This window comes from Sprattus sprattus (genome assembly GCF_963457725.1).
Source record: "Sprattus sprattus genome assembly, chromosome: 19".
Taxonomy (NCBI): Eukaryota; Metazoa; Chordata; class Actinopteri; order Clupeiformes; family Clupeidae; genus Sprattus; species Sprattus sprattus.
In genome coordinates, this window is record NC_137917.1 from 11,310,199 (window position 1) to 11,433,493 (window position 123,295).

General features: G+C 43.0%; 7 protein-coding genes across 7 annotated transcripts in view; 3 read left to right on the top strand and 4 right to left on the bottom strand.

Annotated features, from left to right (window-relative positions):
* Positions 1–578: 578 nt before the first annotated feature.
* pnp4b (purine nucleoside phosphorylase 4b) lies at positions 579–13,017 on the top strand (the record flags this gene model as incomplete). Its single annotated transcript, XM_080857745.1, has 6 exons — positions 579–727; positions 1,334–1,506; positions 5,775–5,878; positions 10,771–10,946; positions 11,545–11,735; positions 12,779–13,017. 6 exons carry the CDS (start codon positions 579–581, stop codon positions 13,015–13,017), a joined length of 1,032 nt encoding a protein of 343 aa, XP_080713871.1.
* A 9,276-nt stretch (positions 13,018–22,293) lies between these two features.
* Positions 22,294–37,378, top strand: calb1 (calbindin 1; the record flags this gene model as incomplete). Its single annotated transcript, XM_080857627.1, has 11 exons — positions 22,294–22,372; positions 22,744–22,820; positions 30,609–30,683; positions 32,535–32,615; positions 32,844–32,900; positions 33,895–33,972; positions 34,690–34,745; positions 34,863–34,902; positions 35,012–35,065; positions 36,641–36,712; positions 37,265–37,378. The coding sequence occupies 11 exons, from the start codon at positions 22,294–22,296 to the stop codon at positions 37,376–37,378; spliced, it is 783 nt and encodes a 260-aa protein (XP_080713753.1).
* Positions 37,379–39,457: 2,079 nt separating this feature from the next.
* On the bottom strand, positions 39,458–47,400 carry decr1 (2,4-dienoyl CoA reductase 1, mitochondrial). Its single transcript, XM_080858475.1, has 10 exons — positions 47,093–47,400; positions 46,576–46,778; positions 46,125–46,182; positions 45,496–45,582; positions 44,923–45,070; positions 43,253–43,352; positions 41,569–41,641; positions 40,767–40,913; positions 39,919–39,981; positions 39,458–39,816 (listed from the first exon to the last, which is right to left on the bottom strand). Exons 1-10 carry the CDS (start codon positions 47,171–47,173, stop codon positions 39,757–39,759), a joined length of 1,020 nt encoding a protein of 339 aa, XP_080714601.1. The 5' UTR covers positions 47,174–47,400; the 3' UTR covers positions 39,458–39,756.
* A 538-nt stretch (positions 47,401–47,938) lies between these two features.
* pmvk (phosphomevalonate kinase) lies at positions 47,939–49,845 on the top strand (the record flags this gene model as incomplete). Its single annotated transcript, XM_080858476.1, has 5 exons — positions 47,939–48,051; positions 48,490–48,553; positions 48,934–49,086; positions 49,435–49,564; positions 49,667–49,845. The coding sequence occupies exons 1-5, from the start codon at positions 47,963–47,965 to the stop codon at positions 49,843–49,845; spliced, it is 615 nt and encodes a 204-aa protein (XP_080714602.1). The 5' UTR covers positions 47,939–47,962.
* Positions 49,846–57,187: 7,342 nt separating this feature from the next.
* On the bottom strand, positions 57,188–73,057 carry LOC308380992 (tropomyosin alpha-1 chain-like). Its single transcript, XM_080858474.1, has 10 exons — positions 72,798–73,057; positions 71,776–71,901; positions 65,812–65,945; positions 64,204–64,321; positions 63,799–63,869; positions 61,947–62,022; positions 59,817–59,879; positions 59,607–59,676; positions 59,372–59,450; positions 57,188–57,791 (listed from the first exon to the last, which is right to left on the bottom strand). Exons 1-10 carry the CDS (start codon positions 72,909–72,911, stop codon positions 57,788–57,790), a joined length of 855 nt encoding a protein of 284 aa, XP_080714600.1. The 5' UTR covers positions 72,912–73,057; the 3' UTR covers positions 57,188–57,787.
* Positions 73,058–82,586: 9,529 nt separating this feature from the next.
* Positions 82,587–85,805, bottom strand: LOC308380220 (annexin A2-like; the record flags this gene model as incomplete). Its single annotated transcript, XM_080857498.1, has 12 exons — positions 82,587–82,714; positions 82,945–83,055; positions 83,159–83,217; positions 83,307–83,402; positions 83,532–83,622; positions 83,736–83,795; positions 83,904–83,983; positions 84,268–84,358; positions 85,138–85,251; positions 85,356–85,444; positions 85,558–85,654; positions 85,779–85,805. 12 exons carry the CDS (start codon positions 85,803–85,805, stop codon positions 82,652–82,654), a joined length of 978 nt encoding a protein of 325 aa, XP_080713624.1. The 3' UTR covers positions 82,587–82,651.
* Positions 85,806–87,409: 1,604 nt separating this feature from the next.
* arhgef2b (rho/rac guanine nucleotide exchange factor (GEF) 2b) overlaps positions 87,410–123,295 on the bottom strand; it is a 41,779-nt gene continuing 5,893 nt past the window's right edge. Inside the window, exons 2-22 of the mRNA XM_080857285.1 lie at positions 107,586–107,748; positions 98,684–98,751; positions 98,308–98,371; positions 97,616–97,748; positions 97,271–97,380; positions 96,909–97,052; positions 96,367–96,614; positions 95,954–96,079; positions 95,217–95,334; positions 94,584–94,832; positions 93,077–93,153; positions 92,810–92,982; positions 92,278–92,345; positions 91,610–91,798; positions 90,968–91,066; positions 90,806–90,855; positions 90,664–90,708; positions 90,312–90,362; positions 89,690–90,073; positions 88,973–89,144; positions 87,410–88,387 (exon numbers count right to left, since the gene is read on the bottom strand). Coding sequence (XP_080713411.1) covers positions 88,305–88,387; positions 88,973–89,144; positions 89,690–90,073; positions 90,312–90,362; positions 90,664–90,708; positions 90,806–90,855; positions 90,968–91,066; positions 91,610–91,798; positions 92,278–92,345; positions 92,810–92,982; positions 93,077–93,153; positions 94,584–94,832; positions 95,217–95,334; positions 95,954–96,079; positions 96,367–96,614; positions 96,909–97,052; positions 97,271–97,380; positions 97,616–97,748; positions 98,308–98,371; positions 98,684–98,751; positions 107,586–107,748 — 2,814 coding nt within the window. The 3' untranslated portion in view covers positions 87,410–88,304. The remainder of the gene's footprint in view (positions 88,388–88,972; positions 89,145–89,689; positions 90,074–90,311; positions 90,363–90,663; positions 90,709–90,805; positions 90,856–90,967; positions 91,067–91,609; positions 91,799–92,277; positions 92,346–92,809; positions 92,983–93,076; positions 93,154–94,583; positions 94,833–95,216; positions 95,335–95,953; positions 96,080–96,366; positions 96,615–96,908; positions 97,053–97,270; positions 97,381–97,615; positions 97,749–98,307; positions 98,372–98,683; positions 98,752–107,585; positions 107,749–123,295) is intronic.

The window sequence follows — 123,295 nt, forward strand, 5'->3', positions numbered from 1 at the left end:
CACACGCACACACACACACACACACACACACACACACACACACACACACACACACACACACACACACACACACACACACACACACACACACACACACACACACACACACACACACACACACACACACACACACACACACACACACACACACACCCAACAGTACTTTCTACAGTAAATGTTATGTGAACTGTGATACATTTCAGCAAAGGTCTTTGGCAATTCTGGTGATGGTGTGGCAATTATGATGACTGGTTCAAAGGGGCAAAGGAGATAAACATACTAAAGTTTATCTTTACATCAAGGTTTTCACAGATAGTAATGTAAAAAGAGGGGGGGGGGGGGGGGGGGGGTGTGTGTGTGTGTGAAAAAGCTTTTGCGCATGGTCACACTGTCCAGAACACCAAGGACCAACTCATTCATGTTTGAAAACATAGAAATTAACTCATGGTTGCAAGCACATCTGTTTCTGTCTTTATGGTGTGCAGACACTTTGTCCCTTTGATTCAACTGATACCAGAGTTGTTTGATCAAGTTCAGGTGCGTTTTTCCAAGAACCCCTTCCACACTAAACTCCACCAATGACATCACACCAGGCGTACGGTACAGTCTGCCCAGCCTGTCACCCTCCCTTATCTATTCAGTCAGGACACCCCTTTCTACTCTTTCTCAAAGGCACCTGGCTGACTCAACACAGACGCGTTTGGCACCATGCACACCAAAGAGAATTGTTGGTAATGTACAAATATCTGTATTTTCTTTTCAAAGCACAGAGACAGACAGAACAGAACTCGACTAAATCTCCAAACTGATGGTGTCCTCATGTGAATCCTGTAGTATAAAATAAGCAGTACATAGCAGAATAGCGTGCGTTCAATGGCAAGTAGAATTTTTGCTGCCAGCAGTATGTGCGTCTACCATTACAGAGCTGCAGATTGCATTTCCTCAGATAGTAAAATACATTAAATGAACAGAAAAAAAGACGATATTGCTATATTTGGCAAATAACGTAATTTCTGTGGTCACAAAATCAAACCTGAGGTAAACTATGAGCTTGATTCAGCTTGATTTTCATCTTCATGCAATTTATAATATCAACTCCTATAAAACAAATAACGAATAAATTAAGTTAATCCATCACCATTGGCCTGAAGAATATGATTATACTTCTCTGGAACCAGACCAGGCCAGGCAACTGTTACGCATTTTCCCCCACACCTTAGCAAGCCACATCCAGTAACTACACCTAGAGTCTATTCAGCATTTCAAACACACTTAAACCAGCACTGCAAAATCCCATCAATGTCTGCTGATTGTGTGCTTCCCTGGCTCCCAGCTGCTGCTCATTTGAGAACGTCAAGGAGACGACCGACTGGCTGCTGAGCCGGACGCGGCACCGGCCCAAGATCGCCGTGGTGTGTGGCTCGGGACTGGGCATCCTGGCAGACGGCGTCACCAACAAACAGACCTTCAGTTATGAGGACATCCCCAACTTCCCTGTTAGCACAGGTGAGACAGCGAGACATGTGCAAACTCCCAAGTCTTTTACTGGAGGCTCACAGTGTGTAATCTAATGTACTGCACTAGTGTCAACTGTACTTTGCACAGAGTAGAATGACAGTTGTTGTTTTCCTTGATCTGTTTGCGTTCTTGCTTCAAGTTTCAAAGTATGGAGCTGGTTTTATCACTTTAGACTTGATTTGTACAGAAACCTATGGAATTAACAACGGCCTTCAATCATACTTTGTGCTACTTTACCTGCTAAAACAAAGCAGGCCGCAGGCATATTTTCTAATCTACAGGGTGTCTCCTTCTTGGAACTGATTTGGTGTCCTTGCTCCCTGTATCTACTAATTTTCCTGAAATACGCCCTCAGGGCTTTCAAAATGAATCAGTTATATTATTTTTGTCCTATTGAAGTCATAAATAGCCTTCAGCTATATCTGTTGTCATTAGACTCTCCAGACTGTTTTTTTCAGTATATATGATAGGGAAGAGACAAATAAAAATATATTTACAGCCTTCAGTCATATTTAAGGCAGAACAGCAGATGTGGCGCACTAATATGTTGAAAGACTAATGATAAAAAGGCATTCAGGTGTGTGGGGATATTGGAGAGATTCTGTTCAGTTCTCCAGATTTCTTAGAATTCTAACAAAGGGCAGTTATTGTGTTTTGCCAGGTTCCGCCGGTGGCTGAGATACAGTCTTAAAGTCTTAAAGCTTGTTGCTAAATGCGCTGTATGTCCAACAAATTAAACTCCACCCAGGTTAAAATGAACTACGAATGAATAACTACTGGCTATGAATAAAATATCATGACCTGAGTAAAAATAGACCTGAATACCTGCCACAGGGCCTTCATATGATGAAATTGCACAGATTTTTAAATATTTACGATTCAGATGAGAATGTATAATCACCAGAGGATCAAATGCAACTAATGATATTTGCCCTCCACATGACACAGGGGACTGTGCTATTTGTGCGTGTGTAGTAGGTTTGTATATGTGTAGTACCAGTAAGTGACCAGTAAACATAACTGACTGTTACAGTGATGTATATGATGTCCTTGTGTGTTCCTGTGTGCTTGTTTGATTGCATTGTTTGTCGATTTGTTTGCATGTCTGTGTGTCTGTGTAAGTGTGTGTGTGTGTGTGTGTGTGTGTGTGTGTGTGTGTGTGTGTGTGTGTGTCAAAAAGGTCATTTGGTCAAAGTGTAATGTGTATCAAACTGATGATTTATTGCACCTATTTAGTGAGTCAAATAAAATAGGTGTTGGAGAGGTGAAGTGTAATCATCCTTTTAATTTCAGTTTGTGTTGCAATCTCCCATCCAATCCCATGGTTAATTCCACTTGTCAGTATTGGTTAACGGGACCTCCAAGCCCCTAGATGTAATGCCTTTTAATTAGGAAGACTAATTGATACCTAGTTAAGTACTGACTTCCTTAAGCACTCTTCCTTTTGAAATGGGATGGGAACAGGAGGCTGCACACTCACAGAAATTCTTCTGGCATTTGACAGTTTTTCCCCCCTCACAAAGCTTTTCTTTAAAATGTGCAGTCTGACTGAGCTTGGTGTATTGAAAGTGTTACGAACGAAACATAAATAAAGTACTTGTCGAGATTCACTGTCTGGGACTGTACACCTCTACCTTCCCTCACACTAATGCATTTGTTTTGCATTAGTGCTAAGTTGAACCAAAAATGACAAAGTGGGACATGCTCATTAAAATGTTAATGTGCTCATTAATTTTAGATTTTTTTTTTTTGCATATATAAAATAAATTTCACGGACAGAGTAATAACTGTCCTGTGATAATCCCAGTGCCATTTGTCAATGCTCACAGAAGAAAAGAGCAAGTGACTTAGGAAACACAGCCACAATTATTCAGAGCCCAGTCTCATTACTCTGCACATTTTAGAGCCCAAACAAATCTCTCTAGGCAGAACTCAAGGTTATATTAACATAATCTCCCTCTACCCATCCTGGGAGAACCTAAGGTCCAACTTTGCAATAAGTCCCTTTCAAAGATCCTAAATAATACTAAAGATCAGAGGGGGGCAAACTGCTGCAAAGATGGTTCTTACGTGGGTACGTGTGGGTTTTCTGTAAGAAAAGCACATAAGAAGGGCTCTCCAAAGGCTTAAAAGGATACTTTACAATTAAGACTTAAAGGAGAGCAAAAAAGACATTAAACAGAATATTCTTAATGAGAGATAGAGTCTGAAAAGATTCTGTTTTGGAGGCAGGCCAAACCAGCCCTGAAAGGTTCTACATCACACACTTTTGAAAATGTGAGTTGTGTTGCTCAAATTCTCTGCATGGTATTTTTAGTATTGGTATTTATTATATGGCAACAATAGTACGAGCGTTCAAATTGGCTAATGCGTAGTCATGCCAGCCGTGTATTGCCTTCCTAACCAGTCAATACGGATCCCTATTGCTCTTTGACGACATTTTCAAAATGAGCGAAAGCGATCAGTCTGAGTTTTACTATCCAGACGAAAATGAAAACATCAACAACCCTGAGTAAATTCAGAAGAAGCAAAGATTTGTTATTGAAAGTGACGATTAAGACCGGAAACTATAGTTTTCTATTGATCATTGTAACTCGAAGTTAGCACATAATTGGTTGCTAGGCAACACCTGAAACACATTGTGTCATGAGAAGACTTGAGAGCTGAACAAAATTGCATGTTTTCTATTTACAATTACCATAGGAGCGAAAAATGCAATATAATAAACAACTTACTAACCTCGACCGTTCGGTCATACCGGGAAATATCAAACTTCACCCTTGGCGTATATACCTCGCTATCACTCAGTCGAAACGTTAAAGCCTCAGTTTGATATTTTCAGGCATGAACTCTCGGTTAGTAAGTAGTTAATATCGTCAAAATGCCTTCAATATATCGTTGCTTTCCACAAAGCATCATGAAGTAAATAAAAATGAATTGTTCATAAAACAATAATCTTAGGCCATATGGCATCATCTACATTCTTCAGACATCAGAATGACTTATAAATGACTGAGGAGACCATTTGGTCAAGTTTTAAAGTTCTGAATACAAAATCCTGAGCTACACTGGACAAATAAAACTCAAATTATCAAGGCAACATAATGCAACTGATTTTTTAGTTTTCACGACTTTGAACTATGTTGTCAACCTTAATAAGATTTACAAGGTCACCTGTTATTCCCATACCCATCAAAGTATGAACCAGGCCGAACAAGGCTTAGGTTCGAGATCGAATGAGATCGGGGTAGTAAGTGTGGTACGGTCATAAGTGAGGATTGGCTGGGACTTAAAGATACAGTCCATGATTCGGTTTTTACAAAGGTTTGTTGATATTTCAGCTCAACAGCCAACGAAATTATACCAATGCTGAAGCACTGTGCTAATTGGCTGGGAATGTTTATGGTTTGGTCCAAGCCATTTTTTTGATTCCCATTTACAGAGCCAGGACTGTATACAACACAGAGGGGTTGACAAAATGTGCATGGGATTGCAATCATAGGCCTCACCTTTAAATACAAATAGCAAAAATCGAATTCCTGCCGTGATTGAAATCCTTGTTATACTATTTCCAAAATACTAGCAAGAGCAACAATAGAAAGTTCGCTGGACAGACAAGTTTTGTTAGCTGGAAATGGCACAGCTTTATTTCTGAGTCAGATTAAATTGAAAATGTTTATGAGATCAACAATAACTAATTATCATTTTTACACTGTATAAACATCTCTCTCTCTATCTCTTTCTCTCGCAGTCACTCATCTGTCTTTAGTATACAGTCCCTGTGCTGACGAATACATTATTAGGCAGATTAGCCATGGCCTGGAACGGCTGCTGTGGTTCTCACCCTTGAGAGTGAGAGAGTGGAGAGTAAATACACACTGCAAGAGAGAGTAGATCTGATAAAGCCCTCTGTGGAGACCGGGATCTCTCTCCATTCAGTGTGATCCTTTGTCTCAAGGCATTGAAGAAATCAGGGACTAGACAGGGAGAGGACCATCTCTCATGTTATTATCATTGTTCGAGGAGAATTGAGTGGAGCAACAGTGATACACTGCAGAACACTTTGTTAGTTATCAGAGGTAAAGATCATTTGGGAGCTCCTCTGATGTGTTAACTTAATGTGTTAATCTGTGTATGTGTTTGTGTTTTTGTGTGTGTGTGTGTGTGTGTGTGTGTGTGTGTGTGTGTGTGTGTGTGTGTGTGTGTGTGTGTGTGTGTGTGTGTGTGTGTGTTTGCACATGTGTGTCCCTTTGTAGTTCCCGGTCATGAGGGGCGTCTGGTCTTTGGCTACGTGAAAGATAAGGCCTGTGTTTTCATGCAAGGCCGAGTTCATCTTTACGAGGGGTACACATTGTGTAAGGTAAGTCCAAATTATTATCAGGAAGGACTTTTATCTGCGTCAGCTAGAGTTCACATCCTACACGTCATGCTGTTACCACCATGTCTGTGATATAGAATTTTAAACAATAATATTGTGGAACAAAGATACTGCCCATGTGCTTTTGACACCACGGTCACCATGGAGACACACACAGTTTCCTTTTAGTTTCTTTGCCTTTTTCTTTCCTTAAAAATGTATCTAATACATCAAGCCATTCATCTAGTGTGCTTTAAGTAAAGGGAAAGATTACAGTTTTATTGGCCAGCTATATTTAATCCACAGGAGCATCTCCGCTAATAACATTTCCATCCCACCGTGAAGCTAGCACTACATCAATATGGTGCAGACGTCGAGCTGTAAAGTGCGCCTCTCATTTGTAATCCTTAGACATGCAGTGGTTGCTGAGTCGGATATTTGAGAAATTTACCTGGAGAGCAGGCTTTACTTATAGTAGCAATCAGCAGTCTCAGATACAAAAGATGCCAGTAACAGTGAATGGGGCTTGTTCTCCTCTCCTGTCTCTCACCCGTCCACTCGTCCCCCTTTCTCTCTCTACAAGGACAAAGGAACTGGTGTGAAACGGCTCCTATTTGTAAAGCAGGGAGTACCTGGAAGCTGTAGCATACACCATTAGCCTGATCCATCACAGTTCAGGAGGGGGGGGGGGGGGGACAAAAAAAGAAAGAAACACACACACATGCAGAGAAGGAAAGGGAACAGTGCTTCAGCGTCTTAGTCCATGGGGAAATCTACGTCCTTAACCACACTCTGTCCAGTTTGTGTTTTCCCATTTGGAGGTGTGAGCAGTTGTATGCCAAATGAAAGTTCATTGCCCTTTTTTTGGCAACATGAAGGCCACAATATAGCCTATTTACAAGTCTGTCATATCAAGGGAATAGTACAGCACAATACAGAGTGTATACAACGGTGTTTAGTGCCAGTGTAAAACTGAGTGAAATCATTCATTTAAATAATGTTTAAGCTTTCAAAGCCTTACAGGACTTGTCAGTCAGTGTCAATAAATCCTGCTGTCGGCTGGGAGCTCTTGGTGGCATTGGGATGCCGCTCTCGTCTGCCCTCTCAGCACCCCCTGCCAGCGCTGTTGTGAAGACAGCATAAATTCCGGCTGCTCTTGGCCCGTGTCAACCCTGCGGTCTGAGGTGGCGAGAACTCAAATTTACACACGTCTTCCCCAGGGGAATTATTTATCTGTCGCACCGAGTGCCAAGGATCCACTTTCTCCCAAATGGCTGAGGAATCTATATCTCCCCTTCGTGGCTCTATCTCTCTCTTTCTCTCTCTCTCTTGCTGGGGGTAGGGGCTGCTGTCAGGGTAATTGTAACGCTGAGAACATGACACAGCACATTATGGTCAAACGTCACGGACGCCGCATGCCACCAGTGGTGATGCAAAGCCTTCTTCGCTCTCAGTGCCGGACCCTGCAATTCAATCTAGCCGTACTTCATCTTAATCAGCACTAATGATTTCTTGGAGGGGATAGGGGGGGTGTTGAGGATGGTGGTGGAGGAGCAGATTTGCTAAAGATACTCTGACTCTTTGTCTTATGCTTTCTTTGCTCAGATCCTCATTCATCCAAACCCCACCTGATTTTATCATTCTCCGAGTGCTGAGAAAGCCACTGAATGAAACGTCCAGCTCAGGCCTACAGAAACACATTGGGTTCGCCTGGGAAGGCCTTAAATGAGCAGGGAAGGCTGGGCACGTTTTATGCACTAGTGTTTTCTTGTGTTCTAGTAATATTAGACACTGGGGTTGTTATGATGCAGCACCACTTGGCAAGGTCATGAAGCCATATTGGATCTTATATGGTGGATGGGTACAGATATAGAGAAAGTGTGCTGATGAAAAGGTCAGATGCTTTTGCAATGATCGTCAACCTCGTGGGGCCAAAAGCATTGCCGCTTTCTTCCCGGTGCAAACATCACAGACACTAAATTCAATACCCAATAAATATGTCCTTGTGTGTATGTAAGTCAATATAAATGTAGGTCTTCTCTCTTTCTTCCCTCTCCTCCCTTCTGTCTCTCTCCTTCTACTGCCTGCTGACACACACACACACACACACACACACACACACACTTATTCATGTAAAATTGCTGACATTTCAGTGCTGGGCAGTATTGTTACGTTTTAAGCTCTAGATAATTTCATTCAGCCTTCAAAAGTTCACCCTTCATAGTCCTCCAAAGGCGCACCCATCGCAGTTGAGCTGTGTCGTGCGCTATGCAGCTCTCCTCTCATTTCTAAGGGCTACGCAGATGTGCATGAGCGAGCCCATTCAGGCCGCAATGTCATCTTTCCTCTCCGCAGTCAACCAGTAACGCAAGGCATATCTAGCCCCACGACTGCTTTTGTGCTCGCTAGCTCATTTGTTGTGAATGTCTTGTTGGCATGGGAAGTAATATAGAGGTTAATTATACAGTTTGCTTAGTTAGCCCCTCTATGACCCACGTTTTTTTTATCCCTCCTCCATCTCTCTCTCTCTCTCTCTCTCTCTCTCTCTCTCTCAATCTCTCTTATCCTGTTGGAATGCAAAGAAAGGCTTCCTGACCCAGGTGGGTCTTTATCAGACAGCTGGGTTCAATCTGATAGTCAGTGCGGCGCTAAAGAATTGCATCACAGCTCGGCTGCATTCTCCCCCTCCCTCCCACTCTCTTTCCCTCTCTCTCTCTCTCTCTCTCTCTCTCTCTCTCTCTCTTCGTGGGTGGAAGTTATGGTAGGTAGGGAGGGGTGAGATGAGTGCCTGATGGAGGAGAGTTATAGGTCATGCTTTCCTGATTGCATTTTTAGGCTGTGCAGGTTTTCAGCCAAACTCCTCTCAGCATCTCAGCTGCAGCTCCACGCTTGTGTTCCTTGTGCCTTCACAGGGACCAATCCTTATGGCTGGTGCAGGGCGAGCAATAAAACTGAGCTGCTTGACGCAGGCCAGGTGAGAGCGAGAGAAGAGAGGGAGAGCGAGATGAGAGTGATCACTGAAGTGTGGATTTCAGGTCTTGTATTTCCAGAATCATAACCCTGCTATAAAGCCGTCAGGGCCCTGCATAAATTCCGGTTCCCTCGGGTCACCTCACAAGCTTATGGCAAAATTGATCGCGGGAAGATCCAGTAAAACAGAGAAGAGTTCATGAATTCGGTCATTTGATTTTCGTCCATGTCATGTGCAGTGGTGCGTCACTTCTTCTGCTCTTAGACGTGCAGCCATCTTTAACGAGCGCAAAGCTAACGACGGGGCTGGATGCGAGTGGGAGGGGTCACGAGGCATGACTTCTTTGAGGCTTCTCTCCTCCGAGGATTCAATTCCCTCCAACTTCCCCTCTGTCAGCTAGGGTTTGAGTCAATTCTGACCCCAATCCATTATTTTTTTTTCTTTCTTTTTTTTCAAAAAGGCTTTTTTTTCCACCACCTGTGTTCCCATCATGTTTGCCTGTGTGGAGCTCTAACTGTGGGTTCCACCGGTGGCACGGGCCATGGCGGCAGCTTCGCTGTGTTCTTCTCCGGTCCATCAGAGAGAACGAGAGAGCGAGGAAGAGCGAGCGGGGCTGACAGACTGTGACATCCCTATTGAGCTGTGCTATACTGAGCCCGCTAGTTCATTGCTCATCTCCCCCTTCAGGGTGACACGTCCCGTAATGGGGCTTCTGTACAATCCTATATTTATCTCATTTACAGAGCCCCAGACCACTCCATCACCTGCTCACGGCCACAGCTGCTCACCAACACCCTGACCCACCAGTACTGTACGTGTGTGTATGTGTGTGTGTGTGTGTGTGTGTGTGTGTGTGTGCGTGTGTGTGTGTGTGTGTGTGTGTGTGTGTGTGTGTGTGTCAATTGGACAGAAGGGGAAAGAAATTTGACATGTGGGAGGGGTGTAGGTGCAGGCATGGTGGGTCTGTGTGTGTATCTGAAGATAGCTGGGGAGAACGTGTTTGTGATGAATATGGTCTCTGTATGAGCATTTTTTCTGTGTGTCTCTGTGCAGCCGTGTGTCTTGTGTGTGAATGTGTGTGTATTGTGCGATTGAGGTAATGCCTGTGTGCTTATGGGCATCTATGGAGAGGGCATGTATGTGCATCGTTACACAGTCCCTCACAAGCCCTTTGTGTGCCACCTTCGCTTCAAAACATTGCCATCTCAATTCTGCGCTCCCCTTCTCCACACGCCTTCATTTCCCATCATGCTCTGCGCCCAGTGCCGGTGCCAGATATTTTTTTCTGCTATGGGGGAGCTCGGCGTTTCAAGGGTGCTATGGAATTAGGGTGATAGCCTATGTGTCACATGGTTCTCTACTACAACACCTCCCCACCATATCGTCTATCATCTGTTTACATGTTTGCTCTCTGAAGCGTCTTTGGAGTCCATGAAAAGCACTAAACAAACCGATTGTATTATTATTACCTAGCCTACTTCTGACTGACGCTTCATCTGCGACGGTCAATGACAAAAAGGCAAAAAGTGAAAAATCTTCTGCAAAAAAGGGCATCTTTGTTGCTAATCAACCGAAACGAGTCTTCAGCGACAAAAAACTATCTGTTAATTTCAATCTGTTAAAATGTTCTTTTGTGAGTTAATTTTTGTTGTCACACATTAAATAACGCAGAATGAAATTAAATAACAATAATAAATAAACTATTATTTTCTTGGGGGTACTATGGGGGTGCTATGGCTAATCCTGGGGGAGCTAGAGCACCCCCTAGCTGCCCCCTGGCACAGCCCCTGTCTGCGCATGCTCATTAGGACCGTCCCCTGCCTGCCTGCCTGACTGACCGCTAGCCTTGTCCCACTCTCATGTTCCGTCTCCCTCTTTCTTTCTCTTTGTCTTTTTATCTTCCTCTTTCTCTCTCTTTCTGCAGGTCACGTACCCGGTGCGGATCTTCAAGCTGATGGGAGTGGAGACCATTATAGTAACAAATGCCTCAGGAGGCCTGTGTGAGGACTACAAAGTGGGAGATATTATGATCATTAAGGACCACATTAACTTGCCGGGCTTTGCTGGACAGCACCCACTGTGCGGCCCCAATGATGAACGGTAGGAAAAAACAGAAGGGAAGAGTGAGAGAAAGAGAAGGAGAATCAAATATAGAGAATGTGTGTGGGTGCGCACCTCCTTTTAGTTTAAGAGAGGGAGTAAGGGACAGTGAGACAGAAAGAGTGATCGACAGAGAGAGTGATAGACAGAGAAAGTGATAGACAGAAAGAGTGATAAGCACTGAGAGTGATAGACAGAGAGAGTGATAGACAGAGAGAGTGATAGACAGAGAGAGATTGATAGACAGAGAGAGTGATAGGCAAAAAGAGTGATAGACAGAGAGTGTGCATTGGCAATAGCAACAAAGAGGTGAGGCTTTTCCTCCAGAGAGTGAACATGTTACTGAATCATTATAGTATGATTTCTTCAGTTGGAAAGATGAAATAGAAAAAAACGTATAATAGAATTTTACATACTTCCCATGACGTCACAATTCGATTATACAGAAATAAAGTCAGTGTTGCTATTTACAATGACACAGTACAGACAGTCACAAACACAACCATGAATTACTTTTAGAGTCTCTAATAAAACAGAGAGGCATTTACTCAGCTTTGAGAGTGTCAGCTTTCCTCATCCACTCCTTACTCTTTTTTAGGTTTGGGATCCGGTTCCCCTGCATGTCGGACGCCTACAGTAAAGACCTGAGGAAGCTGGCCCTGTCAGTGGGCAGTGACCTGGGCTACTCCAACTTCATCCGGGAGGGCGTCTACTGCATGGTGAGCGGGCCCAACTTTGAGACCATCGCAGAGGCCCGCATGTTGCACATCCTGGGGAGTGACTCAGTCGGTAAGAGCACACGAGGCACATCGCATGCAGCTGCAGCAATTAGTTGCGTTTGCTCACGCCTTGCAAGGCAATGGGTGGCCCCAGTGTCTATTGACTGTCTGCTTTGAATTAAATACCATCTCTGACAGTAACTGATTCAGAGCCAAAATGACCTCACTGCTTCCCTGGTGTGCAGTGATCATCATCAGATACAACCAGCAAGTTCTGTTCATTCTTACATTTCCATTGACCTCTTGAGTTAAACAGACATAGCTTCATCAAAAGCAGCAATAGAGAGAGTCATCCATTTTAGGAACGCTCTTTGGGAATTGAACTAATGGCCTTTGGTTCTGTGGACATGAGCTGAGTAATAACAGAAGTGCGAACAGTGCTCTCTAATGAAGGGGCACTAAGTGGATGACTTGGGGGCCTGTCTGTTGTTTGTTCTGTAGGAAATGGCACCTTGACTACTGTTAACTGTGCTTAATGGTACCTCATTAATAAATTACAGCCTTTTAACATCCGGCCATTTTAATGGAGGTTACCCATGCTAATTACAGCAGCATTTGACTCGCTCGGAGTTTGAGAATCTGGTTTGCAACCACTAATGTTTGTGCTTTAGATTACATTACACAAGAACTGGTTAAATATGAATCAGAGTTGCCGTCTTAATTGTTTTTACAACCAGTGGTAATCCAATTCAGAAACAAAAACACCTTTGACACTGTGGTATTAAAACCTGACAGTTTTACCGCCTCGCCCGCCATCCACAGCCAACAGGTGTGGTGCGTAGGGAACAAATGCCACCGAGGGATGTTGGCATTTTTCAGTTACATGCCTCCATCATGGATGTGATGTTGGCCAGCTCCCTGTGGGGCGGCAAGCGAGTCCTCCTCATTAAGTATTAACAGTGAGAACGGCAGCAACAGCGTTCGCTTATTAATGATGCAGTGCGGGCTCCTGCCGGCTCTTTTTCCACCACAGGCCTAATTGCCATTTAATTAAGAGCCCCTGCTTTTTTCTCCCACTCTCTTGCTTTTTCTCTTCTCCACCCCATCCCCCAGGCATGAGCACGGTTCCTGAGGTGACGGTGGCCAAGCACGCCGGCTTGCGGGTCCTTGGCATCTCGCTGATCACCAACAAGGTGTCGCTGGACTACAGCCGTGAGGAGAAGGCCAACCACGCGGAAGTCCTGGAGACTGGGCAAATGCGTGCAGAGATGCTGCAGAAGCTACTGCAGACGCTCATCAGCCGCTACGACCAGCTCGACAGCAACCAGATGGAGAGCCTCAACAGCCATTAGAACAGCAGAGCATCTCCCTCCCCCAACCCTCAGGCTGCTCACTTCAGCTTTAGACCTCTGCTGCCAATAAAAGTGTGTTGCAGAGTTCTTTTGACAACTACGCTATACACCATCGGGTGAAATGAGACTCCAACCAGCTATGGTTGCGAGAGGGCATGTCCTTAATATTAGAAGTGAGAAATGTATTCCACATAATTAAGCAATATAGCACGAGTGGGAGTGGGGTAGGTCAGGGATAATCCCACGGGTGGTGCTCGGCCGTAGCCACCGAGGCCGCAAAATTGTTTATAAAACAATTCTACCGTCAACAAATTAACATTTCAACACGAAGTTATTGATTAAAAATGGTTTATTTCGCCATTGTTTCTCCGCAACAAAAAAAGTTCCATTGTCAACTTCTTGGTTTGGAATTTTAAGAGTTTTGAATTAACGGTTATCATCAACGCGAATATTTCATTGCGGAGTGATTTATTATTAGCTGTGAAAAGTCCCGTAACTGTTGGTATGTTGATGAATAACCTATAGCATGGAACGTCTCTTGTCCAATCAGAAACAGCTAAATTACGCGATAGAACCCAATTGTTTTATAATGAGAGATATACAAAGTCTTCATTCCTCCTCTGCATCATGTAAGCTGAACTGACATCAGTTTTTTCTTTATGTTTGCCAACAGTATCTATAAAGTATATTGTGGGTCAAATGCTTGAGAGAAAGTGTCCAAGCCATCAAACATGTTTTTGAGCTGTGCTCACATGCAGAGTCTCCATGTTTGTATATGACATGAACAAATGTATGTAAATAAAACCTTTTAAATCCATTCACTTCAAAAAAATAAATTTATTTGAGAATAGATATTCACCACAACTACAGTAAGGTCAGGATATGAAGATTACAGATTTCAGATTTCACACAGCCAGATAGAGTTGGTGCAATTGTGTCTGTACGGTGTGTGTGTGTGTGTGTGTGTGTGTGTGTGTGTGTGTGTGTGTGTGTGTGTGTGTGTGCAGAGAGCATGTTGAGAGGGGATAAGGAGGATGTGATACAAAGTCAAAAAGGACCCCAAAGGACCCCTGTTTTACTTTTCACTTCCTGATTACCATGACCTCTCCTTGACCCATTGAGGCGACTGCCATCCTTTTGAAACGAAACTGCATCTTGTCTGAAGGCTCCTTCGTTGTCCTCCCAGGATCTTTTTATGCTGACTGAATGGCTAATTAAGAGCTGCCTCAGAAGAGAAAGCTCCATCATTGTGCCACCCACATCACCTTTGGCCTTCCACAGAAGCCCCCGACCATTAAGGCAGAGCTTTGATCAGGCTCATAGAAGCCCACCAAAGCGCCTCTGCATGAGCTCCCAGGGTTAAGGTGTGTTCAAGGACCAAGGACTAACTTCCTCATCCCTCTGTGAACATATCTTAAAGCAATCTGTTTTCTCCAGTTTAACATCATGGTGGTGGTGGTTGTGTAAATGTGTGTGTTTGTGTGTGTGTGTGTGTGTGTGTGTGTGTGTGTGTGTGTGTGTGTGTGAGTGTGCAGGTTTTTGTGTGTGTGTAAAAGCAGCCACCCATCCCGCCATCAACCCACACACCTGCACCTGTATTCTGCCACCCCATCAATCACCTGCCACCTGCTGCCTGCCAATTAGATCCTCTTATGACTAGACTGGACAGTGGACACACACAGAGACACATACACACACACTCAGGCAAAGGTAGAGCTTTCCCCACAAATGTATTTAAAACATATTTTGCAACCCATGTTTATTTCCTGAAGGGACGAAAGAGAGGAAAAAACATGCATTAAGGGCATGAATGGTGCTCATTCTATAGAAGGAAAACCTTGACCTCAGGAGGTACAGTATATTTCTGACCTGATTAAAGATATTACAAGCTATGTCCTTAAAATGTGTTACGTCAGGACACCACCACTCTTTAATAAGAGAAAAGAGTGGTTGTGAACTTACATAACAAAGATATCAACATACACAACCCTTCAGCGAGGGAACGGCCATCCACTTTCCCAACGCACATACCAAGGAGGGAGTTAAACTCGCAATTTAGTCAAGATCTGCGTAGTGGCATCAGTGATCATTGTAATGACATGATTACCTAATTAGTGGCTAATTGAGTCCTGATTGTGGTTGATGATTAGACAGTGTGTGGAGTGTCCTTATAGAATACAATGTCATGTGAACCTCATCTGTTTCCCTAAAGACATGGAAGAAGAAAGGTGGGCTGCTATTTTACATGGGCATATCATTACTACGATCCCTGCATCTTCAATTTATTTCTGGGATACAGCAGGTGCAGCTGTGCAGATAATTTTAATCTCCTGATCTAACTGTAGATAATCAGAAAACATGACTTAAAGTAGTGATGAACTAGTGGTATGTAAACATGATGGAACGCACATGGGAATATGTCAATCAAAACACACCAGGAAACAAAAAAAGATTCACGTTCTTCTGGTTTGGAACTATCTCTGAAATGTGACTACATGCAAAGCACTTTGCTATGAATTTGATTGATTACTTTCTAATTGTATTAATTCATGGTTATCCAAGCATTACACGTCTCTTTGTATCTCCAGACATTTATTTCCCAGTGCATTCTCAACACATTCAAACAGCATTGGAACACAGTCTGATGAGTCAATCACAATTGATCAAAATCATTTTATGGTTGGTAAACAGCTTTTTATTGTTGATATTGTTCTTCAGTAAATTAAAGCAAGTTGACAATAATTTCAAATTGTGTTGTTTCATGGCAACATTAACAAGGATAATTAAAGAAAAAGATTACTGTTGCATCCTTAAAAACAACGTGAACATAGCTGAGAGGGTCCTGCCTGAGATGAGAGATGGTTGTTGCCTCTCTTTACCATGGGGACATATGGAAATCTAAAACATATAATGTTTGCCAAGGATAAATTAAGGAAAACTAATCTATGTATTTTAAGTCTTTATCAAGTAGGCATCAATAGTGATGCTGTACAAAACAGACAATTGCCCTCATGCCATCCTTTTTTAATTGACTATCAATTCAAACATTCATTTAAAGCTAATCACAGATTCCATTAGCTGGGCAGTGAACTCTCAGGGTCTTACTTAGCCCTCTTTTATTTTCTTCTAATGTCAATATCCAGAAGGTAAAGACACAGAATGACTGTGTAAAAAAAAAGCAATGAATGGCATCTCGCAACCTCAGCATGAAAGAAACGGTGCACCTTCTCTCAGCTTCAAAGTAAGACCTAACGTGGGCTGGAATAAATCCTTCATCGAAATGCCATCTGAACTTTGACCCCTTAAGCTGTGACAGCTCCACCAGGAAATTAAAGAAACTGCAAAGGCTCCTGTATCTTTCGCAGTGGTGCAAGCTTCTGAATCACTGGGGAAAGTGAAAAGACCAGTCCTCAGCAACTTACAGGTCTGTCATTAGTCAGTGTGCCCAATCGGTGGAACTTCAATATGTCCAGCTGAAACTGTTAAATGCTGTTTTGCAAATGACAAACCTCTACATTTTCTCAAGGCTCTGTACTTCCACATTCATCTACTGCTGCTCCCACGAAAAATTGAAAATATCAAAAGCACAGTCTGGAAGCGATGTCAAGGATACTCAAAATGGTACAAGATAATAAGATAGGGATCCAAGGTTGGGGATTGAAAACTCCTGTTAACTGCTAAACCACTAAATGGTGAAGAGAACTTAATGTTATGGGAAGGAACAGTACCTTCACAGATTCGAGAAATAGCCATTCTGAACAGCTTTCACCACGGAGCAAATCCAAACATTGAAACCCAACTAAAACAACTTCAACGTTTTGGTTGAAATCTACAGATGTGGACAAATACATGAAAGCGTGACTCATACCACATGCAATTCACATTACATTGAACCCCTGGAACACAGTATATGATAGGTGGATAATACCTGTGCCTTTAATGCCCAGAGCAGTGGTTTATTTGCAATACACTCAGGACTCAAGAGTATTATTGCCACTATATACCTGCCAACCTCTAAAAAAGATATCTCCATAATTTCAGTCAAATACAGATTCAGTTTACTTCCCATTCATGTCCGCAGTTGCTGGAGCAGAACTTCAGGTTGTTATTCAGTTACAGTCCATGATAGTCAGTAAATAGTTCAGAGGACATTTCATCATTAATACTTGACTTTTGCTGAACACAAGTGACCGAGGAAAAAGGCAATAATAGGATTTGGAAATAGCTAAAATAACATTGAAAGACGAATCAATGGTTTATGACTGTTTTATGCCGCTACTGGAACAACACATGATTATTGAGAGTTCTAATCAGCATGTTATAAAGTTCCTGTGTAATGACAGGAAAAACAGATTGAGTAGAGTTGGCTTGCATTCTGGAGAACACACACACTGCTCTTGCAAAAACTAGGACTGCAGAACAAGGACAGGGATATTCACAGGCACCAGGAGGGGGATCTCATTCACCACTACGCCAGCGATTAAACATCATAATCACAAACACAAATGATTTGCAGCAGTGCAGAAATGTGTACTGAATCAGGCCAAAGAATCTTATCCAAATTCTACTTTGTTTTTCATCTGCCTTTGGATGAGCAAACCAGATACAAATCTATCAGCTTATGTTGTTCATTCACATTCAACCCATGTATTTGCCGATGCCAGGGTGTAGAATTAATGGAGTGTCACCGCCTGATGTTTCTGGAAAATAGACCCAGATCAGCACGATTCAAAACATATTTGCCCAAATTTTTTGTAAACTAAGCAGAAAGCCCAGAAAGTCCTATGAAACAAAGTTGTTTAACTCGTTGTGATCCAGTCACTTTACTAATGTATTTTATTATTTATGTTTGTTGTTTATTGCCTCACATCACATCCCACCTAGTCAAGGGAAGGATGTCACTATCCCCTTATGGGCCAGTAGTTGTGCTTAAGGTAATGCAGATACATAGCTAAGATCCATGCACATTAATGAAAGAGTTTCTTGCCACCGTGCAGCAATTTCTTTGAAAGCATTAATGTTTGCAAAGTGACTGGAGAGAATCTTGATAAAAAAAAAATGAGAAATATTTACTGTACACTCAATCCCTCTGATATAGTCCAGAGATTTTGTGTGAGATTACACAGATCACAGGAAAACCAAGTCTCTGAAGATGCTTATAGCTCCTCTTAATCCATTTGTTTATGGACATGATCTTTCAGTTATTTTGCTAACGACTGTTCCAACTATAATGGATGGGGTGTGAGCTGATGACTTCACGCTGGCGGTGTGTTTCATATTCTCCAACGGCTGACTCCTTCCCCCCACCTGTGCCCTCCACCACTCGTCTGCTAGCAGACCAGGCTGTCAGGTTGGTTCACACCCTTACTGTCAGCCCTGTTTGTTTATCATCACTCCAGAGGAGCAAGCCACCAAGGATCAGAGCCCCACACACAGTAAACAATACTGGAGACTGGTATGAATGGGTGAGGGTTGTAAACGCCTAATGATAATGTTATATAATGTAAACAATTGTTTTAAAAGATGAATGTTCATGTGTGTTTCCTTTTTCCAGTTGTATAGATGCAAATAAGAATAGACTTGACATAGAGTTGTTTTGACCTAGATTTGTCAACTGTGCATACACATATTTTGACTGCAACATGATGGTCACGAATAGCATACACAGAGAAATCATGGCTGTCCAGAGAAAAATATTAGGAGTAAAATGAAAACCTGGGTCAAAAAAACTAAAAATGATGTATAGAAGCATCTAGATGAAAATTCTGCAGAGAAAATTTGATTGTTTTAGTTGGTCGATTTATCAAGTTGTCTAAGGGCTACCTGATAAAATTCACAGGCAGACAATAGATGGTCTCATTTATTTTGCACAGGTTTCCTGTAAGTGAAAATTGTATGAATAACAAAAATACTTTTATAGATCTACCTGGTATCTACCTCTAAGTATACTAAAATCTGGTTCTAAAATTACAGAAATTTACATTTAGTTATTTAGCAGACGCTTTTAGCCAAAGCGACATACAAGGGAGATATCAACCGTCGGTAAAGAAAAAGATTTCTGTTGCATCCTTAAAAAAAAATTATCTGAGAGGGGCCTGCCTGAGATGAGAGATGGTTGTTGCCTTTAAATCCCATCCTGTAAATTACCACCAGGATCTGCAATGTGTCACTCACATACTGTCTAGAACTCCGGAGGAAAAAAACACACAAACACAAAAGACATACTTTGAATCTTGGCAAAGGTACAGGTGTAAAGAGGCTGGATCGGTCGCTGTGATTCATGGCAGACAGGCTGTAATAACATCACAGTTGCCGGGCGAACTGGGGACTGTCTGCCTGCCAGCCTACCTGTGGGGTGAGGGTGAGAGGCTGTGACACAGCCAAGCTCCATTTGTCTGAGACAGATCATCATTAAAAAACATATGGTCTGTTATCACCATCCAGACAAAACAACAACTTAGCGGTAGACAGTTACAGACCTGCGAGTCAAAATAAGTGGATGAGAAGACAACAAACTGACATAAACAACATAACTTAACAATACATACAACATAACAATACATAGCCTAACACGAACACCTCACATAACAAAATGCATCTAAACCCACACTGTGAACCTATCATATAGTCTTGTACGACAGGACAATTTTCTACTTGTGGGACTTGGATTGATTGGATTTAAGACTGATTGTAATGGTCTTCTTGCAGTTATACCTCCAGTGCTCCTGTTTCATGTGCCTTGTTGCATAAGCCAGAAGCAGGGTTCTTGTCACTCTATTACTCACAAGCCCCATCTATAATGGGTTACCTGCATGGTGTAAAGCCCCATTGAGTAATCTGTGGAGCCTCTTGTATGAAACCTGCCCTTGAAGAAACATGTGATTGCTTGATGGCTCTACTGCCAGTAGGCTCCTTTCCCTGACAGCCATGCAGAAGAGGTGATTAGGTCCAGACACATCTCCAGAGACAAGATAGAGTCAAATCTTCATTTCTCAGACAGACAGACAGGGAGAGAAAAAGGCTATTCTCATATTTCTGTAGATGAGGCGAATATAGCCTAGCTAGGCACTGCAAGTGTTTTCACTCCAGAATATATAAGGTCTGATTCCCAGTTGAAATTTTTGTCAGAAAGCTTTGGGCTTTGGGCAGTAATTCAGATGATGACTAAAAGAAAGCAATGAGTGTGGTGTGTGAGAACCGGCTAGAACAACACTGAAGACACAGAAGATTAGAATAACTGTTCAAACGGAATTGTTTTTAATAGTCATTAGGTGGATACATTTGCTGAAACTTGAGCAAGAAGGGGTATTGAAAGCTTGTCTTGGAGGAAATGATTTTGTGTCTTGCTGGAACTGGTTAGAGTGTGATATGTCAACTGCCTTTACTCAGCCTGACACAGCCACTTACAGGCACAGTTTTCCCTACATGATATATAATAGAACAAGCTGGCCAAATCGTTTCAGTGAAATTTGGGAGAAAGACCATTGTTGATGCTCCTGACCAAACCTAACCAACTGCCTCTTGCGCCAGAGAACACGACAAAGATGTGTGGGATTGCAACGCAAGGACAGTCAGTCCAGCCCTACTACCCTCACCCACTGAAGGTGATCCATCCTTGTTGCTAAATGGTTATGTCTACTAGCTTTATTACTAAACATAATTTCAATGTTCAGAAAAGCTGCAAGTCGCATTTTCATTGTCTTCCAACTATAATGAGAAACTATCCAACTACAGATTGCCAAGGTTTTTTACTTATTGTAGCATCGCAGATAGCATTTCTATCATTCATCTATTTTGACTCCAGCCTCCTGACAAGTCTTTGGTGTGTTTTTTTCTCTTTCTGAACTCCAGTCCAGTAGAAAGGTTTTTCTGTAGAATAAATGTGGAAGAGATAGACTATCTTCTTAATAAATTTACCTCGAAAGGAGTGGTGACCGCATTGATTTATCTGTGTCTGTGCCGGAACCAAGATGAAGTGTATTGAGTGGACGCCCATTTCATTTGAAAGTGAAACGTGTCTGCATACTTATTTTTATCCTCAACAGACATCGAGGTCGACAGAATGGAACAATTATCAAACCACACAGTAAATTTGAGGGGAAGGGAATCCAATGGGGTACATAATTGTAAATGTACCAAAGTGTGTGTATCAGAAGCCCTACATATGACTGACTGTTGGTCTGTCAAACTTCCATCTCAGGGACCTGAGAAACAACCACTGGAGAGTTTGAGTGATTAGCTTTTAACCTTCTCATTTTGTCCACCCTTGAAAGTTTGACAAAGTTTTCATTTTACATTCCAAGATTTTTTTAATCTGCTTATGAGTTTTAGCTCTTAGAAGCTCCCGAGGGCCACACATCTTCAGTGGTGAGGCTGCGAGTGGAGAGAGAGAGAGAGAGAGAGAGAGAGAGACCTTAAGGGGAAAACAGGATCCCATGCAGGCTATATGAGAGCTGTTACTGAGATGTAAGACAGTATGACTGAAGATGTTTCTAAAAAAGCTTGAGAAAAATCATATGACCTAATGCTCTTGGTGTTGTTCTAAGGTTATAAGAACTTAATTTCTTATCCATTTCCTTGTGCTGAAGAGGGTAAATGTGTGTGTGTGTGTGTGTGTGTGTGTGTGTGTGTGTGTGTGGAAGGGAGAGAGAGAGAGAGAGATAAGAGAGAGAGAGAGAGAGAGAGAGAGAGAGAGAGAGAGAGAGAGAGAGAGAGAGAGAGTGAGAGAAAGAGAAGCCTTGCTTACGTTTGACACACTGAATCCCAGAATCATACCCATGTCTGAAATAAGGTTTAAGCGTAATTCGTTTATTCAGACCGAAAGTTGCATGTCTGTGTATGACTTTGCAGTTTTAGTGCAATGTTATATTGAATACCAGCTGTATTTGAGCTACTGTGAATGTCAACTCGTGGTCTTGATGTAGGTTTTAGAAATACGCATAAGAAAAGGTCTCAGTGGAAAATGGGTTTGCTTTTTTTGCCTGTTGACCAAATTTGGTCCCTTGAGGCCGTGAGCTCATCCAAATGCATGTCACGTCCCTGTGCACCCCAGCGCGTATTTACGTGAGCCTGCGCTACCTGCGGCACACAGCGACGGAGGTGAGCTGTGCTCTTGGCTCCGCTTCCTTACGCTAGGGAAGGGCGGTGCTGGGAGATCTGACCGATAGTGCGCGGTTAAATACAGAGACCAACAGATCAAAGCGGCTTAGTCACAACAGAGCATCATCAAGTGCAGCTTCCAGCGACGACCTGCCCGTCAATACGCACGCTGCTAACATGGCAAACGCATACCTGCAGGGAGTTGAGATCTCCGCTTCACAGTTCCTGGATATCTTTCATCATTATGATAACGACGGTAATTTTTTTCCAGGTTTTTTTGGAGTGTTTCAAAAAGTGGAGATGATTTTGTGAAAAAGCTGTGAGTTAAACACCTGATGAGGGAACATGTATCCATCCTATTAAGACTGTTCCTAAAGTTTGTAGAGCAGATGGTAAATGATTATCATGTGTTAACATGCACTCGGCTATACAGTGACTCCTGAAGAAATCACTGAGTGAGCAGCGAAAGACCGGGGGAACGATGTAGTGCCCATCTGGACCAATAATGGATTGATTGATGTTCCCGAAAATGTGAATGAAGTTGCCAGAGCCCACCTGTTTTAATATAATTTAAAAATAAATGAGTATTGCCTCGTTTGACTAATTTGGCGATTTACGTCTTTGCAGGTAATGGATATATCGAAGGAAAGGAGTTGCAGAACTTTATTAAAGAACTTCAGCAAGCCCGGAAACAAGCGGGACTCGTAAGTAACATCATCCTTTTGGTTTTTACGTTCTCTTGGATTTAGGTATAGACCAAAAACGCAGGCTTTTTGTCGATTCTAGTCGTGTGTAATATTATCAATACCTGATTGTCCGTCGCTCAAGGATATTTATGACAGGGTTTTAATGAAGTGCTTAACGATATGTGTGGCATATTGACAAATGCTTGCGTAATGCTTGCGTTATCGTTTTTGTCAATTAGAAAACTGTATTTTATTCTTGAGCTACGAAACTATAGACTTTCGTGGGTAGTTTTAGCTACGCTACAGAAGTAGAGAAGGAATCTGATCACCGTCATTTTCTCTTTGTGTTCGTATCTCATTCTCAACTATGTAGTGGTTGAAGGTCAGACCCACTCGGAGTCGGGTAAAAGCATCCCGTATAGCCTGTGCAATATGTTTTACAAGTGCATTATACTACTGTGAACATATGGTCACCGCTGGGAGAGAGAACTGCGCATTTTCTGGTCAGTGACTTCATATGCGCACTTATTTGATGGCATTTTGATGGCGTTTTTTTTTGGTTAATGACTGATGGCGAACCCAAGACCTGTTCTACATGAGTACAGCGGTCTTCTAACGTACTGTTGTTTGGTATGTCAACTTGCAACGAATGCCAATCATTTCTATTTTCATTATAATCCTTATATAACATATGTGAAAATTGACAGCAAATGGAAAATGCAGCTTAAAAATCTATCAAATGAAGCCCAGGCCAGGATTAATTTGCATAGCATGGTCATGATGATTGATTAATGATATCATTAACAAAACAGTGTGCATGCAAAAAAAATGTCCTCTAAACGATCCTTCATCTCCTATTGTGTACACTCCTTGCTGCATATCGACAGAGAAATGAGAGAAAGGTCAGGGAGGACGATACTTTTATCCTTTGCCATTTTTATAATTTGGAAGCTGCACATTCCTATTTATCTCTCTGCCATTCTAGAGACTTCTGCCCAGTTCACATCATAGCTGTCTTACTGAACAGATGCTACAGGGAGCTTTGCCATTTTATATTTGCCAAAGGTTAAACACTTATTTGGTGCTTTGTGTAAAAGCAATTAACAAGGTTCTCTGTGGTTTGACTGTAACACTGCAATCTATAAACAACACAAATGGAAAGTAATAGCACATCTGCCAAAACAAAGATGAAAAAGGGCCCTTTAATTAACCTGATGAGGAGACAACATATTGAGATTTAATTGCAGAAAACTGTATTTACCAGATATTAGGTGCTTTAGTCACTGCATTATTATTCAACGCTTTAGTGTCGGAGCTGAGTTCCTCGAAGAAGACAAAGTCGTTTGCTTTGGTTAGCCTCGAGCCTTTTATCTGAAAGCATATTCAGCAGGAAACACTGCTATAGAAGGTCAGGAATGACAGACAGGTCTATTCTCTACATCATTAAGACACTGACTGTGCACAGATAACTCTTACTAACACAGGAACTAACACACACACAGACACACAGCATTACCACAGAGCACACAGATTAAGTAATTCACGTTACACTGGACACAAAAGGAGGGCAATACACACACAATTCTAATTTAGAGCACAGAACACAAATATCCACATCATTCTAGCACATAGCATGATGGGAATCAACTCAGAGTCTCTTCAATTACGTGCATGGAAGCTCCACTACCCATAGCACATTACTCCCTCACCAACCAGGTTAGCTGTCCCCAGCAACCCAATCGCTCGGCACAAAGTCCCACAAGTGTTATGGAAGCAGCCACTGTTATTGAGAACGCCCCTGCAGAGCCTCAGTGGCTTGGGATGATGGAGCGAGGGTATGAGTACCACCGCACTCATCCATTTGACCACCCACAACCTTATGCACAGCATCTGACAGTCTTCTGATAACAGTACATGGACAGACCCATTGGCTTGTACATTTAAGGGAAACCCCCTTTTTACCCTTAGGACAGAAAACCTGTGCAGTCAGAGCAAAGTCCTCTCCCCAGCGTCGAGACCCGGCATCAGCCCAAGCTTGCCTGGCTAGTTCGCACATGTTATAGAAATAGTCCAAGCCAGACCCACCCCCCTCTGGTTCTAAATCCACAGGGGTCCAGCGCTTGGGCTATACATTAGGGCTACTGGGTTGCCCTTTGTAGACTCCTGAAACACAGAGGCCTAGATAAGTGCTGACCGTAGTTGGGTGAAGGCAGCAGCGCAGACCTCACTCACACTGAAATGCTTGCCCCTTCTGCGTAAGTCAGTGAAGCAGGCTGGCAATGGTGGTGATGTCTCTGATAGTAGGACCCCAATCCCAGGAAGCTCTGTTTTTGCGAGTGACAAAACAAAAATGGCAGGTGCCATCTTTCTTCTTACCCAGGGACTGCTGCTGGATTGAATGATGCCTGCCTCTGCCATCTCCTAGATCTTCTGTTTAGCAGCTTCTTGCTTTGCTATGGGTCTTTGGTTACCCTCCAGGCCCTCACAGCTCCATTGGAACAGGTCATCGACAGCTTGTCTGGTCTCAGCTGCCGAAAACAGCGCTGGTGTAGAAGACCCTTGGGCTGACAGCCACGGTTTCAGTGCTCAGACATAACTTGGCTCCAGACATATCCACCATGGTCCCCCCACTTGGCCAACAGATCCAGCCCAATGATGCATGTGTTTTGCCCAGCCAGAATGGGTGATGGACCACCAGCAACCATCACCTACAGCGTCTTCTTCTCCTACATCTGTGCCCACTGTCCCGTGACTGTGGCTATGTGGAGCGTGGTTGCCTTCCAGCTTCAGCTCACTTGTTGTAGGCAGCGCTCCAGATGGTGCTCACCATCCTGTCTTACAGGAGGTCACTTACGGGTCACAGTTTACATAAAGTCCATGCGCTTTACCTAGCCAGCCAAGCCACAGCTGTCTGTGTTTGAGGGAGGAAGAGGCGTTTGTGGGGGGCATTCCCCCCGCTGTGCCAGCCCTCTTCAGTGTAATGGTGGTTGGGGTGACACACTCAGTGCTTTATGCCAGGAGACTGCAGAGCATGTTCTGCTCACTCTGCCTCAGGCAGGGCTGCTGCAAGAGACCAGGGTACACTGAGATGAATGTGCTCCAGATGTTGCTTTGGCTGCAAACCCTGGACGAATGCCGGAAGTTCTTCCTGCTTGCTTTCATCGAAATGAGGGTAGCCTTGCCAGGCATACAGGCGAAGTTCAGCCGCAAATGTGCCCAGATTCTCCTTCTCGCTCCGGTGATGGCCGACCAGCTTATCTTGGGCAATACTTCTGATTCCAAAGCAAGAGAGACCTTGGTTCCCATCTCCTCTGCCGACCAGGTGTTTAACCTGGCAGCTGGACCTGGATAAGGTATGTCTTGAGCGGCTCTCTCCGTTGTAGCGGAGAAGCTTTATTGCTGCCCATCAAGGTGATCCTACTGCCGTGGAAACGACTCCCAGTTGAGTTGCATTGCCAATGGTCCTGAAGCCCCTAGGGCGTCTGCCTCCTCAGTCCTCCACAGGCACGCTGGTGTACCTGGTCCCCGGTCCCGGTTCATAGTCTTTATGATGGGTTGAACCTGATGAGCATTTGTCTTTGTATGCATGCCAATTTTACTCTTAGTGGTCAGGATAAGGTAGGCGTCCACACGGGGACATCAGATTTGGAGAGGAAGCTTTCCTGGGTTGCATCACCAACACATTATAAGCACCAGAGAGAGTCTAATACTGCTTCACTGTCAACATCAGAGACCAAGGAGCGTTCACCTGTAGTTAACCTTAGATTCCATTAAAAGTGCCAGTGAAGAACCTTTACAATTTCAAAGATATTTGGCAGTTGGGATGCTGATGCCTAGTGCCCCCGAAGTGAGATATGATCTATTTCATTTTGTGCAGATAACTATACCTAAAAAAGAACGACTAGGTGAAGGCATAACATGCCCTTTAATCTCCAGTCCCAGATCTTTTTAAATGACCAACGATTGACTGTTGACCAGAAATGAAACCGTGCCGTTTAGATACAAACTAATCAAAGGCCAAAGCAAATAACATACATTGATTACATTTCAGCCGATCATTTTGGGACCAGCTGATGTCGTTGTTTATCACTAAACAGCTGTTGTCTGGCATCCATATTGCTTTTATTGATCCATTCAAGGAAAGAGAGACATGATGTCAGGGAAATGTATTAGCTGGGGTGGACCAGTGCTCAGATGAGAATTGGTTATTTGACAAAGCCTTCAGAAATCCATTCAGTCACATTTAATGGACTTAGCAAAAGGGATGTTTTCATTAAAAATATTAAAAATATTTAGTGCTCTGGACCTAACTGATTACTCTCTAGATGGTGATTGAAGCAAATACCTTCCATAGATACATGTATATGACAAAATGCTTTATGATGATATTTTTTAAGATGGCACAATAACTGAAACAGCATGTATTTTATAGGAAGGTTTAGCTCATCAATGAAGAACCATTTCAGTTCATCATTCCACTCTGGACCATTCAGTGCCTCCCCAAGGTATTAGTTACATGCCTTTCATTTAGGCTTGAAGATTTTCTCCTGGAATTCATTTTAAAAGGCGTAAAATTGATCAGAGACATTTGAGAAGCCAACTCTAATGAGATTCAACAGCTCTATGTACATTGAGAGTGAGAGTGTATTTTGGGAACAGAACATCCACCTTTCACAACATTTCAGAGCATGGGGATCTTGAGCAGGGGCAGATCTAGAGAATGTTTTTTTAGGGTGGCATGAGAATCATAAGGAGAAGCAAAATCAAAGCTTTGTTTTCTATGCATGTTTACACACACTTAGAAGCAGGCTAAATGCCCACCCATATGCAATAGGATATATAACATTAAAAAACATACCGTAATAATAAACATTATCACAGTAAGGGTAAGCATACTTACAGATGTGTTTTTGAATGAGGTAGGCTTCTTAACAACACACAACACAATTTAGCTTGAAACTAATTTATACTAAATAGATCCAATAAAAAACTGTCAACCTATAACCATAGCTGTACCCATCCCCTAGACGTGAAAAGAAGTTTACCTTTTAATCTAACAGGGAAAAAAACTTGCAAATGGTGAAGTAGTGGACCGTGGCCTTTATGTCAATCGATTTTTTTTTTTTTTTTACATGCTGGAAAAAAACTGCTTAAGGGTTCCATGGGGATTTTACAGTTTAAAACGCACACTTGTCAAGCATTTTTAGATGAAAAGGGCCTCAGAAATCCATGGTTTACTGTACATAGATTTCCTATTATTGACACTACTTTAGAATGTGGTAAAGGCTTTGGAGGACGGAGCTCAGATGGTAGCACAGAACGAACAGAACACAGAACGAAACGTGACTGGATAAAATCACCTTGCTCCCCTCACAGTTTATTGGGACTTCAAAGCAAGTGTGTTTTGTGACTTGCATGATGTTTACCATTGTGAGACTCACATCAAACATCACTAAAATACACACCTTAAAAAAAGGATCACAGCTCAAAACTGGAGGAGCATTAGGGGTGGCAAGACATTGCCATTATGCAGGCAGATGCCATCCTGTACCTACACAGTAGATCAGCCCCTGACCTTGTGACCTTTGGTGGCAGGGCTATCCATCAGCTCATAGGCTGGTGCTGGGTGCTGGCAGGATTAACACACAGTGTCAGAAAAGAGGCCTGTTTTCCAGTTCACGAGTTACCTTATTTTAAGGCTTAAAAAAATAAATAAAAATAAATACACATTAAACACATGCTTTTTCTACTGCCTGTCCTGAAATGTTCTGTTTAATAACCGCTTAAATGTCTACAGTTCATTCCAAAGCATTAGGACCTAATGGCCATTTAAATAGTATCACCCTCTCCTTCCTCTTTCAGTCTACTTCAAATGCATATAACTTAGAGAAAATATTTACATTGTTTCTTTTGGAAACTATGTGACTTATGGGAAACTAAACTGGTCTGTTTGTGTCCATTCTAATAGTGTGTGATCTTGCTTCTATCAATCAAAATGTACAATTCAGACTTGAGCTCATTTTAGATCTGGAATGAACCAAAGCCTTTGTAAGCATAGTAAGGAACTAAAAAATAGCGATGAATTAAGATATATTAAGAATAATTTTCAACTGTTATGCAAAGCACCTTCATCCACAGGGCCTCTCTAATACTTGCAGGTAAAGCTGTTTGGTATTGGGTTTCAAGGAACACATTTTTCCAGCAACTGATTCTCTGAACTCTGAAAATATGCAGCATGGAAAGGAGAGAACTATTTAGGAAGAACAGATTTGCAGACAACTTTATGGTGCTCTAAAATTCCATAATGTGCCATTACAATTTGGCCCACCTTTGTGTAGATGGGTGAAAATTTCAGTCTGGTATAATTCTGAGAGTATCTTTATGAGCCGTCACGAAGACATGCTTCAGAAAGGTGGGCCAGAAGTTTTAGCGCATTTGTGAAGCCTGTTTCTCATGAGATCATTAATCAGCCTCAGAGTGACTCAGCACAAACAGAATAGAGTGATCTGGACGTAGAGCTGTCAGACATAGCTAATTATACTACCAGACAGAAGATTTTTTATTTTGGGGATGTGTGTCTGAGCAGGTGCTTAGCAGCACAACAGCACCGCAGGGGACTGGACTCTCACCTTTCCTCATCACCCTTTATACCTCAGACTTCCAATACAACTTGGAGTCCTGTCAGCTGCAGACAGACAACAACCATTTTTTTCTTTACTGTGACAAAGTCAAACGAGATGGTGGTGGATTTTAGGAGGACTAGCACTAAGCTGAACACCATTTCAATCCTGCGAGAAGAGATATAGGTGATGGAAGGCTACAGGTGTTCACCTTGACAACAGACTGGACTGGACTGAGGCTGTATATAGGAAGGGGCAGAGCAGACTCTAATTCTTGAGGAAACTCAGGTCCTTCAATTAATCAATTAATCTATCTATCTATCTATCTATCTATCTATCTATCTATCTATCTATCTATCTATCTGTCTATCTATCTGTCTATCTATGTATGTATGTATGTATCTATCTATCTATCTATCTATCTATCTATCTATCTATCTATCTATCTATCTATCTGTCGATCATTCTAAGTTCAGCTCTCTGGATCATATATAGCACGATGGTTATGTATTGAGGTGCTCTGACTTGACACTTGCTGAATAGCAGCATTTGTCCAGCATGTATTTCCACATGTGACAGGGCATGACCTGTCAGGCCTGACTCTCCTAAAGAGTGTCACAATGCTTCACCTCAGAGCCACAGAGTTGCATTACATCACCTGTGTCACCTGACAGGCCTGCCATGCATGCAAATCAGCTGTTGTCATCTGTAGGCTAATTGTGTAGTTGTGATGCAGACCGACTGAGCATCACTCAGACCTCGATCAGGGAGCGTTTCCTGATGCCGTATTGTGCTACAAACACGATAACAAGTGTTCAAATTCTAGTCTCTATCTCTACAAAAGTAGATGCACAACAACTCTTTGGCGAATGTACAATGCGCAATGAGCAATTTTATGCGGTATACTACAAGCACTGGTTTTTAGTTTGCATTGAATTATAGTTTCGTAATCAGGTGCGTGCCATTCCAATTTGGGTTTATTTCATGGTGCATTGTCCACGGCTGTAATCTCTTAGTTTCCCTGAGGCTGTAATTGAGAGGAGCGTCTGATAAATGGTGGGACACTCTCAGGTGGCCAACGAGCCAAAGAATGCTTTTCAGACAACTTTCAAAACAGACAGCCGCGACTGCCTGATAAGCGTGAATGGCTCTGTTTTGATGTTTAGTCTGTCTTTTCTTCACACAGGAGTTAACAGACCAGATGAAGGCTTTTGTGGAGGAGTATGAGAAAAACACTGATGGAAAAATTGGGATTGTTGAGGTAAGAACTGTATTGATACACGAACTCTGACAGTCACATCAATTCTGGATTAAATATTCAGTCATCCTTGCCAACACACCCTTTCTTTCTTTTACTCTCTCTTTCGTGCTCTTTCATATCTCAGTGCACTTCTTCTTTAAGTATCCAGCAACTTTGACCAATTGATTTTTCAATCCTTTACCCTGTGTTATAAATTCCAAATCCCATCAAGTGATGGATCTTTGAAGTTGCCTTTACAGCCGTGTTTTCACAAAGCAGCCTCTTCCAGCACTGTTCTGACTGGCCTTGACAACATGAAAAATGGCCTTTCCCCATTTAGGAATGCTTGTGGTTATTAGTAAGACATACCATTTATGTCATCTATAATCGGCACAGGACTTTTCATGGCCTTTAACTAAGTTGACAACATATTAGTTGCAAGAAGTGCAGTAGACATTTTACAACAGGACAAAAATGCACATACACTGCTGGATAATATCTCGATGAGTAACTGGGTAGCAAGTTATTTTCACAAAGTCTGTGAAAACATGTGTTATCTATCCCAGTTTCATCTCCACAATTCACTTGGGGTGTTGTTCTTAACGATTCTCACATCCAAAACATCAGCAAGAAAAAATAATCACAGATTATACCCACCTCCATAGGCAATCCATAACATGAATATGTTAATGGCAGTTCTCCACAGAGAGCATTGGCTGAGTTTTTTAATCCTGATGCTGAGGAAACTGGCTTACATCTTATTCTGACAGTGCACCGGGCCTGCTGATCGAATGCCTTTGGGTTGAAAAATCAATTACTGCAGCTGTCGGGTGAAGCAGGGCAGTCACCTTAGAGATCTGCCATCTCAGAGAAGACATTTTGATATCATGCCCATTTAAAACATTGCCTGACATTTCAAATGACAACGCCTTTTCCCATTCAGCTGAGAAGCTGTGAGAAGAGTGTTTTTTAAGTGACATAACGTGATCTGTTAAATGGTTGCTGTTTGAAAAAAGGAGGGGCACTTTTATGAAACTAGAAACATTTCTCAAGACAATCCCAGTGATTTTGGTTGGTTTAACTTCCACAGCTTGTGGAGGGCATACATTTAAAGGTTTGGGACATGTAATGTAAATTGAGAGTAATAACTTAAGGTGCTTGAGGACAATAAGAATGGTGGAAGCTGTTTCCTTAAACTGCTGAAGCCGTGTTTGACTTGAATGAAGGGCAGGCTAAATTGTTAGCTCTCTGTGTAGTTTATCTTCATTAAAAAAAAAACAACTCAATCTCAAACACTGGGGATTTTTGCGTAATGATGAATGTGCTTGTTAGCATACGTGGATTTATGTAATTCAAATAAAAGTAGAACTTTGCACAGCCTAAGCAAAATCACATCAAGTTTTTATGTATCTAATGATAGAATTCCTGAGCAAACGTAAAATGAGAAACAAAATGAATGGGAAACTGAAAAAGTGATTTGTCCTGAGTCACTGACCATTGAGGACGAACAGCAGACCAACCCATGCCAGTGGGAAATAATCAAATTATTAACAAGATGTTGATGACTGCAGAGAATAGGACCCTTGGTACATTAACTCCTAGTAATTGCAATGTCTTACGATGGCTGCATCGGAATTCTTTCAAGGAATATAACACCAGAGGAAATGAATCTGTAGCCTACATTACTGTGACTAATTGTTTTGTTTACAGTAGAGAAGAAAGAAAAGGTCATTTATATCTTTGCAAGAATTTGCAAAAGGAGATACAAAATAGTTATAAGATTAATATTTCATGGATAATTTGTGATCCTAAATGATGATTCTATCCCATGTAATTGTTGTATTGCTTGTATTTTTTCTCTCTTTGCCACAGCTAGTGCAAATATTGCCTACAGAGGAAAACTTCTTACTATTTTTCCGGCAACAGCTAAGGTCCTGTGCAGAATTCATGCAGGTACTTTCTTCCACTGACATTTAATTGTTGTAATGACCAGGCATGTGCTGTTTGTGTGCCTTCTGAAGTGTTGGAAATACGCCCTGTTATGCTCACAGTTAACTGAGAGAATCAATTGTATTAATGTATTGGACTGGATGTAAACTCAATGATTACACTGTATAATCTGGGGATATAAATCACCACAAACTATAACATGACCCTCGTTATGTGACCCCTTCCCCACAGGCCTGGAGGAATTACGACGCCGACCACAGTGGCTACATCGAGGCTGATGAACTCAAGGTGAGCTCAATTTGTTCCACAGCTCGCCTGGTGGCTTTATGATGACATCATCAGTGATGGGTGGTCTGACTCCTTCTGAGTCCACGAGTCGATAATAATAATAATAATTATAATTGATTTTATTTTCAACGCACTTTTCATTAAAAAGAATCTCAGAGTGCCTCCGATAAGACAGGAGTAAAATTCCACTTTTCTTATCCTGAAGCGCTGTGCATCGAAATGCTGCTGCCACTCTCTCTCTTTCGCTGTCACACTCCTAGACTAGTGTTTCACTTGTGACCTTTCTGAAGTGGCTGTTAAGGTTGGAGTGCAATGCCCCATGGGTAATTCAGGGCCAGCAGGGGAAAATTGCTAAACAAAGTTTGTGGCTAGACCAACTCTATCTCACTGCTTTAAGGGCTCAGTTTACCAGCTGGTATGGAGATGATGTTTTTGTTCACTTAAACTGGAATTGAAGAGGACCGTGTCCCGTAAGCCGCCCCAGAGGCGGAGCAGCTCTCCAGCACCATGACGGACATATGCACACCTCACGGGGGCCATAGTGAAAATTTAAATTAACGACGCAAAATGTAGCTGTTGAACAGCTGTCAGATTTTCAGTCAGTGAGTTGATAATGAAGGCAATCTGTCACCACCAAGCTCTTTCTCCTTGCATGAAGGATTTCACTGATGGGTATGCAGCTGGTTTAAAAGGTCGCCAGCAAGTTGACCACACAAACATTTTAAGGAGGAGGCAAGATTCACGGTCACGCTTAGTTGTTTGTGGTAACGCTCGAAGTTGCGCGAGTCCCACTCAAAATTGCTATGTGAGTTTCTGAATAACCAGGGATTACTTTTAGCTGTATGGCCACTGACTATATATCCAAATTAAGATGATTTCTGACTAAATTCTGATTAGAGCTCTTTTTTTGACTGTTACTGTTATGATCTGAGGCTCATCACAAAACCTGAAATGTTTTCAGCTGTGACGATGTGTCTATTTTCTCTCACTGTAGAGCTTCTTAAAAGATCTGCTTCAGAGAGCTAAGAAACCATACGATGAGAAGAAGTTGGACGAGTACACAATAACCACGGTAAGGACACAGCGCCCGCCGGCTCAGCGCCACTCTCCGTGTCACTCTCTATATCCACACGTCCAGCGGCGCGTGGTCAGATCGATTCTCCTCAATCCTCTGTCTGTCTCCAAAGCTGCCACAGCTCACCAAAGTGATGCGCCTTTGAAATCACTTTAACAGTCAGGCTTATCAGAGATACGCGGCCAACAAAAAAAAGCCCTCGTCTATCTCTGCGCTAGCAGTGGTTGACAGAGCAGAGCGGAGCAGGGCAGGGTAGTGTAGGGCCACTCACAAGTGCGCTTCTCTTGTGCATTCAAGACATGACTGTATGATACAGTGATTTCAACAGACAGCCTTGACGATTGAAAATACAGTTACAGGCTGTGCATTTTCAAAGTCTCCAGCCAAATTACTAATGCTGACCTGTCAGTTAGCTCCAAAATTAGGGTTTGATGAGTAAAAAGTCTAGAATGAAATGCAAATGCATCTGAAATTTGACAGTGGTAAATATTAAACTTAAATAAAAACTTAAAACCACTAGGAATTGTGAACTACTTGCTGAGTACATTACCATATTTTGATTTTAGGTCTTAAAAAGGAATAGGAAATGACGGATCAGTATAATTTGCTTGTATGAACACAAGGTCACCAAAGATGGTGTGCATTAAGAGGTGGCACTACAGGTTGACTGACTGCTGGGTATATCCTTTTAACAATGTATTGTTTCTATTTCAGCTGAAAATATTTGATTCCAACAACGATGGGAAGTTATGTCTCGCTGAGATGGCAAGGTTGGTCTGCGGTTTTGAAGCCTATTTAAAGCACCCATCTGTGCGTGACCAAACACCAACTTTACAGTGCAGATACTCATGGCGTTTCTCTCCTTTTCTCTTCCTCTTTTCCATCAGACTCCTGCCAGATGAAGAGAACTTCTTACTCAAGTTTCAGGTAATTGAAGTGGCTATGAGCAAAAACGACAATACTGTTGTCAACACAGAAACAAGAAATGACCTTGACCGTTCAGTTTGCTGAAGATTCTGCTTCTCCTCCCCTACAGGGTGTGAAGATGGACAGAAAAGAGTTCAACAAGATATTTGAGTTATACGATCAGGTATGCTACGTTCTTCTTTCCCAGCCCTGTTCAGGTTATATGCTCATATACTATAAAAAGACACACTGGGGGGAAAAAAACATTCTGCCTTTCATTGAACCTACTAGTACATTTTCAATCCCTATTGATTGTAGCCTCTCTCAGAAGCCATAGATCAGGTAGTGGGCCTTAAGAGATTTGCGAACTGATTGCCCCCTTCAGCGTCTCTATTTACCAAACGCACAGTAGGCAGCCTCTGATTGGTATGCAGAGAGGAGGCGCCGTCTAGATATCACCGTGGTTGAATTGGACCTCTTGGATGCGGCTCGGGTGTAATACACTGCCATGTCCCTGAATGGGGGGGCCATTTCTTTGCCTCCGATGACAGCGGCCTCTGATGTGTGCTGATAGGCAAGGGTTTGGGTTGCACAAATGCACATCCGGCACGCCGGCTTCTGGAGGTCTCGCCTGTGCTATCCGGGGATTCAGACAGGCAATTTGGCAAGAGACATAGCTCATAGACATATGCTCATTAGCAGAGCTAGAATGCGATGCAGGGAGGGAGTAAAATGGCTGGCTACCCAGTCCCAGATTTAACAGGCATCTGTTTTGTATTTTTGTGTTTTTGGCTGATGCTTTTGTTTTGGTGTCCATTGACTGCACAGTTCCCCTTTGTCACAGTCAGGTTTCATGCCTCTAATGAGCTCCTAATTTGTTTGTGTGGTTATGGGATAAGATGGCTGCAGATGACATTTCCCCCCTTCTGACTGTGCGCTGTCCGTGTGAGAATACATTCTATAGGTCAGCCTATTAGGTCCGCAATGAACCATAGATCTCATCTCCACTGTTGGTGATTGTTTTGCATTGTGATCTGCTGACATAAAATGCAGGCCAGATGTGTCTGTAGTTTTATTGGCTGCTTGTGCTACACGTGAGCACCCTGAGATTTGGCATGTCATTACTTTGACTCTGTATGCAGAACCGATCATCAATGCTTCTCTGCCTTGACGAAACCCGTTGAGAATTTCTCATTTCCAAGATGAGATTAAAGGGGAAACGATTATAAAATGGCATGGCATCTTGTTTCCTGTTTGTTTGACACATCTGTGCTATGAATATATCGGTTGGTCGCCATCATCCCCCCATTTGTTAAGCCTTTGGTCTTTGTTTTATTGTATATTGCTGTCTGCATTGGTTGTGTGTGTGTGTGTATATTTACAACAATGGAGCGAACATAATCCTCAGATTGGTAGGTGTGCTCAATTTTCGCCCTGGCCAATGTTTTCACAGATGCTGCACGCAGAACTGTGAGTGGCAGTAATCTAAATTCTCTTGAGAAACAGAGATGCCGAGGCCTACAGCATTAGTGAACAGCTACCCAGAGTAGTTTTATGGGGTCTAATTGAAGCAGCCAAAGTAAGACTTCAAGGGACCTAGTTTAAAGTTACTATTAGTAAGCAAATATCAATGTCAAGTTGAGTTTTGCCCAACCGCTGTACTCAGAGTTGGATATCAGTTCAGATCAACTTAGATATGTACTGAAAGATTTTGATGTTTGTTCTGTTATCATTATCCTCTGAACTCTGCTGTTTCCAGGACAGAAATGGCTACATGGATGAAAATGAGCTTGACGCCCTGCTAAAAGACCTGTGTGAAAAAAATAAAAGGGTAAGTGTTTAAATCTCTTGGACCCCTACCCTCAAAAGGGAAAACAGCTTGTCTGCTTTTAAACCATATCCATTCTTCATCAAGCAAACAACACTGAACCATCACAGAAATGTCATTCAGTCTGAGTCGATGGGTTGGATAACAAACCTTAATATCTCTGGAAGTAGCCTAATAAATGAATGTGGACATTAGTCAGCTATCTTATCTTCCCCTCACCCACCCTTCACTCACTCCTCATACTCAAGATACTTCTGGTCATCTTAGGAAATACTTACTTTTGCCTCTGATTTTATGTTAACCTTCTGAAGACCTAATACTATCCAGTTTACTGGATCTAGCATATGTATGGCTATTTATATTGGAGCCTGTTCTGATTCTGCTTATAGTTGTAGCTGAAGATCCAAAACATTCACTGTTACCTTCTGAAAGCCTGAACAATCTCACAGCACCCATGTAATGATAAAGTGAAGTGTTCATTGGAAAAAGCACTTTGACAGCTGTGGCTGTGATGCCACAGGGAATAACATGAAAATTCTCTCCTCTGTCCGACAGGTGCTCGAAGTCAGCAAAATCCCCACATATAAGATTGCCATCATGGCCCTGTCCGATGGAGGCAAGCTGTACAGAGCAGAGTTGGCGCTTGTCCTGTGCGCTGACGAGGTCTGAGACAGACACCTACCCCCCATCCTTCCCTTGTGCCCCCCTCTCCACAGCAATCTCTCCCTCCGCCATCTGCAGACCCCCCATTCCAACCTCCCCGTTCCAAACGAACAGCCCCCTCCGCTCACTCGTGACGTGCGTAACAGTAGCTGTAGCTCTAGGGTGTTATTTATTTATGTTGTCCTTATTTACAGGAAAACTGATGTAAATTTAACTGACGCAATGTGTACTGTACGTAGAGAGGCATCTGATCAAAGACTTTTCAACCTGTCGTTTCTATACTGTTTGTACAGCTTTTTGTAATGATGAGATGGATGCATTAATCAAGGACCTGCACCCAACATAGCCACCCTGTATACGCCACGATATGGTGTCACGGCACCCTGCCAAGATCTGCAACAAACCAACCACCAAGCAAAATAACTATTACAGTAACATTATACTAAAGTTCCTCGTTGCTAATAACGTTCCTCTGTAGCCAAAGCAATAACGTGTAACTAAGGGGATGAGCTCTGTTGAATGAACCTGTTAAGAACTAAATCTGCTGGATTCTTTAAGACAAGTTAGTTAGTTTTCTTTTGCAGTGCATGATGGTTGCTGCTGTTACAAAGTCCATTAAGGTACTGGTGAAACTACAGTATAAGCTCATGTCTACGAAACGCATTTTCCCCCTTTTGATCTGTTAGCCAAACAATGTCAGATCAAACTTTTTTGCACTGTAAAGAATGACATGCTCCACTATGCTAAACACCTGACACACTGTGTAAGAGGTCATTAAACGAAATTGAAACACTACCTAAAGGGGAAGAGGTGGTGAAAAAGCGGTGTGTAGTCGTGTGTTTCAGTCTCCATTCCACCTTACAAGTTCACATCACAATTAAATGCATTCTCTGAACACCCTGACTTGTGCTTAATGTTTTGGGTAACTCCCACAGCTCACCCCAGTTCCCCACTGTGACAGCAGCACATCTCTCGGAAGATACACCCCACATAGCTATGACTGATGGCACAAAAGAGAGCATTATGAAACATTACTCAAGTCCAAATAAAGCCATTTCAAAACTGTGGACGTGTGTTTACAGCTACTTTGCCAGTTAGAACAGATCTTGTCCTGAGGTTGAAAATGGGGCTGGTTCCTGCAAGACAAAGTGCTGTCAATGCAGCGCAAGTGAAAAGAGCCCCACGATCTTTATCATATAATTGAGCAGCTGCAGACGTCAAAGTTTTTAGACAACAGCACTGCCTTATCTGGGACTGTCCACAGTGGTGTGTACTGCATGAGATTAGCTCTCAGTGTGTGTGTGTGTGTGTGTGTGTGTGTGTGTGTGTGTGTGTGAGAGAGTGTTTGTGTGTGAGAATGGGTGTAAATGATGCATCTGCTGCATCTGACAAGAGAATACTACTCTTGGGCACATCACCCCCTACACCTGATAACCTGTGCAAGGATTGTAACCCCAAATAAAGAGTGAACAATGATGGGACCAAAGTGAAGGCGGCTGCATCAGCAGTTCAGGTACTCTGCAGCTCTCTGTGTGGTTGTTATGGTGGAGATGTAAACACCACTAGTCAATGGGGTTTGCGGTATTCAGCACACAGTGAGTGCAATACACTGGGGTCACTGAACCAACAGAGTCAAGGGGCTTTGTGAAGAGGTCAAAGGGATGCCTCCTCCTCCTCCTCCTTCTGCCTCTACAAGAGGCAACCCATCAATGGTGCATGCCATCACACAGTATCAAGTGGCCCCTGTTCAAAGGTGGCGGATGAAAATGGAAACAGACACGCTGAAGTGGAACGAGGCAATGCAGTGGAACAGCCTGAGGGATCCATCACTGGGGTGATAAGAAAGCAGTGGGCAGAGGAGGAAAAAAAGAGGGCAAAAGAAAAGGCTATATATGGATTTGAAGAAAAAGGGTCAAATGGAAGTGTAGGATCTAATACTGATGTACAGTTATATCTGAATATCAGTACATTACATATTTCAGTAAAACTGGATCAAGGGCTTTGACTAGGACGCCTTGAATTTGACACAATACATGACAGAAGTATTATTTAGTCTTATGTACAAATTAAAATGCTACCAATGGGTTTTTAAATGGTATATTCTCATAGAAAAGATTTATTTTGTTTCAAGTCATGAGCGAAATAATGTTTGTATGGCACTTTCAAAATCATTAGTAACAATAAGGCCACATGCAAATCTTGTAGATTGATGTATTACAATGGCTAATCACAGCAAGAATAAAAAAAAATGTGATATGGTTTGGCCTCAAAACTGTTAGAGAAATGTGGCCTCCATAGGGAACAGTTTCACTACAAAATAAAAACAAAACAACAACAAAAGACTGAAGACACTGAGACAGTACTGCCATTAACAGTCAGATCCCTTAGGAGCCTTTAGTTTTTCGGATCAGGGTCTCCATCATAGCCCACTGGTCCTTGGTGACCTGCAGGAGAACAAACGGAGATGTAACATGGCGTAAAACCATTCAATTTCACAGCAAAAAAAACTGACTTTTGGCAAAACAGAAAGCATTTCCAGTTCTTACCGTTCTGAGCTCATTGAACTCCCCGGCCATGGACACATACTCTCCTCCATCTATCCGAATGATCTGTGCAGTGAATGAATGAATAAGGACGAGTCAAGATTCAAGAAGGAGGAGTGATATGATTTGTTCTGTCTCCAAGGCTGCTGTGAGGAAATGTCAAAGACCTCCATCCAGTGTGCTCACAGTAAATTATCAGCAGGCAAGAATGTCCTTGTCCTGAGATAGTTTTATGGCTAATACAGAACCACTGAGCTGAGAGGTTTAGTTGTTTAAACACAAAGGGGGCCTGCAACATTTTCAGTGAGAACAAAGACAGTTAGTGTATAATTTACAGCATCTTGCATTTAAAAATATGTACAAATAATGTATGTTTGTGTGCGTGTGTGTGTGTGTGTGTGTGTGTTTGCACTAGTGAGCAAATGAGCTTGCCAGAGAGAGGGGGAGAGTGACAGGGACGGAGAGGAAGAGACAGATAAAGAAAGAGAGAGAGAGAGAGAGAGAAAGAGAGAGGAAATTACTGAGAAAGAAATACACTTCATCAACAAATGCCCAAGAGCCATTAATGCACTTATTTTGTGAGCAAGTCTGTTTGCTCCATGTGCATGCGTAATAACCTCCACATGACGCCCCTGGAATCGGAGCAGCACATGTTTCTGAGGCCAGCTGTTGGAGGGGTGAGGAGAGAGGCGGCAGCACTGCCCTTGCTCTCCCCTCCCTGCGCCTGAAACCGGAGCGGTCCTCTGGGGCAGACTCAGGGCCCTGGCCCCTGTGCCTCCCCGCCCTGCCCTGGAGCAGAGGAGAGCCCCTCCACTCCCAAGGTCAAAACACACACACATGCACAGACTCACCGCTCCAGACACCCAGCTGGCGTAGTCACTGCAGAGGTAGGCGGCGAGGTTGGCAATCTCTCCCGGCATTCCCAAGCGGCCAACCGGAATCCTGCCAAGCATCGACTCCTCGAACATTCCGGTGGGATCCAGGCGGCTGAACGCACCCTTCAGAAGGACGGTGTACAGTTAGGTGTGGGTGAGAGAACGCTGTGGTGCACCCAGAGGCTAAATGTAAGGACTGTGCTTGCCAGGACCCTACCCTTGGTATATTTTCTGCAGTGCAGTTTGTAAATAAAATAAAAAAGAACCATGCAGAGATTGACTGCTGACTAAAAATGGCATTATATTTATTTATTAAGCAGCACACACAATGCAACTCTTAAAATAAACTATTCTATGGCCCTCAAACCTAAGGTTAAATCCTGGCAAAGTATAGGAGCACAAGACAATTTGTGAATGGAAAGCCAGGCTGACAGTGAATCATATAGGATGAGTGTGTTTCATGGAGGGCCCTACCCACTACTTTTACTGTGACTGTACAGGCTCATACAATAACAGCGCTCCCATATTTTTGGTCCTGTCGTGTGAATCAGCTGATTGCACTTGAAAGATGGAATGAATACTTAAGCCCTAATGGCACATACTTCTTCTGCATTCTGCACACTTCTGTGCTCTAAAATTGGAATATCCACCAGTGACCCCCCCCCCCCCCCCCCACCACCACCACCACCACCACCACCACCGACCCCACTGTATCAGTCCTCATGTGCCACAGAAGGAGATGAAGGGGAAAACAGGAAGCTTTGGTGTGATAACCTACCTTGGTCCTAATTGGGCCGGGCTGAATCACATTGAACCTCATGCCGTAGCGTCCCCACTCGGCGGCCAGTGACCTGCGGCACAAACAAACACATACTTCCTCAGACTGGGCGAAGGCGAGCGAGCATGCAGGCCAACGGCCAGTCCTGCGGTGAGCCTCGCGCTCTTGCTCCTTTCTCATTAAACTCTCCTGATGGGGTTAACACTCTGGCTCCGGGTACAATTATGTCCAAGAGAGTGCCAGCGTTTGGCCCTTGTTTTCATGCTGTTTATTCCAACAACACAAACCAAGTGCCGGATGCATAGCGGGTAAGAAAGGAATAAGGGTTAGGGGGGACTTTAAGGGTCATTCCACTCACTCAAAGAAAAAGAGCAGTAGAAAGGCGTGTGTGGGGAGGGGGTACTGCAGATTGATTTGTTCCTAGTCAGCATCAAGGATCTAATGCATACTAAATGAGCAAAATACCGGCCTAAAAATAGAACGTGCAAGAAGAACGGCTGTGAAATAAATAAAAAGCTAAATCTGGGGGCCAGTTTCGCTGCCGAGCCCTGATTGCAATATAGATGTAACATTTAAAAAGAGAACTGTGGGGTCATTTTTTCAGGTGAACAATCTTGCACAAAAGCCAAGAGTTCCATTAGTGGAAAATGGATAGAGACAGATAGTGATCCCTAGACAAAAAGGAGTCTTGCACTGAGAATATAAATGGACCAGTCAGCTTTACCTCTGCAAATCTCTACATATGCTTGAGGGAAAGTACTCCTCCACACAGTAATGACAGTTGACCCTTTCTGTATATGCATGCGAGACACATAGCTGGTTCTGTCTAAAGGCAGACCAGGAAACTGACTACTGCCTCCAGTATAGTGGGACAGCCTCACGTGAGGCCATGCCCCAAACACACAGTTGAGAGGTGGCCCTGGTGTGTTTTACGCTCGTGTCTGTGTGTGTCTGTTCCTTTCTCCTGTCCTGGCCTCTCCCCTCATTAAACCATCTGTCTGAGGGGGAGAGGTAGGAGCACAGTGACCCATTTATCACAGTAATGCCTTTTTCATGTGCCTGTAAAAAGTGAGATGGGGCTGTGTCTTACAAGGGGAGAGGGGGCGAGGGACACCCACTCACATACCGCTGTTCAAACACATTTCATGTCACAGAACAGCCTACTGGGCTGACCACAGGTATGCATCTCGGCCAGAACCATAAACTTGGATTGAGATTTATACATCGCAAATTTGATATCAATCAGATGAATTAACTATGCTTGTGCACTGTCTTTGAGAGTATCCTTTATATAACATTCATACAGACATCACATTTTACCTGATTTTAGTTTTTTTAAGTGAAGGTGTCAGTCATGTTTTCTAATGAGAGGCCTGTCCACATCAAGGGAAAATGAAAACTGTCCTGTCCGCTGATGTAATTCTGCACTTTCGATCCATCTTAGTTATGGGCAACTTTCCCAGAGAGATCAAGACAGGGGCTCCACATTTCAGATTTAAATTAAAAGTGATGGTACACTCATTAATGCTAATAAATGCCCTCCTTGAAAAATACATTAAGATAGCGTGATGAGTGATTTGACATGGGTGAGACCTTTTAAAACGTCTTCAGATGGGGACTGCACAGAGGCGATTACAATTTGTGTGTTTCTTTTGAGTAATATGCTTGCAGATGCTGGACATACTTGCACATAGCTTCCACACCGGCCTTGGCAGAGGCACTGGGGACCACAAAGCCAGAGCCACTCTCCGCATAGATAGTGGTGATGGCCAAGAACGCAGCTCCTGGGAAAGAAATAAGCAAACAAATCAATCAATAAGTAATCAAATCAAGTGTTGTTCAACCTCCTAGCTCCATTTGACCAGAGGAAAGTGATGAGTCCATCAGTGACTCAAAAAATCAGCCTCAGCCTAAACTCAAACGAATAAAACTACAAACGTACTTGCAATTATAATCGTACCAAGCCTTTTCCAGACATGGGAATTAAAGGACATCATTAATTTAAATACAGCTTCACAGAGTGCTGCCACCAATGGCTAGACATGCGGCACAATCAATGAAACAAACATAAAAGAAGGGTAACCGCTATACGGAAGCCTCTTAATTGCCCTACGGCTGAAAAGGCAAACGAGAGACACCAGCCCTTTATGTCTGTTATGTTCCCTCACAATGGCCTGATTGCAATTTTATTAATAACTGTTTTCTGGGGAAGTGGAAAAGGTCACTACAATCAAAGGATGGGTAGACCCTCTGCAAGAACAACACAGAGTGAGAGGAGGTGAAGAGGACTCCATTGGGGGGTGGGGCGACACTGGTGCTGGGGCCTAAAGCGAAACTGCATGGTGTGTTGTCTTTGAGTAGCCTGCTCTATGGTTTATGAAGAGCCGTCCCTTTGACTGTGCATGGCTAGTGTGGGATGAAGCACGCAACCCACAGAGAGCCTTGGGCGCTGGACAATAAGACCTGCATTACCACATACAGTGACTGCGCCGCCTTAAGGGCAAAGGAACACAAGGATGAATGATGTGTCGACTGAAAGGGTACGCAGAGTACACTGTTGCAGATCTCTATGACTGGTAGGGATGTAAAATGGCTCCATTGCTTTGTTGACAATGTGGTTTCCTATAAAAATAAAAATCTCAAGGTTGCAATTAGTCTATTGCTGATGTTCCTGCCACATCATATACACTGTATAACACTGATGAATACATACAATATCTTAATTACCATACAGTGGCTGGTACAAATATATGAGTGAAAAGGTTACAGGGTTAGCTGGTGCAACAGCATGCTTTTGGGAGCAGTTTTCAATGGATCAAGCATACCATTTCATTTTCAACCAAAAAAGAGTGTGCCTGCCACCCTGTGGTCTTACCACTACAGCACACCAACTGGGTTTGTTTGAGTTTCATTTGGAGTCGGTTAAATTACTCTCATAAGTTACAGACTAAGTTGTCTCTTTAAAGCGTCAGTATGCAATAATTTGCCACTTTTTCTCTTGTTTTTATAAGCAACTGGTTCTAGTAACATCTTCAAATTAATTGTCATGATATACGATCATATGAAGTACGGATAAACAAACCTGCCATTCCAACTAGACACCTAGGCTACGCACTATGTAGTCACTATCATTTTTTTACTGACTACAGAATGCACTTTACATGTGCCAGTGCAACACCTTCTCTTTGATTTGTAGCCTAAGAGGCCCAAAGAAAATCTGCCAGCTGATTCTGACAAACTTAAATAAACGGTTAGGATTGCCAAGAAAACATGGAAAAGATGAAAACCTCAGGCAAGTTCCTCTCTCCTTTGAATGTGGGGGTGAGAGAATGCAAATCAAAATTTAAAGATCACCTTTTTCAGCTTTAATAAGGCGCTTCCCGATTTCCAGAGTCACGTAGGCCGTGCCGTTCAGCACAATGTCTGTGACGGTCCTAAAGGCATTAGCAGACAGCTTCTCTGATGGAGAGATGAAATTACCAGCGGCATTGTTGATTACCACCTGTGGAATGGAAAAATCAGACAGACAACTATTAATTGACTCAAGAAAAAAAGTGTATGCAGTGGTTTTAAGAGCATGAACATATGTGAGGTTTCATTAAATACATGATCAGAGATTTTATTTTCAGGTTTCCATTCTTTACAGTGCTTTAGCGTTTTAAACAATGTCAAGTAGAGTAGATTTATTTTTTGTGTGTCAACCCAAAGCAGCTCCGATGTATTACCAACCAATACACCATAAAGCAAAGGTTATTGTAATTAAATTAAAGTTGTTAAATTTTTATAGAAAGAAACACCTGCCAATTGGCATACCAGACACATGTAACCATAAATAATAAATGGTTTAGAATGATACCTCAGAAAACATAGTGAAGTGACAGATCTGTGATGGGGCCTTCACAGTGCAGGCTGAGTGTTTGTACCTACATCAGGGAGACCCACGTTATTGACAAGATGCGTCACAGCAGCTTCTACAGACGCTGGATCCCTCACATCACACTGTACAGCGTGGACCTGTTGGAGGAATACTGACTGAGTGATTCCAAGGTTCAAAATACACTTAGTATACATATATATATATATCTCAGGACATCATGTCCACACTTGGGAAAGCATAAGATACAGACTGATTCATCTCTATAGCAGCTGGAATCAGCAGGGACCACACAATTTAATCGGGATGAATCTATATTCTCTGATCATCAAGGTTAATCAATAGCCAAAATTATTGTGATTCTGCAATACACTCAAATATCTTTATTTAAGCAATTTCAGATGTAATACATTAACATAAACAAACAAAGCATCAAACAAACAATCAAAGTATTGAAATGAAGACCTCTTAATGAGAGTTATTATTTAGCTTATAAATAACTTCAATGTGCATTCTAAATGTTATTTACAAAGTTGCTAATTTAACAGTTTAAAAGTCAATTCTAGACGTCTGATGCAATTCTAAGTGATATTGGCAATATAAAACAATCCCATCCCCTTACAGACCTTGGAGTATTGGTCAGCAAATGCTGATATTTTTAAGAAACATTATTATTTATTACCTTGTTGCCAGTCTGTGCGGAAATTTCTGCAGCAGCCTTTTCCAAAACGTCAAGCTTTCTAAAAACAAAATAAGATGCTTAGCATTTGCCACAAGATGTTTTTCTCCTACACTGAACATCATGAGTTCTCCAACATTGTATGAGGGCATGTGGCAAGAAGTGTCTGTAATATTTCAGCTTGAGATAAGTAGAGAGCATTTTCAGGTGTGCTGATGTGTATCACCCTGTTCATCAAACAAACTGGTTACTCCCTGATTCATTCTGAGTGACATAGTGAACAAGCACACTCAATCAAGAAACTTTAACTTCTCAAAACATAAAAAAGCATTGAAAAGTGTATGCGTCTATCTCTGTGTGCTCTAACTTAAGCAATGCCTAGGTACATCTTTCATAACTGATCAAGATGTTTAATAGGCACTTTTACGTATTACACGAAATCACTGATGCTGACCTGCTTGCAATGACGCACTCAGCACCCAAGCTTGACAGGGTGGTCGTCATGCCTCGACCTAAACCTGTCCCTCCCCCTGTGATGAAGGCCACTTTGTTTTTGAACGTCCCCGGGAGCAGCATCGCCCCCTCGGATGGGGGAAAGAACGCAGCATGAGGGGGCGGGGTACTGTTGCAGAGTGCAGTAGTCCCATTACTAAAGGCCTGAATGAAAATAAATGGAAGTTATTATTTCGCAGTGAAAAAATGCAATGCATGCAATTAATGGGAGTTACTTATACTAATTTTAATGTATAAGGCCAAACAGGGCAATGTCTATAACATACTTATTTTCTAGAATTCAATGTTTAAAAGGTTATTTAATGTAAAAAGGTTATCCATGTTCAGTTTCCTATCTGTCTAGCCACCTCTCTCACAACCCAAAGCAAGGTTACGACTAGGTTAACACTACCACCAGCTACCGGTTCACCACGTCTTTAAACACAAATGCAAACCTCTCATGTACAAAACAATCTTACCCGTAAATGTGTGAGTACTTTGATTGGTAGGGTTACATTGCGTTTGTAAACTCCTACGCGCCCGAGCAATGGATATGCCATGTTTTCAAAGCTACGTGAACTTTGACCCAGTAGACACCCAGTAGACAAGGGTGAAGTGGTGAACTATTACCTACAAAACACTGACTTAAAGGAAATATCACCCTACAACTCCGCTAACAAATAATGTAACTATCTATAACAGATAAAGAGGGGAAAAGCAGGCGAAGCTAGGATGGTGGCGAAAGTTCCACTTCAGTTTCTTCACAAATTCGCATGACACGATGACTTTAAAACGCCGCAACCATTACTACAGATCAGAGGGAGAGTTATGGTGCGTCGGGTTCCTTTCTTCAACGTATACGATTTAGTTTGGATTACATTTGATACTTTTTTTAGCCTCATATATTCTGTACCAAACAAAATTATTATGTTATCCTGATATATTTGTGTGTTCAGAAACATTTAAATTTCATAAGTATAAACCACCCCCATTTCCACATTCCATGATCAAGTTCGCCGTGGTCAGACGCTCATCCGATGATACCGTAAACGCATGTAGACAAGGAACTACAGATTACATTCAAAGTTTTTCAGAGGACTTCCCACCATAACGCCACAATTTACTGTGGCGACTTTATGGCGAATTAAATATTGAAGCTCGTGTAGTACCTACGCCGATGTTAACGGGTCACTTAGTTCAATAAGTGCTTGGGTTTATGTATTTTATTGTTGCGCATTTTTTCTGTACACTAAGGTAAATATGTCAGTGGTGCCATTCGTTGGTTTGAAGATGCCCAGTGAACATGCGGAAAAGTAGTGCTGCGAACACTGACTGCCAAGCAAGCGGTGATGTCCACCACAAAACCCGAATTGATACTGATATTTAGTGGTAAACGTAAATCTGGAAAGGACTATGTAACCGACAGAATTCAGGAAAGGTGAGGTCCTATTCCTTTATTCTTTCTATGCACTATGTACAGCACTTTGGTCAGTGCGAGCTGTTTTAAATGTGCTCTAAAAATAAACTTTACTTACTTACTTACTATGGTCTTTCTCTCTGATGAGATTTGCTTTCACCCATGAATCTTGTCAACAACTCATGTGCCACGTTTCTGGACTTAGATCTGTATCCTAATTCCGACAGAACAGTGATCAAATAGTCTTCAGTTGTTCCCGTATGTATTTTGATTCTGGAGAAATGTTACGTAGAAATTCACAAATTTGTCTGAAACTAGAAAAAAATAGATGTATGAATGAACAGCAATGTTAGGAAACCTGTATTTAGGTTTTTAGAAATTAATAATTATTCCATTTTGACAACAAACTACATAAGTCCCTTCAGAGCTAAGCACAATGTGTAATTTGTTTTTAAACAGGCTGGGTGCTGATGTCTGTTGCATCCTGCGTCTCTCTGGGCCCCTGAAAGAACAATATGCAAAGGTAGGTTAAAAGATCATCTCACATCAAGTCAGATTACTTTGTCTGCAATTAACCGCAACATAATGTTCTCTTGAATTAGTATGTGACAATAATAGTAGTGTTATTTGTGTGAAATGTTTGTTGTTCTTTCACCTCTCAATGTGAAGTGTAAATCACCTATTATCATGGACATTGGTATCTGAGATATAATATGGAAATGGTCATATAGCTCCAGTCTACAAGGTGTCATTGCTGGAGTATGTTCTAAAAATATAAAAATACCTTAGGCTTTAGTTCTAAGGTATTATTAAAGTGTATGGCTGGAAAGCATTACTTTTTGGCTATGCGTCATCAAATTCAATACATTCCAAAAGCCATTCCTTTGATGGTCCTCATATTAGGATCATGGGTTGGACTACAGTGAGCTGCTGGGAGCTGGTCAGTATAAGGAAAAGTACAGAGCCGACATGATCCAGTGGGGGGAGAGGAAGAGGGAAGAGGATCCTGGGTTCTTCTGCCGGTTGGCCATCAGAGAGGCCAAACAGCCTGTGTGGGTAAGATCCTGATGTTTTATCTTTAGTCTTCATCCCTGAAAATAAATGTGCTCTGAATTTTTGTTGTGGCCAACATGTACTCTTTACTTACATGTTTTGGATTCTCTACACATGTTCAGTGTTAGAAGCCCCAAATGCTGCAATTTTAATAAAACAAAATAAATCATGTACCTCTTCGATGCAAAGGCTTACCTTGTCGTCAAAAGGGGTTGAAAGTGTTTGTTGTGGCTGTCAAACTAAAGTGGGATCCAAGTGGAACCTCTTCATGTTCTTGTGTGAAGACGGAAAAAAATATCTGAGAGATGTTTAAAAAGAGTCTACCTTCATCACACCATCTCCCCTCTCCAGATTATCAGTGATGCTCGGCGCTTGTCAGACCTGCAGTGGTTCTGGAGGGAGTTTCCTCAGCAGTGTCGCTGTGTGCGTGTGGAGGCCTCGGAGCAAACCAGATTACAGAGGGGATGGAAGTTCTCCCCAGGTGACCCAATCCCGACCAAGTGCACATGCACAATCACTGAATAGTTTCATATTACCACACCAACTGCACTAACACGTCACCCCCCATCCATTGTTTCCTCAGGTATAGATGATGCGGAGTCTGAATGTGGTCTTGATCAGGGAGTGCAGTTTGACTGGATAATTAACAATGATGGTGATGCTGGCCTTCTGGAGGAGCAGCTGAAAGAACTGTTTGTGCTTGCTGAGGACAAATCTGGAGACAATACTGGACAACAAAGAACTCTGACAGTTAATGGTTGAAAATGTTAATGATAATTTCACAGTATATTTTTACCGATAGAAAATACAATAAACGTTCCTTTAATATTAAGTATTTATCCTGAGTTGACTGTTAAGACAGAATTGTCTCTTTTGTAAATATGAATTTCAACGGAACTTTTACATTACCTTCATGGTCAGATGGTCATTGAGACAGTGGACTGCCTTTGTAACCTAAAATGCATTTGCTCCAAATGAGATAATTACTCAACTCTATGATCCACTCCCTGAAATAACACATAGGACATTGTACAGGCCAAGAAAGGAACTGTTGGTCCAAGGCTCTGAGTAAGGATGATGCTGTTACTTTCATACGGGGCACCATGATGTAATTAGTGTTAGTGAGAGGCAGGGATGTGCGGTCCAAATTAAACTACAAACAGGTCAGCAAAGCCCTAATTAGAGCATCCTCTTGACAACATGCCGCTCCCGCCATCCTCCACTGCACCACAAAAAGGACTTGTAATTACAGAAGAATCCACTAGATGTCCACTCACAGCCACCAGCTCTGAGCCCTTCATGTGGGATCTATTTGTGATCACCTTAAAACCTGAAAGCACACGAAAGAACCTTGTGGCATCCATCACAAGGACAAAAGGACACTTATACCTTTGTGCAGAGCAGGAAGAGCAGTTCACTTTGCGTAAAATAGGTTAAGGTGACATCATTCACACCATTACAAATATGTCAGGGTTGGCTTTGCAATCATGTTATTACACCAACGTTCAATGATACAAAACAGTCTTAACAAAGGAATACAACTACAGTGGAAAGTCAAATTCAATCATTGTCCTTTATTTTGTTTGTTTTTTAAAAAGAATCTTATATCCATGTTTTGAGTCATGATTGTTACAATGAAATACTGTTGATAACAAAATGTTTACATCTTGAAACTCCAGGATAAGTTCCAGTTAAAATGTTATTGATAAACTTTATTTCTGATTTAATTCACTTTAAAGATTTGCAGTTCTCTTGACGTGCAAAGACAGGAAAAAAAATAAACTTAAGAGTGGCATTGTGAGATGTTTGGATCGCCCCCTCCAAGTTTGTATATCTCCCCTTACTCTCCACAGCGGCCTCATGGCTTCCAGTTTAGCAGTGGAATGTGATTCTCATCACCCCTTTTTATCTCCCACCCTCAAGCAGTTTAACAAAAAACAAACAAAAAAACATCTTACAACTTAACCAATACAGCAGAGGGGTAAAGGCTGGTAAACTGAACACTATGGAATTTACCACCCCTTGACCTCACCAGATATAATGATATATAATCCCAAAAAGTTAAGACTACAATGGAACCATGCACATTCTCCTGATCTTACAAGCAGTTGGGGGGGATTCAATGAAACCGTTCAATGCTGCTTAGATAGCATAAATGACCCTTTGTGGGACATGGCTCAAAATCTAAAAAAAGGTTTAAACCCAAACAGAAGACATCTCCCTTATACAAGAAATTATATGCCAACCCCCTTTCATTTCTATTTAAACAACGCTCAACTAAAGTAATACAATTATGGTCCCATTGTAATTGGCACAGTTAAGATATTGGTAATAAAATGGTGCTCCTTTAAGTAGGGGTGCATTAATGTTTTAATTGCATTAATGTTTTTTTTTTCTTTTTTCAAAGGACAACAGGTGCAGGAACTTAAAGCAAATTCAATAAGAGGTTGCGCAATGAGTAAGCGGGGGAAGGACAATAAGGGTTGTGTTCCAAGATCCCGAATGGTCCCATTGAAAAGCCTGCGTGGAGACCAGATAAGAGAAATGGGTCGCTCCATTTCAGTTGTCTCCACTCTGCCTGCTCTGCAAGTCTCCCTTCCCAGAGGACGCACTCTGCTCCACTTTAGGCTCAGATGCAGAAAAACCCTCCAAACGCAATCTAAGACTGCAGGAGTGAAAAAATGAAGTAGTGCTCTGGCAATATGAGATGATCCACTGTGTAACACCATAATCCTGATGGACTCCAAATTGCACTCGTCGGCTGGAATGTATCAATATCTGAAGTCTCACTGTGTGAGAGACGTTTAAGACAGTGGTGCTTCAGGATATATGAATAAATTGCCCTTTTTGGAAGGGAAGAGATAGATATATTTATATACTAGCGCACACATAAAAATAAAGCTAGAGGCAACACAAAGCAAAGAAAATTTCACATGCTGAGGACTGCATTGAGATCTTAGAACACAAAAATATGTGGACCCAGATGAGAACCGGAGCAAGTGCTTCCTCCACCAAATACAATACCAGCCAGTTCCTACGAACCCCAACGCAAGTCATCCAGCACAGAGAGAGAGAAAGGGAGGGGTGAATGGGGTTGTAGAGAGGAGGGGAAGGGCCAGAGGCTCCAGTGGTAGCACCAAGGGGCTTAGAAGCTGTTGAGGTCTTGCAGGGTTTGATCCAGGGTGGCATGGATCTTGACATTCTCTTCCTTGGCATTGGCCAGCCTCTCTTTAAAATAAGAAGACAAAAAGCAGAACATGAGACACTGTTTCCATACAGTCAACATTCATTTATTAAAAAAAAAAAGAAGATTCATTTCCACAAAACATTTTTTGTCCTTTTTTCTTTATCGTTTCAGATTTGTCTTGCAGGTCACTTCGGAAAAAAGCGTAGTTAAAAATGTAGAAGTTAAATACTACAAGCAAGGCTTGAGGGCCATCTGTTGATGTATTCTTGTAGATTTTGCAAGCAGGGTTCCCTGAATGCTATGGTTGTCTAGTTGCTATGCCACCTAACTACCTAGTAAAGGAAACTTTAAAATAACCTTAAAATGGGTTTCATTAACAGAAAGTGATTGCTAGTCATTACCTTCATTTCATTTATAAAATTATAATAGGTAAAAGGCAGAAACCCTTGGGGTGCCTGTGCATTTAACACAAGTTCATATTCACACGTTACCATGCGTTCATTAACACACGCTAGCAACTACCAACTGTTAAGACGGTTCCCCAAGCTAGAGATAGCTAGGATTGTTCAACTGGCATGAGACTTGGCATGTTCTACGCTCTGTAGCATCCTGTTGCATAGGCTACAGTCAGGTGGGAATACAGAACAAGTTACTTTATTAGGTGGAAATTTGTTATCTATTCCATGTTTTACCTAATACATTGATCGGATTGCATGTGAAAGAGGGAGAGAGCCTCTGACTCACACACTTCTACTGTGTGTGTGATACTAACTACCCGGCGAAGAACAAATGCATTCCTGTGTATAGAGCGCATTAGAGTATTAACTACAGGAATTTTACAAAATCAATGGGCCTCATTCTCGAACGCAGTTGAGAAGAATTTAAGAAGGACGGGGCCCTCTTGTGTTTATTTGAGGAATCGCATTAAAAAAAAAATGTTAATGGCTGAATTTGTGAGAAACCGTTTGCTAATCCAGACGATTCTCATTTGTAGATACACGTTGGTGGAATTAACTGCCTAGCTAGCACTACCAGAGCAGGCGCGTCCCTCTCTACCTTTAAGAAGCTTTTGAAGACCCAACTCTTCAGAGAGCACCTCCCTTCCTAAATGACACTTCGATTAGTGCTTGACTTGCACTTACAGCAGTTGCATTCCTGCACTTTTTTCTTTTCTACCTCGTTTTTCTATTTCTTATGTAAAGTAGTATTTATTGTTACACTAAGTCTCTATTGCTCGTAGCTTGACTGTTCTCTCCCAATTTTTGTATATTCACTTAGACAAAGTCAAATGTGTGTTATGAAGACAGATGGGTGATGAATGCAGTATTATTAGAGGGAAACTGCGCCAGTTAAACAGAGTTGGCAGTGAGCACACAAAGCCAGCTGCCTTCACTTTCTTGACGTTTCATTCATAGCATTATTACTAGACACTTTTGGCAAAAGGACGATGCACATATCCTAACCTTATTATATTCTAAGATTATCAGATGTTGCATGCTTTTCTGTTTACAGGAGTCGTGCTTTTTCCACATCCCGGTCATCCATAACGAATAATGTAGCACCACAGAACATTCAGTTAGTCACTACACATATTGGAAAGAGGGATGTTGAACATATCTGCAGTTGGCCGTTTTAAATATTTCAGAAATTCGCTGAGTTTTTGGAGGTTCATAGGCTTTATTGATGTGTTGGTTCATGGTTGGTTTAACGCATCACATAGCCCTACACGTCATCACCAACTTGTTGAATGTTTCTATTGGCCGTTAGAAGTTACTGCCCTGAAGTCAGACACATTCCAGCATTGGTATAATGCCTCTCCAGGCTTAGCGCTATGGGCATTTAACATAGTTGTGACGACTAAATCACTCAACTTAACATTTCTATTCATTATTTCATAACAAGGTGGTGTCTATAAGGCTAGGTTTGAACAAACGGTTTGACGTACACGTGCCAGTCTTGTGCCATACGTTAGTCAGCTTGCAAGTGCTGGCTAGCTACTTGAATGGGCTGCTTGCTTTTTACAAATCAATACGACAGTGGTACATTTTGTGATTAACTGAATAGTACTGTAGAGTCCTAAAGACTACATATGAGGGCAAGCCTAATCACTTACGTTAAGTCTGTGTAAATATCCAATCATGGATAATTACCTGAATATACCGGATATGAATGTAGCTGTGTTGTTCATTTTTCGTATATTAATAAAAACAGACATTACAGGATTATATTTACATTACTCCATGTTGCACCCTAGTGGTCAGATCCTACATTGGGTACCTTTAAAGATGCTATAAGAAATACGTTTAAAACATTTCAAACATTAACATGGATAAGGATTAGAATGTAAATAAATAATGTTTTTTACGCAATGTACCATGTTGTCAAGATAGCCGCTTATCATGCTAAACGTAGCTAAAGTAACTTAAGCTTCTAAATCTTGGCCCATCATTTTGGAGTACGAGACGACAAATCTAGTGATATACTGACCCCAATTTTCTGGGAATTTGGAACATTAGGTGAGCATACTGATATTATAGATGTCTGTTTAATAATCTCAGAATACTCTTATGCAAGTCGCAGTTTTTGGATGCATGTTGCCACGCCTTTAATGTGTTATTTGTGATAGTGAGAAGATCAACACTAATGAAGTCTTAAATGCACAGGTTCTCGTTTTTCATTTTACAAAGCTTTTCGTTTCAGCCTTTTTGGAAGATTACTTTTTCTTTTACCTACTGTTCAGATGCCAAACACATCTTGCTCATCTACATTTAAAGCAAGTGGAGAACTGATCTCCATTTCACTTATCAAACAAGTATTGTATAAGAGCTGCCACTACATTTGAAATGGGGGTGGATCTCCAGAGGGAGGGTTGAGCATTCATTCAGGCTTCCAATTGTGACGAAGGAATTTATGACACACTCAGCCACATTGTTGTGGCTGCCTCGGGTTCTGCAAGGGGCCTCCATCATTCTGACAGCCGTTATGAGCTGGTCAACAAATCCATGGAGAGTATATTTAAAAGGCATGAGGAGTACATCAGTGTACTTCAATACAATTGCAAACTATGTGCTGCACCTCAATAATTTACGCAAAAATAAATCTGCTGTATGAGGATATATGTCGACCTGTGCAAAGCATCCAGACTTTATGCTGGCCTTTCATGCGCTTTAGGAGAGGAATTCAATGAGGGGTTAAGAGAAAGAGGAGTCGCCGCAACCCTAATAGGGTCAATCTAATTTACATATAATAAGATTCCAATGACCGGTTTCCCTTGTAGAGATCTTGCTAAGGGTTTCTGGTAGTAAACAACCTCTAATCAAAATTCTTGTCTGAAAATAGACTTAGAATCGTGTACAGACTAGGTGCCATATCTTTCAGCTCAAATTCCAGAACATCAGATAATACAACGTCTGAAACTGAAAAAAAAAAAAAGCCAACCACACACCTTTTCAAATCATAGCCTTTGGCTTTGGATCAGTCTGAGTCACACTATACTCAGAACAGCTCCAAACTCCCTCTGTAGGAAACAGAGCTGACGTTCAGCTTCATCAAAGCTATCTGAAGGCATTGTAAAACATCCGTCTCTAATATGCAAGTGACTTGCATTGCAAATAGGTGCACAAGCCTTAATTACAGTATCTGCTAATTGTAAAAGCAAGGACACATATCTACATCAGGTTCAGCTGAGACCTGTTTGACAGAAAAGCCTCCATATTGTGGTAATGTAGACTTGGTATATAAGCGTACGAAAAAGGGCTTACTGAAAATTCCCTCAACTGCTCAAAAGTAATATCTAAAGCTAGTAAATTATAAAAAAACTCAACTTTATCTCTAAACCACAAATATCTTTAGCTCTGAAATACCAAATTGTATGTATATAATACACAGGTCTAGCATGTTGCAAACTTCACTTTCTAAAGAGAAAACCGTCTGCTGGACATGACGTCACAATTAAGATATGAATACACCCATCTGAAAATGGACAAACTTGGAAGGCTAATCTATAGGAAATGTATTTGTAAACACTTGTGCTGACAAAAATAACTGATGGGGGAATCATTGTTGCACATTAGTCATAAAGCGCATGTGAAATCAAGGTGCCCGTCTCCATAGCAACATTGGTTTGTTGAATATGCATTTTCCAGCCAAAGTGTCCACAACTAAATGAAGCCCAAATGTAGTGCACAAACCCAACCTCTGAAAGAACCCCATGTGAAGCACATGTAGGCTTTTTCTTCCCCACAAACAGGAATCTAGGTTATGCGTTTGGAATGCTTGTGTTACACAATATTCCAATCAATTAATCAAACATGTCAACTGTAAGTGCACAATTGTTTAACCCCTCGTTCTGGTCAGGTTCAGGAGTACTATTGGCAGGTTGCATATTGTAACTTCCTCAATACTGATCAAGATAATTTTTGCATCTAGATGTGTACTCACTACATACATTTAGCCTAGATGACTGAACATCATGGAATAGACAAGATTGATAACTGAATGGGTCCGTTTAAGCACAGTGGTAATTATGAGAAGGAGTCCTTTAACCTGCAGGTCTTCAGTTAGAAACCAGCAAACTCTGCAACAGCACAGGGCAAGGGCAGTGTAGGGTTCAGTGCTCGTCCTCATACTCCAGATTAGAGTGAAAACGCTTCTTATAGACGCTTTTCATAAGCAACGTCATACCGTATGAAACATTAACTTAGTTATTCATTTTCAAACTTTTCATTTAAAGACATGAGGTTGAAGATAGTCATGGGATTAGAATGTATGCAGCATACCCAGGTGAATGACCATGTGAATAGCAGATGTAGCATGGTGACAGGCAATGAGTGTGAATTATGGAGACAATGTGGAGTGGAATGAGAGTTTTTTTGAAGAAAGGAAGACAAGCGAGACAGTGAACACAAATGACACAGCTTAAGCCTTCTTTCCTGTTCTTCTTTCTCCTTCATTACATGATCGAAACAGGCAGTCGAGGTAACACAGTGTATGGCGTGTATGGGGGTTGGGGAGGGTTTGAAGCAGAGCAGTGCAACAACACAGACACACATCCCAGACTAAAATGGGACAATGACAAGACGGTGACCCAGAAACTCTGCCAACCAACTACCTCTGTGCCAGAGATAGGAGATCGACGAGTGAGAGAGAAAGAAAGAGAAAGAAAAAGAGAGAGTCTGAAAAAAGAGAAAGTGGTTTGAACAGATTCCACATGAAGGTGAGGTGATAAGCAATGGTGATGAAGGGCGATGGAGAATGATTCCTCCTCTCTAGACATGTTTGTTCAGGTATGAGTTGCTAACGAAAAAGGTAAGGCGAGAGAGAGAGGCAGAGAGCAAGAGAGCGAGAGGCAGAGAGCAAGAGAGCGAGAGGCGGAGAGCAAGAGAGCGAGAGGCAGAGAGCAAGAGAGAGAGAGGCAGAGAGCGAGGCAGACTGCAGCAGAAGTTCAGGCAGATCGAAATGGAAGTCTCATAGCCACAGCCACAGTGCATACAGGGTTCCAAATACTTAAGTGCCAATTTATCTGAAATAGAGAGAGGGATGCAGAACTCTTAGCATCACAATTGGCATTATACAAGTAATAATAAGATTACTATAATTATCATTAGCAGTAGAAAAAACTAAATGCACCACAAACCTTGCTCATTCATGCAAAATCTAAACCACTGACTAAAACCTCATGCAAACATGCAGTTCAACGCTTTTGGTAAATGGACCATTTGCTCCAACTCCGCAGTCTCACATCAAAACACGTTTGTTTAAGTGAATTAGTTATAAACCTTTAAGGCATTTCCAGAACCACAAGCGGTTCATAGTACTCTGGGCTTCTAGGCTTCATTTAATGGCTCTCTTCAAAACCTGTACATACTGATTGAGGTTAGCCTTAGGCCTGTTTTTTCAACCCTCGTGGATGAGCCACACCCACATCAAAATGTCTAGAATGCTGCCCTTGCCTTCTTGTCAACTTTCTTTCATGTGCCTAGTTTTATGTCACACAAAGAGGAATATAATTTGAGTAACAGAAACCTGCATCATCAGTACATCTGTGACCCTATTCCTTACAAGCTCAGAGAGGAAGGAAGAGTCAGGAGAGTACCTTCAACTCTCTCTCTGTTAAAAATAAAATTCCTTTGTTTATGTTCCATTTAATATGAAGTCTACATATTCTGCGGGTCATTAACAATTATGTGCAACAATGTGCGGCCCCACGCGGTTGCTCAGTCTGAAATAGGTCCTAGTGGGCATATTAACAAGAGGCCTTAAGAACATAGCACACATCATGCCAGTGCAGCCAAGGGCAGTTGGTGTTCCTAATAATAGTGACTTATTTTCAAGGCCCAAGCGTTTTCAACCTAGGCATCCGAGTGCCATTACAAAGAGAGATTCTTTTGCAGCCCTTATGCCTAATAATCTTGGTTGCAAAGAAATGGAATGTTGGAAACATGGGATGAACACAGACTGCACAGGAGGCATAGAAGATGCATATAATAACTATACAAGACTCCATGGATATGCAGGGGGAGAAAAATGTGAGTGGGAGAGTAGTGAGCTCTACACACAAGTGGAAAAAAAAGGGGCTGCATGGTGGATCCTCGTGAGTTCTCTTGCGAGGACGAGTGGGAGTAAGTTTGCACGGCCACCACACTGTGCATTGACCCGCGTTATACGTTTGGTTGGCTCTCAGTGATCATATCTGTGGCTGGTGAGCTCGTGTTGTTGCGCATGTTATGGGGTTGCCATGCCAATGGCCTTACACAGTGAAGTGTGCGTGAAGATAAAGGAACGCTCTTGGTATGGAAGACTCATCTCTCATCGGACATAGACAATATCTTCCCATATTAACCCTAATCTGGTCATGTTTTTAAATGTGTGCACGGAATTAGGGTCATACACATGCAAACAAACCCATCACTCCTGATGAATTGGAATGACAATACTTCAAAATGCAATGCACAGGGTTGGTTTAGAGCCTCATTCAGATCATAACTGTCAAAGTCGTGGCTCAAAATGAATTAGTCGCCCTCAAACCACAAGATTCAGTCAAAGCACTGCAACGCACTGCACACACACACACACGAGGACACACTCCAGTGGAGTATTTACATGGAGGTCATGTCATTGAGAGCATGGTCCAGCTCCTCGCTAACGGCCTTGTACTTCAGTTTCTGGGCATAGAGCTCGTCTGTGGGTGTACAAAGCATTGGGGTAAGGTAGGATGAGAGAGGGGTGGTAAGAGGTAATGGACAACAACTGATCTGGGGTGATACAAGAACTTAATCTGTCAATTCATCAATGAGGGAGAGAGAAAAGCCTGGTTCTGGGGACAGATATGACATACCTTCCAGATCGTCAATGGTCTTCTCCAGCTTGGCCACGGATCTCTCAGCAAACTCAGCACGGGTCTCAGCCTGCGGATGGAAGGGTGAAGGGGGGTTAGTGGGATGAGCTGTGCACACTGGAGTAATCAGACACAGGTGGTGTCAGGATGCCCCCAGGGAAATGGCCGAAAGGGAGGGTAGAGGAGGGGGGTGGGGTGGAGTGGCCTCACCTCCTTGAGTTTGTCCGTCAGGATCTTAATCTCCTCTTCATACTTGTCCTCTTTCTGGGAGTACTGTTGGTGGAATGGGAAAGATGCAGGCAATCAGAGAATGGCATGTTCTGATGCCAAGAAGAAAAAAAATTGTACTCTACAACACTAAAATATTACTAAGCGAAATGGTGCGATAATGTAGCCGCAGAAACCTGTAAGACATTAGAGAAAGCTGGTCATATGGCGAGGTTTCTGGCTCTCGGCCACAGCCTGGTTTGCAAGGCCCCAAACAGCCGGAACATTTTCCTCTTTATTCAATAACTGTGGGCCAGGCCCCCGCCACGCACACCATGATTAACAGCACATGTGCGCCCCAAATGAGGAACAGAAACCCAGTCACAACAACAGAACAGACTCAGAGAGGGTGGGGAAAAAAAATAAATAAATAAAAGAAAATGAGGAAGGGCTAAAAGGACCAGTGCTGTTTAAATAATTGGCACTGTGCCCAACAACCAGCTCCGGCTGAATCAAATAAGGCAGAAACTGATTCTAACGAATCACAGAGTTTGCGGTCTCTAAGCAACCCCCAGCCTCAACTTGGCATGTCTTCCCAAAAAGGAAGTGCCCAGTGATCTTTCGAAATAAAACGTTGAAGCTCCCTACACTTGTAGCAACTAGAAGAAAAGCCTTAGTAAACAGGGCAGTAAATCAGGCAGAATGTCAATGTTTCTGCCTGTTTTACCGCAGCAGAGGAGGCCAACTGAGGCGGAGTGTGTCAGAATGTGTGCTAGAGGGGCAGGGTGACATCAGCCGGCAGGCCTGAACGGGGCCCTTTCTCTTCATGAGAGGAGCAGAGTAGAGCAGCAGTGTGCAGTGGAGCTGACGTCACTCACTCCGGGGCATGAGCCAGCGCTCCCCTACAGCTGTGTTAACTTGTGGACACACACAAAATTCTATAGGCACAAAGAGCATGTAAGGGGGCCAAACTAGACACTTTTGTTGCGCACACACAGTTGTGCTCAGCAGGCTGCGCTACCCCACCCATGTGGGACAGGAGATAAGGCAGGGTCTTTTTAGGAGTAGGGCGGGCCCAGAGCGGTGCTCGTCTGAGCCTGTTTCCATGTGGCCCCAGCAGCTTCTAATTATGTCACAGGCCAAACCAGCCGTAAACATGACTATACCAAAAAACAAGCTACAGTTCTACTTAGTACCGTTTCACCTATGCTTCTGCCTCACCCTTAACACACCATCACACAGAAGGTCAACTTCAGTTTAACAGGTGACCTTTGATCTGACCCCTAATGACACCTTCTCTAAAACAGATGTTTTTCTTCTTTTTTTTTTTGACTCTGTCCAGACACACTAAAGGCTGACGAAAGAATGTTCCGGCATCAGGTGCAAACAGGTTCTGGTGCATGTTTAGACGTGTCGCTCCATAAAAGGCAGTCACAGAGAAACTGCTGGGGGCCTTTCACAAACCATCAGAATGGAAAGGGCTGGAACGAATGGCATCTGAATATTGTGACACCACACAGAGGCTTTCCAATGGAGGCTTTAAGTAATACTTTGTTACTCAGTTGGTTTAGCGTTCATGTATTGATGTTTACACTTGTCACAGCCAGTTTTATGATAAAAAAAAAATGGTTCCCACATTTTATGAAGCTGTTGCTAATTTAGTGGGCTTAAGGCCATCACTCAACAGCTCCTATGGAAACAATTATAAAGAGTCTGAGAGGCAAATTCCCCCAGCAGAGTCAGTCTGGCGCTAGGGAAACCATGGGTATTCATATCTAGAGAACGCCATCAACACTTCAACAACTTGCATGCACATGAGAGATAAAACTTTATTCAGTTCTTACGTGCATGCACTGAAACACAGGATATACTGAATACTTTTATACACAATTCACTGAGATTCTGAACATTTATATTGGCCAGTTCTGAGGAGATAAAGGTCTGGGTTCATGCACCTAAACCATGAGGCTTGACCCCGACACACAGAGAATGAACTTCCACAGCTACATCACATGTGGTGGAACAAGCCCCATATGGCGCTATGACTGAGACATGAGTCTCCTCAGAACTGGCCGTCCCAAACCGAAACCCCTACCCAAAGGCATGCAGGATGCACTTCCCCTCCCCCGTTACCTTCTCAGCCTGGGCCTCCAGGGATTTTAAGTTATTGGTGACATTTCTCAGCTCCTCCTCCAACTCGGCACATTTGCTGCATTTGATTTTGTTTAATTACATTTTTGTTGTTGTTGTTGTTGTTAGTTTAGCAGGAGGGAAGGGGAATGATGGGTGAGGTACCAAGGGGAATGAGGGAGTAATGAGAAACAGAGTGAAAGATAAAGTAAGGGGGTGGGGGGTGAGTGAAGTCAGTCGTTGGGGGGGGGGGGGGGGGGGGGGGGGGTTCAAGAGAGCAAGTATGGTGCATAAAACACAGAGGATAAGGGTTGAGAGAGAATGGGGAGGGTGGGGAAGGATGGGGGCGGGGGGGGTCAAGGAGGGAGACAAAAGAGAGACAGAAATTTACAATGAGAAAAAACAGGAGAGAAAGGCATAACCTTTGATCCTGTGCATTGTTGGAAAATGCTGGAAACCATCCAGATTGGGCATCAACATAAAACACCACACACTAAAATGTAATAAACAAATGTATGATTCAAATCAACATAGGTGGTTTGGGATAGTGGATCGTTTGGAAGTGATGGAAAAGAAATTAATTAGCAACATGACTTTCTTGAGGAGGCCAAATATGGGAATTCCATGCAAAATGGTTGGTTAGTGGTAGTACAAGTGTGATTTGAGTATGCAGCAGGGGAGGTGGGTTAGGGAAAGAGGTCAAAGCGAAAGCAGAATGTGTATGCAGCCAGCCAGCCAAACAGCCAGATAGCCCAGAGTGGTGGTTGGAACTGAAATAGCCACCCAAACAAAGATTAAGTTTCTTGGTGCAAAACTGCATCACTCACATGCATTGCCAAGGCATAGGGAGAGGGTCTACATGCCTAGACCCCCAATCCCCTCAAAACAACACAAGAGCACTTCTCAGTCTTTTGAGTCAGAGCAAGGCCCAGTCACTGTAACAGAGAAACTCCAAGTCAGAATGACCACGGCACTTCCACTTCATCTGTGGAGATATAGGGCCCAGACTTCGTTCACTGTATCTGATCGCTTCAGAAACAGCTATCCATGCCAATGAAAATCACAGCGAGCCATCCAGCACCAGCTTTCTCTAACCCAGTGAGTCAGTCCAGCTCCTCGGAACCCACACCACTGCATGGCTCAGGGCTCTCCCAGCTCCAGCACCACCTGAACACAGACCCCCTGATGAGCAGATTCAGGCATGCTGGGAGGGCTAACCAAAGGCAGGTTTGAGCCATGAACAACACAGTGCTGTGGGTTCAGGAGAGCGAGATTTCCCCCAACCCAGCCGTGCAGGCCCTTGCTGGCCTGTGGCAGGGACGTCGGTCTAGAGGACGGTACCTTGTCCTCTCCGGCTTGCAGACTCTTGAGCGCCTGGTCGTAACTCCTCAGCTGCTCGTCCAGCCTCCGTCTCGTGCTGTTAGTGTCGGGAGGGGAGTCGAAAGAAGGAAGGGGAGGAGGTCATGTGACAGAAGCGCATGCAGAGAGAGGGATGGGACTGTTGGTCAGGGGTGAGGTTTCAGACATGCACATACAACAGCCACTGCAGAGTACTGCCACTCCAAACCAGAAGCTGCAATGGAGGCTTGGCTCGCTTCGCTTTGCTTTGCTTTGCTTTTTGAAGTGCGGTTAAAATGATGGTGGTGGTGCAAAATGTTAATTAGAAGGGAGAAGTCCCTAGTAGATGCACATACTTGAGAAAAAAAAGGTGTGTGTGTGTGTGTGTGTAAGGAACCAAATTCCTACAAAGTCAATCTTTTCTTAAAAGGGTAAATTCCTTCTACATCATCAATTAGTTTTTATGAAAGTGACTTTAGTGTGTTTGTGTGTGTAAGGGACACGGGGACCGACTCACGCTTCAGCCAGCTCTGCTCTTTCCTCTGTGCGCTCCAGGTCTCCCTCAATGATCACCAGCTTACGAGCCATCTGTACACAAACACACGCAGTAAGAAGGTGAGAGAGGGGTTGTGTTGCTGGTCCGGGAGATCTGACTAAAGAAGTACTCAGCAGTGTGTGTTTCTGTGTGTGTTCGGAGAGAATGTCGTGTAAACAGGTGTTCATGTGTATGATGTCAATGAGAGGGGGAATACGTGAGACATAAGGAGAAAAGCAAAGGAAGGAAAAGAGAGCTGGCGAGCAAGCCAGCAAAGGTATGAGCTTAACTCTGGCCAAAACAAACCCTCTCCCATCTGTTCCATGGTTGGCAGCCAGGGGCAGAGAGGGATCAGGCCTGGGGGGTGGGGGGTGTGGAGGAACTCACCTCCTCGTATTTGCGGTCAGCCTCCTCAGCAATGTGCTTGGCCTCCTTCAGCTGGATTTCCTGCAGCTCCATCTTCTCCTCATCCTTTGCGGCCCTGTTCTCAATGACCTTCATGCCTCTGGAGGAGACGAACACAGTTCAGTCAACAAAGACATGTTTACGGTTCTAGATGGCATGATAAATCATTTCTAAACCATCACAAATATCCATTTCTAAGGGCCCCTTCATAATAAAGCTTACACTATATGTAGAAGTTTAATTTAGAGCCCTTAGTTTATTTTGGAGGGCTTTTGCTGAGCCTTTCTGCAAGTGTGAAGTGGAAGACCGAACACTATACATCACTAAAACACCACAATGATATGTTTCACTGTGTACAAATGACTTAAAACAAAACATAAATCGAAATCAAACTGAAAACAAACCGATATCTTGTGCCTTACTGTTAATTTCCATTGTTAATCTAGTGGTCAGGAGTAGACAGCCGGAAGGAATGTCCTCTTTTTGCAAGTATAGCAGCCTATAGGGAGTGATTCTAAGTGAGTCACAAGACTCTTGTATCGTCTCAGGAGGAATTGGTCAACAGCTTTGTTTTCTAGGTGGAATGCTCTCCCTGTTTACCAACCAAGGGCTGCCAATCAGACGCACACCTGCTAGTACTGTACAGTCACCTCGTGGTCCGACGAAGCTGTACGGGTGCTTACGCAAATGCTAATCTCCTAAAGTCCGAGATCAACCTACCAAACCGTGGCACATCATCAGCTAAATACACTCACACCGTCTTCTGTGCAACAATCTCCATGACCATGAAGTGGCGAGGAGTGCAGGCTGAGGTTGTGGGACAACAAGTGACCAACAGGCTGTATCAGTCCCTGAAACCCAGAGGCTCCATGTCTTATTTCTCCTTTCGCAGCACTGCAATTCTTGATTTGAGAACCTTTAACTAGAACATTGAGAACAGATAGGCTTAACTATACGTATTTAAACCATCTCAAGTTCTTGCAGACACCAGAGAAGTTTGAAAGAGTGACTGATACCAGTTTGTTATATTTTTGGCATTTATTTCCATTTCACGTGATTCTACCTGCAGATTTAGCAACTGGCAAAGATTGGGTCCTCAGAATTACAAGCGATGCTTTTTCTGTAACCCAATCACTGCTTACGTCAGAGTGCCCTAATGCAAACCAGATTTGTTTTGTGGTGGTGGTGGTCAGGGGCAGGGGGCCCTTACTCTGGCAATGGCCCAGTCAAGGGCAAGATAGTGCAGCGTCTTGTGAGATCAGCCTAACTAGAGCAAACACACCATTCCACAGAATTAAAGGAGGGCTGGTTGACTACACAACACAGAAGGCATGAAGGCTTTCTGCAGTCACGATATAAAGACACAAAGTGGACCTAAACAAAAAGCTCAGGTCACAGATACTGGACCTGGTATAGATACACATCTGATACATTTCTGAACAAGCCCTCTGTGTTTGGAGTGTGAGCAACATTTTGTTGTGGTTTAATCCCAGAAAGTAGGCGGGCCACCCCTGTTTGGAAGAATACATGATTGGCATTGGGTATAAGCCAGCATGCCTGGGGAGGAGGTGTGTGTGTGTGAGAGCATACCTCTCGCTCTCATCTGCAGCCTTCTCTGCCTCCTCGAGCTTCTGCAGAGCAGTGGCCAGCCTCTCCTGGGCTCTGTCCAGCTCCTCCTCAACCAGCTGGATACGCCTGTTCAGGGAGGCCACCTCCGCCTCAGCCTGTGCCGGGGAGAGAGGAAGAGTCAGTGTGAGCCAGGCAGAGGAAGAGAAAGGAGGGGGTAAAGATAGCACAGGAAGGAAAGACGGGGAGAAACAGCAGGAGCAGTTGATAGAGAGGGAAAGAAAAAGAAAGAAAGAGAGAATCGGCCAGCAAGGGAAGTCAAAAGAGACAGTGGGAACCAGGACAGTATTGAGACAGAGGATTGTGTGTGAGAGAGGGGGCTAAATTGAGTCTGAAGAAAGGATTGCCGAGTCCTAGTGTAACTAATACCAGTCACATCTCATCCATGTCATAGCTGGCTTCACAGAGGGCTTAGCACTGGGTGAATCCCCCCACTGACTGATCGGGGGGGGGGGGGGGACATGCCAGCGGCCTCTCGCAACCTGATTGGCACTAATTGGGGGCACTTCAGCTTTGTGTGTGTGTGTGTGTGTGTGTGTCTGCACGAACATATCAGCGCAAATCAGATTCCTCAGTGTGTGGTGTGGAGAACCAGGGGAGGGGAGGGGAGGGGAGAGGATGGTGGGGGTTAAACAACTACAAATGTTTTTGCATGTTGGAATCTCCGCTATTCCCTCTGCTCTCAGGACGCAAGGGAATGTGTGTCAATGGAAAGAGAGAGACAGAACGTGTGGGTGTGGGTGGCACCAGAAGCCTGAGCAATGCACTAACACTAGGTTTAGACAATGCACAGTGATGGCCAGATGGGTGTGGGAGAATTAGTTTGGAGACAGCACCGGTGCCATAAGCAGATGGGGCGGATCGCTATGCACATTAAGTAGGTCAAAAACACAGCACTATGGACGCAAGCACATAAGAACAAGTGTGATGGTAGTCAGGATGAAATAACAATAAAAACAAAAACAGCTAAATGTAACAGCTCCAAGACCAAGCTACTGATACTGTGATCATAGATGGGGAAACGCCGGTCTTCTGAAATGGCATTGGCAATGGAGGGGTCAACCACACTGGAAGCCCACATTGTGAGGCGCGAGGGTGGGCTCCATCGCCATAGGAATATGAAAATGCTCACCCCCTCAGTGAGGCAGCACCAGATCGCTGGCGCTCTTGAAATATCACACATAACGCATCTGTTAGTCATTTCCACATTTCCTGTCCTCTCTCCGGACTTTCACAAACCCAGTGTTGGATAACCACTTCAACCTTCCCGCCAATGACTGATTACATTTTTACGGTTCTTAAAGTATCGGACCTAATTTAGAGACATGCATACTACATTAAGGTGACCCAACAAAACCTCAATGGTTCTGTCAAGAAAACTATCCGGAAACAAATATTTCTATGAAGTGCAACAATGAACTTAGTTCACCGAATGAGTCGCATACAGGCAGTCTGAATACAAGACAATTAGGAGTCTTTACAAATAGGACCCATAATGCACCATGACGCAAATGAATTGCTCCTCATACAAAAGCTTCACTGCTTCAATGATTGCAACATACTGCAAACTTTATGCCACTTCATTTTTTGGTAACTGTCTCCAGGATGAAATGAGCAATCAGTTGGCAAGCACACTTCCTGTATCAGTAGAGCATGACTCGAAGGGGACAGGGGGACATCCTTCTCTCGTTGTCCACTCCCTCCCCCCTGAATGAGGAAGCCCACTCTTGCATACAACTCCATTGGTGGACTGACAGACCAACTCAAAAGAACTCCACTGACTGTCACTCAACAAACAATAGTCTATTTGCAACCTCCTCTTGGTCCAGGCAAAAAATCCTTTTGATGTCCTTCAGACAAAACTGAATGGTGTCTTCACAGATGGCACCCCAAGTGAATCTTTGCATGGTTTAAAGTGAACATCTTTCTATGCATAATAAAGGAACACATCTAAAATAAGACATTTCCTCTACAACCAAGGCTCCAGCAATGCAAGGGCAACTTGGCACAGCTAGCCACCTGCGAAATTCTGTGAGCAGTTTGGACCAGTGGAATGGGGAAAATAGCTATTTCTGAACTAATGTGTGGGGCCATGACAGAGTTATGCAGGGCGGTTGACATCTCAGTGATCATTTTCAGCAGTAACATCATAGGTGAGTTTTACACTTGCAGTAGACCAGCCCGCCTCAACCAACCCGAGACACTTCCTACAGAACTGTTGCAATCGTAGTGTGACCAACAAACATCACCGCTATACCGTTCAACCAGCTATTTGACAGGATGAAGTTACCCATGTTGCTGCGTAAGCTAATCGTCTTCACAATCAAAACAGTTTACTGTGCGCCGGTTGATACCCTGCACCAAATGCAACATTGGCCATTTAACAAAACGAATGGTTCTTGTAAAGTAGCCAAAAGGCGTTTAATGTCAAAATGTTGTGCAAGCTGGCTAGGTGACATTATCAAGACAGCTGGCATATTCGGCGAAAGACGCGTTATCAGAAGTGCTAAATAATTAAGTTTCGTCACCGAATAGTTTTTATTACCTGTTCTCTTGCTCGTTTCTCTTCTTCGACCTGTCTTTGCAAGATCTCAGCTCTCTCTTCGGCCTCATCCGCCTGTTGCTGCAAAACTTTAATCTTGCGCTTCACCGCCTCGACGCTGTTCATTCCGGCCATTTTACTTTTTTAATTCAACAGATCCAAGGAAGGGACGATGGTGTGTCTTTGATGATTCTTCAGTGCAGATCTACACCGGTAAAATTCAGGCAGATTAATATCCTCGTTAAAAACACAGCTAACGTAAAGCCTGCTAAACTTCAATGGTCCAAACTATAAATCAAAGCTGTCTCTTGGGTATTCAATCTGTGCACTGGCTAGCTAACCGAATGACAAAGTCTAGCATAAAAACTGTCGAACTATCTGGAGAGACGGAAAATAATGTTTTCCGTTATGATACTGTCTGTGTCGTAATTAAGACCACATGTTCATGAATGAAAGTTATACATTCTAGCCAACAGTTACGTTAAGCAGTTAAGCAAACTAACGTTAGCGTCCCTTGAAAACTTGTTCAGGTAGCTAACTGGCTAACGGGCGATGACTTAGCGTTCTGGATATGCCAATGGTTATCTAGAAACAAAATTAGTTTAAACTATTAACCTTACTACTTGCTAAGTTCCAGGTTAGTACATCCGATTCTCCGGTTAAAGTGACGCTGGCGAACTTGGTCAAAATCCTTAGACTGGAATGTGAGGAAACGGAATGTAAGCAGTACGAAGACGGCGTTTCGGTCCCTCTCTCTATTTCCCTCTCGCGTCTCCCTCGCCTTGCCCTCTTGTCTTCCTCATTCAACCCACTTCCGGTCTACTCCGCCCAGTTTCAAACAGGAAAGGACGTATGCTCCCGCCACACGGAGTTAGGTCAGGTTTTCTTTTGGTCTTCCTACGATACGTTTATATTTTTGGATACAATTATATCGTTGGATAATGAATTTTGCCAGTACAACTACACGGATTCTTTCCGATAGGCATGAGTATTATGTCAAACTGCTTCAGAATATTGGAGCAGAATAATGCAAATGTAACATTGCCGTTAACCTGTTGCGTCTTGGTACATAAAAGTATTGGACTTAAGGAATTATTACGTGGAAGATCTGTAATAACAGACACTCTGAGCTACATAGTTTTTTTTGGTTGTCATTGCACAATCATGCAGAAGATCCTCACTGCCATCTGTCTTTCGTAGTTTAAACAGCAGGATAGAACATATTTGCGCATTAGTTTAAGCGAATGCAGATTAAGCCTTGAGTAACTAACTAACAACTAATGTGGGGGTCGAAATATGTGCTTGGCGTACTTACAAATATTTAGATTTTCAAAAGAAAGATTTCATGGTCTTTAAACCATTTAAAATGACATTCATGTTTAAGTGCTATCGTGAAAATGGAGGATAAGAACTACCTTCAATGAAATGTCAAAGATTAAATTAAAATTCGAAATATATATAAATAAATATGTTGATGACAGTTTGTGATATGCAGGTTATCACCAGTAGATGTCATGTGTTATTGGTAGTGTGATCAGTAGGCTGTTACAACACATGTTGCATGTTGTTCCTCTTATGCAGGCCCTGTGCTAAATATAGTGTTATCATTGCATTGCGTTTTCCTCAAGTTTGATTAAGATTCATGGTGATATCACATTCTGCATTAGATCATTAGATATGAAATGAATAAGGGAAACAATGAAATGTTAAATTGGGTTTTTGGAAATGACTTCTGTATCACTTTTCAGAGAGGTTAGGGCAAAATAAAGCACTGATGACATCTACTGTTCACATTTGGGAGTAGCAGTAGTCTTGGTGAAACTTTACAGAGTATGGTTTTTGCAAAAGATACTGTTATCTGTAGTCACTATATCTCACATAATCTGGTCATAATTTTTTGTCTTTTCTGTGTAACATTTGACCCAAATCACTATAGCCATTAGACTACATTACAAATACGGCAGTGATCAGAAGTCACACTGGTGTGACAACAGTGACAATAGCCGTCATGGCAGCTCCACTAATAGCCCTCAGTCCCAAGTACAAATGCAGCCAGCTGGCTGTGCAGACTGGCACACTGTTCACACCAGAGTTCTTTCTGGTCTCAGGTGTGTCATTAGACCATGAGTGCCACGTGAGTGGACCATGCTGAGCGTGGTAAGGGTAGGCATTCCTGGAACACACTTCAAAGATGTCAGGTGTGCCAATGCATTAAAGGTGAAAAGAATGTCCCTTTTCATTAATTCAAAGTGTAGGAAAACATTTCCTTTTGATTTCCTCCATAAATCAAAGGATTTCAGATGCAGACATCAATGTCCTGAGGTATTATCTAGTGTTGGTGACAAAATTTGCATCCTAATGAGGATCCTTCCAAACTGTCTGTATGGTGGTGTCCCCCATACAAATGCTTTTTAAAAGATGCCACCTGCTATATTAAAAAAAAGTAGAAAAAAAGAGATTTCCATTGTGTTCCATTGATGTGTACTTCCCACAAAATGCCAAATCAATCTCAGTCTCATCTCTGCCTTGGACAGACATGGAGAAGAGCCTTAAACTGGCCTCGTTCTCATGGCTCATCTGTGAACATCACATTACACCCTCTGACGCACCCATTTCACTGTCCTGGTCAAAATGTCCCAGGCATTTTGGCATGTGCAAACTCTGCATGACTTCGCCATAACAAGGCAAACTATTACGGTAGCAGGTGTGGCTGCTATATCCAGTCAGCATAGTTCAGACACAAATCATTTAATCATTGTCACAGAGAGACACAGGAGAAGGGGCCATAGAATGTGAGTCACAGCTCATGATGCAGTATCGTGTATGATTTATCTGAACTGTCATCCTCAAAAGGAGGACCTGGGCTTCTCATCTTGCAAAGGGAGACCCAGTACAAGGTCTCTCAGGGTAGTTGACAATGAATGGATAAATTGGTTGAGAAGCTTTGTGTGCAAAACCAAACTCGCAAATGTAACGTGAATGGAGAGAAAAAGTGTGTGTGATAATATCAGTGCTATTGTAAGTTGTATTTCATTGTTCTAAGGCCCCAAATGTTTTACAGCTACCTCCTGAAAGAAAGAGCTTCCCATTCAGCATTATAAGTGTCTTTCGTTTTTACGCAGATCACGTTGGTTTATTGAACTGGTTGGTAGGCTTTGTCTGTTGAACACTCAGGTTGTCAACATAAAGTATATCCTATGTGTGGAGATGCATTAAATGCATCTATCCTGTGTGAGTGGTATTTCATTTTTATTGATAATTGTATTACTTGTCAGCTGAGTGTAAACGTGTGTGTGTGTGTGTGTGTGTGTGTGTGTGTGTGTGTATGCGTACATGTATGAGAGAGAGGGAGGGTAGAAAGAGGATGCCAATGGTAAGTTACTCACATCAGCGGCCTTCTTATCTGCCATCTCCAGCTTCTCAGTAGCATCCTTCAGGGCAGTAGAGTACTTGTCTAGCTCGTCCTCTGTGCCTTTAAGCTTCTTCTGCATGACAAGCACCTCATCCTCATGCTGCAGAGAAGAACAGCACAGGACAGGACACAGCAAACATTCACAGAGGAAAGGAGAGAAAGTGAAAGAAAGAGAGAACACAATGAAACCAGGGAAGAGAAAAAAGGATCGGATTGGATAAATTGGATCAAAACATTTGTTTTTTATTTGTATAAGTGACCAGTTACACACGTATGGACTGATACAAAACAGTCAGACCAATTTTGGCCACACAGGACATCTGCGAAGAAGAGACATGACAGTATTTTGTGTCATCACCAGATGAGTATAAATACCCCCCCCCCCCCCCCCCCCCCACCCCCCATCCCAACCTCACAGCCCAAGGCCCTGCTGCGTCAAATAATTCATAGCCTTTGTGTCTGACTGTTTTAACACTGATGCCACCACAACCTTCGGACAGCTGACTCTGTATAAGGTCCATGCTTGGTCTTATAATAGATTTACAGGGCATGCTTTAGGATAGTTCCATGCCATTGTGAAATACTGCCTCAGATTCAGTGAGACCTTAACCTGGTATGAATACATATATTTATATATTAAGCCTTTAGAGAAAATAATTTGGTATTAGTAATGAGTCAATTGGGTTATTCATGTAATTAACTGCATCCCTTAGTCTAAAGTCCACTCCATCTACATACAGTTTGTAATGTAGTCCATATTATAAAATGGCCACTATATTTTAATCCATAATAAAAAAAAATACGTGGATACTAGTCATGGTAACATCATCTTACCTCTCATCATTAATGAAATCCGCACCTGGCAATGTGCCATACCATGGAACATCTACCACAGCAAAATATACTTTTTTGAATAGCAATACATCCGAAACACTTTTACCATACACCTCAGACTGTTTACCATACACTTCCAAGTGTTCTGGTAGACAGACCCACCTTCTTTGTCATCTCCTCTGAACCACTCCTGTCCACCTCTGCCTGCCCAGATTGTTCTAACGCATTCTCCTTATCCATCTTGAGCATTAACATCTTCTTTTTGATGGCCTCCATTTTGGCAGATTTGGTTTGGACTTTCTGGAGCGAAAAGAGAGGAATCTACTAAACCAGCAGAGGTCAGGAGAAAAGACAGCACGCTGGTCCCACCAAGACAGAGGGAAGAAGGAGAGAGAAGGACAGAAGGACACAGATGGATAGAAAGAGAGTCCAAACTCAGACTGGCATGCAACAGGAGTTTTTATATTTGACAGGGGCAGTTGGCCACTCCCAGAACGACTTTGGTGTCTGACCTCATTGTTCATTGCTCTGGTTCCTATGCCATGTCAATCATATCCTAATGGTTATGAGTCTTATACTTACATATGCTGTTCAAAAGTGCAATCAGCAATTCAATACACCTCTTGTCAAATTCAGTTTGAGTGCCGTCCGTAAAATAAATGGTATTCGTGTACAGTTCTGGCTCTATAAAGGGGAAACAAACATAATAGCTTGGACTAAGCTATTAACAATTCCAACAGCTTAACACGTTGCTTCAGGAGCATGGAAGGAAGGGTAATTTGATTTACTGTTGAGCTCAAGTAATAACCTTTTGCCAGAGTAGTGGGCTTTACCTATAAGTAACTGTAATGTAAACAAAAATATCAGAATACAAATCTGGTATCCCTGGTAATTTAATCTATTTTTTCTTACAAAACATACAATACCTTTTAACACAATTCAATTGGTATTGCATCTCAAGATCCTTAAGCAAAATGCTACGGAAGATTCTCACAGCATATACTGTTGTACAGGAATGATAAGATAAACACAGGTTAAAGGAACACATTGTGATTGAATGTTTTAGGCAAAAAATTCTTTATTATTATTTAATTGAATTATGTTATTTAACATCTAGCCACTTTAGAAGTGAATTAACCAGTCTTACTTTAAGTATATATTTTAATGTTCAGGAGATGGCATTACTGATGCAAAGAATCTGATGAGTGTACAGTATTCAGTATATGAATTACAACTTTGCATACAATTTTGATACAACACAAGTACTGAATGGCACTCCTCAAGGAGTTTTAAAACTTTCAGCACAGGTCAGAAAGATTGTATAGACCACCTACAGTGCCGTACAGTAGCATACTGTACTTAAGTGATACATCTGGTGAATTTGTAACAAAACACACTTTATTTGTAAATAAAAAAAAAAAACACTTTAACATTGCGTGACTGTTCAACAATGTTCATCATTCAATAATGTATATATGACTGAGTCAAAATGGGAAACAGCAGCGCAGTAACCAGTGTTCTACAGCGTCTTTCTCCACAAGCCCCCATGATGCAGCAGCAGCCTGAGCCATCTTTGGGCCATTGTGCACGCATGAGTGCTATCTTTACACAACCTTCAAACTGAGTATGAGAGTAATGCTATTCTTTGGACTTGGCACCGTCAAGGCCAGGCCACTGTCATGGCTGATTGGTTGGGGTGGGGAGTAGGGGGTGGGAGAGGTGAACACACTGAATGCCACCTGGGGATATTAATACTTGTCTCTTGGCTGACATTGTTCATTTGCCAGGCAAGAGGAAGGTGTGTGTGTGTGTGTGTGTATGTATATACTTTTTATTTAGAGATAAAAAACAATGGTTTGACTTGACTGACGCAGCATAGAATATTCATGTAAACATAAAAGAAATTGTGAAAAAGAAAAGTGTAGTGATTAAACATGATCATCACGGACTGGAGCTTTGTCAGCACTGGTCAACTGGTCCTTTGGTTAATCGTTTAAGACGTCTGTGAAGTGAAGACACAAAAAATTATGATTTAGTGCTTTGCATCTCTCACATTTACATATTCCAATAGTTTGGCAGCTTTTGTCAAAAACACTTTTAGCAAAGTCAGGGCCAGAGCGCACTTCCTCTTGCAGTTCATGGCTGGGAAACAGCTATGGAGAGAAACAATTCTTACATTGTTTGTAAATGCAGGGACCATGATCCACTTATCTTACAAATGTGTTTTTCTATCCTCAAATACAGAACTCCTTACTCCTTACACCTGACTTTTAAGTTATTATTTGAATAAACAAACTATGATTGGATCTTGCATTTGCTGCTGATAGGGTAACACCTCTGTCACACAGCAAATGAGAGAAGGCGTAGGCTGCGGACCGATCGTTTTCTAACCACTTGACCTCGATTGAAAACTTCATGAGGTCAAGGAAACATGCAAAGTAGACCCGCTGACTACATTTGCATTTGGCACGACAAAGAAAGGAATTAATGAGTAATAATTAAATTAAATGTAAACCTGTGTCAATGCAAATACATATCACTGCAACAATTGGATAGGGGTTGTTTATAGCAAGAAAGAGGCTATCTGGGGGGAAGGGGTTCGCATGCTAATAGTTCAGGCCTCAGTGAGTACATATCCAGGGGTATGAGTACCAGAATCAGATGATACAAAATAATGTGACACTTAGTTCATGTCTGTTACAGTAGAATAGCAATATTTGGTTCCATCAGTCCCCAATAGGAGCATTTCTATGCTCACACAAGAAGTACTATGTAAACAACTCCCACCCATATGGAGATTCCTTCTCCCATGTATGTAAGTGTCTTCTGGATGGACAGTCTCTACCATGACAAGAAAGTGCCAGTTTCCAGAGAGTGGTCTTCCAAGCACGTGGATGGCAGGTCGAAGTGTACCGATGTCCAAGAGCCATGTATCCATTGTGATCATAGGATTGTCAATAGTCATAGGGTGGACAGTCCATCACCTAAGCGGTCGGTAGGTCCGTTAAGTAGCAAGAGGTGATGCTGCTGTGTCATCAGTAATTGACGTCTCTTAAAAGTCATGAGTGAGTGAGCAAGCACATTTCTTTTCTAATGTATGTTTGTCCTTGATTCCTCCATCCTGCTTGTATTCCTTGCTCGTTTCCTTAATTTTTTTAATTAGAGGTAGGGGCTTGTTATAGGCTTGGTATTTGTTGTGTTATTGATTGTTTACCTGTTTCAGATACCTTGGGTCTCACATCTAATAACCTGTGATTACCTGCAGGTGCCATATGCCTTTAAGATCTGGCCACACCCTTCTCACTTTCCCTCTCACACAGCAGCAGGACTTGGAGCTTACACTCCATCTACCCTTTTCCCCCTTTATACATAAATAAATATAGTTCTAAATGAAATTTGGGGCTCATGCTAGGATGTCAGAAAGGAAGGAGGCAAGAATTGACAAATAAAGGAAATGAGTATCACCCAGGGTGTTCAACGCACCACCATTTCCTTTCAAAATAAAGTTGTGTGACATTTTGTCAGGGTTGAATGCAGACATGGAGGCTAGTGGGAATGAGACATGTTTATCAGTTCTCTCACATATCCATAGGATGTACTCACATGACCACATAGATGATAACAAAACTAGTAGTTTCCAATAAAAACACCCCAAATTGGCAAACTGTTGCATAGTGTTACTTTAAGGTAGACAATGATAAGGCTATAACTTCATTACTGGGTCACTCCTTTGGGTAGGCCCTGCACAGATTACTGGTACACGTTAGCTGGGAGAAAAGAGAGCAGTTACACATTAATTAAGTGACTTAATATCTTAGTTCATTGACAGTCAGCAAACAGATATGCCCAAGATACCCTGATTCAACCAATTCAACTTCTAAACCTGATTGCATGTTACATACTTGGTTATAGTGCCATACAAAGTGCATTCCAGTTATCTTCCTCTGAAACCAAAATAGCTTTTGAAATTGATGGTGACAGATGAAACTAATATGGTAATCAAAAGCTGTAAGTGCTAACATGCAGGTGAAAGTAGACTGCTGGTAAACAAGTGAATATGACACTGATCAATTACTCAAAAAGACCACAGATAAAACTCACCTCTTCCCCCAGTCGTCTTCTTTCCATTTCTGGAAGCATTGGCAGTGCAGAAGACAGCTTTGCTTTGGTCAAGTTAAGTTCCTTCTTGACCTCCGCCAATTCAGCCTCAGCCTGTAAAGAGATGATACAGAGACCAGAGAGTTGGCAGGGGCATTTCAGCCTATTTCAGCCTATGTGACCAGTTCATCTTGTAGGCCCCCTTCCCCCAATTATACATTATAAAATGATCCTTTTTTTATTTTAAATAGTTCTTAACACTTAATTCCTTATAGCGTACAGTTATATTTCTTTAAGCAAGTTTGGCAGCTACTCAGAATGTTTAAGGCCATATATTACAGAATATTTGCACATCCCAAAAGGCGAACGTTACGGTAGCGATTGTCTTCTTTTTCTGTCCTGCTGAGCCATGCTTATTGGGCTACGTAGATTTACTCCACTGATTCTAAACTATCACCTTTCCCTATAAAAAGTGTATGTAAATCATATATACATTTATAAATGATTTACATACACATTTTTTATATTTATATGCAACAAATTGGTGGTTTCATGGAAAGGTCATCCTAAGCAAAAAGACTCACCAGTATATTTATAAATTATTTACATACACATTTTTTATATTTATATGCAACAAATTGGTGGTTTCATCGAAAGCTCATCCTAAGGGAACAAGCACTCACCAGTTTACGGGGCATTGTGGGAGAATTGTCATGCTGTTATTTTGACAATACACGGATCCTGACATGCAACAGGAACTATAACGTTACGCCCACATCTGCATCGGCGTGAAGCGAATTTATTTTATTTAAAATTAAAACCTACTGTTGCAATTGTACCTTACTTTATTCCCCACTGTGCATTTCAATATGCATAATCAATTCAAGATAATAAGCATTCTTATAATTAATAATATGATTGTAATTGTTCACCCTTTCACGTAATCTTTTTTCTTCTTCAGCCATCCCCTTCCACATATCAGCTTTCTTCTCGGATTCGTCCACCTTCTCCTGTAAAGCTGTCATCTTAGCTTTCAACACACCTAGAGCCATCTTAATAGACGTGCTGCTAGAATGACCACGAAGTTCAGAGGTATGTCTCCCTTGCTTTGTTTTCGAAGTCTTACAAAACTTTCTGGACGTTATAGTCAGAGCGGTATAAAAAGAAATGGCGAACTCTATGGCAAGTCGTTTCAACATTTAAAAGCTGAAGACTGAATATAAATTGAAGAGATCAGTAATTCAATTATTCCATTCAGAAATACAATTTCAATGACATTCTTCCTATTCAAAATTGTCATTTCAGATATCCAGAACGTTACATTAAATTTGCTTCTCATGTATGGGCTTGCAATTTCAGATATCCACAGTAGCATTTTTTGATAATATGCAATTAAGTAAAAAATGCAATTTCAGATATTCACAATTAAAATGGTATTGCAGATATCCACAGATGTATTTTGGATATTGGTGGACAGGTAAGTAGGACTTCAAAACACCAAAAGTTATGACAACCATTGACTGTCCACAATTATGTTTTGAATATCCATAATAGTATCTCCTATTATTAGCCCAAATTATATATCATTATTAGTCAGAATGGCAGACATCCTTAATCACATTCTTACAAGTATAAATTGTATTTCAAGGTATCTAAAACTTCAGTTTTCCTTGTCAATATGCATAATTTGAAATGGCTTGTCAAGAAAAGCCCCTCCGATAAGAGCCCTACTGCCATTGGTCCACCTGACTCAACAATATTTCTCATTGGTTTCACGAATCAAACACGAAATGGCTTAGCTGCTCAGTTGTGCTTCTTGATTTGTGTAATTTTTTCATATTATTCAGTCTTGATTTTTTTTGTAGATCTTTAATTAGTACAACATACATGTATGATCTTCTTCTGATAATGTATTCCAACTTGTAGGCCGCAAGGTGAAGCACGAAAAGTGCTTTAGAAAATGAATCCCGTTCCACTCACTGGCATCTACACAATCTTTAGCTTATAAAAAAGAAAGAGTCGTGGTTAGTTACCAAAAAAAAGTTCGTCGCTGATTTTCCAGTCGATTGTCTATATGGCTTTGTTTTATGCAGAACTAGAGACTTCAGAGCGTAATAAGATTTTTGTCGGGAGCCGTGCCACGGTTCGACACGTGATCATGCTACACCAATGAGAAGGCTGCTTTTTGACAACAGAATGGAAAAATGGCGGCTCCCGTGCGGTTAGAAACATCGTTAAAGATAGAGGAAAACACTTGAACATCCTCAAAATTGGGCTAAATTAATTCTAATTAGTGCTGTATACATAGCCGAGTCCAAGAAGAACAATGAGGCAAATATACGATAATGTTATTTTTATGTTAAGTCATTTAGATCAAGTTTGATATACATGGGCATACACATTACTGACGATCTTACATGGACTGTGAACACCCAGCACACCGAAGAAATCAAGGCAAAGACTGTACTTCCTACGTCAGCTAAGGTGATCTTAACTATGAGAAATCATAGGCTTAGATGATACACAAACAATTCCATGCAACATTGTAAGAAGTCATCACAGAAATACAATAATCATCCCAACTTTAGAAATCCAGGGAGGGGGTTGACTTTTCCTCATTGATCTGGAGCACTCACACCTAATTGTAAGCCCTGTCAGACCCTCGTTTGTAATTGTGATTAACATTAAATAAGGGTTAAATACATTATATCAGTAAGACACAGCACAAAATACAGTAGTAATAAGGATAAGTGCAACGGCCCAGTGGTTGAGAAACACTACACTAGGACATCAAGTCTGAAATGCCATCAGCGGTTGCACAGTGAAGAAAAGCCATGTAAATGCTTGAATTCTGAAGTTTGAAGTTTGCCCTTCTCAAATGCATATGTTGATACTCATGCCAATGTGGAAAAACTTCTAAACAAGCTGGGTCTTTAAAACATCACCTGATAGTACATGGCAGGGAAGGTCCACATAAATGTGCCTGACCTTTTATATGTTTACAATATTTAAAGGCATTTTCACTGGCATTTTCATATGCAAAAACATACTATGTGGGAAAACATTTACAAGGTCTTCAACTCTGTTTGTGTGTGTGTGTGTGTGGAAGAGAAGACTGGAGAGAAGCCTCGTGAAGGTGCCCAGTGTGTGCACACTCACACTCACACACATGCACATCCTCATGTAGGCTGTAAGGTGAACCCTGTTTCCGTTTCAACCCGCTACACTGTCTGGCATATACAGATGTGGCAGTCATTGCTGTAAGTGTGCAGACAGATTTGCCATGCACTTTATATGTTTTTTTACAGGGACTGGCAACAGGACATGTATCATTGACATTACCAAGGTGTCATCAGCTCTTGGAACCAGTGTGTTTTCAGCCTTGATCGGAATTCAAACATTTTCTGGGTGTGACTCCACAAGTGCCTTTAATGGCAAAGGAGAAAAAAAAGACATTTTCTGTTGCATGTGAGAAAGATGAGTACCTAAAGGCTTTTAAAAGTTTAGGTACTAACTTAAACTTGGAGCAGTCAACATTTGCATTTCTTTGCCAGTATGTATGCCACTTATATGATCAGTCGGCAGCTGATAATGTAAATAAAGCTAGGTTCAAGGCTTTCTGTATGACATCATCAGCCTTGCCAGAATTATCCATTCCCCCTACCACTGATGCCCTCCATCAGCACTGCAAAAGGGCAAACTACCAGGCTGCAATAATGAGGTCCTGTCTCAAACATAATATAAGTGCTCCATCACCTGCTGGATATGGTTGGCAAATAGAGAATGGGAACTTGCATGTCACCTGGATGACTAGAAATCCGGCCCCTGACAGTGTTTTGCATGTGATACACTGTGGCTGCAAAGGTGCCTGTGAGACAGACAGATGTTTTTCTGCAGGATTGTGTTGCATAGTTGACCTATGTCGTTGCTGTAGGAACTGGAAGATAACTGTCCTGACACTGACACTAACAGTGAGGACTGAGTGTCCCTAATCTGTTATTTCTTATTCAGTTTTGTACAGTTTTATATATCATATTTCATGTTTCATAAAGAGTGTTTTTATGGTTCATTAGTGTTGTTTTCATTTGTGGAAGAATGAATGAATGAATGAACAAACAGATGGTCATTGGTATTTACAATTACTGCCTTTTATTGATACATGGAGGTTTATTTGTCACATACATAAAAATACTACTGTTTTTTCTGTGCGAGTGTGAAGAAAGAAAGATCAAGAAATATTTTTCATAAATAGCAAGAGGGAGTTTAAAGAGCAGTGTGTGAAAAAAGGTGTAATTGATGTTTTATAGTCATTGTGTGTGTTCAGGATAAGGAATGCTTGAGGAAAGAAGCTCCTCCTCAGTCTCTCTGTTCTGGTCTTGTAGCAGCAGAGACGTTTGCCTGACCTCAGTGTTTTGAAAAGTCCATGGTCAGGATGTTAGGAATCCTTTACAATACCTTGGGCGCTGGTAGGTAGGTCTTTTCTTGTAGGTCTCCTGCAGAATATGGAGAGATGCTCTGATGATTCGGTGCTGCAGTCACAGGCTGTACAGTTCCCATACCAAGTGATGCTGTCAGGACACACAGCTGATGGTGCTGAACTTCCTCAGCTGATGTAGGAAGTACAGTCTTTGCCTTGATTTCTTCGGTGGGTGTTCACAGTCCATGTAAGATCCACAGTAATGGGTATTCCCATGTATGTTAAACTTGATGTCAATGACTTAACATAAAAATAACATTATCGTATATTTGCCTCATTGTTATTCTTGGACGCGGCTATCTATACAGCACTAATTAGAATTAATTTAGCCCACTTTTGAGGATGTTCGGATGTTTTCCTCTATCTTTAACGATGTTTCTAACCGCACGGGAGCCGCCATTTTTCCATTCTGTTGTCAAAAAGCAGCCTTCTCATTGGTGTAGCATGATCACGTGTCGAACCGTGGCACGGCTCCCGACAAAAATCTTATTACGCTCTGAAGTCTCTAGTTCTGCATAAAACAAAGCCATATAGACAATCGACTGGAAAATCAGCGACGAACTTTTTTTTGGTAACTAACCACGACTCGTTCTTTTTTATAAGCTAAAGATTGTGTAGATGCCAGTGAGTGGAACGGGCTGAAACGAAAACCGTGTTCACCTTACGGCCTATTGGTGCATTCACAGATAAAACTGCATGTCTGCTGACCAGGCGACAAACGGAGCGGCATTTGATGAAAAGATCCAGTTGACAACTATTAAACATGTGGGTGGATCTGTTCTGTTTTGGGATTTTCTAGCAGCCAGTTGCACAGGAAACATCATATGAATGAAGGGAATTTCGGGTCCTCTAAATATCAGCAAATACAGAATACAAATGTCACACATTAAGACAAGAAGCTGAAGCCTACAAGATGTTTGTCTCTACAACCGGACAAAGTTTCAAGTTATACCCCAAAGCACATAACAAACAGTCAAAGAAAAGCAAACAGAAGCTTTTGGAATGTCCTGCAGTCCCAAAACTTAAAAGCATAATTGAAAATATGGAAGTAAATGATGTGCATGCAAGACACCCTAAATGCTGAAGTGCTCTGCCGTGAGTCATCTGAGTGGATACAAAAATAATTTTAGCTGCCTACTAAAACAAGCTGTGATATCTGCCAAAGGAGTGTTACTACTTCCTGTCCTGACTTAGTATGGTGCCCACAGTTTTGCACATGCCACACTTACTGTTAGTTTTGTATTGTATTTTTTAAGTTAAAAAGTAACACAGCATTATAATTTGAAGGAATGTTTCTTCACTGCATGGGTTCTTTTGACTTCTTTTCATTTTAAAAGTGAATGTCATTCCCACAGAGTCGCCCAAACCTTTGCATACCACTGTACTAAATAAATGTGCTGTTAACAGGCTTCTTATAGACTGCATATTCGTCTTTCTTCCTCTACAGGTCTTCTGACCGACACAGGGCCAACAGAGCTTGTTGCAGGTCCCCTTTAAACTCTTTCTGCAAAGTAAAGAAGAGATCAGGTCATTAATGGTCAGTGTAAAAAATAAATTGAAACAATAATGGTCAATAATGGTATTTCCCCTTTTTCTGGTGTGGGTTTAAAAGGGTGAGGCCAGACAGGATTGTACACTCTTAACCTCAGACATTCAGTTTCAGGTTTGGTGCACCACTCCAACTTAAAAAATGACACACAGTATTGAAAGTGGGTGAGAGAGAGAGGGAGAGACCTGAATTGTGGAGAACAGAGATGTGTTGGTGAGTTTTCTGAACTCTCTCCTCACACAAAGTAAGTCCTCCTCACTGCGGCCCACCATTATTCCACGCACTATGCTGCTTTTCTGCAAAAAAACAAAGCAGAAACCCACACAATGTATCTAAAAATGTTTCACATTGGACCAATTACATTAACTATGAAATGTTCCTTTATAAACTCTAGCTGACCTTCATGGAAACCTGCAGCCGTTGAGCTAGATACAGCGGAGTGTTCTGGATGCACCCCACTGGTGAAACACACAGGAGGAGGGATGAGATTCAATTAAAAAATCACACTCAGATACACACACAGAGACACAGAGTTTGATTCACATACCTAGTGTTCGCAGACCAAGTTTTAAATCTCCTGAGAAGTGATTCTGGACCATTTTCTCCATTGTCTCTCCTTTTAGCAATTCCAGTCTTAGGAACACTGAGTGAAATGGCATAAAAAGGACAATGACAGTGAGAAGTGCAGGAATGTTCGGTATATGTGTAGTTGTAGGTACTGTGAACATGATCACAAAAGGGGTAAAAACCTAAGGCTGATCAGGCAGCCTACCTCTGTTGAGATGGTCTGGGCTTCGTGTTGTTAATATCTGGATCCATGGAGCTGAGTCTGTTTTTTTACCACTTATTGCTGCAGCAAGGGTCTTCACACACACATCGCACACACACAGAGATTGGAGGAAAGTAAAAAGATTACTACCTTTCTGCCTTTTTGTCAGAAGAGTACTACGATAAGTTGGAGGGAGGTCAGGCATACCTTTACATCCTCACTAATCAAGTGAATGTCTATCAATCCTTTTGTGTTTCTTTCCTCTTTCTACATGACAGAAAACAGAAAACATCTGTCAGGTACAATCCAGTGCACACCTGGGAAAACAAAGTTTATTGACCTAAAAATATCAGAAAACATAAAGCAATACAATACCATCACAAGGGCCATGACAAGCTTGCTAAAATCTTTGCTGGTCTCACTCTCCAAGTCATTCTCCAGATAACGTCCAAAAGCTTTTAAAACAGATTACAAAGACAGTCACAGACAGTCGACAAATCATGTTTAAAGCTAGATTGTTCCCAATTCTCTCAAAACTGTTGAGGAATAATCTCCATAATAGTGATAGTTGTTTATTATTTTATGTAAACTTACCTTGGTACCCCATTTCTATCTACCTCTACAATATTCTTCACTTATTCACCAATGTATCTTTACAGTTTTACATTTTATCTTTACATTTGTGCATGAGTTTCCTTATTGGTGGGCAACCCCAGGCTCCCTGTCTCTTCTCTCTCACCTTGCTTGTAAGCCACCATGATGTCCTTCAGCTGCTGTCCTGTTCTGCTGCACAGGACCTCCAGTAGGCCCTCCTCGTCAGTGCCCATACCCTGCACGCCATCAGAGAAACAAAATGAGCAGCATACAATGTGAGCTACATCCACCCAAAACAATATTGCATTGTACAACTCCACCTTCTTGTGCTGCCCTGTAAAACATGTAATTATTTAAGTTACAGAATCTCTGCTTGTGTGTTGCACCCTTGAGAAAAGTATTAACCTCAAGTGAAAATAATTATTGCTTTTCATCCCGACCAGGAACCACTGCAACACCACAGGTATCCATCCATCAGACAAAGTATACACAAATCAGTCTCTATGATTATGCGTATTTCCTGCATATGGTGCATTTGATAATACATAACATTAGGGGTTATTAGCTTCTATGGAAGGATACTTGATTAAAAAGAATGCTTTATAGCTGTAATGATATGCTGTTCTCAAGCAAGACAAAAGATGTTCTATTGATCAGTGTTAGTCTAGATACTGCAAAAGATCGTAATGACTGATGAAAGTCACATGGTACCATGAAGAACAATATCATTTCCAGTCCTTTACGTCAGCTCTAAGCTAAACTTCTGCATATTGATAGATCTGTGAATATTTTGCCTCCAGGGAAGGTCGTTTTGCTGAAGTGTGGAAGAGTACTTGAGTTCCAGACTGGCATGTGCTTGTTCAGTGTCTGACAGAATAATTCATTTCCATTTGGATATCACTGAAACACTGCAGGAGCATAAACAACATGGTTGACAGACTTGGTGGAGATCCCACTTGAACATGAGTTCAGTTCACTTCTCTGTTTTTTGCTCACATCCCTGGTGTCCCCATACCTCCATTGTCTGACGAAGGCGGTGGGCATCAAACTGAGCTGGGGTCATAATCAGAGCCAACATCAGGTCCTCTAGGGGTCCTGAAAGTGCTTTTTTCAGAACTGTGCTCAGGTCCTAGCAAGAGGGTCAAAATGTGATGAGAATACAGTAGATGTAATATTTACACTGCAGCATAGAGAGTAGAGTAAACTTTTGTACACTTGGTACACTTTGGGTACCTTCTGGGAAACTTGCCGGAAGGCTTCTGCAACTTTTTGCCTCTGGGCATTATTTCGATTGGTCAGGATTCTCACCAATGTGGCCACATCTGTTTGTTTTTTATATAAAAAGAAACATCCCAACTGTTTAAATGGCCAGTTCACTATTCACACAGGAATCATTTATCACGCAATAGGAGGATACAGTATTTTGAAAAAGCACCTTTTTTAACCAAGGCTGTTTGAATGTCATGGGCATCCACATCAGGACTAAAGTCAGGGAAAGGACGGACAGTACCCAGGGTCCCCCACCACATTTCCTGCAACCACAGAGGAAACATGAAGGTTCTGTTTGAATAGACATAGCAGGCTAGGCAGCAGGAGACAGTGATGTATAGAGAATGGATGAGTTCTAATGAATGAAGTGAATGATAGTAAACTTACATTCCCTTGGATTTTTTCAATGTCCATTCTTTTCAGCTTCCTTTGTGTTCTTCTCGGTTATAAAGCAGGGAAGGAAGGTAACTTATTAAGAAACCTGTAGTGCTGGAGTTCCACAATCAATCTCACCTAGGACTGTGGAATTATGTGCGAAAAATACTTCTGACATTTTTTCATAAATAAACATATCAAGGCTCTGACTGGAATGTGAAAATAGACTTTTCTTTCACTTTACTGCCACCTACTGTGTAAAACGACTAGCAACAGTGTAACTTGCCAATAAGTAATGGAAACTAATTTTGTTTTGAAAACAAGCTACTATGTCGTGTTCCGTATTTTGACAAGACTTGTCAAGTTTAGTCCGTTCCTCGAATATCTGAGGTTCGGATAGATCCGTTGTTGCCTGCTCACTATTCTTAGATACATAATCCTCTATATTCCTCTCGAGATACATAATTTTAAACAATTAATCATGTGATTTAAAGCCTTGGTTTCTTTTAAATAGTCTGGAATGTTCCAATAGCAACAACCAATGTTTCATTACATTAACCCATAGACAGTACGTGGACAATTCATTAAGACATAACGTCGTCGTCAACGGTAAATTGTCCATATATTTTAACGGTGTATACCTCAAATGTGTCCTTTGATGTCCAAACCGAAAATTCAAACTCGTTTTCATTACTTATTTATTTTACACAATTTAGCCCTACCAAACTCACCTCGTTTTTCAGCTCCTCTTTGGGAAACCAACCAGGTATAGGACTAGACGTCTGTCACTGATGAACAGTTACGGAACTCCAGTTTAACTCCTAACATAAGGGCGTGATATGGATTCCCGTCGTCAAAAATTCCAACTGGCTTATCCCTGTGGACTTATCTCAACTACAGGATGGGCTGAACACACACTCAAACACCCCTCCCTCGTCGACTACAGTGCTTGCTCAATACCTTTATCCAGGAGATCAAAGACCAAAGACAGACAAAAGAAATTCCATGCATAGTCATATAGACACAGGTGAATTCTGTTTTCTCTTTATTATTATTATTTTAATTGAAAAGTGAGTTTAGGTAGCCTGGTTCTTTTGACAAATACCCCTTTTGAATAAAAGTTTTCATATTTCCAACATAAAAAGGACTTTTAAGTCTGACTTGGTGCTGTGGTGCATGCAAGGGAAATGCCAGACAAGACAAATAATTTAAGCAATATTTATGAACAAGACATAAGAGCAAAGTTTGTAAGTCATGATAAAAACAAAAATAAAAACAATAAAATTACATCACAGTTTAAAAATTCCACAAAATCTTTTTCCCCATGACAATTCAAATTTTTATACAGACAAAGACTTATATATAATATAATATAGAGTAGGAAACACTACTGTGGTTTCTCTTTTTTTTTGTATGCCATAAAGTAAGCATCTTACAAATACACTACTGTTGTGTCATCTCTACACTAGTCATTTCCAGTATAACAATGTCAAACATTTGACAGAACATTTAATTAGGGACATTCTGTTTACACGTATCCTCTTGACACATTTGGTCTGGTTTTAAGACTGAGGATAACAGACTGGTTTCTTCAACAGGAAAAGAGACCAGGTTCTCACATCAAAAATGAACGGTTTAAAAATACAGCGGAGCACAAACCTGCTACACTGCCACAACACTAGTTAATGTTGAGGTTTGACATCAGCGCTTCAGATCTACTGTACACACTGGAATCAGTCAAGTTGGTTATGTCAAGTTTTCCTTGTGAAATGACTCCATTGCTTTTTTTCCCTCGTTGAAGACATGGCAATCGACTTTGGTTTATCTTAAGAACCCACACTCTGAATAGGTCTCTCCTTCATTGAAAACCAAAGTCATTGCCCCTCCTATGACCTCCTCTTCAGATACAAATAACTGAAATATTTTGGTCATTGAAAAGCAAAGGAATTGTTTTCAAGTGTTTGTGGTTAAGAGGAGCTGGCGCCAGGAGTGGCCCCACATGAGATCTGGCATTTATATACAGTCCACTGCAGCATAAAGCTTCATTCCTGCATCCATGATGATTATTATGTCCACCACAGGCCAAATCCTACCCAGGAAAGGGTGTTGCCTCTTCACATCAAAACACTGCCGGGTAATGTTATCTAATGATTACATGAAGAGGACCTTTAAGTTCTGATGATTTTTTCCATCAGATGTCTAGCTGGATGGGATATGTCTTCTTTACGACTTTCCCCCAAAATACATCCCTCTTTCCTTAAGTAAAACAGCAGTGAATAGATGGTGAAGATAAATTCATGGAATACAACGGAAGTCTGCTTTTAGACAGCAAGAAATAACATGTTAATTTATAACGAACCAAAACACAACAAGTCGGCTATATTATACGATAGCATAGTGAGATACATAACATACATGGTTCCAGAATGGATAAAGCCATAGGTACATTGATAGAGTCCTTTAGATATTTTGTATGGCGGTTGAGACTAGGTCCAGCCCTTGCGTCACCTCCATGGCTTTGAGGATCTGGGGCTAACGTTAACTCTCAGACTCCCCAGGATTTCCCTCTGATTCCCGGGCCTCTGGTCCGCATTCACTCTCCTCCGGAATGTCTTGAAGATCTGTGGAGTCGCACAGGACATATTGTTGTAATTAAAACACATACTAACATTTTATCTAGCCCAGCACATCCCACCCTTGCCATTCAAACATATCTGTATCTCTGCGATACTTGAGCTTCTCTAGGTGTGGTTACTGTCTACAGTATGTACAGCTAGCTTCAGTGCCTTGTGATGCTTTCTTTGTTTGCTTTGGAGAAGAGAAACAGAAACGGTTAAACATTGGCAGAGTAATGTTGCCCACCCACTTAACATACAGAGGGCATAGTCGCCGTGATCATTAGTATTTACTGCTCTTACACACCTTAGCTATAATCAGTGATAAGTGAGGGTTGAAGGGTCACAAAAAGAGAATGAAAGCTGTTCGAAATTCAGGTGTGGAGCCTGGTTGTGGGTGGATGAGACATTAAAACATTCACAATGGCTACCAAGGAATGTGGAAATGGGTTTTCTGGGAATTGTATTGTAGTTGGAAGGTGGAAATATCACTTCTTGGACAGAATGCAGTAGCTGTAGCAGGTGTAAGACTGTGGAAGCGTTACAGTGTAGCATCTAGTGCAGTGATGAGACATCCAAGTTTTTGCTAACCTCTGGGACTGTCAGACCGGGACGTGATCTGTATCTCCTCGTCCTCATCCTCGGAGTTCTCGTCATCCTCACTGCCCTCCTGAAGGCCGTCTAGCTGGTCGATGGGTTCCTGGGAGGCAAGCGGAGCGAGAGGGCCAGCATCTCCATTGCTGCTTTGTCGTTGGGTTGGAGCCTTGAGGCACAAGGTCAAAAGGTCAAAGGTTACTAATGTCAATTGATGCAGATATCTCAGCCCTCGTGCACAGATATGCCTAAAGGTGTTGATTATTGGTTAATTATCTTTGATCAAGCAATCTACATGGACTTAATTACATGCAATTGGAAATTGACCAAAATGGTTCTGGTTACCATCCTTGACACACATACACAGACACACACATACTGACAAATAAACACACAAAGACAGACTAACACACACACACACACACACACACACACACACACACACACACACACACACACACACACACACACACACACACACACACACACACACACACACTAAACTGCAAACCGAGTGTTCTGTAAGTGAAATTAAGTGTAAGTGAAAAGTGAAAAAAAAAAAAAATATTGCAGCACAAATAGACTCTACCCTATCCCTCCACACACACTCATACTCTCTCACACACACAAACACACACACACACACACACACACACACACACACACACACACACACACACACACTCAAACACTCCTGAAGTTCCCATGCCTCACCGTCTGTGGAGTTGTGTCTTCTGTCTTCTGCTGTCCTGTGACCTCAGCGGTGGCTGCCCCATCCTGCTTGTCCCGGAGCTTCTGCTCCAGCTCAGCGCGGACCTTCTCGCTGTCCTTCAGCTTGGCTTCAGCTGAGCGCAGCCGCCCCACCTCCTCCTGCAGCATGCTGTTCTGCCGCTGGAGCAGGGCAAAGTCGCCACCAGACGCGCTGCTTGACCCCGACCCAGGGCTGCTGGCGTCCATCCCAGTATCGCGAGACATGGAACGGCTGAGCCGTGACGGCGGGCAGCCTGGCAGGGGCACCGGGGTGGTTGGGGTGGAGGTGGGCATGGAGCCTTCACGTAAGCAGAGCTCCAAGATGGAGTCCTGTCGGATGACTGCAGCCTGTGAGGGAGGAGGGTGACAGGGAGGAGAGTGAGAAGGACAAGGAAGATAAACTGTTGTGAATGTAGCCCTAATGAATGGTCTTCCATATAAACAAATCCCCTACATATTGCTATTGCTGCTGTGAACGTAAACAAAATTATGATGGATTACTAATACATAAAGCATTTTTGTTATTGTTGTTATTCGCAGGAAGATGTACACAAGTTTGGGTCTCGGTGATGTCTTAATCTCTCACCTGTAGTGTGTGTAGCTGCGTGCTTAGGTTTACCAGTCTTTGGCATACCTCCTGAAAGCCCAAAAAAGCCAAGTTAGAGTGAAACACAGCAGAGTGAGACCGCATTGATCCCTATGTTTTTTGATATTGAAAAGTTCTCTGAACTGAGATTGAAATCAGTTGTTTTTACTTATTTCACAAACGTTTAGTAAGCTCTAACTAGCCCTTCCACCAAAAGGTTCACTATGCAGCAATTCTATTTCCGGTATTTCATTTATAAGAGCAACATAAGTGTGTAGTTTCTCCAGGTGATCCAAATTGTAATCCAGTGATTTACATTTGCCTCTGCATGCTGGACATCAGTAGGACTTACCTCATTGGGTGTCCTGTTGTGCAGCTGGTTACCATTTCTGTCCTGCTGCAATAAACACACAAAGACATTAAAACCCCACATGTTTACCCATGTACAAAATGAATCTCCAAATGCAGAGCAAACTGTATGGTTAAGGTCATACCTTTGTGCTGTTCACATCATGTGTGCCATTGACTGAAATTGTCTCTCCATCTGAATAACACATTAGGGGAGAGGCATGTTAATAAAAAACAAAATCCATTTGTCTATTTGAATATCCATTCTTCTTGGTTCTGTTCCTACAGAGGCAAGGCCGGGGACTTACTGCTCACTGGCGCCCCTGTGTGGTTTGGTTCACCATTGGAACTGCTTGAGTGAGGGAGCTCAATGGTAGAGCCTAGCAGCAACTCGCTCAATCTATCCACTGATAGGGAAACAACAAGAGGGAGGGAAGGAGAGAGTGTCAGAAAAATTCCACAAAATACACAAGACATGTTTTACTACACCTGCATTCAATAAAAGATCAAACATGTATATTTTTCCCACTTCACAAGTCACATTTAATCTGCCAATAGTAAAATATTCTGAATGGTGTATTTTAGATTTAAAGGACAATAATGTTTGAGGATATCGTGGATCAGTATGTTCTTTTCACCTATTTAATGTTTGATGTGAACCTTAAACAAACAGGAAAAAAACCTACCACAGTTTGCTAAGAACGACAGATCTCTATTGAAAAAATGTCAAATATTTACTTTAATCGGTCACTAGGATACTGTAACTGAGCCCTTCATATTTATGTTACCAGGGTAACAAGGTGAGTTGCTAGGGATATTATCACACCAGCGTACGATAGGAAGGAGATCTATTCACCTCAACCCTTCTCTATTTGCCCCCTTCTCTATCTCTCTCACTCCATCTCTTTAACTCTTATCCCTTTCCATCACTCTCTTCTCCTGTCTCTTACCTTCGGCAATGGCGTCCGTGAGGATCTTCTCTGCCGGTGGCGCGTGGGGCGTGTCCGCCCTGAAGAGGTTTCTGTTGTTGTTGGGGACCGTGACCTCCTGCGTGCTGGTGACCTCGGCCAGGTCACCGAAGAGGGTCACCCGCTCCTGCAGGAGCTCCAGAACCTCACGGTCTTTCTGCTGGATGTCAGCTGTTACAGAGGGACAGGGAAAAGAGAGAGATGGAAATTCAGTACGTGTATAAAGAGGAATACAATTCTGTTTAAAAGTTGATCTATTTTAACTGTTTACTACATTTTCAGAGAGACAAAGAGCAAGAGAGAGAGATACAGTAAATGCCTTCATTTGAGGGTGGATATAGTCCATACATCTGAATGTAATATTAACCACCCAGCACGCTCTCATTCACTTTTGTTCATTTCTGGGTATTCCAAATTTAAGTGAATGAGTGTCTTTGTTTATTTTATCAAGGGAAACACAGGGTGTGCTGCCTCTAATCACAAGAGCAATGCAAGTTTCATCTTTGAGTGTGTGACCCAGATAATTACAGACTCAAAGGGAGAGAGAGAGAGAAAAACATGGAACTCAGAAAGGAATTAAGAGTTGAAGAGAAAATTGAGTAAAAGGGACAAAAGCACCACACACTGCAAGGGTTTCCCAGGGCACTGACCTCTAAGCCGGCGGAGTAAAGCCTTGTCCTCCGTCTCAATGAGGGGGAAGTCCTCTCTGGACGGGCAGCTGAGAGAGAGAGAGAGAGCATGTGAGATTTTGAGCACTGGGCCCGAGGGGGCTTCTGGGCTTATGTGGGTAGTGTGGGTTTAATATTGAGCATCTTGGTGTCTGGTGGTGTATGCTTTTCCATGCAGTGTATGTGTGTGCTGGTGTAGATACAGCGGTAGGTCTGATGCCTGTCAAATATGTGAGGCACTTCCAGATGCAGTTTCCTTTTAAGGCAACGTTTATGTCTGTGGGTGTGCACAGATGTTTGTGTGTGTGTGTCTGTGTAAGTGAGCATGACGGTGGCCAGTGTTGTGCGGTGTGTAAACCCTCCCCGACTCTATGACACCTTATGATACGTGCTAGCAAAAGATGCTAGCACCCACGGGTTTCAGCCTCCTTGCTAGCGCGGCTGTTTGAGTTTGAGTCCAGTGTGGTTCTGTGCTTGTCTACACAACACAGTTTAAACAACCACACTTACTCACCAGCTGACTGTCTGCTGGATGATGCGCATCCAGCTCTTCCTGACGTCTTTGGATGCGGCGTGTAGTTCGTACATCTCTGGGGGGGTGGAGCCACTGATGAGGAACATGCCTCGCTCCTGATTGGCTATGTCCCTAACGATCAGATTCTGCAGCGACAGCACTGCGGGCTTATCCTGAAAACAGACAGGGGGTTTTATCATCAGTGCTACTGATGTTGTTGTCACAGTAACCTGATACATGGCAGGAAAGAGAGGGGTTGTGACTCACCAGACAGGGGAAGAAGTACTTCTGGTCTTTTTCTTGCATGAACACCAGGATGTCCGTCATCAACAGGACCTGAACATCTACCAACACAACAAGAGGTTTATAAATACACTGTTATAAATGGCAAGACACACAGTGGACACACTCACGCTTTTCCTTTCCAAAAACGATGTTTGCCAAAGGCTCAAGAAACACACACACACACACACACACACACACACAAGGCACACTTGCAGACACACATGCCATAATATGTGTACACGCTCTCAACTACACAAACTTCCCCTTCCTGCTTGCATTTGCCTACGCAATTTATCGTCCGTTGACACCTTTAACCACTTCAACATCAGATAACACAAGTGACTGGCTGAAATCCTGAGAGTGTGGATATGTGCAAGTGCCTCTTAGTGACATCTTATACCTGTGTCTACAACTACAGTGTGTTTGTCTTGTCTATGCATATGTTTATTTGTCTGCCTAGGTGACTGTTTTTGTTGTGGTGTGGTATATGTTAATGTCTATCTCCATGTATGTGTGTTCAATCTCTGTGCCTGTATTAACCTCTGTTCAGTCCAGGCTTCAGTTGTGGGGAAGTGTTATTGAAAGCTATCTCTATGTCTCTCAGTGTGGACACATGTGTCCAATTTCCGATTTCAGTCCGATTTAAATCGGAAATTGGACACATGTGTCTCCCCAAATCTAGATTTCTTGTGTCCGACTTGAGTCCGCCTGGACTCCGATGTAAACCCCTGGATACACGATTCGATTCCGCTGGGAAACGAACTAGACACGCATGTGTCTCTCGAATCTAGATTCCAATTGGACAACAACAACTTTAGCACGTGCTTGAGATCCTGCCCACAGACATATACATGCATCATATGTGTCTATGATATGATAATCGCTGCTAGACACTCAGTTCTTGTGCTCCCTCCCATTCACGTTGAAATACTGAAACCGAAACTGAAACTTTGAAACTGGAACGCAACTGTTTTGGATTCAGTGCTAATTCAGTGAACAAATATTTTCATATTACTTTTCCACCAGTTGTTTGTCATGTAATCCATTCATATCGATGTGAATCAATCAATACTAATACAACTTTAACTGTGGTGTGTTTTTGTTTCATTTCACAACGTATTTACTGTATAATCAACGGTAGCAGATGTAAACATTCCGCATTTGATTTGAAATGACGCGGCCAAGATCTGGATTTGTCACTGCCATGTGCTTTGAGATAAAGCAGTTAACCCCCCATAGAGACCCCATGGAGAGAATCGGATCGGATCGGAGTACTGCCATCATGTGCACGCACTGTCTGTAACAGTGTCTCTGTCTGCACCAGTGCCTATTTTTGTTGTTAACTCTGTCTCACTGGTTTACTCAATGCCCTATGCATTTCTCTGTGTTTCAGCATATCCCTAATGATCCCTGTGCCCTCTGCTTATTGCTCATGCTTGTGTTCATGTCTCTGTCTCTTCGTCCCCTGAGCTCATCCCCCAAGTGTTACCTTTGAGGCGTGAGTTGGCCGTCTTCCACAGCAGCGTGCCCTCGTGCACCAGTCTGCGCCGGAGCAGCTCACTGCCGCGGAACACACCGCCGCCCCGCACCTCGGTTTCGGCACGGGGGTCCAGCCGGGCGCGGATCTCCTGCAACCGCTGCGTTTGCTCCAGCTCCTGCACCTGCTGGTCCACCGAGCTGAGCAGCTCCCGCAGCAGCGTCAGGGCCTGTGCCAGTGACTCCGACTCCTCCTCACTGCCTGTACAGACACAGTGGGACAGCACAGGGGTTACTTACTGTACCACTGCTTTTTTATTATGCCTGTGATGTGACATGACTTGGTATGTCTGTGTTTTTAGGTTACTGTGCTTTGGTAATTCGGTAACATTCACTTCACTTAACAGAAATAGAAAGGCGTGGAGGTGATGAGTGGTACAGGAAAGAAAGGATAGGAGAGACAGGATGCTTTGGTAGTATTAACACAAGAACAAAAATGACTGCCCAAAGTCTGTAGGAGGTAAATAAAGCATTTGATCTCGCAACGTATTTACATGAAGTCAAGCCGGGAAATACTTAAGCGATTTGAATGCACAATCTGTCACACTTCTTGAGAGTCTAAGAGCTCAGCAAAAACCTTGTTTACCTTTTGTGTTGTCCAGGATACGCTGAATGAGGACTGGGTACTTAGTGATGCGCTGTGTGACCAGAAGGATGCATTCTTGGACGCCATGGCGACGCAACAGGGGTCCCCTGCTTATCCGCTGTAGAGGAAATGAATCGCAGTAGAACCAGCCATGAGTGATGTCATAGGTTTCATACGTATCCATACACACATTACACAGAGTTTCTCTACTTTATTCAATCATTCACTTCATTTGCTTGTTCGTCATGTACGCATAACGGAAAAAAGGGCTTAGAATGGTGTGAATTTCATGAACACACAAACAGAAATCCTCAACTTTCCCAATTCCCAATATTATAGTTACACATCAGACACCAGAAACAGTGATGAGGTGAGATTGCATTTACATTAAGTCATTTAGCAGACGCTTTTATCCAAAGAGACGTACAAAGAACAAAACAATTAAGCTACGAGCAATAGAGACCTAGTGAAACAATAAATACTACTTTACATAGTAAAGGAAGGAATAAAAGGTGCAGGAATGTAACTACTGTAAGAGCGAGTTAAGCACTAGTTAGAGGAGATAGCATTAGAGGAAAGATAAGGAGAAGTAGAGGAAGGAAGAGGAAGGGAGGGGAAGTGCAAGTTAGGAAAGGAGGTGCTCTCTGAAGAGTTGGGTCTTCAAGAGTTTCACACCATTGTGTGTCTCTCTGTTACTGATGTTTTACTCCTTCATTTCTACCTCCTCTGTCTCTCACCCGTATGAACTGCTGGAATCTCTTGTCTCTGGCTAGGAGCTCCTTGTAGAGTTTGACAGCCTTTGGGTGGCGACTGCAGAACTCAGCATAGGACTTCCTCATTTCATCAGCATACTGGCCTGAGAACTGCAAGGAAACGCAGAGGAACAGGAGTTTGTGTCAGAGTGTGAGAGAATGCAGGTGTGTGTGTGTACATAACCACACATGTCCATAATGTGACCAGTCTTGACCTGGGTGCTATGTGTTCGTGACTGTGAATATTATAATGTCTTTGCAAGTATTGTGTAGCTTTTACAGATTGTTGTCTGTGTGCCTAACAACCTTATTAAAAATGATGATGTGTGTGTGTGTATGCGTGTGTCTGTGTGTATGTGTGCCTGTGTGAGTGTGTTAATGTTATTTCCCCTCTCTACCTGTTCCAACAATACGTCTCCCAGCTGGTGGATGGTGAAGTTGGTGCTGCTGCCGGGGGCCAGGCTGTGGTTCTTCCTCAGGAGCAGCTGTGAGACGAAGCGTTGGTGCATCTCCAGCAGCCGGTCCAGGCAGGGGAAGATGGCATGCACCACGCCCGGCTCCAGCATCAGCTCCTCCAGCATGCCCCGCCGGAACAGCTCCATGATCCGCAGCGTCCGCACGTGGTGCAGCTCTGTCTGGATCAGCTCTGGGAGGAGGAAGACAGGTAAGGGAGAGAGAGAGAGAGAGAGAGAGAGAGAGAGAGAGAGAGAGAGAGAGAGAAAAAAAGAGAGCAAAATTTGGATAGGAGGGTTTAGGTAAATGGAGAGAGGGAGGAGGACATTCCACTTGGACCTGAATTATGATCAAATATGGCTCAACATCCCATAATTCTCTCCCACCACACCCAGAGTCACCAGAGTCATATATAAAAACAGAGGGTAAGGATTAGGATAGATAGACACATGGAAGACAGGAGAAGGAGGTGGTAGTCAGGGCTCACCATAGATGACGTCCTGACGCTTGATGATGTCTTTGCGGTGCGTCTGCAGGTAGGAGGAGTCGACAGCCATGCTCCATGAGTCACCCTCAAAGTCACGGCCCTCCTTCGCCAGTTCCTCCAGCACAGAGGCGTAGTAAGTCTCACCTGGGAGGGTCAGGAGAGGGGAGGATTGGAGAGAGCAGCTTCCACCTTCCCAACAACATTGAGTTGTCTTCACCCTCTCTCCATTTGTATCACATTCCCAGGATCTTTCACTCTCCCAATTCACCTCTTTCAACTCCATCCTTTATCTCACTCCATTCCATCTTCCACCTAATTAATGAGTTTATCAATGCTTCCCTTTCTCTCTGTGCCTGTCTTACCCTCATCGTTCAGCGACTCCATGGACATGGCTCTGTTCCGGAAGTTCAGAGAGTCTGTGGACTGAGACAGGATCCTCCGCAGGCCCAGTGGGGAGTCATCATTCAAGTTCCTACACACACACACACACACACACATAGATTCAAATCCAAAACGGTAATATTGTGCTGACACACACCTTGTCAAGGCAGCGCTCCCTTCCTTATCTTCCATAATCATGATAGCTATTCATTGGAACTACGAGGAAAGCACTTCCTTATTAGTTTCATCAGCATTCTTTTGGTGAGGAAGAGTGTGAGGGTGAGAAGAGTATACTTGGTCAGCTGAACTGTGACCTGTGGACTTACCCTGCGATGTTAGTGGTGGAGACACTCTTGGAGAGTGAGAGCCCGGAGCGGACCCTTCGGGCTCCAAGCAGAGACTGCCTAATGCTTTCTGAGGGGTAGATGGCAGAGCTGGGCCTCTCCTTCATCATGGGAGCTGGAGAGGGACACAAATATGACTTGCTCGATTAACAATGACACCACAATTAGAACCAACATCAGTAATAAATCCAGCAGCTATTATCCAGCAGCTGCACCACTGAATGTCTTGTTTTGTACAGATACAGACGATATTCTCACAGGTGCACAAATGGTCGGTTGTGAATATCTGACAGGGCCAATGATGTTTGTCTGATGACACATATAGATAACAATGACAGCCGCAAGGCAATAAAGACTAACTCAATTCATTAGAAGGTAGTAAAGTCAACACAAGCTTTTCCTGTTCACTGTTTCAATGGAACTGTCTAAACCTTCATGGACCAGTTCCACCAGTTCCACAGCAGTGACAACAATACTAAATACTACTACTAAGTATGACTCTACAAACTAAAAAAACCCCACAATAGACCAACACTGGCTGACAGTAGTGGCCTTTTATGACCAACAGGAGGTAGTGTAGAGTCTCACTGGCATGTACAGTCAACTACATAAACCTATTGTGAGTGAGGAGAGAAAAAGAGCAGAGGGAAACAGGGTGAAGGAGGAACACTCACTTTTGGAGCGCATGGCGACGTTCTGAAGGGCTGAGCTGTTGCGCACCAGGGCCAACTTCTGTTGCTGTAAATAACAGGAGGAACAACAGCAGTTACCATCAATTTCAGCTACAGTAGCTGACAACATTACAGCCTAAACATGACTAAGATGTTAAATAAACGGTGGTCGAACGCCTCTGAAAACCTGAACCGGTTTACAGTGATTGTGATATCCAAATTCTTTCAAGCTTTTAAAAACATGTAGGCTTAATTTAAGATCAAGAAAAATAAGTGTGTTAATTAACCCCAAAACATCCCTTTTTATTGTTAAGATATTTCAGCTTTCTAGATATAAAAATTCCAATGATATACCATGTCACCATGACACTCCTCTTACCTTTTGTTTCATTTTGGCACAGTTGGGCAGTGTGTCTCGACAGCGGTTGTGGATGGTGACATTGCAGGCTGCGAAAAACAAAAGCACAACGCAGGGCCAGTCAGCCTGCAGACTTTGGTTCCCAAAAGCACCACGATCCAAACACACAAACGTATGCAAATGCAGTAAAGCAAAGGGGACCATGCAAATTTAAGCTCTACGCCCTTTCTCAAAGAGGAAATTAATTCTATTCAACATCCTAGTTTCTGGATTAAATGTTGAACACAAAAACACGTTTATTTGAGACCTTAGACATTCAAGAAGGGACATTCCTTGAACTAATAGGATAGTCATCTCAGTCAAGGGTTATCCTAACAAGAGCAGCGGGGAAGCAGGAGTGGAGAAGATACATGCTGATAAATCTATACTGTTCTGTTCTTTACTCTGTCTACTGATTCACTGTGTAAATAATATGACCCATGTTGCTGCAAGAAAGCCAAGTGCACTCCTCCACCATCCCACAATTCCCTTTCCAAACCCCCCATCCTCACCAGTGTGGTATCAAATCCAGCACATTAGCATGAACTGTATGGAGAGATTGGTGACGGATATCCCCTCACTGCTCTTAGTGGGTTGAGTGGGTGCCTATGCTAATTACCTGACTTATGAGTTCTTATGAGTTCCTGGGCTTATTCTCCTCTAAGTGCCTGTGCCAATGTTCTCCCAACAATCTGCGCTAACGAGGCCCCCCGCCCTGCACAAACGAGCGCAGGCCCCCACCCCACCCCCTGTGGTGCTGCTGTCATCCCTCTTTCAGAAACAGCCGTCCTATTCTGTCTGTCTCTCTCCATCTCCGACTCGCCCCCCTCCTCCACCCTCTCTTCTCCGCTGACAGCCCTCTCCATCCTCTCAGACCCCCCACTCTCATTTCTCCTCATTGTTAGACGGGCTACCCCTTCCTGTGAACTGTTTGGAAGGCAGGAAGTCCTCTTTAAACAGGGCCAAGATGAGGCAGGAGGTGAGTATATGCGGGGTGGGGGTGGAGGCGAGGTGGGTAGGGAGGTTCTGTTTGATGCCTGGTGGAACTGTGGGTTGGGGTCAGAGGAGGCGATCTGGGGAAGAGGGGGGTGAAGGAGAGAGGCCTTGTCTTTCATCCCTGCTATACAATGGCAGCATATAGCTCAGAATAGCTCATTTGTGGGTTCCTGTCTGCTCACTGTCTTGACTTCTTCATCTAAATACCTGTCAGTCAGTCATTTTTAAATAATTTGAATGTGCTGTGGTGGGAAAGCGCGGAAATAAAGGTAATTTGAATTTCATGAAGTAAATATTACTATGAATACAAAACAACACAGATAAAAAGACTCACGCCTTTTTTTTACACTTTAAATACCACCGGACCATCACCAAAGACGGGTTGTGAGCATGAATCATGAGAAGGATTACAAACATGATTGCTGTGTCATGAGCTGAGTTTCTGAGGAACAGACAGATGCACTGATAAGATGATCGGGGCGATGACGTCAAATCAAAGGAAGCACACTAAGAGCTTTCAGCTTGCCTCAATCTGAATAACAACAATTATCCAGGGTATTCAAGCTCTTTGCAATAGCCAGGTTTTATACTCTTTAGTACTGCTACAGTTCAGGGGAGAGTTCAGTGTGTTGTGTTTGTGATGTCTGACTGCTTCAGTGCAATTCAGATAAGCTGTTATAAGACAGCAGGGACTGTGTCAAACCAAATCCATGCTCATGTGGATGTTGTGATGAGAAGCTGTGTGCAGAGCCTCTGTGCATATTTCTGTCAATCTGTGTGTGTGTGTGTGTGTGTGTGTGTGTGTATGCGTTTGGGTGTGTGTGTGTGTGTGTGTGTGTGTGTGTGTGAGCCAGTCCACAACTTTGCTCAACACAGGGATGTCTTTGTTCCCCTCCACAGCAGCCCCAGGCCAACACTTGTGAGCTCATGTGCGCTCACGTGCTGACATACCCTCACACACAGACACATAAACACATAGACACACACAGAAAGAGAGACAGAAAAATCACATTTTCGCTGTTTTAAAAGTCTTACACCCGAGCCATTTGAACTAAATTACACGCATGCTTCCAACCAGGCTATAAGTGGACAAACAACCCTGCAGTATACCATTGGCGGCGTTTATTTCCTCCTAAAGATAGAAATTCCACTGCACTTAAGAGGGAAACACCCAGCTGAAGTGCATGTGCACATTTAGAGCAGCTTTCATTAGAAACCTCAGAGAACCTTGGGTCCACATTAGGAACAAAGAGGCTCCGCCAGAGCTCTCTCCAGAACATATAATGACAGACACACTGGTGACCTATTCTTGGCCTCAGACTCACAAACATGTAGAAAGAGAAACAGAGAGAGAGAGAGAGAGAGAGAGAGAAATGCAAAGGACAAATAAACACACACACAGAAGGAGAGAGCGAGGGAGAGAGAGAGAGAGCGAAAGAGAACTAGTCTTTCCAATGCAGAGAAGAAACAGAGTTGAACACACAGACATACACACATACAGTGAGGAAGTGAGTGGGAGAAAGAGAGACAGAGAGAGAGAGAGAGAGATGGAGAAAGCACCTCCAACGCTAAACAAACAGGCCTTGCCCCGAATCACTAAACCAACATAACTGAGCCAGAGCTCAAACAATCACTGCCTTCACTGTGAGCTTGCTGTCTGCTCAGACACAACACAGAAACCAGACGTTGCTAATACTCCCTTTCTTCTAGACCTCATTAACCCCCATTTCAGATAACTGCTCTCAAAAAACAACACTATACAGGTATCTCTTAATGCCACTTCAAGGCGCATCGATCCTATTCACTCCGGGAGAAATAGTGATGGGACTTTGTATTTATTAGGCATTGCATCTCTGCTGAAACAAGTCGGGGGGGAGCGATGGCACAGGTGGCCAAGGAGTCCACTCTACCGCACAGGCGTTCTTGGAGCACCTAGGGCACTCGCCATGTAACGAGCCGGTGTGACTCATGTGTTTAATGAGACAGAATTAAACCGAGCCTTTCAAAGGCACAGCTATCACCAAAGCCCGGGGGAATCCTTTCCTAAAAAGCTGCCCTCATGAATCTCAGCCTCAAGTGTCAGCCAGGAAACTGAATTGCACTTGCTCTTCACGGCACATGTTTGGCACAATAGCTTTTTGTGTAACAGTTTTGCTCCTTTTTTACTTTTCCTGGTTACTTGCATTGTTTATGATGATGCTCAGCAGGGATACATCCTTTAAACGTCGCTTTGGATAAAAGCGTCTGCTAGATGACTAAATGTCTAAGTGTAAATGTACATCGATTAAATGGCAATAAATGTAAGGACTTGAATGGTTCTGCTATTTCCATCAGTCAGGGGGTTTCATGCCAGTGCATCACTAGCCTTTTCTTTTATTCATGAGTGCATTCAGTGGGTCATTCTCTCTACATGACATGCCATACTTCAGTAGACCTAGTGCAGGTCCAAGCGGAAATACACTCAAAACTAGGTGCCCCACAAAGTATTAAATGGTTGGTGTTTGTTGATGAAAGATTACAGAAGCAGTTGTACCAAACTGTTATTCCCAGCATCATCCATTTTGTTCCTAGAAGTAATTTGTTTTCTTCGAGAAGCCATAGTCACACGCCATAAATCACATTCACTTCACACAGTCAACACATCTTATTCAGTATCCAAACCATGGCTCACCTTGTTCTCTACACCATGCCATTATTAACGCTTAACTACTATATGAGGTTATGGTGGAATTGCATAGGATATCCTGCATAATCTGCATGTTAATATGAAGCTAAGGCCTCAGATTAGGTTAGAGGGGGGTAAACAACGGCCCAGTGGAAATTAATCTGACTGTTAATCAGCGTCTGGGAGATTATCTCCCATGTACTGACACAGCACAGTGGATCTGGCCGTGCATCGCACACAAAGATAAAGACACACGCACATACACAGACACATGCCATACATATAGATATATGTGCATGCTCACATACATATTGCTTGTGTGTATGCACCATTCTGCATCACTAGGGAATATTAAAATGATCCTGGCCATAACATCCATAGCTAGCCCAAACCTTTTTCTGCATGCACACACACGATCACACGTTCACACACACAGAAACAGAGAGAGAGAGAGAGAGAGAGAGAGAGAGAGAAAGAGAGAGGTTTTAACACCTCAGAATCAATACGTCTTTTACATGATCCAAGCTCGGCTTGCCCAGGGGCTATGTGCTGGTGTATAACACTTACTTGTTCTCATGTCATTTGGGCCCATGATCCTCCAGGGCCTGCTATGATCTGATTTACCTTCAGTGAGAGCAAGCATAACATCCTCCATTTGCAGATCAAGCCGCTAGTTGGTGTTGCATGCGCTAATCCTCAGATCTATGCCAAGTGATGGATGAGCGTGTCACATCACATCGCATTAAGACCAATCAGTGTCATTCCCTACATGAGGCCTCACTGGTGCTAATGCATGTCTATTATTCACCTCAGATCTGTCAGTCTAATGAAGAGCAGACTCTACTGGATTGAATACTGAGCTTCTGACCACAGAAGTGATGTAAGACAGATCGAGTGTCTGCTATCTTGAGGTCAAGTTTGAAATAATTGAATCGTATGAAAAGCTTTCCAACAACTATACACACTGGGTTGATATTCTGAGGTAAGATTTTCTCTTAAGAAATTATGCACCAGATATGATCACAAACAAAACAGCTAAAGATGTAAAATGCTATTCAAGTTAGTAAATCTTGTGTTTTAACCCATAAGCAGTGCAATATTAAACCTGCCTATCTCAAGTCATTATCCATAGTCCATTACTCATTATGCATGGCTCATATTCCATGGGAATCAGCCCAGGTTCAGGGGAGGGCCTTGACCCCCATTAAAACACCTTGGTGTCAGCTGCCTCGACATACGACCCTTTGCTTTTAACCATTCAAGCATGGGAGGGTCAAAATGTTAAGCATAACTCATCTATTATTTACATTTTTCAGAGCGGCCCTCTGTGTGTGTGGGCATGTGTGTGTGGTGTGTGTGTGTGGGGGGGGGGGGGGGTGGTATGTATTTAGTATCGGCCCCCAGGATATAGGTTTATGTATGTATGTAAGTCTCTGTAGTGTATGTGTGTGTGTGTGTGTGTGTGTGTGTGTGTGTGTGTGTATGTGCGTGTGTGTCTGTGTCTGTGTGTGTGTGTGCATGGTCAGTGTATTTGCCTACAGCATGTGTGTGTGAGACAGACTGCTTGTTAATCTCTCACACTCACATCTCTATCCCCAGATGCACTAATTCCAGATTACAGTTGGATGGGTTGGGGGTACTGGCGAGTGGATGGGTGAGTGTGTGTGTGTGGGGGGGGGTGGACAGACAGCAGCTGTGGGGTGGGCACAGGAGGGCTTCATGGATAGTGCAAACAAAGGAGCCACATGCCAATTTAAGACTACGGCCTTTAGCACAGACTCCAGCCTAATCCCTGTGCTCTGTAAGCAGTTTTCCAGGGACTTTATCCTCAGTTAATATCAAAACTGACAATGGACATTTCCAAATGGAGACACAGCAGAGGAAGACAAATGGGCACCGGCCAATCATATGGTTCATGGGACACCAAAGAGCACTTGAACACTTGAGCGTTCATGGGGATAAAAAGACATGAAACAAAAAAAGGGTTTTGAATCAGCCTTTGTCCAGTACAGTACAGAATGAAAGACACACACACACACACACACCTTTTTCTCTGTCCTGCCCACCCCCTCTCCTTTTTTCTCTCTATCACTCTATTCCTCTATCCCAGCAGCACTATCCAGCCTTATCTCTCTCCCTCCCACTCTCTCACCTCCAGTGCCATCATCAATGATAATGCATTCATGCCCCACGTCGGTCCCAATGCCTCTGCTACAGTTTAATTACCCCCTCGATTCTGAATCAATACCCTCTTACCCATGCCGGAGGCTACAGCTGTGCTTCCAAACACTCCCACCGAGTCTGTGCCCACTTACTCACTCTCACTCTCTCTCTCTCTCTCTCTCTCTCTCTCTCTCTCTCTCTCTCTCTCTCTTCCAAACCAAAGGGTCTCCCCGATCGGCTCGCGGTTGGATGGGAAACCCCCCTCACCCCTCTGGCAACAGACATGCGATTATAGCCCAATGTCGAATCCCTCCCCCACATCCACTTCTCTCCTCTCCTCTCCTCTCCTCTCCTCTACGCTCTTCTCTGCTCTCGTCTCGTCAATCCCTCCTCCTCTCCCCCTCTCGCCTGTACTGGCGCTCCTGGCTGGCTCGCTCAGTTGAAAGCTGCACTTCAAAAGCATTGCAGGGTCAAGGTCAAGGGGTCAAGGTGAAAGCCTACTGGGCTGGTCGATGGCAGGACAAATCCGCCATGCCAGGTGGATCTTTCTGGGCCATTGTCTACAGAAACGTATGATGCCATGAAAAAACTCGAAGGGCTTAACTGCTTTTTCCCTCTACTTTGTCAAATTAGCTCATTTGTTTAAGGGATAAAAGGCTTCCTATCTGCGGCGCATAACTGGTGCCTTGTGTTCCACGTCACTAATTGAATCTTTTCCTATCTCATTGTCTCAATCTGTTTGCCTCCTCCCTTGCTGTGCCTTCTCTCTCTCTCTCTCTCTCTCTCTTTTTCTTTCTGCGTCTCACCTTGGCTCTCCCTCCCTCTCATTAGCTGAAGTGGCATGTGCTTGACAGTGTGGAGGTGTTGAGTGTGATGGGAGGGCGCCTCTCTCACCCTGTAGTGTGCCTGAGCAGCAGAGAGGGAGGACAGTGAAGACACAAATCCATCCATCCCTCCCTCTTTCATTACTTTCTCATAGCTCTCTTCTCTTCTTCTAACCCCTCATCCGTCTTTATCTCCATCTCCTCCATTGCTCTCTCTCTCTCTCTATCTCTCTCTCTCTCTCTCTATCTTTCCTTCCACTCCATCATTTCTCCTCCACATTCTCCTGATTGCATATTAATTCCAGCTATCACCCTCCTCTTTCCCCTCTCTTTATACACGTTTTATCCTCCAATTTCAGCCTTTGTACTATTTTGCTGTCCTTGCCTTTCCTCCAGCAATGTCTATTGACATACTGTATATTGATTATTTAATAACTGTACAAGAACCTTGTAAACCCACATAATTATTTCTCAATCTATATTTCTTTCCCTCCCTCTCTATAGCTTTCCTCCGTCGATGTCTATGTCCTCATCCTCTTGCTTACATTAACACCTCCACCACAACGTCATTCTTGTATCTCAGGGTCTCAATCTTGCTAACCAGTCTCCATCCATCTCTGCGCCTTTTATTTATTTTCCCCCTTCGTTCTCTTACTTCTACCCTCTAATGCTCTCCCTCCCCTCAGCTGTTCTGCCTGCTGCCCCATGGAGAGAGAGAGAGAGAGGCAGGCCCTCAGATCTGTCCTCCCCACACACTGCCACTATTGTCTGGGCAGAGTGGTGCGCAGGGTGGGGGAGGCGTTGGAAGTCAGAAGCTGATTGATTTTCAAAGGTGTGGGGGGGGCACGGGAGGGGGGGGTCATGGGTGGGTTAGAGCTGCAGTGAGCGGCTGCGGGAGGAATTCTTCCCTCCTGTTCGATCCCCTCCCTGCTCGACTCTCTCCTGCATGCTCATCTCTTTTCATATCTCTGTTGACTCTCCTTTTTCTCCCCTCTCTCTCTCTCTCTCTCTTTCTCCCTCACTTCCCCTCTCCTTTCCCTCACTATGTCTTTCCACTCCCTCATTTCCCCTAACAACATCAAACCTACCTAATCTTCCAAGGTTGAATCCTCCAAGCATACCAACCACCCCTCTCTCTCTCTCACTCCCTCTCTCTCTCTCTCTCTCTCTCTCGCCTTCATTCTTTCATACCAGCCCCCCCTTCGCACATTGATCGAGCACTTCCTCAGGGAGCCAAAGCTGCTTTGCCGGGTAGAGTTGGACGATGACAAATGGCTCCGGTTTGCTGGCGCAGCGAGTTCCCATATGCGCCGTAAATTCCCCCAGTGCCGCCAGCCGCCACACGTTGCCAGATATAAAGCCACCAGCTTCACACGTTGCCAGACATTAAGCCACAAGCTCTCCTGCACATCCTCTGAATCTGACGAGTTCTCTGCACCAGCGCAGCGCTTTCTGTGAACTGCCTTCGGAGGACAAAGCATAATGCTTAGCTAGCACTGGTTCATTTCTTTTAAAGAATGAGCAGTGAAAAAGTGTTTCACCAAGATGGATGCCAATACACACTCAGCCTGTGTTGTCTCTGAAAATACTACAATGAGACAACAATATGCCTCTGTAACAACGTTGTAAAGCATACTGGATTGTATGTCTTGGGTGTCTTAAGCCGCCATTTTTAGCAGCATGCAATGAAAAAGCGGCGTGAGGTGTGGCATGCACTCCTGGGCTCCCCTTAACAACAGCTGTTAGGCACTACAGCTGTTCAGAGGGATTTGTGCTTGTAGTTCAGTTCACTGCCAATGCTGTAGTGGAGTGCTAAGGACAAACAGGAGGGTGTTTATTGTGAATGGCTGTAAAGGCCTGTGAAGGGCGCTGACTGGAATCTTGTGAATTGGAAGAGGACCCCTTGTGCACATAAGGCAACGATCTAAATGTTTGTAGATGTGTTATAGGCCTTAAAGTAGGCTAAAAAGAAGTGTGGATATAAGTGTGTGTTAAGTTAGAGCCTCAAAGAATGCAGAGATGTTTGTGGTCTCATCTTGAAAAACGGCTTTCTGTGAGTGTGTGTCTGTCTGTGTTTGTGTGTGTGTGTGTGTGTGTGTGTGTGTGTGTGTGTGTGTGTGTGTGTGTGTGTGTGTGTGTGTGTGTGTGTGTGTGTGTGTGTGTGTACATGTGCATGTGCATGTGTTTGTTGCATATGAATGTCTCTCGGAATGTGCATGTGTTCACGTGCACTCACTGGGACAGCTGAGCGCCTCCTTGGCCGTGATGCTCTTGTTGCAGGCAGAGCAGAGGGTGGTGGCCGACACCGTGAGGGAGGTGAAGAGGTGGCCATTGCTGTAGCGCGCCTCCCTCTCGCGCGCCTCCTTCTCGCGCTCCTTCATGCGCTCCTTCTCTTTGTTCTGGGGAGAGAGAGAGAGAGAGAGAGATGAAAAGGTCAGAGGTGATGCCTCATGAAGAGAAAAGGGGTGACTTCCTACACAACTTGAATTCCTTCACCCGGGTCAGCTTCAGGAAACGGTGTACTCCCATTTCGGACTGATTTCAAACAATAGAATGACATCACCTAGAGCAGGTTGTAGCGGAGAAGGCAGACTCAGGTTAACAGAGAAAACCGTAGAAACTGTTACTAGTGCTGTAATATTTGCTCTTAAGATAGAAAACCCCACAGGACGCTTCTATATAGTGGAGTTTAATACTGGTCACACTGCATAGTAATGAGTTTTCATGGTAGGTTATGACTGGCATATTGCCAGCGGTGTTTTTGAGATAATACTAATTAGCCTCCACAACCATATCAGGAATGAATGGATATCTAAAGCAATCTTCTCTAAGAGAGGTTAAATTGGCTAATTATGGCACAAGCGTAGATCCAACTGTCAAGAGGGAAATCTGCCATGCATGTTGGCAGCCGTGAGCCCTTTGTTGAGCGCACACCTGGTGCACCTCCCCCAGTCCAGCCTCAGCTAATAACACACGAAATACACGCAATGGTGAAAACAGAAGAAAATAAAACAATTGCCACATTCTGTTGCACATCTCATAGATAGCGACCATTGACTGCATCAATCAAACTGACTGACAGACTCAGTATTGTGTGACTGTGTCTTACATCAAGGTGTGTCTTATCTGACCGCTCGCAGTGAGACCGGCACACAAATCTGATTTGATTTCACTGTGCTGGCTGTGCGACTGCCTCCATAAAGCCATCTTCATTTATTTCGCTTTGCCAGACCAACGAGCTGACTAAGCTGAAACACATCTTCAGTGCGTGTCTTGCATTTTTTACACCAAAATCATCTGGATCTGAATTTGGGCTGCTATCTTCTGCAAACCGTGCCCGCTTCCAACTGCAGGATCCAGCTGTTAGCCTTGCAGGTTCCCTTATCTCATCTGTGACACTTTTCGATCAGTTTGGGGGAGAGAGAAAAAGAGTGCCAACTTGGAGGGACTCTTGCTGAGCTAGTCTGAAGTGCTGCTGGGGTTTCAAGCCGCTTTGTTCCCGGCCGCCTTTCAGTCACTAACTAATCTCTCCTTTCAGGAACAATGTAAAACAGAAATGTTGAGATTTCTTTTCCTGAGGGTGTGTTCTAAATGAAGGTGCTTAATCATTACTCACTGCTGCCATTTGAATTCCTCTCTATCTTTTCTGGAAAGCTGCAGATGGGCTAAAAAAACATATCCAGGGCTGTCAAGCACCACGAGGGACAGCACTACACTTTATGAACCTAATAGAATAAACTGTTTGGCCCCTCCTCTCTCTTGAGAATTGTGTTTAAAAAAGACACAGATACTTGCTGTCACTTAAGCACTGACACTGACAAGAGGGTGGACCCTCCCTTGAGATCAGCAGCAGGGTTAAAATCCCATGGGGGTTCACTATAGTACATGATGCACAACCTGCTGTTACCTCTATGGAGGCGTACAAAAAGTGTGTGTCTGTGTGTGTGTGTGTGTGTGTGTGTGTTCGGGGACATTTCTTTCAGAAAACCAAAACAAAACCACCCTGTCCTATTGTTTGGGTGCCACTTCTGGTGAGTGTCTTGTGTATGATGTTTGAAAAGCCAAATGAAATTCAACCACCCCCACCACCATCCAACCGCCACCCCGCTGGTCCTCTGGTCATGGAGCTCAAGGGGTAATGCTGATCCATCCTTCCCATTAGATAACGGAACAAAAGAAGGAGTGAAGAGGGGGATTTCCTTGAACAGGACAGCGTGGAGATGAGAGTGACAGGGGAAAACACTCAGAGATAACGACATGAGACCCCCAACCCCTAACCCTAACCATTACCAACACTCAAACGCACACACACACACACACACACACACACACACACACACACACAAACATACATACATGCAGACTGCAGGAGGACCTTGAGGGTTTGAGCCTCAATTTGCAAACAAGACACCATGGCTGAGCTGGTTGCCGTGGCACCCGCACTGCACCCACAGATGTGTGATCCTTCCATTTAGGCATTTTAAAAGGCCTGCTCGTGAGCACTGCTAGTACACTGACATACAACCAAGCTATCCAAGTATGTGCCCCCCCCCCCCCCCCCCCTTCATTCCTTCGCTCGTTCTTGCTCTCCTTTTCCTTCAGATTGTCTCTTTTTTCTGTCTACCTTCTGCCTTCTGTCTCTGTCTCTCTCTCAGTCCACTTATCTATCTATACTGGATTAAGGGGCAGGATTAAAGTCATCTGACTTGGGCAATAAGTGGATAAATGAGGGGATAGGAGGAATGCGGCACACCAGCTTACATCCAACGAGGGACTCAGCTGGTAGAGGCATGGCAGGGTGCAAGCCCCAAACTTGGCGCCGGTAGCAAATTACAAACACATGGGCCATAATGGCCGCATTAATGACAAGGCGGGTGTGCAGTGGGGGATGTAGAGGAGTAAAGCTGCTATTACATGTATGGGATTAAGTAAATACTATTACTGGATGGGTCACGCTGACTATTTTAACCAGAGAACCTGGTACTCTGAATATGCCACGCTGCTGCTGTCTGGCTTCAGTGTGAGGGAAGGTGGAAGACAAGAAGGGACAGGAGGAAGGAGGGTCCTCCCTGCTCCTCCCTGCTCCTCCCTGCTCCTGTCTTTGGCTGGCAGGCCGGTGGCATCCGGGATACGGCTCACACAGGCAAAACAGATCTGGCATCGACCTGTTTATTAAACTGGCACTCCATTCGGCTGGCTATGCTGCGGCCCAGACGAGCTGCGACCTCATAATCATTCATTAATCAACTTGAAGGAAGGCAATGCCACTTGTTACCAGACTAGAGTCCTGCTGCTGTAAGAGCCGTGCCCAATCAAAACCTCACGTTCACTCGCACTTGTGTAATACTCCTCTATCAAGTCATAATTGTCAATAAAACTTGTATAATGGCCTCACAAACATCCAAACACATTTATGCACACACACAAACACTAAAACACACACACACACACCACACACACACACACACACACACACACACACAAACAGATAAAAAGTCCTGATATGGGTTAGGCCATTAGGGCATTTCTTCCTCTTTCCCACAAGCTATAAACAAGAAGATAAAGATATTCCGCCCAAATGAGGAGTAGGCTATAATATAGTCAGACAGGTAACACTCATATCCCAGGGAAGACAACTAACAAGGTCAAAGTCCCACTTTCATCCCAACTCCAAATTGCCTTAAAAACAAGTCCTCATAAATACGTCACACAGTCAGGGCAAAAGATTCACAAATGGCTGACACACCTGTGTGCAACCATGCCAGTGATTCACTGTGGCCAGGGCTGAGGGCAGGCGGGGGAGAGGCGGTAAAGAAGTGCACAGAGGATAAATAAAATGGAGGCTGGTATTTGTCATTTTAGGAATGCAGTGTTTCGGAGACTTCTGTTTCGTCTGCAAACTCTAAAATCAGCTGTTTGTCTTGACTTTATTTGCAGATGTGAACATGGTCGACACAAATATTAGTAGAACCCTTCCATACTGCATTCTCCTCTCTCTCCTTTCCATCTGTCCGTGGGTATGTCTGGGCAATTACAGTTATTAGCTATTTCCCAATTTATATATACAGTTCAAAGATCAGTTTGAACTGATAGATACAATTACAGTTCAAGAACAGTACTGTAAAGAGGTTATGGGTCCATTCTGTTTGTTGTTAGTTCGAACTAATATTGGTTTTGACTATAAACTTGTTTTTATTTGAATGGAAAAGCTCTGTAAAATGGTTTCCTCCTTGATATTGTTTAGTCTGCTGGGTGATATTTTGTCCTTTTTCATTGTTGATATGCAACACAGGAAGTCCACAAAAATAACTTCCTCCTTTGGCCTGGGGAGGTGGAGCCTGAAGTACCCGCGGGAACAAAAGAGTGTGCATTGCATCACAAACCATAAGGGCAACAGAGGCCAAGAGCATTGCTCAAATTCAGCTCTGGCTAGTCAATCCCCTGAAGTGTCCATTCCGACGTAAGTGTCGTAAGTCAAATATTGGAGTTCCTGAGTCGAATGCTCACTTTTAACCATCCACACTCCATTCCACCGATAACTAATTAACTATGGCACTGACTATTGACAAAGGGACAAGCTTGACCGACTTTAATTCCAGTTGAGTGGATTGCATTAACCCTGGGTGTGTCTGTTGTCCTTCAAAGTGCCTGAACAGACATCTGTGAGAACTCACACAGGCGGGGCGAATCACATGCTTTTACTCAGTTCACTGAACTGGAATCGGCCCGGTTACTAGCTAGACTGTATCATTTCACAATTAGCCCCACTCAGCCTCATAAAAAAGATGACACACATACACAGTGCTTGTAACTATGACAATAACTACAGACATCTGAGCACTCAAGCAATAAAGCAATACTGACACCAACAACACCTTGACTGATGCTTACTACACTCATCATCTGAAGTATAAAACATTAAAGAAATAAAACAGGAAAGCACAAAATGTCTCTATGGTTCTAGTTATAAAGCTCACTAGCCTCCGAAAGTAAGAACGCCTTGGCTAAATCGTGACTGGAGAGTCGGCTAGAGAGCGACTCTTTCAGCGTAGTTAAAAGCTAAAACCCTCATTAAAGGGCATCAGCCTTGATTACTGAGCACTGCCCTGTCACTAGACCAAGCAGACGGGCTGACAGAGGGTGGGAGGTTGCGCATGCAGACTCAAGGGGGGGTGGGGTGGGGTTAGGGGTTGAATAATATTAGTCTACTGGGATTTAGGAGTCTGTCTGAATGCCATCCAGTCAGTTTGCTCTCTTTTCTCTCTCTCTCTCTCTCTCTCTCTCTCTCTCTCTCTCTCTCTCTCCCTCTCTCTCTCTTTCTGGGTCCTTAAGTCATAAAGAGCAGACGAGTGACGGAACCCTCTCTGCTGTGACCCTGAGTGTCCACCTGACCGGTCTAATCTCTTCTGAGAGCCAATCTGCTTCTTTCAGATTCCCAGTAAACACGCGCACGTGAGGTGACCTGGGGGGAAGCCCTAAAAACATCCTGCTGAGCACTAAGACAGAGATGCGTTCACAGCTCTGGGTCGTTTAGGATTAAAAGCATTCAGTCAATAGCTAAACATAAACAAAAGCATAAACAATGATAATGATGATTGTGACTATTGTGCCTTTTTCAGATTATAGGCTGATGCATCATTTATTTTTAGAGATAAAATGAGACTGTATTAACATTCAAAGATGCCAAGATACAGAAGCTTTTGTTTAGGCTGGACTCATTTTTGTTTGTTTTGTATGGGTCTGATTCCGAGATTGGGAGGAAGTGTTACGCGAGGCCAAGTGAAGTCATCACTGGTGACAACGAAAAACAGGCCCCTCCTTTTTATCCGAGAAGTGCCAATGAAAGGGAGAAGGTTGAAAGACAAACAAAAAAAAGGAACAAAAAACAAACGGAGAGCTTTCAGGTGGGAAAAGAGAAGAGAGATCAGGGGACTGATTATCTCTGAGTTTAGCCTTTGAGAGAGGAGAGAAAGATGGGAAGAGAGAGAGAGAGAGAGAGAGAGAGAGAGAGAGAGATGGGAGGGAAGAAAAGAAAGGGATTGAAAGGGGCCTACAGCCACAGGAGGTGGGGGCAGACAGATGGAGAGAAACACAGCAAAAAGAGGAAACCCCAGAGAATGAATGTGGAGAAGAGACAAAAGATGGGAGAGATAACAGAGAGAAGAAGAGATAGAGAGTGAAAGGGAGGATACCTGACAAACGAAAGCAGAGAAGGCAACCTGACTTCAGAGGGGCCACAGAGAACAAAGGGGAGAAAGAGGCAGCACAAAAACAGGAAGACTATGGAAAGGGAACTAGAGCTGGGAGAAACTCAGGAGACAATGGCCTCGGGCAAAAGGAGCTATATGTGGAGCACACAGCCTTCTACAACTGCATTCACTAACCCCTTATCTCAAAACACAACAGTCCATAAAGCTTTGTGTGTTACAGTGACCGCCAGTACATATTAAAATGACTTAATTATGTGTTGGGCTGATCCGTCTCTAATTGCTCGTATTCAGCAGGACTGTCTTTGCCAATTGTTTCGTTATGCATTCACTGTGTGCTGCTGAATGTATGCTACTGTACTGTACTATGTTACTGTATCACGGTGTTGTTTCTTTAAATGTAGCTTATCCTGGAGTTGATTAAGGCCAGAAGACACTCATGAGTCATGAAACACCATGGCATTAAATAGATATGCAAGAGAGTAGAGTAGATATGCAGGAGAAAGAGCTTTGGCACACATCTCAAATGTGTGTCAGTTTGTGCACCTGAGCTTCCTTAGGTGGGATGTGTGTGTGTGTGATTGTATGTCTGTATGTGTGTGTGTGTGTGTGTGTGTGTGTGTGTGTGTGTGTGTGTGTATGTGTGTGTGTGTGTGTGTGTATGTGTGCGTGCGTGTGTGTGTTTGTGTGCGTGTGTGTATGTATGTGTGTGTGTGTGTGTGTATGTATGTGTGTGTGTGTGTGTGTATGTGTGTGTGTGTGTGTGTGTGCGTGTGCTTGTGTGTGTGTGTGCATCAATTGTGTTTGTGTGCTCATGTGTCTATTTATGCAGCCCTCCCACACACATCTATGTGTGAATGTGGGGCTGTGAGCATGTAGTCTGGGACAGATGGCGGGGGAGACATGAAGTTCAGTGACCCTCAGTGGTGAAGGTTTCCCATACAGATGGGCCGCCGGCACTAGCTGACGATGCGCCACTCGTTAGCACTCCCACAGAGATACAGCATGCCAGGTAGAAACCCCCTTTCACACAAACAGACAACTCACACACACACACACACACACACATGCACACAAACACATACCCCCCCCCCCACACACACACAGACAGACACAGACACACACAAACACACAACCCACACACACACAAACACACAACCCACACACACACCTACACTTATACTAGGGCCGAGCGATTGATCCGAAATTACAGATAACCCCTTGCCAATCAAAACTCATTGAAATAAATTAAGTATGTCAGGTTGTGTAGGCAAGCACACATATGTGTGAACACACAGCAAAACAGATGGGGATTTCTCACAAATGTACAAAAACACAAACTGAGAAAACCACTTACACATGAATACCTCCAACATATGCTTCCTCTCACAAAAGAGTCCCATGTGTAACAAATTGATTCATAAATAAATAAATACATACATGATGCCAAGGCCAACCATCCCAATTTGCTCCTCATTTATACCCCCTCATTCCATCTCCACCTATATCAGCACTTGGCTTTCAGAGTCAGAGAGTTTTTGCTGACTTGACAAAGACTTACCACAGACAGAAATGACCTCAGCTTACAGAGGGGTGCGGCTGCAAACTGGACCTTACTGTCACAATGCCTACATCCTTCTACCTCTTCTAAGAAAACAGCCACTATATCAGCGAAAGAAGCAGCCTAAGCAATGAGGACAGTGGTCTGTGTTGCCAAGTCACAGCTACAACAGCCTTTACCTCAGAACTAGAGGTGGCAGTGGAGTGGAGAAGAGGAACCTGAGAAATGTCTGTGATGTCACTTCCTCTTTCTTTTTAGCCAGCATAGTATATATATATACATAAATATAGAAAATGTATCTCTCTCTCTCTCTCTCTATATATATATATATATATACAGTACTGTGCAAAAGTTTTAGGCAGGTGTGAAAAAATGCTGTTAACTAAGAATGCTTTCAAAAATGGAAGTGTTAACAGTTTATTTTCATCAATTCTTCATAAATTAACAAAATGCAGTGAAGGAACAGAAGAAAATTCTAAATTAAATCAATATTTGGTGTGAACACCCTTTGCCTTCAAAATAGTACAATTCTTCCAGATACACTTGCGCACAGTTTTTGAAGGAACTCGGCTGGTAAATTGTTCCAAACATCTTGGAGAACTAACCACAGATCTTCTGTGGATGTAGGCTTCCTAAAATTCTCCTGTCTCTTCATGTAAACCCAGATAGACTCGATGATGTAGAGATCAGGGCTCTGTGGGGGTCATACCATCACTTGCAGGACTCTCTGTTCTTCTTTAAGCTGAAGATAGTTGTTAATGACATTGGCTGTATGTTTGGGGTTATGTTCCTGCTGCAGAATACATTTGGTGCCAATCATACGCCTCCCTGATGGTATTGCATGATGGATTAGTATCTGCCTGTATTTCTCAGCATTGAGGACACTATTCATCCTGACCAAATCTCCAACTCCACATGCAGAAATGCAGCCCCAAACTGGAAAGGAACCTCTACCATGCTTCACTGTTGCCTGCAGACTCTCATTATTGTACCTCTCTCCAGCCCTTCGGCGAACAAACTGCCTTCTTCTACAGCCAAATATTTCTAATTTTGACTCATCAGTCCATAGCACCTTCTGCCATGTTTCTGCACCCCAGTTTCTATGTTTTCGTGCTTAGTTCAGTCACTTGGCCTTGTTTCCTTGTCGGGGTAGAGCTTTTTGGCTGCAACTCTTCCATGAAGACCACTTCTGGCCAGACTTCCCCGGACAGTAAATGTCTGTACCTGGGTACCACTGGTTTCTGCCAGTTCTGAGCTGATGCCACTGCTTGAAATCTTCTGATTTCAAAGGTAAATAGGCTTGATGTGTTTTTCATCAGCTGCATTAAGTTTCCTTGGCTGACCACTGCGTCTATGATCCTCAACGTCTTCTTCAAAAGAGCTTGAACTGCACATTTCGAAACCCCTGTCTGCTTTGAAATCTTTGTCTGGGAGAGACCCTGCTGATGCAGTATAACTACGTTGTGTCTTGTTGCTGTGCTCAGTCTTACCATGTAAATGGATAAAAAATAAACATTTATTGTTTACATTTTTCAAAGCATTCTTAGTTCATAGCATTTTTTCACACCTGCCTAAAACTTTTGCACAGTACTGTATATATATTATATATATATATATATAAACACCTCAGAATAAATGACTCCAACAGATCTGCAGGCCAGGAAGCCCAGGAATGAGGCCTGTGAAAGTCATTACTATCTGTACGAGAAACGTAGCTGTGAAAGACAAGCCCCAACAATGTTTGCCATTTAATTTAATAATATTGAGAAATAATGTATAAGAAATAGTGCATGGTGGATATCATGTCAGAGAGGATGCACGGTTTATCAAGTCAGCTCCATAAGCTGTCATTAGGCTGAGTTTCACAGATTGGATTCTGCATCAGATGTCATTTTTGAAAGACACACACACATCCACTATTGCTTGATTTCAGCTCTGTCACCTATTAATTTCCGTTCACCTTATCCTGCCCTATTGTCAAACCTTCTCCCCCATCTTTCAGTCTATTCAGCTGTTGTGCCCCTCCACCATCGTCCATCACTGATAATGCTTCTCAAAGCTGTTGTAATGACCGAGTTGTTTACACAGGTGCACAGAGGGGCTAACTCACACCAGCGCTGCTGGTTTGTGCCCAGTTCTGCCACCCCTGTGACGCTAACCAGCAGGGATCCTTTATTGGAAGCTTTAGTGTGTGTGACTGTGCGTGTGTGTGTCTGGGTTTATAGCATGCTGTGTGGGATTAATCCGGCCTGTCTTATGGTCTGTCAGTCAGACCTTTTTATCCAGTCCTAGAGGGGCCTGTGGGTGAGGTACTCTCCATGGCCCCCGCTGCAACCTGACTCTCCCCCCTCTACTGTCTGCGTCTCCCTGGCTCATACACACCTTTCTCTTGGCCTCGTTTCATGACTCTCAGGTTACAGCACTGAAAGGGCTCACTGGGGACATTTTATTGTTGAATGCGAATAGTGAATGCGAGCGAAACAGTGAGAGAGAAACAGAGGGAGAGAGAGAGAGAGAGAGAGAGAGAGAGAGATAAGAAGGGGACAAAGACATGGATGGGAAAGAGGTGTTAAACGGCAAGCTTATGAGCCAAGATGGCAATTAAGAGATAGTGGAGAGACAAAGATGGGAAGAGAGACATAAAGTGTTAGACATGGTGAGAAAACAGAGAAATTAAATACTGAGTTACTGACTTAGGAAACCTCACTGAAACCTCACCTCGGTTGCACCAAACTAATTGCCTTGGTTACCAATACATTACTTACAGTTCACAGACAAAAGAGTTAATGACAGTAACAAGACAGCTGTACTCATGCGGTCATCTGAGAAAGTAACCAGATCTCTACTGTCTCTTCACTTATCTATCAATAAAACAGGGCAAGCCATTGTGAAGATTCACTTCTCTTAAGAATTTAAACGGAAACAGCAGATATTTCATACTTTTACTGACAAAAGACCTTCAAAGGAGCTTATAGCAACCTTATACAGGGATTGTATCAGTAATTTTTTTTAATTTTGACAATTACCAGTCATTTAACACAGCACACTATTGTGCCAACCAAAAACAGTGTCAGCCAGTGGACAGAGACAAGACTCCAGGTCCAAATTTGGCCGTTGGCTATTTCTAACCATTCCTGTCAGTGTTGCCGTCTGTTACGTTTATAACATTGTTACCGAGCTCACACGTTGCCAAGGGTTCCGTGTTCTGTGTTCTACATCTGCGAGAACTCCTGCGCGACCGCTGAGGGCCACTTGTCCACCTCTCCAGCCCCAGTTCAGGGCTGTGTGTGACACTGCATTTGTTTGTATAGGTCAAAGTGCACAGGGTAGCCCACCAGATCACTAGTGCAACCCTGACATGAATGAAATGCCTGACGCCGTGGCTGATTGTGTTTTGTCTCCTTAGGTATTTACGGCTGCTGTCATTAACTACTTGTTTTTGGGGATGGTGGTCCCCATAAACCAGTATGGGCACTTTTGTCTGGCGGAGGTACCCCATCTAGAGGTCCGTGTCCAGCACGCGTTAATGGCGAGCCCAGGCAGCACCCAGACTCTGAGCTTTTGTTCTGGATAGTTCCTGCCATCCAAGCACATAATGCAAACACAAAGGGCTGATTAAACACGCACACACTCTCTCAGACACCCACATATGCACACTGAAACAACTTCAGAGTGGATTCTGTCTTCCTTCACACACATGGGCACCAATACTCATTCACACATAAACCCACAGAAATACACACACACATACACAGACACAGACAGGGGCATTTTGATTCCACTGCCAAAAAAAGCAGAACCCTTCTCATAGCCAGGAATGCAACCACTGAAAAAGTCTGAGTCACAGCAGACTCTTCAGACGCCTACCTAAATGACTCCACAGTAACACTACACAGACATAATATCACGACAACATAGGTCAAAAGTCAAAATAGTGACAAACTCTAAACAAACTGTATTTTAAGGCAGGAACTTCTACACATAGTACCACTACAAGGAAAAGGAACAATAAACTATTGCTGAATGCTAGAACTGAAGGATGCTCTTTCTTTAAACACAGTGGTGGAAGTAGCACTAAGCGAGAGAGTGAGAGAGAGAGGGGGGGAAAGAGAGAGAAAGTAAGAGACCTTTAGAGAGGGCATAAAGAGGGGCCTGTTAGATGGAGCTCTCCGACGGATCCTGCATCTCCAGTCCCATGCCTAGCCCCTAAGGCCCTGCACACAATCCTCTCTCTGTCCTCCCCACTGTGCCTCTGGAGGACCTATTGTACACTGTGCCCTTAGGTAGGGTAAATAGTGCCTGTCCAAGAAAACCCCAAACGGACAAAAAAGAATGGGATGGCCTCGTTGTCTGGGACAAGGATGCCTAAAGAATGAAGGCTCTCTGTCAGTGAGGAGACCGTGTGTGGCTAAGTCATTGTAGCAAATAGGCACAAAATAGGATAGCTGTTTGTTCAGTGCTGGAGGTTATAAGTCAGTTCAGTCTCGGGTACACTGTATATGTAGCCTTATCCTTAGTCCTGCCCTGATATAGAAATTCCTGGCTGATACCATTTGCCGCTTATTGAGAAAGACCTACACCTCAGTTCTGTGATACTGCTTCTATTTTTCTTACATTTACACAAAATAACACACCATTTTATTCATTCTGGTAATTAGCAAATAATTACACTCATATAACTGTCGACTGATATGGGCAAATACAGAAAAAAAGCCTGACGTGAGTGATGCATGAAAATAAAAATTTCTGACTGACACTGAACGCTTATTCTCTCATTTTATGTTCTGCTGATACTGGTTGTTCTCTCTCCGTCTGTATCAGTATTCTACACATACACATTCACAGACGCATGTAATGAAGAGCCAAGAGGAGATTAAAGAATTCTTGAAAACCAGGAGATTTAAACCAAATGCCACTCTGCAGCTGCATAACCAATCTGCTCCTGTGGTTGAGTTATAAGATTGGAAGAGACTTGACCCTACACTCTCCTCAACAAGCCCTCAATCTAGTACCCTGGATGTGTGCTATGTGCTATATTTATGAGAATGTATATCATGGCCACTACATAGATATGCCTACATGTGATGGTGTGTGTGTGAGTGAGAGAGAGAAAAGAGAGAGAGAGATAGAGAGAGAGAATATAGTAAAGAGTGTGCGTGACAAAGATTGTGTGCAAGTGTAAGACATGCTTATGGCTTGTGTGTGTGTGTGTGTGTGTGTGTGTGTGTGTGTGTGTGTGTGTGTTTGTGTGTGTGTGTGTGTGTGTGTGTGTGTGTATGTGTAAGTGTGTGTGTAAGTGTGTGTGTTTGTACAGTCCAGTATTGGCTCTGCTTGTTCTGGGGTTCACTGCCCAGGAATGTCCCATTAGCTTTGTAAAAACACGGGCAGATCCCAGACAGTTCACACACTGGGTCCTTCCAGTCCCTGAGTCACTTCACATTACCCACAACCCTTCCTCTGGCTCTGGATAGTCTCTCTCTCTACCCTGAGTGACCAAAGGTCCAGTCATACACCCACACACAGTCCAGTTCATACTCATAGGTCAGAAAGAGGTGAGCGGCATTGTCTTCCAGCTGTCAAACACATCAGCTTCAAGCAGATCTGTCAATTTCAAGCACTCCATACCCAGCGACCGCTGTTTGGGCGTGCACTAGGCCTGTACCAACTTCACTATGACATCAAATATATAATTCTTGCTGAATCTGATTCACTAGTGAACTGCCGCCATACCCAAAAAGGGCCCGATGGTGCAATGCGAAATCTAATTACGGTCTGTTGTGTTACCGTAGAAACTATCACCTTCTGTACACTTCCTCTGGGCAGCTCGTACCAAAAACATTGATATAACTTCCCCACACAAAAAGCACACACACATATCATGATACGCTATCAGAAAACACACAAGGGCCTAGATCACAATCACAACTGCCCAATTATTTGTCATACAAATCTGAAATTATAACACAAAGACATGCAAATAACAAAAACGACGTTAGCAAACAGGCATGTCGTAGTCTTGCAACGATGCAATCAGACTAGTATGACCATAATTAAATAGAACCTTTGTGCACCTGCCAAACCAGTCTGCACAAAACCCCAACTAGCATCCACACGCGATCGTCACTCACGCGCACAGTGCTACATTTACAATTTCCAGATGAGAGTGGAATTGATCGATACACGTGCGACAAAGTTTCTGAGAATACAATGTAAAAACCGAAACATTGCAAAATTGTACATTTACAACGAACGCCGGTTCGAACGTGGACTACGGATCAGTCAAAGAAAGAGATGTGCATTGCATGGTAGATATCGAATTGGTATAGTCTCTTTATATCATAAATGTAAGCATCTGACCTTTCTAAAAGCCGTGAGGTACAACGGGGACAGGGTACAACCCCTTCCCCCTACCAATTTCCTTCGAATCCTCTGGACAACGTGGTCGGCTTCAGAAAGCGGTTTCTGCTGCTACTGTGTCACACAATGAAGAGATCCCCCTCTCCCTCTCCCCCTCCCCTTTTTTCCACGCCACGCTGTTCTATCGCTATACTGTAATCCACTATGGCATATGTAATGAGGGCTGTACCAGTGAATGCAGGGGAGCAACTATTCGAATTTATACCGAAAAAACAACAGATGTTCCTATCCGTATGGTGAGGGAGTTACAGAGACTAACAAAGTCAGAGCGCCAGGAGAGTAAGAGTGCGTTGGTAGCCTACACACTATAGGCAAACAGCGAACGACCTCCTACACAGAAAGATAATTTTGCCGGTGTGGGGATTTCCCTCATTTTAACATTTACTGTTATCCTCAAGAGGAAAGTCCACAAATCAAAAACCAAAAGTTATGTAGTCTATTTAGCATCAAACATTATAAACACAAAATGCATTACAGAATAATTAACTTTTAGTCTGTATTTAGCCTACCCTTTGTTCCGAAAATAATTTAATGTAGCGCTAGACTTACCCGTAAATTGATTTCTTTCATCCTCTCTTGTCGCGTTTTTGGTAGTGGGTCCGTAACACGGGACATTCCGAGAAATGGATCAATAAAAAGTGATCCAGATGGAAATCCTTAGAAAAGTCTGCTTTTCAACGTAGGTAAAGCTTCTATCACATAAAAAATCCCAAACATTAACATCCGTCTTCGGTAACGATTTAAATTATAACCATGAATCCGTCAACTTTTCGTCTTTATTGTCACTGGTCCATTTACCGCTAGAGAAATCGCTTGACTTTTTCAAACAGGAAACTCCAAGTAGATAGTTATTCTCCAGTGCCGCTTGATGTTAGGCCGCGCCCCGTGAGACCTTTTTCGTCAGTGTAATACTAACCTTCTTTCAGACTTGACCTATAGCGATCAAGTATCTCTCACCGCTGCCCGCCTGCTGAGCTGCTGCATGCGAATCTTATGTCCAATCATATTCAATACCCATTGCCTAATTTCCATAACCACGCCTATGCTTACACGTCTACGGCCGACGAGATAGCGGAACACCCACTTCCTCAGCACCGCCTACATACCGGTTTAAGAGAGGAACACGCTTACCAAGTCTCGCGGTAAAGGAGAGGGATGTGAGCTGACTGTGAGATCCGTTATGTGGATTTGGAATTTGGCCATACATTGCGGTTGACTTCACCTTCATTTTCATGGATGGAATGAATGTTACAGTTCCGAAACCAAATTTGACACAAAATATTAAAAATGTTGTATTGCATACTGCCCTTTGAGCTAAACCAGGATACAACGTGGCAATTCATGTTAGGCAATCCTTTCAATGCATCCGCCAAACAGTATGACATGTAAGGGCAGAAAAGCCAAACCTATATCCATATAGAATTATTTTTTTTCATAAAAAAATGTAAAATCAGAGATGAAAGGAAAAATCGACGGCTACAAATAGGGCCTACATTTAGTATTATATTGAGAGAGAGATTTACACACACACGCAAACACACCACATCACTGTTTATGGTGATTCAGAGCTCTGTCTTAAAGTAGGGGTGTATGCATGTGTGTGCATGTGTGCCTGTCTTTTAGAAGGTAGTATCAGTGGTACACCTAGAAAGGTAAAAAGGAGTGTCTGTTTGCACTGCCTGAGCTCTTCATTCACCATCACTGCTCCGCTCCCTCTCAGCTAAACCTCCAGAATACATCCACATGCTTTGCTCGTTAAAA

Bases quoted from the DNA above. Each gene is read 5' to 3' on its own strand.
- decr1 (XM_080858475.1), bottom strand. From the start codon at position 47,173: ATGGCATATCCATTGCTCGGGCGCGTAGGAGTTTACAAACGCAATGTA. The intron at 46,779-47,092 runs GTAAGATTGTTT...ATTTTCATTCAG, and splicing joins AAGTACTCACACATTTACGG to GCCTTTAGTAATGGGACTAC. The intron at 43,353-44,922 runs GTGATCTTTAAA...TTTCTTTCCCAG, and splicing joins CCTTATTAAAGCTGAAAAAG to GAGCTGCGTTCTTGGCCATC.
- LOC308380992 (XM_080858474.1), bottom strand. From the start codon at position 72,911: ATGGAGGCCATCAAAAAGAAGATGTTAATGCTCAAGATGGATAAGGAG. The intron at 65,946-71,775 runs GTGAGTAACTTA...TCCCCGGCACAG, and splicing joins CAGATAAGAAGGCCGCTGAT to GCTGAGGCGGAGGTGGCCTC. The intron at 59,451-59,606 runs GTATGTCATATC...GTACACCCACAG, and splicing joins GACCATTGACGATCTGGAAG to ACGAGCTCTATGCCCAGAAA.